This window comes from Adiantum capillus-veneris, chromosome 1 (genome assembly GCF_014529385.1).
Source record: "Adiantum capillus-veneris isolate H3 chromosome 1, ASM1452938v2, whole genome shotgun sequence".
NCBI classification, from domain to species: domain Eukaryota; kingdom Viridiplantae; phylum Streptophyta; class Polypodiopsida; order Polypodiales; family Pteridaceae; genus Adiantum; species Adiantum capillus-veneris.
The window spans coordinates 166,062,775-166,206,953 of NC_140931.1; the positions used below are offsets into that span (position 1 = coordinate 166,062,775).

Sequence of the window (144,179 nt, forward strand, 5' to 3'; positions counted from 1 at the left end):
GATGATATCATCATCTACTCCAAGTCATTGGAGGAACATAAGCAACATCTCCAAGTGATTTTTCAAGCATTAAGGAAGAACAAGCTTTTTCTCAACCAAAAGAAGAGCGAATTTTTCATTCAAGAGATTCAATACTTAGGCCATATTATCTCTCAAGATGGTATCCGTATGGATCCATCAAAGCTAAAGGTAATAACAGCATGGCCTAACCCAAGGAATCTACATGAGCTAAGAAGCTTTATAGGTATGTGCACATACTATAGACTCTTCATAGCAAAATTCTCTCAAGTAGCAGGGCCACTACACAACTTAACTAAGAAAAACGTTAAGTATGTATGGATTGCTAAGGAGCAAAATGCTTTTGACAAAATCAAGGAGAACCTTACCTGTCAACCAGTCCTCATGCTTCCCGATCTCTCAAAGCCATTCGAGGTCCAATGTGATGCTTGTGGTGATTTCCTTGGAGCGGTTTTGCTTCAAAAAGGGCATGCCATTGCATATGAGAGCTGAAGGCTCAATACTGATGAACGAGTCTTGGGCATTTATGAGAAGAGCTTTTAGCTGTTCTACATGCCCTAGACACATGGAAGCACTACCTATTGGGGACTCCATTTATCTTATGAACCGACCACCAAAGTCTCAAGTATCTCATGACGCAAACCAAGCTTTTCGACAAACAAATGAGCTGGGAAAATTTTATTTCTCAATTTAATTTTTATATTGCTCACGTTGCTAGTAAGCACAATCAAGTGGCTGATGCACTTTCACGACGTCCAAAAGTTAATGCAGCTTATATAGCTACTCACAATGATCTATCTTCTATGATAGACGAGTACGCTACTGACCCTGATTTTAGAGACATAATGTCAGCCCTTGCTTTGGGGAAGAAAGAGGAACCATTCACCTTGCAGGATGATTATCTTCTCCATGGCAATAGGCTATGTGTTACCCACTCCCTTGTGGGAAAGTTATGCATGAATCCCATGCTCCTCCCTATGCAGGGCATAGAGGTAATCAACCTACTCTTTGAGGAGTAGAGACGTATTTCTATTGGCCTACCATGAAAGTGGACATACAAGAGGATGTTTCAAAATGCATAGTGTGCCAAAAGACCACGTATGATAGAGGGAAGCGACCTAGATTACTCCAGCCCTTGCCTATCTCAAATTCACCATAAGAGAGTATGTCCATGGATTTCATCTTTGGATTACCCAAGTCTATCCATGTGAATACGGGAATATGGACAATAGTGACAGGTTTAGCAAACAAGCATACTTTATTCTTGTCAAAAAGACTATTAAGGCACACCAAATGGCAACTCTCTTCATATCACAAATTTTCAAACACTATGAATTACCCACATCCATTGTGTCAGATAGAGATCCTAGAATGACCAGTAATTTCTGTGAAGGTCTCTTTGAAAATCTAGGAACAAGATTGAACTTCTCTTCGGCCTACCACCCACAAACGGATGGCCAAAGTGAGATAGCCAATCTTACGATACTCGATCTACTAAAGACTTAAGTTACAGAAGTAGATCAACGCTCACAATGGGAAAAGTACTTACCTCTTGAAGAGTATGTCTACAATAATACTGTACATACTTCTATGGGAATAGCACCTTTTGAGATTATTGCAAAAAGACCTAAAAGTCCCTTGCTACTCAAAGTACATGGGAAGATCTTCACCGCCGATGAGTATAGCCGGGACCTACAAGAATCTTTTTTGCAAGATTAAGGAGGCTATATCCATCTCTTAGCAATGGCAAAAAGCTGCTACTACTGACAAGCACAGAAGGACCTTAATGTTCAAAGAAAATGATTGGGTCTTACTTAAGTTTCCTAAGGTTCGATTAAGGCAAACGACGGGCAAAAATCCTACGGGCCATCAAAAGTATTATGCTAAACTAGCAAAAAGATACTATGGTCCTTTCCAAATCTTGAAGCCCATTAATGAGACAGCTTATCAACTCAAGTTGCCCAACCATTGGCTCATACACAATGCCTTTCATGTAAGCCTACTTAAGCCCTACAAAGGAGAGCCACCAAGTGAACCAATTATTGAAGACCCTCCCGAATTTGAAGACCAAGAAGAGGTGCTACAACCCGAAACTATCCTTCGGCATGAAGACAAGATACTATGCCATGGTAAGATTATCTGACGGTATCTTATTAAATTCAAAAATTATCCTTTTGAAGATGCTAGATGGATGCAAGGAATACAGCTTAAGGATAGTATGAACCTTGTCAATGCATACAATGCTACATTAGAATAAGCAAATGTACAAATTTCTATTAAATGATCCATGTTTTTTTTTTATAAGACTAGTTCTTTTTTTTATTGTGCACAAATTTTAAATAGTATGCATGCTTAGAATCATGTTTGTGAGGACAACGTCTCTTAAACACCAAGTAGAATTTGTCACTCTACTTTGGGAGAATGAAATGAACTATAGAGCAGACATGCTTGTGGCAGCTATGTCTCCCAAGCACCAAATGGATTAGTCATCCATCTTGGAAAGATGTCGTAGGGTAAAAAGGGATCCTCTACCCGCTAAGTAAAATTGACTAATGACTATGACTTTATCTATTCTACCTCATAGTCGAGGACAACTATGATTTCAAGAGAGAGGTATGTCATAAAATCTAATATCTAACCAACCCAAATGATTTTCTCATATTAAACTGATACCTTAATGTGGGAGAATAAACGGGAACAAGGGTTAAGATACATATATGCTTATTGATCTATTTCAACACGGGGCCAATGGTAAAGGGGCCCAAATGAGAAATGGTCTATCAAAGAGCAAGGTTAACCAATGGAGAAAAAGACCTTAGGGTTGGCTTCATTGTCGCCTCCAAAGATAAGTGTTGAAAGCCTTAGGGCATAGTCTTTAAATTTTAAACTTTAGTCAAGTAAAGTTGAAGCAGGCAAGGGGGCAGCTTGCTTAAGCAAGGGCTGTGCTTAAGCAGGGGGCATACCTGCTTACCAAGTTCAAATAACTTGCTACAAAGAAGGGGGCGAGCCCTACAAAGGAGGGATGTGTGTAGTAAGTATGCACCTCACCAAGGACCCATACTCTCATGAAAGGAAAGGAGCCACATGTCAAGTGTAGAGGCACATTGCTCAAGCAGGCAAGGGATGTGCTTTAGCAAGGTTTGTGCTTAAGCAAGGGGGGTGCTAGCTTAACCTCACAAGAGGGAAAGAAGGACACTTGTCAAGATACTACACCAAAGGGAGCCAGGTTCTCATTGGCTAGAGGGCTACATGGCCCAATGAGCTTCAAGGAAAGCCTAGGAAAGGGGGTCAACCTAGCTACTTCTCTCTCTCTCTCTCTCTCTCTCTCTCTCTCTCTCTCTCTCTCTCTCTCTCATTTGAGTATCCCACGAACTCTCTCACTCTCGTTCTTCTCTTCACATACTATTGTGAAGCAAGGACTCCATCTCCTTCTCCAAGCTTGAGAAGTTGAGTGCATACTATAACAAGCTCTTGGCTATGGATGCAAATCCACACAAGAGAATGCTTATGCTTGCTTATCAATCTCTGTAATCTCCATTATCACTATGCTAAGCTATACTACAAGAGCTATGAGTGATTATGTGCAAGGGGTTATTGCTTTCTCGTAGAGATACTTCTACTTGTCTCTTCTTCCTCACTCCCTGCCAGCTCTCCTCACCTTTCATGGTGTTTGAGGTCTTGGGATTGAGGCTGGGCATTTTTCAAGTTCATTCTAGTCATGTTTATTGTTGTTATGCTAATGTTTGGTGAGTGAAGCTTGCCATCTTCACCTCATCAAGAAGGTCTCAAGGAACACAATCAGTTGTATTGTAAACAAGTCTTCTGTCATGGAAGAATCTATAATACAAATGCCTATTGAAGAGGAGACCGGCTCCAACTATTCCGGTCCTCTATTGGTGTCAATTTCTCTAAACTCTCACTCTCTTTCACAAGTATTGATCATGCCATGTTAATGAAGTAATGTGTTAGTGTTACTCTCTCCATCCAAGCACTTTCTTTCTCACTCTACATCTACACACAAGGAAATGCTCAATATGTTATTCACTTTCCGCTCCAACTCAAGTTGAAAGGCTAATTCCATTACACACACATATCAACAAACCCTCGCCATACTTGCCGAGTCGCCAGTGCTGCCGCCTTACATAAGGGAAAGTTCTCACGGCATTTTTTTTGAGAAAATAAATGTGCACCTCAACATAGCTATGAGCCAATTTGAAATTGCCGAATGAGGAACTTATAAATGACAAGACACTTGAAATGGTGAAAAAATAACATGCTTTTGGCGGCACAAAGCAATTCTGTGAGTTTTCAATTGGTATTGGGCATCACAAAACAATGGAAAAATTTGAATATTTGGCTTTCAGAATGTCACAATGACCATCTTCTACATGAGAGCATGTGCACTTACAATTTTCCATTGTGAGGATTTAAAAGTTTTTGCATGAAATGCATAAATGATGTGGGATATTAAACTCTATAAAACTCTAGCTTTGAGATATTGGCATTTGTGACTAAAATCATAGTTTGATTGATCACTTGAGAGAGAGCTTGTAGGCCATATTTGCTATGTGAGAGCAAGCAGGTAAAGCATCGATTGTGTGTGCATGATGATTTTGTGAAACACTTCTATCCATTAATGAACTTCATTGCATATATGAAAGATTTTCTTTGCACTAAAGGTACGTTCATTTTGGCTTGGCATACGAGCTTTATTTGAATAGCTATCATGATTAATTTTGTGTTGAGGATGGATATTGGTTGTTTGTTCTTAGTGCTTAGTTTGAATGAAAACCCCTACATAGCACTAAAAATTGAGAGCTTTTGAATGTCCATGAAGTATGATATTGGGTTTTGATTAACCAATTGAGAGAATTCAAAATTTCCTCATCCTAAAACTCTCTCTCTCTCTCTCTCTCTCTCTCTCTCTCTCTCTCTCTCTCTCTCTCTTTTCTATATATGCCATATTTGCTAGTTTAAGAGCAAGGGAGTGGGCATTGGTTTCATGTGTGCTTTAATTGAAAACTTCAATACATGAATAAACTTTGAATGCACCAATTTGAGCCTTATGCACTGGTTTTGTGCCATCTTGATTGGAAGCTTGGTTGCAAAAAGGAAAATTTTTCTTTGTGATATGCATGCAAACATGACAGTCACATTGTTCATGATGAGTTGGTCCATGGTTGAGATATTTTAGTGCTTGAGATTAATGTAAAACCCCTATATAGCACTAAAATCTTGGCTTCTTGAATAATCAAAAGAGAGCATTTTGGGGTTGTGGTTGATTGTGCATCTTTTAGTGCTCGTGTTAAATGACCAAATGCTTAAGAGCACTAATGATTTGAGCTTGGAATTGATTGTGCATTTTAGTGCTTGAATTGAATGTATAGCCTTACAAAGCACTAAAAATTGGACTTTTTTAAAGGGATGTGGGCAGGAGTGTACTTTCATTGATCCAAAAAGGGGTCATCATTGCAAAAAATTGCAAAATCTGGCTAGTTAGAGCCATTCCAAGTCTTTTGACTAAAAGTTGTATATATGCTAGCTCATAGCTTGGTAAAAAGTTAAATTTTTCTTTTTGAGCTAGTGTTTACCCAGCGGCTATTGAGAGCCATTCATTTTCATTTCATCAAGTTGAAGTCATCTCTAGCTCATAGATTGCTCTTAAATTGAACATTTCATGTGAGCTAGTTGTTAGCCAACTTGTTTGGAGCTTTTAAACTGTAAAATTCCGCTTTCGAGAGCCACTTCATTTAATCAAATTGCATTATTTTTAGCTCTTGGCTTGTTTTTAATTCCATATTTCATTGAGCTAGAAACTAATCAACTTTTGATCATGCATGAGAGATTTCAAAAATTGCAACATTTGCTCATGTAGAAGCTCATTCTCTCTCATTGTTGTTGTGTATGCATAAATTTGCTACAAAGAGCATCATGTGCATAACCAAAGGTACTTTTTTCCCTTGGGTTTTTTCCCTTTGGCAAATTTCGATATGCAAGACCCTAGCTTTAGATTTTCATTAATGTCTTTTGTGTGCTTTTTGCTTTCAATAAAAGGCTTGGGAGCTTGTGTTCACACTTAGCTTCAAATCAGCTTCTTTCGCAAATAAAAAGATCAAGAGGCTTCTCTACAAAGGGGATGCTTGCTCAAGGATGCACAAAGAGCATGAATAGGTGTAATCCTTCCATGATTTTGCTCTTTTGTTTCTCTCTTCATTCTCTTGTTTGGCTTAAGTAATTTTTGCTTCTAAGCTATGGTTCTTTCATGTTCAAAAGCTAGGCATCCTAAAGTTTCAACACTTTGATTTGTGAATATTAACTCATCAAAAAGATTAGGTTTTATGTGTGCTAATCATAGGTAATTGGCATTGACCTTAAGTTAATGTAGGTTCATTTCTCATTAGTCCTAGACTCTTAGTGATAGTCTTAATACTCCATTCATTTTTAAACATGACCTAGGGCTATGATTAAGCTTTAGTCTTTTAGTCCATTTGCCATTAGCATCTCATGTTGGAAGCAATAAAAAAGTGATAAAAAATGAAACAATGAAGTAAAGAAGTGTCAAGAAAAAGTAGCAAAAATGCTATTAGATACATGAAAAGAAAACTTCTATGTTATTTTGTGTCCATGTGAGGCCTAGCGCCTTATTGGCACTTGGCAGGCGAGGGGAATCACCTTGGCTCGCTTGTCAAGGCCCTAACCGATGCCCTAGGTTGATAGGGGCTAGCCGTCGCCTTGGTACGCTAGTAGGCTTTTGGAACACCTTCTTGAGGGTTCAAGGAGCCAAGCGTCGCACCTAGACTTGCCTTGGGGTGGTATCCTTCTATTGTGCTTTACTTTTTTCAATGACTGACAAAAACAAAACTTCCATGAGCTTCAAAAAAGCTATGACAATGTACTAGTAGATTAGGAGCTTTTTTATAGCCCGTAGACATGATAGACTTGAATGATTTATTAAGATTGGTCTCATAGTTTTTAGGCTAGTAGGTATATGGACTTGCACTAACCTAGGGTAATAATTGATTTCTTGTGTTTCATGCATAAAACTGAAATTTCAAGTGGTTTAATCTTCATGATAGTTGAGTGTTCTTTTGCTTTGTGTTGTTTAGTTTTTGACTATGATTCACCCATCTTTTAGAAGCAAAAAATTCACTTTGCATGATTGTTAATTTTACTTTATCTTTTTTATCCTCGTTGGCTTTTAATACTCATTACTTGTTCTTATGTTTTGCAGCTCAACATTTCTTCCATGGACTTGCTTTCTACCATGTCACCATGTTTTGCTTCACCGGCACACGAGGACTGCGCCAAATTAGGAAGGGGGAAATGTTAGCAGCAGCTAACACATGCTGCACCAAATATGCATCAAGTGGGATATATGCTATGGTTGTGCACAATATTTGGGCTCATTAGGAGTTCCAAAGTTGTATATGCTAGGTAGAGGGCTCAAGCTTAAACCCATAGTAGAAGGGATTGTGGTGAAAGCCTTTAAAAGGAAGCCTTTATGCAAGAAGGCTTCATTCTTGAGTATCCACTCTTGAGGATCCACTTTTGAGAGCTCTCTCTCTCTCTTGAGTGTTCACTCTATGGCCTAGCCTTCAGCTTAATGCTCATGCTTAAGAGGCTAGTGCTAATCCATTGTAATTAGAGTAGTCCCCACTTCTTCTCTACATTTCATTATGTCATGAAGTAGTATTACACTTTCATTATTCTAGATTTGAGAGAGGTATGTACTTCTTGCTATTAACCACTCATATTCTTCTATAAGCATTCGATTTGTGATATTTAGCATCACTAATTAGGTTGATTAAGTTGGGTCTTAATCTTGTAATTAGTGTGCGCGCCCTATTGTTGCTTGTGTGTAGATAGGTTTTATGAAACTCTAGCACCATTCACTTCGTGTGTGTAGCTATTGATGAAGTGCCATGATTGGCATGTGGTGATTGGAGAGGCCAACACCAATGTAATTAGTGAGTGCTTATCATTAGTGTGCTTGGGGTTTTTTGTCTATGGTAAGTCGGACTTCGGTGGACTTGATGTGTGTAGGAGTTGATTGATTAGTGATTAGAGTAGGTTTAGAGTTAGTCTTGCCATGGCTAATCTCTACTTGCATTGGAGAGGTGATCTCTACTTGCATTGGAGAGTGATATCTACTTACTTACTCCCAGTTTTCATTTAGAAATGCTCCATCTAGAATTGAGGTGCTAGGGGTGCCCTTTGAACTAGATGCAATGTGGCTCTCTATGGGTTGACCCTTAGTGGTTGCTTATTCGGGAGCACTCGATTGCTTGACTAGCATGGACGTTGACATAGGGGCCTTCGCTTTTACGAGATGGACAAAAACACACTCATTTTCATAGCAAATCAAAGTTACAAACCTAGAGGATATCCTCTTAGGCAAGAATTTAATAATCACATGATTACATGAAATTTTTTGTAGCTACCATGTGTTATTATCATATTCACATTATTACACTTTACATGATCACATTTAAGATGATGAATGGTGACCTTATAGCTCACCAAAATCCCATTGAGCTATTATTTTGCGTGGCAGATCCACTTAGATATAGCAAAAAATCCGCTAGCAGGCTTGCCAATATATACAAAATCACTGCACGGACTACTGATTTGGGTGGCTTTTGTGGGAATAGAAAGTTCATGTAAACATTTAACATGATCACATGTTTTAAAAAGCGATCACTCATTATTGTCATGTTCACGTGTTTGTAATCCAGAGTTATGGATAGCCAATGAGGGTGCCCCAAGCCTCTCAACTGGAAGGTCCTTGCTAAGAATCCAGAGTTCCTATAAATGTGATGACTCGAGCTCAAGCTCAAGATCTACCAAAAATACACATGTCAAGGAGAAACCCAAACTGCTTGCTCAAGAAAAAATAAAAACCATATCAATGAGGACTAGAAGAAAATTATGGAAAGCTAAACAAGACAAAATAAAAGCAAAAAGGTGGAAAGAGAACACCACCCTAGAAATTGAGCTGGAAACAATCTAGGGAGCAATTGAAACAAGAAAAGAAAAATGTGGAATGAACAGAGAAAGACAAATCATCCAAAAGATCATTGAGAGGTTTAGTCTTAGTACAAAAAGTTCATGAGCATTTGGACGCTCTATTGCAAGCCTACAAGGCAAGACTGAAACCCAATCAGACACTGGAATAGAGATTGTTGACATATCCACATTCGGAGGTTGAAACAAAAAGAATGGAAAAGTGTGAAGGCTTCTAGAAATAGCTCAAGCTCTAATGCAACAAAAAATGTTGAAAATCCCTGAGCAAGTAGTGCATGTGCCATGAAAGGAGAATGCAAGCGTACTAAAGGAACACACGAGCAAACCTATCATATCAAGAAAGGAAAATCCATTGGATACGCGGGTGATAGCAAAAACAACCGATGAGGCCAAATCTCACAAGATGCCACCAATTCCAGAAGTGGACGAGCCATCGCAACAATCCTTTTGGGAGACGATCGAAAACCAAAAAGACGATATTGTCATGTTGCAGTCAACACCCATCCCAGAGATCAATATGAACCATGAGATTTATCTTGGGGATATACAGTCATTGTATAGAGATGCAGGGATGGAAGTATCCTTGGAGAGTAAACCAAAGACTTTAAGCACTTTACTTTCTTTTCTAGGGGAGCACGAGACAAAATCAGACATGCGAGTCATGCCATCTCAATGGAATCCAATTCCATAGATGACGGACACAAAGAGCCTACACGAATTGATGTCATCCCCTATAATATGCACCATTACTCTTGTAGAACTTCTGAAATCTAATCACAACTTTGGGGACAAATGAGCAAGATGGGGTTAAAAATCCCTTCACATGACAAACTCGCAGATGAGAACATGGGTACAACTCAATCCAAGAAACCAAAGGCAAAAGCCAATACCAGTCAATAAGGTGGCTGACTACTGTGAAGGAAAAAAAGGAAACACCACCTTACCACTCAAGTACATGGGAGTAAAAATGATAGACATACTTGATAGTGGGGTAGGGATAGCCGTTGCTACAAAGGAAGTTTGGGAGAAGTGGGCCAGACCAACTCTCAAGAAAACACAGATGAAGTTGCGACTAGCATACAAATTGGTAGAGAGACCCTTGGGCATGCTTGAACAAATAATTGTATCTTCTTGTGGAATTGAGTACAAGCACACTCTTGTGGTTTTTTTTTTGTGGTGGTAGACTTTTGGAAAAAGAAACAACTTTGAGGTTATTTTGGGACAATCATTCATGCGTCAACTCAAAATAGTTCAAGATTGGGGCTATGAGAACCTCTACTTGCGGTGTAAGGGTGTCACAACAAGGGTCAACACAAAGGACCATAGTTACCAAAATGTAAATTGAACCCCAGTACAATTACATGCTTGGTTGATGAAACAAGCACATGTTTGGATGTGCGGAGCATCTGAATGCGGAAGATTGAGAAAAGAAGATTGTATCCTACAATGATCCGAGGAGCATAAATACTATGTTAAAGAGCCATTTCCAAAATAACAGTTTGAACTTTTTGGATGCGACCAAATAATGGCTACTCAAGATGTGTGTGTAAACAAAATAATTCCTACAAAGTTTTGCAATGAGCATGGCTATGACATAATCCGTGCTTTACGATAAAGGTATTAAAGGAAGCTAATAGGATTTGTGAGTATGAGAGCAAAAAAGGTGAGACAGATAGATACATCATGAAGTATGATGCCAAAGCACAAACAAAGGAAGAAAAGAAACCACAAGAATATGTCATCATTGACATACCTGAAGAATTGACAAAAGTTGTTTCAAAGAATTCGACTCCAAAAAGTGCACAACCAAAAGCAGATGAAGGAGGAAAGTTTCCAAGTTCCACATAAGATGCTCAACAAACTCAAGATCAGGAAAACAACATGAATATGGTAATATATTGATTAGCTTCTACAATGATCAAATTCTAGATGTGTGGAGAAACAAGACTCAAAATTGCATGTTCAGCTATGATAGATTCTTATGCTACAAAGAATCTGATGTCTTATGGAACGTGGATAATGCTGGGAAAGCCACCAAATTGGAGATCTAAAAGAAATAGTGTACACAAGTTCTAGAATGGAAACTCCTAGCTTTGAAATGGCGGAAGCTGTACTCAAGTTGAGTATTGGGAATCTGGATGAACATTTTCTTTTGACAACAACAAAAAGGTTCAACAAAAGAAAAAACAAAGGTCCCTCTCAAGCTCATGCAACAAAGAAACAACCAACAACCACGGAGAAAGGTAAAGCTAAAGCAATCACTGAAATAGGTCAACCTCCCAAGTCAAATTAACCTTCAACAAGCCTCCATTAAACTTCCTGCATAGCATCTATATCAAGAGCCACACCATTGATAATGCAATGTAAACCGAAGCAAAAAGTTTACCAACCCAAGTTTCCATCACGACAAAGTCTCTAGAAAAAGCCAAAGAGAATCAACCAATTGCTAGCATCCAAAGAGAACATCAAAGTCAAAGACCCAACTTGGATACACCAATCACAAGCTCAACCTCACAAACCAAAGGTAATAGGGTGGATAGCATCGAATGAGTTGTTGCTCAAGGCTACTTTGAAGGAAATACAAATATTTGGGCCAAAAAGACTAAATTAATAGATTTGACCTACTCACCTCAACCAAAGAGTTCTATAAAGAGCAAGACAAGTCATCAGTGGAAGATCAAGACCTCAACCAGGAGAAAGAACAACCACAAAAGGAAAAAGAAAAGGTCTTCACGAAAACCAGTATGCAACAAGTATGACTTCAATCAAGCTACCCAACAAAGACAGATAAATCAGTCAATGATTCCAATCAAGCTACTTGATGCTCAAGGCTTTTATGAAGGTACTCAAATATGGTTACCAAAAATAATAGCTTAACTGTCAGAAACAACAAAAACTAGTCATGTGGCACAAAGCTCCTTAAAAAGGCAAGCAATCAAAATGAAGAGCCAACACCAAGTCACAACTGAGGGTGCTATGACCTCTAGATGGATACCTTGTCATCGTAGGGTCCATCAGTCCCTACTACAATTGTAGGACCTGTTTCACAATGTAGTATTAACAAACTCTCTCTCTCTCTCTCTCTCTCTCTCTCTCTCTCTCTCTCTCTCTCTCTCTCTCTCTCTCTCTCTCACTCTCACACACACACACACACACACACACACACACAAGCTCACAACTAAAAATGAGGATTTAAGTGGGTTTCACCTATACATACCCCAGGCTCCCGGGTGAGTTTTTTTCCCCACCTCACAGCTAGTCCTACCTCTTGTGTCCGATGACCACCGTGTCAAAAAGTTCTAAATTCAAACACCATATGACCTCAATCTGTACATTTTGTGCGATCAGGTGTTTGCATCTCAAAGACAGTTTCTGCAACTTATTCAATTCTGGTCTTGCTCATTTGTTACTTCGAATTGACCTCTCAAAATTATTATCTCTTCTTGGAGTCCATGTATCGGAGTCTAGTTTTCTTTGTAATTGTTTTGTTTTTGTAGCCATTTATTGCTTACAAAATTAAAAAAACAATAAAGACGATAAAAATAAGAAAAAGATAGCAAAATTGGCCTAATTTTTTGAAAACAAGCTAGTAAAATAAGTTGACTTTCATCAAAAAGTCCTTATTTGCAAACTTTCAACGGATTATTCCACTTCTCATTATAAATTTTAGCCAAAACCTTATTATCTATGTATTTACACACATCTATGGGCTCATCTCTAATGTTCGTCCCTTATTCTTGAGTCTCTTCACTTTTAGGGCATAAAATCAACAATATGCGGCAACAATATGCCCTTTTACTTTTTGGTTTCACACTTGCATTTGGGATGCTTCAAAATACCTCCCCCCTCCTAGTTGGAGTCCTCCCAGACAACTATGTGTTATCAAGGGTGTGTTGTTCATGGGCCATAAAGCGGTGCCTTATGCAAGGCCATGTAACGGGCCCTATGTATGCATACTCAATCAATGCATGAAAAAATTGATAATGTGCAAGAGGCGGGTCTTAAGCAGACTGCTTAAGAGCATTCAATGGCAAGGTTCACCTGTGCCATTGTTAATGAGCATGTACCATGTAGTAAGTATTGTAGCTAAGTAGCTCATTGGCAAATCGTCAAAGGGTTTTGTATGTTTGAGATCGAAGACTATGATTGAAGTATCGATCGCCATTCTTTGGTGGAGACTTGGCACTCTTGGGTTGGATGTTTTCTGGTGGAAATTTTTGTTTCTTATAAATTCACTAGGGCAATAAAATGTTTTTCTATGATTTTGATGCACCTAAAAGATGATAGATGTGGATATTTTTATCATCACTTCTATTTGCTAAATATTTTTAACATCAAGAGGATTTTTGCAGGCTAAATGTTATTTCATCCCTTTGATGTTTATGCAAGGTGAGAAATTATTTTTAAGAGCCACTCGACTAGTAGAGGATATAGTGGCTTGTCAGACACCATTTCTATTTTGTAAAGGAATGGTAAATTAATCATAAGGACAAAATCTCAAAGATTCTCATAGGCTAGGATTGTGTATTCATTGTTGTTACCGCTCTTTAATGTTTTGTTATGAACAAGTGATTGGCCAGATGTTTCTTAGGTTTTCTATAGCTCAAAAAGATTTTCTTGAAGTTTGGATTTCCTCTGGGAAAATTTGTGCAATACGTACAAGAGCAAGAGTGCAAGTAACAAGGTTTACTTGATGAAGAAACTATTTGACCTTCGCATGAAAGAAGGTGATGCAATTTTTGTACACTTGAATGTATTCAATGTGCTTTTTAGTTAGTTGAAATCATAGGAACTTGATTTAACAAAAAGGTGTGATAGAAGAATCTATTTGAGCTTCACATGAAAGAAGGTGATGCAGTTTTTGAACACTTGAATGCATTCAGTGTATTTCTTTTCAAATGACATCATAGGGACTCAATTTGACAAAAAGGTGTGGTCTATCTTCTTGTTATTCTCTCTACCTTCCTCATGGAACATGTATTGCACAGCCATAAGCAACTCTGCGTCTCAAGAAAAATTGTTTTACAATGACGTGGTTGCTACTCTACTCAATGAAAAGATTCATAGGAAATCTATGGAGCCTGTCAAATAGACTGATGTTTATGTTGCTAGTGGCAGATAGAGGGTTCACACTCAAAATCGTGTTAAAAGCAAGGATTACAAGACCTCTCATAGTAAATCTAGAGCTTCTTTGCACAAAGTTGAGTGATCATTGCCATAAGAAAGGGCATTTAAAAGAGAATTATCACAATTGCAAAGAGACAAGAAGAAGTCTCAAGACAGCAAGAATCTAACAATGATGGAAAGGGAAAAGCTAAGATTGTGGAGCTTAATATGGGAGAGTCTTCTAATAAGACTTCGGATGTGCCTTAGGTCCTACCCCCATCAAATGTTGTAGTCTTTACAATAGATCTTAGCCCAAATGCTCTTATTGCTGAAGATGCTAGTTTTATCAAAATTGGGTCATAGATTCTAAAACCACTTTCCATGTGACACGTCATAGAGAGTGGTTCTCTACTTATGCACATACACGCAGCATATATAGTGAAACTCAATTATTCTTATGAGCTTGAGATACATGGTATTGGAGACATTAAGCTAGTTATGCATAATGGAATGGAGTTCATAATCGAGAATGTTAAACATGTTCCATGCTTGATGACTTGGGTTACACGATAACCTTTGGTGGGAATGGTTCATGGATGATCACAAAGGTAAACCTTGTTGCTCTCAAAGGTCAAAGGCATGGAACACTCAATTTTGTGTTTGTCTTCGATGTAAATGAGGATTGTATATCCATAGCCGAGTTGCTATATACTAAATTGTGGCATAGCTGTTGGAATTAGGGGTACAGGAAAACACATACAGCTTGGAGAAGATGAAGCAAGCTCAAGGCACACAATAGAGAGTGTATTACTTAGTGTGCAATGGAAAGATAAGATAGCCCTAGAGTGATGGGCGTATATACAATGCACGAGGGAAAAAACCTCCTAGCGAGGGGAAAAATGCCTCGACGGTCCTAAGTGTCACTACCACATGTATATGGTAACAAATCCCCCCTAGGAGTGATGTAGTGAGGGCACATAGAGATACAGAAGTGTCATGTCCCCCTGAGGACATGATCAGTCCACAAAGGGGAGTAAGCCCGAAGATTTGTGAAAAGCTTCAAACTTCTCACGAGACAATGCCTTTGTGAAAGATCTGCAAGGTTGTCCTATGTTGGCACATAAGCCAAGCTAATCTCTCCTGCTAAGAGCCTCTCCTTGACATAGTCGTAATGCACCTCAAGGTGCTTTGTGCGAGCATGAGAAACTGGGTTCCTTGCAACTGCCAATGCCCTCTAGCATGCGCAATAATGCCTATAGTGGAAACAGAGGCCAAAATGAGCCCAAATCAAAAATCTGAGCAGACTAAGCTCTACGAGCTTACCCACAATATTTGTCGACCTGCGAAGGCTCACCAAAGCTCATAGAAATCAAAGAAAGTGAGCAGGCGTGTGTTGGAGTTGTTGGCGACTAAGCCCGAGAGGATGCAACCTTCTCTGATACCAATTGTTGGAATTAGGGTTGCGGGAAAACACACACAGCTTCGAGAAGACGAAGGAAGCTCAAGGCACACAATAGAGAGTGTATTACTTAGTGTGCAATGGAAAGATAAGATAGCCCTAGAGTGATGGGCGTATATAAAATGCACGGGGGATAAAACCTCCTAGCGAGGGAAAAAGTGCCTCGGCGGTCCTAAGTGTGTTCACACACATCACTACCACATGTATATGGTAACAATAGTCGTTCATTATATTTTGGTCACTTGTGTTCAGTTTATTCAACTTTTCTATGTGTGAACATTGCATTTATGGCAAACAAACTAGGAACACTTCATTGCCATTAAATAGGAAGTGTTTACAGCCACTAGAACTTGTTCATAATGACGTTTGTGGTCCTATGTTGACCAAGTCTCTAGGTAGAGATAGTTATTTTCGGTTTGGAATTTCTGGGTGACTTTTAGCTATTTCGGCTAATTTTGGCATCTTTTATCGTTTTGAAAATTAAAATTGAGAAATTTTGTCACAACGAGTGCCAACAAAGTCGGAACATTTGGTGTGCTCTGGCAAAAAATTCTACACGCATTGTGGACTTGGCGATGACATATTCGGGCTCGATCGAAAATCGAACATGAATGCAATTTTGGTAAGAGCCTCTTCTTATTGTCACTAAGGTTTTAAAACTTAAAAAAAGACCCCTCCCCCAGGCATCTTAGGCACGCTGGAGATACTCTCTCTCTCGTCTTTCTCTCTCATCTCCACTCCCACTCCCTCTCTCTCTCTCTCTTTGATCAAGGTGGGACCCACCATCCATAAAAACTCTCTCTCTCTCTCTCTCTCTCTCTCTCTCTCTCTCTCTCTCTCTCTCTCTCTCTCTCTCTCTCTCTCTCTCTCTCTCTCTCTCTCTCTCTCTCTCTCTCTCTCTCTCTCTCTCTCTCTCTGATCTCTCAGTTTGGCCTTTAATTCGGTGCGTGAAACTTCCTCTCTCTCTCTCTCTCTCTCTCTCTCTCTCTCTCTCTCTCTCTCTCTCTCTCTCTCTCTCTCTCTCTCTCTCTCTCTCTCTCTCTCTCTCTCTCTCTCTCTCTCTCTCTCTCTCTCTCTCTCTCTCTCTCTCTCTCTCTCTCTCTCTCTCTCTCTCTCTCTCTCCAATGCCGCTTCTGCTTCTTCACATCGTCCTCCTCCTCTCTTGCATCCCGGCCTCCCCCTGGGCGAGGGGCTGCCTTGTCGGGAGGTGTTAAGACATAGCCCCGCCCCCCAACAAGTTTGTGACATGAAACCTACCGAACTTGCGAGTAGTGATGTGAAACTTGCTTGCGGCACACCTGTTGCTACGGTCTACGACCTGTAAACTTGCTGCTATGGGTTATGACCTGTAAACACACACAGGTTGTGACCTGCCCCACAACACACAGACAAACCATACCCTCTCCATGGCTTCGAGCATGAACGAGTGCTTGTTGTAATAATAAGCCGAAAGGCTTTCGTCTGTGGATAGAATCGATAGACCATGACGAACTCAACAGCATGCAGTTTGCATACCTTGTTGCCCCACAACACACTCATCACTGCGGTCTTGGTTAGAACTGCTTCGACAACAAGAAGCTTCATGGCTACAACAGGCCTCATCTCGAGGCAAGCTTAGCTTTGTAGGAGTCGTGGCAACACCTCCGAAGGTGGACAGCATTACCCGCCTTCTAACCGAAGTTGAAAGACTCCGCAAGAAGAATGAGGAATTGAAATAGAGGCTTGCAGCCTTCGCAGCCCGACTCACCACAATGGAGAACAGCAAGAAGGAAGAATTCGAGCAGATGGAAGTCAATTTAATGAAGAAGAAAGCAATAGAGACTACCATCACAAAGGAAGTCAAAATTCAAGTGCAAGAGGTAATGTCTCACAAGCTGGAAGAGTGAGTAGCATCCACGCTACGCGAACGACAATGACAAGAGGATATGGCCCTCAATGTTTGCATTGGTCGGCGGGCTCCCAAGCGGCTAGCAAGGGCAGGGGGATCTCAAGTTTCACAAGGCCTTTGCCTGCATCCAAGAAACAATCCACATGGTACAATGGGATCTAGCAACAATCTCCTCTCTCACACACGAACATCGCACCAGCAATGCAATTCTCACTTTCAAGACCAAGGCGGCCCAGGTCAAACTCCTTAAGCAATCGAGGCTTCTCAAGGACACTAAAATGTGGTTTGCTGAAGATTTAGCACCAGCTCAACTCAAACAGAAGAAGGTAGAACTCCAAAAGATGCGAGAAGTGCATGCAACAGGGAAATGGGCAATCTATCAAGGAGGTAAAGCCATTATTCAGGAGTTTTGAACTCCTAGACCGGCTCCCTCCGCTCCTTCCCCTTCATAGGTTTTGTTCATACTATTGTCCCCTAGTTGGACCATCAGTCCTTAACTGAAATGTATCTCACAACCCCTCACTTGAAAGAACTTGTAATGTGTTATTTCCGATCCCATAGGACATATCTGATCTTAGTGGATGATGATTATCTCTCTCTCTCTCTCTCTCTCTCTCTCTCTCTCTCTCTCTCTCTCTCTCTCTCTCTCTCTCTCTCTCTCTCTCTCTCTCTCTCTCTCTCTCTCTCTCTCTCTCTCTCTCTCTCTCTCTCTCTCTCTCGGCGTGACTACCCACACACACCACTCTCACTCTCTCTTTGACTCTCTTCACTGGTAGCGTTGAATTCTCTCTCTCTCTCTCTCTCTCTCTCTCTCTCTCTCTCTCTCTCTCTCTCTCTCTCTCTCTCTCTCTCTCTCTCTCTCTCTCTCTCTCTCTCTCTCTCTCTCTCTCTCTCTCTCTCTCTCTCTCTCTCTCTGCACCAACCAACGCTCGTTGCCATCCTCGCTGACTATCCACGCCATCGCCACATAGTCGGCATTAATAAGGTTAGCTTAGTTTAGTTGTTAATTTTCAATTTTTTATTTTTTCATTAATTTTAGTTAATAAAACCCCTCACTTAAAAAAAAAAACTGGAAAATAGTTTTTAAAAATACACAAAAAAGAGAAATAATTCAAAATTTCAAAAAAAAGAAGCATTAAAAAACCCCCAAAAAACATTAAAAAAACTAATACAAAAAGTTTAAAATAAGTTTTAAAAAAAGAAAAGAAAATCACACTAAAACCCCAAAAAAAATCAAAGAAAATAGAAAAAATCACAAAAATCTTTAAAAACAAAAAAATAATAGATAGCCATAAAAACTCATTAAAGAATAAAAAAAGACTTTAAATTCATTAGAATTTTAAACAATACCCAAAAAAATCTTTGAAAAATCAAAAAATTCAAATAAAATATCAAATTCAAAAATTGCACAAAAATAATAAATATAAAAAAGGAGAAGGTACCAAAAAAGAAAAAAGGCAAAAAAGCAAAAATCTATGAAGGAATTCACAGTGCAAGCGCAAAAAGCTGAGCAGCCAAAAAAAAGAAAGAAGAAGCGAGTAAAAAGTTGAGACGAGCGAGTCTTGAGCCAGTCAAAAAACTTTCAAAATTTGTCAAAAAAGAGCAAAAAACAAAATTGTGTGAAACTGAGAGATCGAAGCTGCATTGAAAGTCGATCGGCTAGGATACATCCATATGAAATTCAATTTGAAACAGAATTCTAGTAAAATTGAGTCGTTAGGGCATTGTTCACGAGTCAGATTGCTAGTCAAGGGCAGGTTTTGACCTTATTTTGGAAACAAAAAACTAGAAATTCGATTTGTAAAACTCACCTGAGTTCAAATATGACCTAGAATCATGGAAACCTCTTGGACCTAATCATTTCGTCCAAGAACATCAATGTTCAAGCCCAGTTTTGGAAAGCGGTACTACAATTCATGAGAGGAATAAGAGGAGAAAGAAGTGATCATGCTAACCACAAATTAATTAGGCTGATCAAAGCCCTTGCTTCATCGTTTAAAGACTGCAATCAATTTACAAAAGTTTTGCATATGCAAAACATTGCCAATGCTACACACAGTATGCCTTCACCGTCCCAAAAGGTGAGTTCAAACCAGATTCAAGCAGTGTTGAGCCTAGCTAATAGAGAAAGCTTTAGTGATCACCCTAGGAAGGGGGGAGCTACAAATCCCTCAAACTCAAACCTTGTACTTAGAATTGTGACACCAGTTAGAAGCCCTAGAACTTCTAGCCAGACCTCTTCAAAGCAAAATCCATTAAAGAGCCATATGGTTGTTGGAAGTGCCCAACTAACCCAAATTCCTACATAATCTACTAACAAGTGCTTATATGAAGATCATCAAGGACAAAGGTTTCAATTCACTTCCACAATTCAAAGTCAAAAGCCAATGAATCCCATAGTGTTCAAGCAATTGCATGTGACCAAGCTCACATATGCACATCGAGATGCAGATGGCAATGAATACCAGCAAGTCCATCACATTGTACAAACCCCTATAGGAGGCCACAGTGGTTAAAGACTATCTCAATTTGATGCAAAACCTCAAAATGCTAGAACAGGTGAAGCATAGTTCAAAATCAACAAAATCTAAAGCTCATAAAGCTACACACAAAGATCATCACCAAAATCTCCTCCAAAGTAACAAATTCTACCACAAAGTACAGTGGATCTTTTAAGATCAAAAGTTGCTCGAATGTGTGTAGATAATGTTCAACAGTTGCATGCAAAAGGTGCAGTATCGAAAAACCAAATGAGCCAACATCAATTGAAGTAGGTGGTCAAAGCAAAGAAGATGCAGAAAAAGCTCAATCCAAGAACACCACCATCGCAAAATCACTCAATAGAGAAAAAAATCATGAGAAGATCAAGTGCAACATTATTGGTGAACATAAGGAAAAGTTGTCAAGTGAAGTAAAGCTAGATTTTCAGCTAGACAAGAACCTCATGTCTCTTCACACTTGGAAGATATGTGGCCAACCGCAGTTGAAAGATGCTTCCGAGTTCATTAGCATATCTGGAAACAAATGAGCAGCATGCTAGGGAATCATTTCCATCGCCATTCAAATTGGTTCAAAGACCCTCATAACCCAATTTCATGTGATCACAGCAAAAGATGTACCAGATGGAATTATATTGGGAATGTCACTATCCCAAAAATTTCTAGAAGCACGGAGTTCAAATGACATACAATCATCACAGACAACAAAGAATGAAGACCAAGAATTGTCACCATGGAAGACAGCGCAAAGTCCTCGAGTAAAATTAGAATGGAGACCAGTGCCAAAGCAAAGTTTATTAAAGATGTTTCATCTCCAACCTTCGAAGAGCTTAAAGAAGATCATGTAATAGCAAGTGCTAATCAATTAGAGAAAAAAACAACCATGAAAGCTATTGAGCTGAGAATGCCATCAAAGCCAAAAGTTAAGAAGATTGACGTACCAGACAACCAGGAAGTAATAGAAAGTCTAAATGTCAGTCAATCATTGCCAACAGAGTCAACAGATAGAAGCCCATGTGGAACTCAAAGTTTCAAGTCACCTTCCATAGAGACTCGGCTAAAGCAAGATGAAACCGTAACAAAAGCACGACAAAGATCTTCAAGAGAACCACCAAGGAGGATAGCTATAGTCCTCAGTAGTGCAAATGGAAAAGTTTTAGATGCAATGGTCTATTAGATAAAGAAGCAAAGTGAAATATGGTGTTAGACAACACCACCCCATGCAAACGAGACAACAAAGCAATGCAAGGTATGGCTACAAGTCAAGCAGAAGTGGTTGTACTCTTAGCATCAAAAATTATGAAGAGCAGGTAAAGTTTCAAATAAAGCATTCAAAGGAAATGCTTGTAGATGTCATCCTTGGACATTAGTGGTTAGACCAACACAAGGCCTACAAAGAAGATACAATGCTATTACTCTCTTTTCCAAGGGGTAGCAAGGAAATGCTTGTAGATGTCATCCTTGGACATTAGTGGTTAGACCAACACAAGGCCTACAAAGAAGATACAATGCTATTACTCTCTTTTCCAAGGGGTAGCAAGCAACAGTTATAGGTACCATTAATGCTAGATTCAGAGTTGCAAATGTCTCAAGAGTCAAAGACAAATCTTGTAGACAAAGGTAAAGCTAAAGTATGCCTACAACCGACTAGCACAAAAGGTGTGATATCATATGCCTCTATATCAAAAAAACCCTCATGGATCAGCTTCTTCATGCAAATCAGGATTTATATACTCCACTTCAATTGTTGACCCAAACCAAACCTCTAAGAAGCCACCCAAAAAAGCAAAATGTATATCAATGACAACTTGGTCCTTCAATAATCCATTTTTTGAGGATTTAAGATTACTTTGACCTTAAGAAATGTTTGTAGTAAGCTCAAGAATGTGACAAGTCAAGTGGCCAGGGTCCAAAAAAACACTCTTTGGCCTAGTTTGAGTCGGACTGCTGAGCCACTAAATGAGCTAAGTGGTAGTCCCAAAGCTTCAAGCTAGAAGAGTTGAGCATAACTAAGACGTGTTTCTCATGTTGTATGAGATGAGCATAAGAGTCGAAGTCTTTTAACTTAATCATGATGGAGTGATGTAGAGTCCAACACTCAGGCAAAGTGCACAGTAAGATGAGAGCGCATATCCTCGACAACAAAAACCCTTCTCAAAAGGGTGCTAGCTTGTAAATCCATGTCCTATGCTTTTATATCTACACCTTCTTTTTGAAGAACCCCTCAAAAATCTTTCTAGCACGGCATATTGTTTTCAATGCATTTCTGTGTATGCATATATAGGATGTCCCATTATTGGACATATGCATTAGACATTCTTTTTTGCTTCCACCTATGCACCTTGAGTAGATTACAGTAGGCAAACCAATGTTCCATCATGCCACCCTCATATACTTGCTAGTCCCTTAAATCTTTATCCATCAACAAATAATCCCTTTAGTACTTCATTAATATTTCCCATGCTAATAAGTATTCCAATAATACACATATCCCAAAGGTACATTTTGCCCATGGGGTTTTTTGCCTTTGGTCATCCATGTATTAGACCCTAATTTAGAACCTCACCAGTCAACTTCTCTTGTACATACTCATAATAACAAATCAATAGAAGCCTCGTCATTATGCTGCTACAATGGACAATGCAACATCATCTCTCACATTAGAAACAAATTTGGACCAACCAACCAAGATGCTACAGTGGAATGAACCTCATCAAAAAATCGTATAGATGAACATCACTAGGGTAATAAGATGTTTTTTCTATGATTTTGATGCACCTAAAAGATGATCGATATTTTATCATCACTTCTATTTGCTAAATATTTTTAACATCATGAGGATTTTTGTGGCTAGATGTGTTACTTCATCCCTCTAATGTTTATGCAATGTGAAAATTTGGATTGTAAGAGTCACTCTTATGACTAGTAGAGGATATAATGGCTTGTCAGTTACCATTTCTATTTTGTAAAGGAATTGTAAATTAAGCACAAGGACAAAATCTCAAAGATTCTTATAGGATAGGATTGTGTATTTATTTTTGTTATCACTCTCTAATGTTTTGTTATGCTCAAGTGATTGGCCAGAGGTTGCTTAGGTTTTCTATAGCTCAAAAATATTTTCTCGAAGTTTGGATTTCCTCTGGGAAAAGTTGTGCAATACGTACAAGAGCAAGTGCGCAAGTAACAAGGTTTACTTGATGAAGAAGCTATTTGACCTTTGCATGAAAGAAGGTAATGCAATTTTTGTACACTTGAATGCATTCAATGTGATTTTTAGTTAGTTGACATCATAGGAACTTGATTTAACAAAAAGATATGATAGAAGAAGCTATTTGAGCTTCACATGAAAGAAGGCAATGCAGTTTTTGAACACTTGAATGCATTCAGTGTACTTTTTTGTCAATTGACATCATAGAGACTCAATTTGACAAAAAAAGGTGTGGTCTATCCTCTTATTACTCTCTCTACCTTCCTCCTGAAGAATCTCAACCGACTTGGCTTTTTGACCCTTCAAATTACTTTGCTATGTAAACCATTTTATGTTTTCATGGTCAAACACAATCTCAAACTGAGGCGCATACAAACAATGCTTCCATGTCTTCAACAGTGATATTATTGCATAGAATTCCCTTTCGTAAGCCGAATAGTTTGCTAGGTGCAATCAAGCTTCTTGCTTTCAAATGCAATTTCTAGCAGGACCGCTCCAGTAGCACAATTATTGGCATTTGTTTCTAAAACAAATGGCTTTAAAGGATCCATAATAGCTAGAATAGGAGTTGTAGCTAATGTGTCCTTAAGAGCGTCAAAACTTTGTTGTTGAGATTCACCCCACTAAAAGGTTTTTTCCTTGGCTTTCAATTGGTCCATCATTGGAACAACAAAATGGTATAGTTTTTAACAAACCTTTGACAAAAACCTGCAAATCCTAATAAAATTTGTAACTCTTCCAGGTTTTTGGGAGAAGGCCACCTCCAAATGGCATCCACTTTGGATTGATCCATGTGTAACCCATCAATTGAAATAACATGCCTAAGTAATGAATTTCCTCCTTGAGAAAATCACACTTTGGTTCTTTGGCATATAGCTTATTTTCTCGTAAAAATTCAAACACTTGCTTCAAATGTTGTAAGTTCTCTTCCTCAAAAGCACTACATACTAGCATGTCATCGAGGAAAATGATAAAAAGCTTGCCCAAATAGTGTTTCAAGATATTGTCCATAAGTGTCATGAAAGTTGCGGGCGCATTAGTTAACCCAAAGGGCATAACCAAAAACGCATAGTGTTCAAACCTTGCTCGAACTGGAATTTTGGGTATATCAGCAAGCCAAATGCGTACTTGATAATACCCTGACCACAAGTCTATCTTTGTAAAGATTCAAACATGGATATTTTAACATTCTAAGAATAATCCCAAGAGACTTAGAAAATCTATCCAACACCTAGTGAACTCAAGACATGATGTAACACCCTTGGGTGATACAAATTAGAAGTGGACACTACCTCATAGATGCTTTGGAGAATGTTTGCACATGAGGGGAGGCGAGGAAGGAGAAAGATACTAGACATGGACCTTGCTTCTTCTTGAGAAATTTCATACTAACCTTATAAATACCATGTTACTTACACATGTTTTTAGAAGCAAGTTTTCTTCACACCTTATAAATACCATGTGTGTCATGGGAAGATGTATCAAGATAACACACACACACACACACACACACACATGTACCATTGGTAAGAGCAAGCGAGACCCCCCCTCCCTCCCCCGCTCTCTCTCGGGATTTGTTGTGTGAATTCAATCTAGGCACATTGAAAATGATACCTTTGATATAGTAACAAGAGAAATTATAGTCCGTGTTGATGTCCCATAGTCCCATGCCAACTTCCTTGGCGACGTGTTGTGAGATGAGACCCCTCCTCTTCTCTCACTTCATCTTCATCATGAGGGGATTCTTTTATATGCCATCATGGTTCAACCATCCTACATTAAATTCAGCACCATGCCTTCTTCATCACATGTCGGGCTTTGTGCTGCCAAAATATGGGTGTGATTTAAATATCAAAACTAAATTAATGCGTAGTCGTCAACAAGAAAAACTGCTTAAAGATCATCCATATAAATACTCAAAACTCTTTGATTACTTTATAACAAATCCAAAAGATTGCAGAGTGTATCTACACTTTTGCAATGCTAGAGTTACTCTTAATTTTTTTTTCTGGGTGGGGGGATGGGGGTGCAACTACTTCAACAAGACATCCTTCATCCGTGGTAACTATGAAAACAATTATTAAATTCATACAGGCACAACTTAATTTAAAAAGTTTTTTTCACACCTTATGAATACCATGTGTTTCATGGTAAGAGAGAGCAAGACCCTCAAAGGCAAGTCACGCTAGCTAGTACTATCAAAGAATCTAATACTTACTTTTAGATTCAACAAAAGTTAACAAGTAAAGTTTTCCTTAGGAGAGAGATATCAAAGAGAACATAGGTTGTGTTGGGATTATTTCTTTACACAAATACACATGAAAAACACTTTAACCATGCACATAATTCAAAGAGAATAACCGATTAAGATTGCTAACTCGATGAGGACCGGATTTGCTTGGAGCCGGTGGTCCCTCCTCCAAAAGGACTTGTATTATAATCCTCTCAAAAGACAGCTTTGTTACAATACATGTTTGTGATCTTATGGAGCCTTGCTTGAATCAAGAAGATGGCGTCTTCAAGATTCCATGGTAAAACCCTCCTTCACAAACCCTAAACACCCAAGCAGAGAGAAAGGAACTATGAGGAAAGAGGAAGATGAAGTTAGAGAGAAGTATTTTTCAAGCAAGAGAATTAATATTCCATGTACACTTGCTCATGGGAAATCTCTTAGCATAGCTTAGTAATAGAATAATAGAGACGGAGAAGAAGAAACTTTCAATGGCTTGGATTTGCATCCATAGCCAAGAGCTTGAACATAGAGTCCATCTCTAGAGCTCCCGTGAGAGAGAGAGAGAGAGCTTGCTTTGCCAATCTTTGACACTTGAGAGAGTGTGTGAGAGGAGAAAGAGCCTAAAAAATGCAAAGAGACCTCTCTTATATAGCTACACTAGTGTGCAACTAGCCTTGAATCTTAGCATAGTGCTTTGGAGATGCCGCCAAGCGACTTCTAAATTTAGACATTTTGTGGCAAGTTAGAATTTCACCCTAAGGCTTCGCAGAGTTCATACTTGTAGTCTAAGTAGTTATTCTAACGATTTGAGTGTAGCACAATCACTTTCTATACTTAGACTCCTATAACTTCTCTCGATCATCTCCTTTGTCACATACCTTTGATCAACACTGGCAAAGAAGGGATCTGCAGAGAGTCGGGTATTCAAGTTAGAATCGAGTAGGAATCACAGTAGGGACAGCCGGTAGCAAGGCCAGTAGGAGCCTAAGCCGAACCGGGCAGCAAGGAAGCAGCTGAATCGAAAGCAGAGCATTGCAATTGGAGGCAAGCATTGGAAAGCAGAGCATTGCAATTGGAGGCTGAATCGAAAGCAGAGCATTGCAATTGGAGGCAAGCATAGCCAGGCCAAGAACGCAGAAAAGCAAAGCATTTTTGAGAAGCAAATAAGGGGGCAGAATCGGGCAGCATTGTGGTGAGACCAAGCAAGCAAAATCAAGCACAGTAGCTCAACATCGAGAAGGCAAGCAAAGTGGGGGGAAATTGAAGCTTGAGAGAGCGTTGGCAGCTCGTAAGACAAGCTTGGAAAACAAGTCAAAATTGGCAAGGCTTAAGCAGAGGAGCTTGAATTGTATGTGTAGTTGCAGACCTCAACAACACTAACAGGAGTCAAAGATTGAGTTTGAACACACACACACACACACACACACACACACACACTCAATGGAGCTGTAGTTGACATTGCTAAGAACTCAAGCCTCGCAATTGAAAACCGAGTTGCTCACACACACAAAGTTGCAATTCTCGTTTATTCAACAGAGAGCTATTTTTGGCTTGGTTTGATAGTTTTTTTTTCAACAGAGCATCGAGTTCTTTTTAAAGCCGAGCCTAAGGGTGGATGCACACCCCCCCCCCCTTTCTTTCTCCATCATCGAATCACAGGCTCGAGACCTGCTCACACACGCCCGAGAAAGAGTGAGAGAGAGATACTCTCATTGTGAGAGAGTGAGCGTCTAAGAGACAGTGACATAGAATAGGAATGTGTGTGTGTGTGTGTGTGTGTGTGTGTGTGTGTGTGTGAGAGAGAGAGAGAGAGAGAGAGAGAGAGAGAGAGAGAGAGAGAGAGAGAGAGAGAGAGAGAGAGAGAGAGAGAGAGAGAGAGAGTGAGCGTCTAAGAGACAGTGACATAGAATAGGAATGTGTGTGTGTGTGTGTGTGTGTGTGTGTGTGTGTGTGTGTGTGAGAGAGAGAGAGAGAGAGAGAGAGAGAGAGAGAGAGAGAGAGAGAGAGAGAGAGAGAGAGAGAGAGAGAGAGACAGAGAGATCCTCTCACCACCAAAGAGATAGAGAGAGGGCGAGCAAGTGAGAGTAATAGCGAGCTTTGGTGAGTAAGCCCGGGCATCACTCTCGGCATCGGCTCACAGGTTGCACAATCTTTTCAGTACAGCTTATGGGTTACATGTAGTGCTCATGTACGATTGTGTGGAGCATTCTAGAGAGTTTTTTGCACGTTTGGTACAGTTTCAAGTTATGTATGCATTATGCAGATTCAGTTTGAGCTAGCTATAGCTCGCAGGTAGCAAGTTTATAGGTTTACAGGTGTTTTTGGATAGGTATATGTCCATAAAGCCACTCGGTCAAGAGTGAGCTATTTTGCTAGGGTTTTAGCAGTGCTATGTATGCCATTTGTGAACTTTGCTACTAAGACACTAAGTGTCTATTCTCATGCCTATTTGGTGAGTTTTTGCTCAGTTTCAAGGGAAACTCTGCCGGATTTTCCCAGATTCTCGCCATGGTTTATGTGTATTCGCAGTTTACTCTCTGATGGTTTAGTGGTCAAGTTTTCTCCCACTTTGGCAATTATCTACTGCAATTTTTTGGCTTGTGGTGTGCATTGAGTTTTGGCTCATTTTGCAAAGGAAATTCAGTTTGTTTTTCCCCGTCTTCTTGCCATAAAAGTTTGCAGTGTTATGGGATCTTGTGTAGTGGTCGATATATTCCCACTTTGACAATGATCATGTGTTTACTCTCACTTTGATAGGTCTTGTCAGCTTGGACACAGTTTTGGTGTTCTTGTACCCACTCTCGTAAGAGTGTGATTAGCGTATGCTTGTGTGGATACAGATAGACAGTCACACGTTTCACAGGTTTTTTGCAGATTTTTCCAGGCACTTTCTCTTGTGGGATGCGTTTTGAGCTAGTTTGCTCTCTACTTGAGTATATGGTTATGCGCTTTACGATCGATTGAGCAGTTTTTCCCAGTTTATGCTTGTAGATAGCAGATTGTGGAGTGGTTTTATGCATATGTGAGCATCGATTTTGATGTGATTGGTCATGGTTTTCATGATTGCATAGTGGTCAAGTGATCTCCCACTCTGTTACCATTTTTTGCATTCACTTATGGCTGCAGACATGTGTGACAGTGAGAGATGGTGGTCTCGTTCTTGCCGATACTTGTGTTGTTGGCATTGTGGTCACACAGGGCACATTAGGCGCTGTTGTTTCATACGTATCAGACAACATCGGAGATGTATGCATGATGAAGATACGGCTTTCACACATGTTAGAGAGGCAGTTCCAGTGGCAATCTATGCCAATGACGATGATGTCACGCTTGTCTCGAGTGTACCTTTTGCAGATATGCCAATGGATATCACACTTTTTCCATAGTGGTTACTAGATAGCAATGTTGCTTTCCATGTCACACCATGTCATGAGTGGTTCATCACATTTCTAGTGGGAGACTTGGTTGTTTACACTTGGTTGATAGTTCGACGCTTGACATAGCCTAGTGGTGCATCATACACACCACGACATGTGCGCTTTGTTCCTCAGTTGAGACAGAGCTTGATCTCAGTGAGACAGTTAGTAGACTTTGGTTTTCAGATACTGCTTAGAGAGCAATCTTTCCAGATGCATTGTAGTTCATTAGTGATGTGTTTGAGGTTCGAGACGGTGTAGTCTCGATTTTGTTGCTAGCATGCTTTGAGTGAGAGATGAGACGTGTCTCTTTTGCAGGTGAGCTTCACCATGCTCACGAGACATAGCATTTAGCTGTGCAGGACGTGCCAGTAGACTTTGTAGAGATAGAGGTAGAGGGGTAGTGATCTAGTGAGACATAGCAGGTTTAGTCAGAGTTTGTGCAGGAAGAGTTAAAGCAGGTATGCTCCCTAGAGACATAGACAGAGATGTAGACATGGAGCTCTTTGATATGTTGATGTTTGAGGCCGATGAGTTGGTACCAGGACGCACAGTTTTTCCTATGGGTGAGAGGGACATAGCTATCCCAATGTCGTTGTTGACACATCCATACGCGATGGGTAGTCCGGATGATGCAGTGATTGCAGATAGTGCAGGGGAGGCGATTAAAGCCATGTTTACATAGATTTTGTCAGTGTTCGGGCGTCTCATGTTTGACTTACTAGTGGCAAGGTCCGACCTAGCAGCTGCAGTGGGAGCCTCAAAAATGCAAGGAGCCCTCTCTTATATGGCGAGGCTAGTGTGCAACTAGACTTGAATTAGAATACTTCACACTTGACCAATGAGGTGAGAACAACTAATGCAACTCAAGCATGCCCAATACTTGTCCCCTCTTGCCTTGCATGCTAGAACTCACCACCCCCTTCTAAGGACCCATCTTGGCGAGTGGAAACACCACACACACTCACATACACTTGTTAAGTTCACTCAAAGCAAGTGTAGGCTACTTTGGATACGTGGCTTAGTTAAGCTTAGTAAACAAGTGATAAAATCACAAGGCCTACCATTGGTAAAATATGTCTGCACCAAAATCAAGTACAAATTTTTGTTGTGTTTAACGATGTGGTTGAACTTTCAAAATAAAAGAGCATCATAATCTCTTCATATCTTTATATAGACTAATGTTTGACAAAATAGAAAATAAACGAGAGAAAAAGTGAAATGTGGTGCGTTCTCATGAAAGATATTATATTTATTTATTTATTTATTTATTTATATACACATATATGAGAAAATTATCAAAATACCTCTAAAATTTTAAAATACCCTCGATATTTTGCCGTTAATTCCCAAAATGCCGTTCAAATTTTCCAAAATACCCCATGTTGCGAGATCAAATTTCTCCAAAAAAAAATAAAAAATTTGTAGCTTTTCATAAGAACAATGATTGTCTATCAAATCCCGATGCATAGCTAGAATTTGAGGTGGCCATGTAGGCTTTGGAGATGGATTGCTTCCTTATTTTTAGGTGAAAATTTCCCTTTTTTCGGAGGTAATTTGTGGCAATTACATCCCTAGCACTAAAAACAAATCACGTTTGTCAAAAAAGAATAATGATTAGAAAATCTTGAACAATCTAACAAAATTAGATACAAGGGCATTTCAAAAAAAATTGAAATTTGCGAAGTATTCTACAAATTAAAGGGGTATTTTGGTTATTTTCCATAAATTTTTCTTCTATTGTTTCACATCAGGTGAAGGTTGTCCGCGACTGCTTTACCAAAGCATGATGAGAGAGCTAAGAATGGAAGCACCCTCACAATGTGGAGCTTATGCTGCTCTGCTGTGGAGTTCATTTAACTAGGAGACATTGATCAACTTATATTGAAGGTGTCTACGATGAATTTAAGTGCCGATATCTTGTGTGTGTGATGCTGGCACATGAAGCACAAGAGAAGATGGAGGAAGTGTGAGGTGAAGACAGAGGAAGGTACTTATCTTTTCCTATGTCGAGAGATGCAAAAACTTTGTGGGAGAAGCATCCTATGTCGGACTCTCTCTCTCTCTCTCTCTCTCTCTCTCTCTCAAAATTGCAAACATTGAATACTTTATCAAGCATTGGGAGCATATAGAAAAAAGGAACCTTTAGGCTTTGCCTATGTTACATCAAAACTCGATAAGTTTGGATGTAACCAAGCCTAATTAAAATCTCTTCTAGTGAGCTGACATACATCAAGTTACATCAACAAGGCGATGTGGTTATGTTGGAAGAAGTGCAGGCGGCTGGCTTTGTTTACCTAAACCTTAGAAGAGTCCATGGACCATCACTATCCATGCTTTTTCTTCCTCCCGCCATCCTCACCTTGCTCTCACTGCTGGACCTGTTTCTGCCTTCATCGTCGCCATAATGAACGGCCCCTTCATCAGCTGCTTCTTCCCTTTGATCTTGTCCTTCACCTTCTCCAGAGGACCTTCATGAATAGCAATAGCAATAGTGACTTGGGCCCCTACATAATGAGCTACTTTGTTCTCCCCATAGCCTGTTGTGTGCCCAACTCCATGCTCTCATGCAGGCACATGAGCTCCATGATGCTTCAATTCCTCCTCTCCCTTCTTGTGCCCCCCAATGTAAAGCCAACTTCTCTCTCTCTCTCTCTCTCTCTCTCTCTCTCTCTCTCTCTCTCTCTCTCTCTCTCTCTCTCTCTCTCTCTCTCTCTCTCTCTCTCTCTCTCTCTCTCTCTCTCTCTCTCTCTCTGAACTATCATCTCTATAGAGACCCCAAACACTAAGACACGACTACAAGCATTCAGAAGTAGCACATCATCTACAGGGCGGCAACAGCCAATGGTAGCAACCCCTCTATAGTAGAGCTCATCCACAATCACCTATTTTTTTGTCAACTCTCATTTGCACATGCGCACCGCACGGGAACATAGGATCATGCTAACATGAGCAATGGTACCTGCTCACGTAGGGAAAAAGAGGGCCCTTGACTTGGAAGAAAGATAGAAGTGCATGTACAACACAATACATGGCAGATTTAAAGCCGAGCTTTGAATATTGGAACATGGCTCAACCAAATGCAAAATAAGGATTAAAACAAGGTTAGCCAAGGAATACACTAACAAAGAGATGAACATGCAAGCAGATGAACACAAAGAGATGAACATGCAAGCAGATGCGCACAAATAATCCAAAAAACCTGAAAATTGTGCTTAATAAGCTGTTGATAACCTCAACCTCAACCTCAAAATACATACAAGAGTAGTAACCTCAATAGAGAGCCAAAGTAGCTGATGAAATAATGAGGGCCTCAACACAAAAGCGCTCAGATCTGGAAATGCAATTGAAAAAGCTCAGATTTGGAAACACTCATCTTATGATAAAAAATTTCATTCCCGCAAAAGACATGTGTTGGAAACAATCCAACACCTTGAGCTAACAACAAAAAGGATTGGCCAAACCTACAAAGAACGGGCTCAAGAAAATTCAGATGAAAAGGCTCAAGGCCTGACACAACATGCTCAAGGACTAGCACATGTAGAAACTAGGGGTGCGTATCGCAACATAGACAAGCAATATTGGAAAAATTTTAACTCCGTATTAAGACAAACACAAAAATTAGGCCCGCGGGCCACATACATGAGCGCAAAGACACATGGAACCTTACTAAAAGGTCCAGATATTTCAAATTAAGGGCTGAGGGGCACATTGCAGGCACACCTCAAAACCGAAGGTCATTGCAGATCTGCAACCTACTTCATGCCGCCCACCATACGTCTATGTGCTGTTTGAGTAACTTCTCCCGCTCAAAGTGAGGGCAAGGGGGAATATGTAGACTTTGCTGGGCAGCGACCTTGAATGCATGCTTCTGTGGAAGTCGAGCGACAAATCGCTCAGTTGGACGCGGATGAAGAGCACCATGGGCAGTAGCTTGAATGCAATATTCTTAGATTTTCTATCTTGTTAATGAGAATACATCCTTAAGGATTTCATCTTTCTCCCTAGCAAGCACCCTTGCATGCTTGTTACACGCAAGGCACCACCACCAAAATGCAGACTATAGTAAGGGTTTTGTAGGGACAGTAGAGGGAGCTCCATGCTCTAGCGCTTTTGGCTTGCCACTTGAGAGCATGCACTACCAAGCAAACAGGGCTAGCAAAGGAAGGGACAAGGAAAACATGAGCTATAAAGAGAGACGTAGGGCAAGGCCTTAGAGGAAAAGAGAAAGCGATGAAGCATGTAAGAAATGATGGCCCTATATGTTTTACAATAGGTCTCTTGTCATCCACACCCTATTGAAACCCTATTCACCTACGAACATTGGATCCGTTCGATTTGGCAACAACCAGCACTTATGACTCTCTCTTGAGTCCTCACAGCACGCACCAATCAAAATTTTTTGTCCCAAAAGAAATAATCCTATTTTTAGCCAGCCAAAACAACTTCATATTTCAAAACTGAAGACCTATCCATCATTCGATTTACACACTTTTCATTTAAATGAGGGCCCACTACCTTATTTCAACCAATCATCATTTTTGGCCTATCAAAAAATACTTGAAAATACAACTCTACCTTTTTTCTATTTTAGTTAGCAAAAAGAGAAGGCATCTCTATAACCTTTGCCCTTTGGGCAAGCCAAAAATACTAGAGTCAACTTACTAAATGGGAAAGGGCTGATCTAACCTTAGTCTTTAGCTTTTCCCTTTCATTTTAAAAAAAAACCATAAACTTACCCTTTTATATAATTAGCTCGGGTGCAAGACCTTTGACAATTCTTGGAGGCTTATGAAGCTGACCCGGGGCTATATCCTATGTACTAATTTAGGACCTACTAAATTAGGATAATCTTTGGCAAAAATAAAACTCACCCTTTGGGCTTCTAAACTTTCACCTCTTGTGTAAAATCTTACCACAATGCTTTGAAGGTGCTACCAAGATGCTCCCAAAACCTTGTTAAATTTAGACATTTTGTGGCAAGTTAAAATTTCGTCCTAAGTCTTCTCAGAATTCCTAGTTGAATTCTAAAAAATTATTCTAATAATTTGATCTTAGCACAATCACTTTCTATCTTTAAACTCCTATAATTACTCTCGATTATTTCTTTTGTCTTGTTGATCAAGGTTACCCGAGATACAATTATCTTTCCTTGGCAAGTACCTATGAGACAGAGATAATCAGTTAGCAATTACCCTTGCTCTTTTATGGACTTTCCCCTTTTGGTCCCAAACCTTGACCGATTGGTCCATTATCACTTAATCAATTTCACTTGTTCTCTTTTCATTTACCATACACTTAGGTGATCAATTTAAGTTAAAAAATACTATTAAAAACTAAAAAAAATTAATATTCATGACAAATATATATATAATAAATATTCTTTTGATTTTTCATCGTCACAAAGCTTTCATTTCCTCTCCGATCATACCCGTCACTTTTGTATTTTAAAGTTTTTTTTTTGGTTTTTTGAAGTGAACCAATGTATGAAAAAAATGTTAAACTCTCAACACTTTCTCAAGCTCTTTGAATAGGAATATAAATGCTAAAATAGAAAATATTTCAAAATCAAGTTTTATTTATTTTTAAATCTCATAGCTCATGAATTGGTAATAGAATCAAGATAAAGGGACCTCTTACCTTGAGGGGCACTTACATAGAAAAGCAAGAACATAGCAAGGTACAAAAGCCACGTAATAAGATACCATACAAATTATGTGATACGCTCAAATTTGTAACCATGTTAGAGGGATGTCCTAACATAGACATCCACACTACCTTATTGGATATTGTTAACATCATTTACACAACAGCTTCAATTGACATTTCAAGAGGACTATCTTTTATGAAGAGACTCAACCATGTTAGAGGGAAGTCCTAACATAGACGTCCAGAGTACCTTATTGGATATTGTTAACATGATGCACGCAACAACTACTTTAATTGACATTTCAAGAGGACTATCTTTTAAGAAAAGACTCGTAGTGAAAGCCTACTTGTAAAGCAATTGGAGGGAGAAGGATAGAAGGAAAAAAAAAGGGCAAATATATTGTTTGCAAACAAGAAGATGCACATTAATCCTACATGAGATGCACAAGTAAGGGAAAGAGAGCAATCAGACCGTTGGAAAATATGCCTCGGTACTTTTTGTGAAGCCCTCCATTTCCTCATAAACCTTGAAGACTCTTGAGGACATGAGAAGTAACCATTGGAGTCTCTTTAATTTATGTTCTTATGTATATCTATCTACTTCTTTATCCTCTTGTGCCACCCCACGACTCTTGAGGATGTGCAAAAGGAGGCTTATGAGGGTTGCACCATCACCTACCAAAATTGGCTCGAATGGCCCAGCCCTCATGTATAGCACATGAGTCATTCAAGGCGAAGGTAGCGTGCATGTAGAGCTCGGTGTTGGGGAAGAAAGTGGGGTTGATTGGGCTAGATAACCACATATTCTAGTCCAAATGGGAGGGAGCATCGGCACATTCCCATACCATCAAGTCATGCTTGTGGCCGCTAGCCCACTAAAATCAATTGATGGGCTGCATTAGCACAACAACATTTCCACTAGCATTGGGGCGTAGTCTTATTCGCATGAAGCTGTTCCTTTGACCACCATTAAGCTAATTCATTGGTTGCATACGCGTAAAACTTTCCAAGTCACCCTCAGTAGGAGCACCACATCCTTGCGCAAATAATCATCGATATTGGTTAACTGTTAGAAAAAATAATATGAGGATGTGTGTGTGTGTGTGTGTTTGAGAGAGAGAGAGAGAGAGAGAGAGAGAGAGAGAGAGAGAGAGAGAGAGAGAGAGAGAGAGAGAGACAGAGAACATGGCTTAGATTTTATGAAGTAATGATTTCTTTGGTTTTAACTAGATCAACGATACGCGTGCATGCGCGTGTGCACGCACGCACACACACACACACACACACACACACACACACACACACACACACACACACACAGAGAGAGAGAGAGAGAGAGAGAGAGAGAGAGAGAGAGAGAGAGAGAGAGAGGCTAGAAAAACATTTTGTGAAGGTCAACCTGATTATACAACTGCGATTTAAGATATTTACTAGAGCCCTTCATGTGCAAAATCATCCACACAAAATATAATCCTTTTGACTCTCATGCTCAAAATACAAGACCAAAACCACAATAGAAAATTATATATGGGAGAGTTGCTACCATGACAAATGCCTTGACTTGTAAGGAGGGTGAGGGGCTGGGATATTGATGCCTTCAATGAATCCAACACTTGATGCAAACAATGTACTCAAAGGAGGACATTAGCTCCCCAGTAGGTGATTCAATTTATTTAAAGGAAATAGATGGGAGAATCTTAAAAGGTTCTCTCTTCTGCATGCCGAATCGATTTTGGGAAGAGAGAGAACTATTAGTCTGCATGCCGATTCTCTCTCTCTCTCTCTCTCTCTCTCTCTCTCTCTCTCTCTCTCTCGTGTAAAAGAAGGTAGAGCAGTAGGCGGGCAAACTGAGACTAGGAGCAGGGAGGCCAGAGAAGGGCTCTCTCTCTCTCTCTCAGAGGGTACGATGGGCAGATGCCAGAGGTTGGTAGAGGTTGAGGGAGAGGTGAAAGCTTGCAAGTTACTGTGGCTCATCGAGCTCCTCGATGACTTTTTCTGTCTCTCTCTCCTTCTTCCTGAGCAGAGAGCAGCCGGCGTGAGCCAAAGGAAGACGAAGAGGGAGGGCGACAGAGGTGCGTGATGGCCTTGAGAAGAGGGGGGAATATCCGGTATCTAACAAAGAAATGAATTTCTTTTACGGGGAGCCAGTAGGGAGAGCCAATAGTGTGCTTAGAGAGACACTACGGCTCACCAAGATCCCATATCAACTATGCTAAGGGGACTCTAGCCCAAATCCATAATCAAGAAAGAGCTACATCCTTGGAGGAGGAAGACACAAGATGGCAACACAAGAACGCCTGCCAAGGGAGTCTGTTGCTTGAATCAAACCCAAGAGACCTCAAAGATCAAACTAATAAGTCTTAAACTTGACACACGTGTGTACACACTCTCTCTCTCTCACACACACCCAAGGAAGGGGGGGGGGAGAGAGAGAGAGAGAGAGAGAGAGAGAGAGAGAGAGAGAGAGAGAGAGAGAGAGAGAGAGAGAGAGAGAGGGGGGGGGGGGGGGGGGGGGGGGGGGGACGACCATGCCATGAGTGGAAAAATGGGACCATGAGTGGAAAAAAGGGTACCTAACATGGACACCCAATAGGAGGATTTGTGCTTGGTCAACAGACAAGAGCGTGGAGAGAAACTATATCTCAAATTGAGAAATTTTGATATAATTTTGATTTGAAAGATAGATTTGTACTTGGTTGACGCAAATGTGAAGAGAGTCTACAACCTACGAACTGTTAGGCCTTGCCCTTGAGAAAGTAATTAGAGGGGGGGGGGTGTATAAAAGAGCTCCAAAAGTTTGCATTAGAATCATAGGCGTCATTTTGGAGGAAAGAAGATTTAGTGTTGCTATAACTGGAGCACACCTCCTTCTTGAGTGGGGTGAGGTGCGAGTCGTATACTAGTCTTATCAAAGACGCTTCATGGATTAAACACTAGAGGTTATTAACCTTGATGGGAAGAGCTATCGAGAAATGCATCTATTGATCTTTTAATGCTACACGTGAAAAGTGTGGCAAAAAGATTTATGTGTTGAAAACATGTAAATCATACATTGCGAAACTATATTTAACCTTAATCAGTAGTGAGAATTGTTTGGCATGTTAAGCGAAATTTGTATGACAAGTTCATTTTTATCATTCTCCTTGACATTAGCGTATTGTGGTAAAAAAAAATCAATCATTTTTGCTTTATGACATGTGCTATTGCATAAGGCTTGGGAACATATGTCAACTCATATGGATTTCAAATAAAAAAAGATAGATATGCATAGAGACAAAGAAATAGACAGATATAACAACGAATCACACATGCATATGGATGGACGGGGAGGGAGAGAGAGAGAGAGAGAGAGAGCGAGAGCAATGAGACAAATAAATAGACAGATATAACAAGGAATCACAGATGCATATGGGGAGAGGGGGAGAGAGAGAGAGAGAGAGAGAGAGAGAGAGAGAGAGAGATGTAGCTACCACACTTGCTACAAAGTGGGGAATGTGTTAGGTGGTGGAAAGTTTGGCATGGGTTGCTTTTCCTTGAACTTTCAAGCTTTAGGTAGTGGGAATCTGAGTTGGAGCTTCACACACGACATATATCGCATTTTGTATGGTTGCATGCATCGCAAAAAGGCTTGAAAGCAAGTTTTTTGGTTGTAACGTGGGGCCTTACATTGGAGTGTAGCATAAACCAAAAACTAAGGCTCGTTGCCTTCAAAGAAGCCCCAGAGCGGTTTAGTAAGCATAAAAGGATGACCCCAACTATAAAAGCTAAGGGAATACACTCAACTTTAAGTAAGCATAGGAAATGGAAAATTGACATCATGTAGAGAAACGCAGGCAAGCAGGTCCCAAAACGAGTTTTTTTGAGTCTTACTAGGGAGAAAAAACCAAGATTCCGACTTGAGCAAAGAAGAAAAAGGTCGCTGAAGTAATGAAAGGCACAAGGCAAGCTTTAATTGGTGGTGCACATGGAAGAATCAATGACCGTGCGAGGCTAATAAAATATATTTTCGTTAACCAGTGAAAATAAAAAACTTGAAATTATCGCGATTTTTAGGTCGAAATTTGTAGCTTTTGTCGGTAATTATGCTGAAATTTGTATAAATATCCCGATTTTCTTAAAGGTAAGCTCAAAATCTAACCCGGATTTCAAAAATTCAACTGGTTAAAATGCACCAGAGCCCAGAATTTTGTGCACGACTTGAGATTATCTCGGTTTTTTGGTCGAAATTTGAAGCTTCTATTCGATAAGTACGTTGAAATTTGTGTAAATATTCCCGGTTTTCTTAAAGGCAAGCTCAAAATCTAACCTGGATTTCAAAAATTCAACTCGTTAAAATGCACTAGAGCCCGGTTTTTTTGTGTACGACTTGAGATTATCTCGGTTTTTTGGTCGAAATTTGAAGCTTCTACCCGGTAATTACGCTCAAACTTGTGTAAAAATTTGCCTGCTTTCTGAATGGCACTAGACCCCGTTTTTTGGTCCGTTGTTGCTATCAGGTTGGGAAAGAAACTAGTGCATCGCACATTTGGGTGGTGGTGGGGGAGAGAGAGAGAGAGAGAGAGAGAGAGAGAGAGAGAGAGAGAGAGAGAGAGAGAGAGAGAGAGAGAGGCATGGTCGATCACAGTTCTCCTGTAGACGGTTGCAGGAGGGAGAGAGACGCACATTCTTTTGCTCCAGGACCCGCTTCCTGTGTACACAACAAGGTTGTCACTATGCCATCAAAGTGCGCAGCCGTTGTTGATTGTGCAATGGTGCAGTAGAACACAGAGACGGTGGCGATGGCGAGGCAGATGATGGCGACAAACATACTTTGCCTTTAAATTTTCAGATTCTCAGAGAATCTCAGAATCTCGGACGCTAATTAATGAATATGAGGAGAAAGACCCAATAGGACCCATTAGGAGAGACTAACTTTAGGCCACAAGAATTAAGTCCTAGGACCTAAACAATAAGTACACACTAACTCATGATTCATACACACATATGCACACGCTTGTGTATGTATATCTCGTTTCTCAATCGAGGCAAGGAGATGAGAGAATGAGAGAGAGAGAGAGAGAGAGAGAGAGAGAGAGAGAGAGAGAGAGAGAGAGGGTTTTTAATGTTGTGAGGACGATCTCAATCGACCTCAAAGATTTATTCGATGAAGCTGGAATTCAATATACATACATATGTATCGAGGGAGGGAGCGAGCAATATTGTCTAATACTTTGTATGCATATCACTGGCACCATTATAAGCAAACACATTTATACATTATATCCGTCGCACAAACAACAAGCTACGCGAATAGAACTATCATGATGGGATATCACCCACCATTCTAAAAAAGCCATTCTTCCTCTTGTAGGTTAGTGACCAAGGATGTGAGAATCTGCAGGTTGAGAAAGAAGCTAATCGGTAGTGACCAAGGATGTGAGAATCTGCAGGTTGAGAAAGAAGCTAATGGGTCCTTACACTGTATCTGCACCCTTGCCCTACATGAGCAAATCACATAGGTGCCTACTCACCCATTCATCACCATAATCTAATTAAAGTATAGGGTGGACAACTTTAAACGTGTAGGATGTTCTCTCATTGTTGTCTTCACCCAATTAGAGAAAGTAGAAGAGGGAAGTCTGACGTTGGTGGTCAAGTTCTTAACATGAACACATGTATGCACATACCTCGTTACACGGGTACTCGCCCACCCACCGACACACGCAGAATATATGTAATTAGACATTGTCACACACATTTATTGCCTACGTATACCCCTGAGAAAGTCTTTTCGAAGTGGAAAACAGGTAATGGTCATTAGAGTCTTGCTAGACCAAAACTTTGGAGGTCAAGTTACCTCTCACTCGCATCACGTGGAGGGTTCAATCGCCACTCTTCGCCTCCGTTATACACACAGAAAACTTGATGAGAAAATTTAGGCACAGCAAACGCAATTAATGTTTTTTTTTGGGAGTATGCGCATCGGTGTGAGCACAGCGAGAGCTATGGACGCGCAGGGTTAAACACGAGAAGGGAGGATCGCGAGCTTTGGGAGCCGGATTTTGATTGAGAGCTAGCTTCCCCCTTAATTCGGCAAAGAAGATTACGCACGAAATAACACACAGACAGACTTCGGAGAGGTAAACTGATCGCATCGTCCATAACGGTTACCCTTCCCTGTACCCCTATCCCTCATCATCTATTTTTCTGCGCCATCATGGATTTCTCTGTGCATGCAGGGTTTCCACTTTCACAAATAGCATCATGGCCAATCTGGTCAATCGAGCCACCAGTGACATGCTCAGTGGTCCGGACTGGGCCATGAACATGGAGCTTTGCGACATCATTCATAATGATCCAGGGTATGCTGGCTTTTTTACCGCTTTGCATCCTGCATGTTTGCTCCACCTTCTCAGTTGTTATGTCTGTCTGCATGCACATGTGCATATGCAATTTGCATGTATAGAATATCTGTGCAATGGATATGATGGATAGATAAACTATTTTCTTTGCTCCATTCATATGTAAAAGTGGTAGTTTGATAGCAGTGACTTTTTAGGTCCGTGAAGCTTACTTATGTGCTGTTATGTGTACAGGATTGCAAAGGATGCTATTAAAGCTGTCAAAAAACGAATAGGACACAAGAACCCGAAAGTTCAATTGTTGGCGCTGACAGTGAGTAAACTTTTCTTCGAGCAATTTGAGGTGCATGATTGCCGGTTCACACTTTCAAGTTTAGCCAGTATAAGATGTGGTAATTGGAGCTTTTGTGAAGGTTCTGTTGTCTACCCTACACCAGTAGTAAAACCGTGGAACAACCAAATGTGTGAGACTCTTGAGGGTATCATAAGCTTTTTCTGGAGCGTGGTGAAAATTGTGGGTTTTTGCATGTCTTTGAAGCTACAGAACTGACAAAGATCAAAGGATCAGCATCCATGTGGGTTGCACCCAATCTTCAGGGTTCATATTTTTAATGTTCATAAGAAAGATTGATTTGGTCATTGTCACAAAGGGATGACATCGCACTGTTGCATAAATGATGCGGCTTCCCACGTAGAGAAAGAAAATGCGATCTAAAAGCATTTTCGTGGAAAAGCATATGCAAAGAGAATCCATACGGCAGCCACGCCAGAATCCATACATTGTGCCAAATCAGCCAATCTATGTCAGAAACTGTTTTAATGCCACATCGGCTGTCCATACAACAGTTGCAACTCTTAACTGCTGTTCGTCAGGTTGCTTTTAGTAATCCAAGAGCTATAGAAGTGTGGCCAAAGTGCGAGTTATAACTTGTCTGTGTTGTGGCGTGTCTCTGAGTGCAAAGAACTATCGTGCACTTTTGATATTTGAGAAAAACGGCACGGGACGCCTATTTAGGGGCCAACGCCTCTCAAATTGGACTCTGTCTCTCTATCTCTAAGTATTGTTTCAAGTTTGTGCAGTTCTTCACGACCTGCTCAAGTGACACAGGCTGGTTTTACAGTATCAACGCAAAGTGCGTCTCTTGTTCTCACCAGAGGAGTGGTCACTTAAAGAACATAGAAGTTGTGGTGAATCTGACAACTATAGGCGGCAAATCCGCAGATGGAAGCTGTGGTGAATCTTACAACAACAGGCGGAAAATCTGACAACAACAGGATTTGACTGGACTGAACAAGGCGAGGAAATTCCTGTGTTAAATCCAATGGATCACTTGTCGACTTTGAACGGGAATTGCAAACTGCTATTGCATCGTAGTTGTATGTGGAGGCAAAAGGTTTTCGGATTCTCTTTGACATATTGTCCTTTACTCTACCATGACAAAGTGCTAACTCTCAGCAGCATCAAACTGTCCGCATGGCTTCTCAACCACTAGTTCAATCTATTTCTAAAGTTCCTACGACTTTTCAAGTTCCTTTCTACACTCACATACGTACATGCATGTTGTTGGAATTAGGGTTGCAGAGAAACACACACAGCTTGGAGAAGACGAAGGAAGCTCAAGGCACACAATAGAGAGTGTATTCCTTAGTGTGCAATGGAAGGATAGATAGCCCTAGAGTGATGGGCGTATATACAATGCACGGGGGAAAAAACCTCCTAAAGAGGGAAAAAATGCCCCGGCGGTCCTAGTGTGTTCACACACATCACTACCACATGTATATGGTAACAAATCCCCCCTGGAGTGATGCGGTGAACGAGAGCTGGCACATGAGTAAAGGGAAGTGCCATGCCCTGAGGACAGGATCAGTCCACAAAGGGGAGTAAGCCCAAAGCTTTGCGGAAAGCTTCAAGCTTCTCACGAGACAATGCCTTTGTGAAAAGATCTGCAAGGTTGTCCTGTGTTGGCACATAAGCCAAGCTGATCTCTCCTGCTGAGAGCCTCTCCCTGACATAGTGGTAATGCACCTCAATGTGCTTTGTGCGAGCATGAAAAACTGGGTTCCTCGCAACTGCCAATGCGCTCTGACTGTCAGTGTAGATAGTGTTGGCAGTGTCCTGTCCAACACCCAAGTCAGCCATAAGGCGTCTGAGCCATACACACTCAACCGTAGCTGTGAAGACTGCCCTGTACTCAGCCTCACAACTCGAAGTGGCCACAGTAGGTTGCTTCTTGCTCAACCATGATATACATGAACTGCCAAGCATGAAACAAAAACCACTTGTGGACACTCGCGTGTCAAAACAACCAGCCCAATCTGAGTCCGAAAAAGCATGTAAGTCTGGCGGCAATGATCCCCCCTTGGGATAAAACAAGCCAAGATGTAAAGTGCCACTAAGGTAGCGGAAAATCCTCTTGACAGCCTGCCAATGCTTAGACCCTGGGCTATGCCTAAATCTGCTGACCTGCGAGACTGCAAACTGAATATCTGGCCTCGTGTTGCATACATAAATGAGGCAGCCAACAGCAGTTTGGTAAAGAGTGACATCAGCAGGATCGCCAGCATCATGTAGACTCAACTTCAAACCTGTTTCCATGGGAGTGGCAATAGGTTTGCAATCCTCAAGTCCAAACTTACATAGCAATGTCTCTATGTAACTTTTCTGACACAAGGCAATACCACCATCACACTGCTTAAACTGTATACCCAAGTAATGATGCAACAGCCCCAAATCTTTCATCTTGAAAGTAGCATTCAAATCAGCCTTAAATTCAGCAATATGTCTCTCATTTGGTCCAGTGATCAGCAAATCATCAACATAAAGAACCACAATGAGAAATACATCATCCTCACGCTTTACATACAATGTGCTTTCTGTTGGACTGTTACGAAAGCCTCGTTTAACCAAATGAGTGCCAGCTTTCTCATACCAAGCACGAGGAGATTGCTTCAACCCATACAAAGCCTTCTTACATTTGCACACTTTGTCCTCTTGTCCTTTTATGACAAAACCGCGAGGCTGCGTTACATAAACTTCCTCAAATATGTCACCATTCAAGAAAGCAGTAACAATGTCTGATTGATGTACATCCCAACCAAAATGAGCTGCCAATGCACATAGAAAACGCACAGTAGTCATACGACAAGTGGGAGCAAAAGTCTCTTCATAATCTATGCCTTTTTGTTGTGCATAACCCTTTGCAACAAGTCGAGCCTTATGGCGATCGATCTCACCATCCGGCTTGCGTTTCAACTTGTAAACCCACTTCGTACCAATGGCCTTTTTGCCAGGAGGCAAATCACATAAAGTCCATGTGTCATTCTCTATAAGTGCATCATATTCTGATTTCATGGCAGCAATCCAATTTTCTGAATTCTGTGCTTCATCAAAAGATAGAGGCTCCTCAACATCATGTAAACTAGACACAGCCAAAGCATAACAATCTGATGCATAAGATGCATGGCGAGAGCCTGAACGAGTACGACTAGATAAAGGTGCATCCAATTTACTGTCACGCAAAGTGTGCACCAGCCATTTTGGCATACCTCTAGCCTGCTCATTTTCAGCCCTTTCCTCATCAAGTACATCATGTACATCTGCATCAGTAATAGGCTGTTCTAAAACATTTTCAGAAACCCCCATAGGCTGTACATTTGCCTCATTGGAACTTACATTCGTATTTCCACCACTGAAAAGAGGCAACAAAGTGTCATAAATGTCCTGTGAGCTTACATTACTGTCTCTAGTACATGACAGCAAGGGTTGAACAGAATCTTCCACAAACACTACATCCCGTGAAAACAAAATACGTTTTGTTTGCGGATGATACAACCTGTAACCTTTGCTTTCAGCACTATAACCAACAAAAATACATTTGACAGCCTTATCATCCAATTTTCTGCGCTGCACTTGTGGCACCAAAGCATATGCCAAACAGCCAAAAACACGCATGTGCTCAATAGAAGGTTTTCTATCATGCCATGCTTCATATGGAGTAATAGACTGCAAAGCTTTCGTAGGACACCTGTTAAGTACATAAGTGGCACACATGATGGCCTCAAGCCAAAAAGAATGCGGCAAAGCTTGACTTTTGACCATACATCGTGCCATTTCCGTTAGTGACCTGTTTTTCCTCTCAGCAACACCATTTTGCTGAGGTGTATAAGGCACTGTACATTGGTGTTTTATCCCACGACTAGCCAGAAATGCATTAAATTCATGAGACATATACTCCCCCCCTCGATCGGAACGGAGGGTGCCCATAGTACATTTTGAGACATTTTCAGCCATAGCCAAAAATTGTTTGAAGCACATAAAAACTTCGGACTTCGCTTTAAGCGGAAATACCCACGCATGCCTGGAGTAATCATCAATGAAAGTCACGAAGTACAGGTAATTGCCCAAGGACGGAGTTTGCATGGGCCCACAAACGTCACTATGCACAAGTTGCAACCTGCATGTAGCCCTAACTGAACCATCCTTTGGAAACTTAGAACGCTGCATTTTACCCAGAATACAGCCTTCACAAACATGTTTGATAGGTGCTTCAAGAGGCGGCAAAGAAGCAACCATATCAGATTTCTGCAAACGCAGCAAACTGGCAAAATTCAGATGACCAAAACGTGCATGCCAAAGTTTTGCATCTGAAATAGCCCTTGAATCTGCAACAGCATTTGCAAAATTTTGTCCACACTTGTCATACAAAGTGAGCTTATACAGCCCACGGCACAAAAGCCCAGATGCAACAATTTCATCACCAAAACTGAGATCATGAACTGTACATCTGTCATCCACAAATTTGACTACAAGTCCAAGTCTAGCAAGTGCGGATACAGACAAGAGATTCTTCTTGATCCCAGGTACATAAAGTGCATCAACAAGTGTGAAGGAACTGCCATTAGCAGCAGTGAGCACAATCTTTCCAACTCCCTGAATTGGATAAGAGGCGTTGTTGGCACAAGTGACTGAATTCCCATGAGGGACAGACTCGAGAGAGGTAAACAATTCACGATGTGAGGTAATGTGCTTTGTAGCACCACTGTCGAAATACCACACATGTGAATCTGCAGCAACTGACAAGCATGCATCATGGACAGCAGGATTGTAAGTGCACTCTGCGCTAAAAGCCCATTCTGCATCAACATCAGCATCACAATCTCCTTTCACAGAAGACTCAACAATGGCTGCATTTGTAGTGGAACCAGCATTTGCAGTGGAACCACCCTCTTTCTTCTTAGCCTCTTTGGCCTTCAACTTAGGACACGACTTGATCAAGTGATCATTGGCTTTACAATAATGGCAACGCATCTTCTTTTTGCCCTTATCACCAGAATTGCCAGACGAAGTGCTGCCAGCAGAAGCATTAGGAACAGAATTTTTGCCACTCGCAGCAGAACCATAAGAAGTGGCTGCATTACTGTTACCACCCTTTCTTTGAGAAGCAATAAAAGCCTGTTCAACTGCACGCTGCCTAGTCCTGTTTTTTCTAGAAAGTGACTCTTGCAACAGCAATGTGCATAATGCATCAAACTTGACAACTTCAGGATTTTCTTGGGTCATCAGTCTCCAAGTACTAGCAAAAGTCTGGTAGGAATCTGGTAAGGCATCAAGAACAGTCTGCACAAGGGAACTGTCAGAAATGACTTCACCTGCAGAAATGAGTTGCTCATTGATATCCTTGACACTAGCAAGGAAAGTGTCCATATCATCTTCCTCATGCATAATCTTCGACTCTAGCTCTTTACGCAGCAAAGCAATTTTAGCCTCATTGCGGCTTGCATAAAGACCTGCTAGAATATCCCTAAGCCTGATTTGCAGATTTTGCTGAACGGATGTGAGGAATAATGGTGCGCTTCACAGACAACGCAATCAATGCATGAGCCTGCGCATCCTTAACATCCCAACGAGCTTGTTCTGCTGTAGGCAAAACAACTCTAACAGCTGCAATCCTTACAGCAAGACCTGCAACATCCTCAACATCGCCTACATCTTCAGAACCAGGACGTACATCAATGCCCTGCACAATGTTCCAGACACCTTTTGACACAAGAACATGTTGCATCATATAAGCCCACATAGGGTAGTTGTCCCCATCCAACCTGTCCTCAGCAGCAAACATCTTGAACACATCTGTGTTGTTGTTGTCAGCCATGGTAAATGCTGCACCTGATGTGAAAACTGCCCGAAAATAGGAGAAATGGAGCGGGAACAACTTGTGCTATATAGCACAAACCGTAGAAGACTATAAGGCACCTGTTATGCAGAAAACGGCACTGATAGAAAATCTGCACAAAATGACGAAATAGCCTGTGCAGTACTGCCCGTAGTGGAAACGGAGGCCGAAATGAGCCCAAATCAAAATTCTGAGCAGACCGAGCTCTTTGAGCTCGCCCAAAATATTTGTCGACCTGCGAACGCTTGCCAAAGCTCACTGAAATCGGAGAAAGTGAGCAGGCGTGTGCTGGAGCAGCTGGCGACTAAGCCCGGGAGGACGTGACCTGCTCTGATACCAATTGTTGGAATTAGGGTTGCAGAGAAACACACACAGCTTGGAGAAGACGAAGGAAGCTCAAGGCACACAATAGAGAGTGTATTCCTTAGTGTGCAATGGAAGGATAGATAGCCCTAGAGTGATGGGCATATATACAATGCACGGGGGAAAAAACCTCCTAAAGAGGGAAAAAATGCCCCGGCGGTCCTAGTGTGTTCACACACATCACTACCACATGTATATGGTAACACATGTATAGATCACACCCTATATACATGCATACACACATGTATGTGTATTGTGTATGCATATAACAAGCAATACGTAAAGTACTAAATACCGGCATGGTAATTGTCGCATTGTATCAGAAGACTAATAAATATGCGTTGGAATGCAACCTTTCTCCTTTTCCACCCATTTTTGTGACGTTTCTCTCTCATTCTGCATCATGGTTGATAAACTTTTCATCATGAGATACCTCGACTTCTTGTTTCCAATGTTAATTGTTACAAATGGGAGCGCACTCGAGCAATTTATTAGCAGAAAATAAATAGAATTTGACCAAAAGAGAGAAGGCATAAGATCGACAGAATATTAGGACCAGAAGATGGGCCGGTCCCCCCCTTAAAAGAGAATTTTTATTGATCGAGAATCTTTTTACAAGCACGAGAACCAGAGTGACCCCTCCGTTCTAGATTTTAGACTCGATGGTTGTTTCCTTCTCGTTAGGGAAACTCGAGAGTTTAGCTCTCAACTCAGATACCTTTTGGTCTATACTCAGAGCATTGACGCTCCGCAGACTGCTTGGATTTTCTTTTCGAAATCTCTGAGCAGACTGAAACCTCCTTGCTCCTTCTCCGAGATGGAGTACGTCAACTTGTTGTGATCACGAGCGGTTCCGTCGTGGCAATCCTTGTCTTAGCGCTAGCTCATCTGGGAGGAGTGGGGGCGCTTATGCTGCTTTTATAAGCTCCAGAGGGTGGCAGGAATAGCCAGGGAGCTAGTGCATTTCTCCCAACAATAGTAGGTGTGGTGGGGGCAGCCAAAATATAAAGGCATAAAACAACAACATGGTATAATGAATTGACTTCATGGAACAATAATTCTTTCCATCATTATGAACATTATGGAACAATACCACCGTATTAAAACGACTCTATCTAACAAAAAACCATCTCAATTATACTGAGTCATCCATGAAACAATGCTATGAAAAAAGAACCATTTCAATAAGAAACGATCAGTACAAACAATTTATAATCATCATAGAAAGACATCATGGTATGATGAAACCACTCCGTGGAATAATAATCATCTCACTAACAAACGATCAATATGAAAGACTTATATAAAAACGCATCATGTCTCAAGGAACAATTTCATGAAATAATAACCATCTCAGTAACAAACGATCATGAAAACACATCATGGTATCATGGAACAACTCTATAAATGACTTACCATCTTAGTCACAAATAGCTAGTACAAACAACTTTTGATTACCATGGAGATGCAAGAGATCGCGAGACTACGAAGCACGGAAGTCGCTTTTCCCGCGCAAGAGCGATAGGTATTCTATTGTGGATTCGCCGTACGAATTGTTGTCCTGTGTTTGTGTGTGTGTTTGCAGGTACTTCATCATGAAGGAGAAGCGGGAAAGCTTCGGCCTACGCTTGGGAATTCCGGGAATGGAATTCGGAAATTGTCTACGGGTCTCGACTCCGAGTACAAACGGAAAAGGATTGAGAGCTCGTCTCTCAGATTCCCCCCCATGGGAAGGAACGACCTTCGAGTTTGAGAATTAGAACGGAGGGGTTTTCTCCGGTTCTTGTGCTTGTAAAAAGATTCTCCCTAATAAAGGATTCTCTTTAAGAGGGGGACCAGCTCATCTTCTGGTTCCAAATATTGTATCGAACTTCTCCCTCAACTCTGTTTAGTGGAAAGATTATTTAATTTCATCTTGTTGATTATTCGTTTTCGCTCCTGTTTGTGACATAAAGGCATTAAAATAAAGCTGGACCCTCATACACTCACAAAAAACAGCGTAGAAGCTGATGACATGGCAGCAGTACGGAATTCCGAATTTTGCGTTGATTGCTGACGTGGCAACCTGTACGCATTTTCGGATTTTACGATGACTTGTTGACATGCAACCTGTATGAATTTCCGGCTTTTACGATGACCCGCTTACGTGGCAGCCCTGTACGGATTTGTGTGATTTACGTTGGGCAGTTTTCAACTCCGGCTTTTGGAACCAATCGCTTTTGAGTTTGACTTCTTTTCATGTAACTGCTTTTCAAGGCCAAGGGCCTTTGAATAAGTGCAGAGGGCTCAGTCTCTGGCACGCTTTAGTGAGAGGTGCAGAGCGCTAGTACCGACATTGTACTGAATTCAAGTAATATAAAGAAATACCGAAAGGGGCGCCAAGGTTTGGGCCCAATACTCTCTGGGGTGGAATTCCGCCACTCTGTGTCGCATGTGCTCTCTTTCAGTTTCAGTTGTTGTCGAAGTGCTAATTGTCCGTCCAATTTATTCTTTTCTATTGGTACGTGGTGCTCGTCCTGTGAGACAGCCAGAGCGTCCTGCACTAGGTGCATCGTGACACCCAAACAAAATTTGCTTGTGGATATCCTCATCAACGGGCACACACACTTTGCCTTGCTTGAAAAGTAATCCATTACGAATGGAATACTTCTTCGCTACCTTTCTCTCCGTAGCGAGCTCAGAGGCGTCCGAACCACCATAGCTTTCCGGGCTACGCATTCCCTCTTGAACTCGTTGCCAAATTGCACCAAAGTGACGATCATTTTGACAACCCTAGAAGTCTGTCAAAATTTCAGTAAAAGAAAGAGTATCGACCTCCGGAATTCTACTAAGGGCGTCGGCTACCATATTGGTAGCACCCTTATGGTAGTGAATCTCGAAGTCGAACTCTTGCATGAGTTCGGCCCACCTTGCCTTTCAACCGCGAAGGTTGGGCTGATCACAGAGATATTCAAAGAATGGTGGTCTGTCCATACCACAAAGGGGGCACCAAAGAGGTAATGGTGCCAAACCTTCAAGGCATGAATGACCACCAACAATTCCTTCTCCTGTGTGAAATAACGTGTATGCGCATCAGTGAGCTTGCGACTTTCAAATGCAACAGGCTGCTCATCCTGGTTTAGAACAACGCCAATAGCATAATCATTGGCATCCGTTTCCACCACAAAGGGTTTATTCGGATCCACAATCTGCAACATCGGTGCAGTGGTAAGAAGTCGCTTCAATGTTTGGAAGCATTGATCAAGCTCATCGGTCTCCTTGATAAATTTTTGAAAAAAGCCAGTAAAATCCAAAAAAAGATTTTACTTACCTAATCGTGCGAAGAATGGGCCAATCTAGCACAACACGTATCTTCTCGGGGTCAATGCGAATGCCATCAACTGAAATGACATGACCCAGATACAACAATTCGGTGTGGAAAAACTCGCACTTGCTTTGCTTCGCATACAATTTTTCTCGCCTCAAAACACGCAAGACGAGTCGAAGGTGTTGTAGATGCTTCTCGAGTGTTTTGCTATAAATTAAAATATCGTCGAGAAACACCACAACCCATTTCCCCAAATATGGACGAAAGAGATCATTCATCATTTGTTGGAAAGTGGTAGGAGCATTGATTTTACCCTTTGCAGGAGCATTGGTTAACCCAAAGGGTAGAACCAAAAACTGGTAATGTCCATATCATGTACGAAACGCGGTTTTCGGGACATCATACAGATGTATCCGTATTTAATCGTACCCAGAACGTAGATTGATCTTGGTGAAATAATGAGCACCCTAGAGTCGATCCATAAGGTCATCCATGCGAGGTAACGGATTCTTATTCTTGAGGGTGACTTTATTGAGACCTTTGTAATCTACGCAGAAACGCATTCCTCCGTTGATTCTCGAGGAATTGGAATAAGGAACGGAAGTTCCTTGGAATAGGGTTTTGTCACCAACGTGTGACTACTATCTATCTTTTTTGTTGATTTCTTTCTTATTATCTATTTACTTTCACTTTTTGGAAACACCCCTCGGGAAATCTAACTGCCGTGCATTGCATAGCTAGTGTGGAACTGTCCAGAGGGAGTCTAGGCCTGAGGGCAAGAGAGCACTAAGGTTGGACAAAGACTATGGTTAGCCAAAGTGGGGTCATTGACTAGCCAAAGTGGAATCCTTTGCTATAGAGGCTACATTTCAGTTTTGGGTGTGGCTGCAGTGTACAAAGAGGGTAAGATGACCTAGAAAGATACAATGGCAGCATCTCCTAAAATTTAGGGAACTGCTATTTTGGGACTTGAAAATGTGTTTGCGTCATTACCTCCGGAATGACAAGGAGAACATTTTCTTACTCTGCCGTGAAGTCATCTGGGCAACCGGTTGGGAGATTTTTAGGCGGCAACCCCGAAACAGGAAAATGCTTGTAAATGCGCCAAGTGGCACATTCTGGTGCACTTTCCTCATGCAAGAGAAGGTGGCGCTGAATTTTTAGCTGGGAGAGGCTCATTTTCAGATTTTTGTCACAGGTTAAGAGCTATGGAGTGCTTTCTTTCCCTCCTATGTACAGTGCGGTGCCAGGAGTGATGCCCTGCACGCTACGCATTGCCCTCTCTCTCCTCTATGGCAATATGTTATGCCCCTCTAGTGGGCTTTTCATTTGACCAATGTACAGTTGTGTGGGTTCATGCGCTATTGCCGAGGCAAGAGCCTCTTGCACAGGTACTGGATTAGCTAGCGGCTAATCCCCCGCAGGTACAGGTGAATTCGGAGAGGTTTCAGGCCAGAAATCTCTTCCGATTCAAAGGGCAAGTAGCCCTACAGGTGCGGGAGCTCGAGGACTTGCTACGGATGCGACCGGCATGCGAAACGGAGCCCGAAACAGTAAATTACAGCCTGCTGTGTATTTTTGCAGGTTTAGGGTTTTGGCCCTAAACGGACCCTAATGCCCCCAGGAGGTTTGGGGACGCGAGGGGACCGTTGTACAAGTGATCTGGCGCATTTTCGGGGCTGAAAACAGAGAATTCAGCGTGCTTCAGATTCTCTCCAGGTTTTGCAAAGTGCCCGTATGCGTCGGGAAAGTCATTCAATGCGTGGGAATACTGACTGTGAAGGGTCCTAGTACAGTTATGTTACCGAAATCGGGCCGGAACAGTTGAAATTCAGCCAAGCTTGTGCGGGGCAGCTTGTAGGGAACCACAACGTTTATTCCCTCTTTTAACCAATAAAGAAATACCGAAAGGGGCGCCTAAGTTAGGGGCCAATCTGGTGTCGGTCTTCTCATACAGGTGCATTCTAGCAGCCTGTATCCCTTTCCCACGTGTTGTGTCTTGAAAGTACATGTAAAGTGGACGACAAATTAAATGGGTGAAAGCTAAATCAAGGTTTGAAGTAAAGTCTACCGCCCTTTTTGGATTGTACAGGCCGGTTTCAAGTTTTGCCCTAGGAATCGGAAGCTGAGGCTTCCGGGAACCATCAAGTCTTATTCTAGAACGAACGTGGTAATACGTTCGGGTCAAGTGCTTGAATAGACTTCTCCTCAGTAATAAAGATATTATTACGGGGGAGGACCAGCCCATCTTATGGTCCCCAGTACTGTGTCGATCTTCTCACTCTCTATCTCTCTCTCTATTTATTTCTCTCTATATCCTCTGGCTTCAGTAATAAGTGATAAATCCTATTTATCCGAATGTATTTTATATTGCTATGCGCTCCTGTTTGTGACAGGAAGGGTCGGAAAGACCTCCTGGTGGGGAAAATTCTTCTTCGCCTCATGCTCATCACCTCCAAGCGAAGTATCCATTCCGCCTTTGAGTGATGACCATTCTGAAGTCGTGGGTTCTTGTGGGTTTTGGGTTCTTAAGTCCATGAGGAACTTGGGTTCTTGAGGGTCTTGGGTTCTTAAGTTCACGAGGAACTTGGGTTCTTGGGGGTCTTGGGTTCTTGATGTTCTTGAGGTTTTCTTTCGCTTGCAAACTGCGTTTGAGAAGGATCTTCTCTTCACCCGAGTTCTGCTCTTTTCCGCGGGCGCACCCCTTGGCGGCCTTGCGCTCACACCAAGGTTGCTTTTTCCCACCTCACGTCGATTGGCCGGCCGCTAAGTGCACGGTCTGCTCTCAATGAGTGAAAAGAGACACAAGGGGAGGCTGGACAAGCCCTTCTTTCCTCGGATTCTTGTCACTCTTCAAAAACACGATCAGGAATCGACACGCCCAAGCGAACTTGGGTTCGTGCGACCTCAACAAGCAAAAAATAAAATAAAAATTATGTGGTTCTTGTGGTTCTTTCCTTGAGTGATACAGAACACTGCCAAAGCTCTGATACCAATGTTAGGTGAAGCGGAATGATTGTTTGCGCTTTGCTCAAGATGAGTGCTCCGAATTGTGCTCAAGGTTCCTTTTAGTTCTTATGGAAGGGAGAGCCTTCCGTTCTTAATGGAAAGTGCTATGATCACAACAAAGTGAATGGACACTGTGCGTGCAAGTGTATGAGACTGAGAGATAGAGAGAGAAGAGAGATACGACACCAGAGACGTAAAACCCTCCTCCGAAGGCCCCACTCTCGTCGGCGAGAGTGATCTACTTATGATTGCACAATCTGGTACAAATGATATGCATGAGACTGATGCAAGTCTAGGCTATGTCGACGATGACGACGGTGATGACGAAGTCGACCTAAGGGCTGAAATCTGCAATCTTTTCTACTGCTGTCCAAAAACGCAATGGGCTGAAATCTGCTAATCTTGTATCTACTGAATTCTGACTCTATGTCGGTGACGATATCGATGACGACGATGCGACGACGACGCACTGAAAACGCAGATGCTGAAATCTGCGTTTTCCGGGCTGAAACTGCAAACCTGGCGGAAACTGACCGTGCGGCGAGGAACTGCTGCGGGAAGGTGAGATTTGCGAGGTTCGGGACTTGATCTGCGATGTCTAACTGCTGAAAACTGAAAACGCTGATGGTACTTGACTTTCCGTCGCGGTAAAGGTGCAAAACGCCGGGGCTGATCTGCAAAGCAAAAACGCTAGGGCTGATTTCTGTCTTCTGGTGCTGCCGGTGGCCTTGCAATGCAAAACGCTAGGCTGATCTGCTGTGGTCTTGTCGCCAAGGATCTGCAAGAGCAAAACGCTGGCTGAATTGCGGTGGTTGTCCAAAAACGCTAGCCAAGCTGTTGTGAAGCAAAAACGCTAGAAGTCCTTGGGTTCTGCTGAGAAGGTGCCTGTTGAGCATGTGCTCCTGCTGCCTCTTCTGCCATTGAGTGCTAACTTGGGTTTGCTTATATACAAACTTAGCAAAATTGCCCTACCTACTTTTGTTGGGAAGTCACTTAAAAATAATAAGTGAAAAATGTCAAAAATAGGGAAAATAGGCTAAAATCACTGGAAAAATCCCCTAACTGATTCTACTCGATTCTGATGGGATTACTGATGATCATGTTGTGTGCAACCAGAGGATATGCATCTATACTAAGTGACTGGGCATGCACGGTCTACGAATAGACTCACAAAAGTGCCAGATCACTTCTAAATCTAGACTGACTGGACTGACTGAACCCTGATCATGCTGTAGCTTGTCCACGGACACATAGGGTTGGATGTGTCACGTGACAACAATTTTGGAGGTCAACTTTATTTTAAAAAGGGTTTAAGGCCCCACAGTCGGTGCTCTAAAGTTCGAATAGGTTCCTTTCTTTAGTTTCTCTTGTCCAATCCGCCATTTCTCTTCCAGTTGAGCATGCCACATCATCACTTTGTGACACTCTCTCCCTCCTCTCTCTAAAAAGTGCCTCCAAGGCAGTCTTCTCTTGCTGACGCTGGCAACTCCTCCCTTTGAGTGAGGGCATGTGATGCTTTTATAGCTCCGTGGCTACTGCAGGAATAGCTTAGCAGAGGCTACCTGCGTAGAGATCGCGGGCGTGTTTTTTTTTAATAACTGTCCTACCAGAAATATAGAGAGAGGAATGGCTGTCTGGTTTTGTTGCTTTATTTTCTAGGTGGCTACCCACTTATTAAGTGGGCGGCCCGCATATTTTAAAATTGTTATGAATTTGCCCAAAAACTCTTATAAGTTAAAAACAATGCTTTTCACAGCACTTCCTAGGCGTCCTTGGATGCAACCACATGCACAAATGCAATGCAGGCATAGATTCCTCACGGGAAAGCGTCTGCTCTTCCCGAAAAACTCGTTAAAATATTCCACTTTTTAAGAAAAGCTTCTCAAAACCCACCTTTATTCTTGTGCTTGTGTCTTTACGCGTATTCCTCTGTCCAGCTCGGGTTTCCTGCCAGACCAATTAGATATTCCCTTTCCGATACTCCCGTCACCCCATCACGTGACGCATCAAGAATATTCGTTTCCCAATCTCTCCTACCGAACTAACGGTAAAACCCCTTCACGATGCCCATCATATGACGCATAAGAGTTTTCCGCTCTTGATGGCTTTTAATAATTCCGGTAGATCTACAGTTCCTAACCTTACGGTTCAAGTGGACATATTTAAATATCCTAATTTCAATCAAAAGAAATTACTCCAGGAAAAAATAAGAAAATAATCCATTTAGCAACACTTTGTTACTTGGGCTGTCACAAACGAGAGCGCATAGCAATATAAATATACTTGGATAAATATAATTTATCACTTAATTACTGAAGCCGGGTGGTCCCCCCCTTAATAGTATCTTTATTACTGAGGAGAAGTGTATACAAGCACTTGAACCGAAGATATTACCACGTTCATTCTAGAATAAGACTTGATGGTTCCTGGAAGCCTCGGCTTCCTATTCCTAGGGAAAAACCCTATTCCAAGGAACTTCCGTTCCTTATTCCAAATCCTCGAGAACCAAGGTTCTCGCCTCTGGATCTCACCTTCCAGACAACTCTTTTTCAACTTTGTTTCTAGAGTCCTCTTCTCGCAGAATAACTGTGCTTTCCCATACACGAAGTCCTTACTTGGGAATCCCAACTTCCAGATCACAACTTGAGAGACTACCTCTCTTCGATCCGTGGATCTACTTCCCAAACTCGGGTTCGAAACCCTTGGGATGATCTGGCTTTAATTCCTCAGAGTGCTTTTCTCTTGCAGAGGCTCATGCCTCCTTCCTCTTCTCCTACTCCCTCACTAAGAGGGAGTAGGAGCAGAGGAAACTCTCCGCAACTCGGTTCTCAAAACGCAACTCCCCGGAAGAGATCTCTACATAGAATGTCCTCTCTTCCAATCTACACACAAAAGAGGTGTGTTCTCGGGTTCCTTCTCGTAAATCAGCCCCGTCTACGACGCTTATGGGCTGAAAACAGAGAAAAACAGCAGCTTGTCGCGATGGAAACACGCTGTGTAGGCACTTCTTCGCGAGGGAACTCGTGCACTGGGTCTTGGCGATATCTGGTACACTTGGGGCAGCCATGGGCATCACTGGCAACGTCTTCTTTGCGGCTGAAATCTACAGCAACATCTTCTCCTTGCAAAAACTAGTCTTCCCTCTGGGAGAGGGCGTCTGATGCTTTTATAGTTCCCTGGCCATGGCAAAGATAGCAGAGAACTGCAGCCTGCGTAGAGGTCGCGGCCGTTTTTTATTTATTTTTTAATAATAAATATTTTTTTATAAATCTTTTTTCGTTGTTTTGCCACAGAGAGAGAGAGAGAGAGAGAGAGAGAGAGAGAGAGAGAGAGAGAGAGAGAGAGAGAGAGAGAGAGAGAGAGAGAGAGAGAGAAAACGTTGGCTGATCTGCTGTCTTATTTATCAAATGGCTGCCCACTTATTAAGTGGGCGGCCGGCGTATTTTAAAAATAGTCTGAATCTGCCCAAAAACTCAATAAAACCTTAAAAGTTGAAAACAATGCTTTCACAGCACTTCCCAGGTGTCCCTGATGCAATCACATGGACAGTTGCAATGCAGACATAGACTTCCTCGCGGGAAAGCATCTGCTTTCGCGAAAAGCAACCCGCTTTCTCAGAAAGCATCCGTTTTTCCTCAAAGTTTCCTATGAACCCATCTTCATTCAAGTGCTTGCTTTTCTTTGTGCGCAATTCTAACACAGTTTGGAATTTCCTCCTCACTATGGATATTCCCTTTCCGATGCACCCGTCACCCACCTTGTGACGCATCAGGAATACCCATCACCTAGTCTTTTCCTATTGAACTTACGTTACAATCTCTTTCACGATGCTCTATGTCACCCATCCTATGAGGCATCAGAGATGTCCGTTCCCGGATGGTCGGATACTTCTTCCCGATGCTCCCTGTCACCCATCCGATGTGACGCATCAGAAGTACTCGTTCCTGGTGGCCTTACAGATATTACCTTTCACAGTGCTCCCATCATTATTCTGAACGACGCACTAGAAATACTCTGTACTCGGATGTTTCCAGTGAGAAAAACCCTCTCAGTTAAAATTCAATAATTCATTTAGAATTATTTTTCTTGGTGTTCCAAGCGAGAAAACCCTCACTTATAAATCCAACAATTCATTTAGAATTATTTTCCTGTCAGATAAAACCAATTTAGCAACATGGGCTCCATCGGACGGGGTTCCATAAGTTGGTAGGACTTCTTCTTCTGTTGTTGCTTGTTCTTCTTAGGGTTTAGGCCCCTCGGCCGTGATTTGAAGGTTGGTCTGTTCTTCAGTGACTTGACACGTAGCAGTTTGTGACATTTTTCATACGCCGTACTTTGGCCTTGGTTGGCCGGTATTTTTATTGGCCGCACATGAAAGCTTTTGTTGAAAAGTATGTGCGGGAATGTGCGCAATGTCAACTCAACAAAGCTGAACGTCATAAACGTGCTAGGTTATTACATCTTTGCAAATTCCCGATAGTAAATGGTCAAGCATTTCTATGGATTTTGTAGTTGGATTACCCCGAATTGACCGTGGGCATGATGCCATTTGGGTTGTCGTGAATTGACTCACAAAAATGGCGCGATTTATCCCCACGTTCCACTGTAAAGAGCCACGAGTTAGCTCAGCTTTTCGTGGAACAGTTGTACAAACTATATGGTTTACCCAATGAAATTGTCAGTGATCGTGATCCAAAATTCACAGGCAATCTTTGGCAAATAGTCTTCCAAAAATTGGAGACCCGTTTGTGCATGTCGTCCTCAGATAATCTTGAAACTGATGGAGAGACCGAACGCACGAATCAAACTATGGAGGACATGTTGCACGCATGTCTCCCGACGTATCTGATTGGGAATGCTATCTCCCACAGAGTGGGTTTGCTTATAACAATACAAAGGATTTGGCTACTGGCTACATCCCGTTTATGCTTATGTATGGTTACGAACCGAAACCACCAATTGCCACTGGATTCAAGGGAATCAAGATGCGATCGGTAGCCGATTTCTTACGCGATATGCAAGAAATGCTTCAGATCGCGAAGGAGAGCATGAAGACGGCACAAGATCGTGCTACTTTTTATGCCAATCAACATTGACAATCCCGCGAACTCCAAGAGGGCATGTGGGTGTAGCTCAGGGTACTGAAGGATTCCGAAATGATCCGAACTTGCCAATGCTTGAAATTGTCTTCTCGTTATTGTGGTCCGTTCCAGATCACAAAGAAGATAAGTGGGGTTTCTTATAAGTCGGACCTGCCTCCAGGCATTGCTGTTCATCCCGTGTTCCATGTGAGCCGTTCTTTCTAGGGTAGGATGACTTGGTAATTCCTCTTGAGCAAGTCCCGAACTTCGAGGACACCACTTGTTATATTCCACTTGAACCCGAATGGGTTCTCGATCAAAGGGCCCGCAAGTCTCGCAGGTCTTCGTATTCCAAGTATTTGATCAAGTGGAAGCATCGTCGTGAGTCCCAAGCTACTTTGGAGTCAGTTAGATCGCTAGGGAATTGCTTCCTTGGTTTTATAACCGTGGATATTGGTGAGGACAACAATTAAAAATAAGGGAGGAATTGTTACATCCCCAGACATTAGGATGTGGCCCTTTGGTTATGAAGTCCTATAAAATAGGACTTGAGTCTCATTTGTGAGACATTTGGTGTGATCACCACACTTGGACGCTTGGCCCTTGGCAGCTCTCCCCACACACCTGTATTGGTGTGGCTCGGTGGTATCCCTATTGGTGTGGCTCGGTGGTATGGGACACCGGCCCTTGTGGCAGAGGCTGTTGGGGTTCAACTCAACTTGGGCAAATTCTTTGTGTGAATGCATTGGAGCATAAGTCACAGGTTCTTCCATTGGTGGTGGATGTGAATTATACCACTCTCTCTTTTTTATTTGCTCCAATCGTGCCTTATCTCCTCTCTCACTCTCCTTGCTCAATGTGTGTGCGTGAGCGTGTGGGCTTCAAGCCCTTGTCTCTCAGAGCTTCCGCTTTCTACGGAGGCTAGCCCTCTTGGCTCCCAGGCTCGGGGGTGCCCGTATTGGCTCTATGGCTTGGAGGTGAGTCTGATGTTCGCTTACTATGTGTGTCTAGGTGTGAGTTTGGCTTGTGTCATGTCATGTGTGCAAGATTGGATCCGGTGAGGGACTAGTAGTGTCTCAGCCTCGAACTTATTAGCCACTCCCACCCTTAGTCCATCTGTCACAAACTGGTGACGTGTTAAGCCACTCAAGAACGAAGCCAACGTGCACATCCCGGCCGAGGGGCTAAATGTCACAGCATGTCCAATCAACAAGACCTAAAGTCATAAGTTGTTCCAATTTATAGGGTCTCGTCCGATGGGGCCCTAGGGACACTATAGAATTAAAGAGAGAATTGCAAAAAACACGCTGACGTGGTAGTTGTATGGACGCTCTGCGTTTTGCGCCGGCGGATGACATGGCAACCATATGGAATTCCGTGGTTTGCGCTGGCAAGCACCTGGGGTACCCACAATCATACTCTGACATACTCTGTATTGCAGGTTTTGTGGTTGATGGTGATCATGGGGGAACTGATTAGCCCCCTCCTCTCACATCTAGTGTTTTGGTCTTCTCTCTCTCTCTCTCTCTCTCTCTCTCTCTCTCTCTCTCTCTCTCTCTCACGCTTCCGCACTTGCGCACTCTCACGTGGTATCAAAGCTTCAGGCTCTTCATGGGCATGGGCGCTTCACCATCCTCAACCGGTACTCCTCCCAAGAAAAATCAGCCATCATTTTTGCTGATCTGCCAGCGTTTTTGCATGAGCCAGGCACGCGATGGCAATTGGAGCATTTTCACCACGAAGGACCCCCCTCCACCTGTTGCTAAATTGGCTTTATCTTACAGAAAAATAATTCTAAATGAATTATTGGATTTATAAGTGAGAGGGTTTTCTCGCCTCGAACACCAGGAAAAAATAATTCTAAATGAATTATTGAACTTTTAAGTGAGAGGGTTTTTCTCACCGGAGACATCCGAGTACAGAGTATTCCTAGTGCGTCATTCAAAGTAATGACGGGAGCACCGAGAACGGGAATATCTGTAAGGCCACCAGGACGGGTACTTCTGATGCGTCACATCGGATGGGTGACAGGGAGCATCGGAAAGAAGTATCCGACCATCTGGGAACGGACATCTCTAATGCGTCATAGGATGGGTGACAGAGACCATCGTGAAGGGGATTGTACCGTAAGTTCGGTAGGAAAGGGCTATGTGATGGGTATTCCTGATGCGTCACAAGGTGGGTGACGGGTGCATCGGAAAGGGGATATCCATAGTCGAGAGGAAATCCGAACTGGAAAAGAGGAATACGCGTAAAGACGCAAGCACAAGAATAAAGATGGGTTCTGAGAAGCTTTTCTTAAAAAGCGGAAAAATTGAAGGAGTTTTCTGGGAAGAGCAAATGCTTTCCCGCGAGGAATCGATGTCTGCATTGCATTTGTGCATGTGGTTGCATCCAGGGACGCCTGGGAAGTGCTGTGAAAGCATTGTTTTTAACTTATAAGGTTTTATTGAGTTTTTGGGCAGATTCAGACTATTTTTAAAATACGCCGGCTGCCCATTAATAAGTGGGCAGCCATCCGATAAATAAGGCAACAGATCAGCCAACGTTTTCTCTTTCTCTTTTTCTGGCAGAGCAACAAATTTTTTTTTAAAAAAAAAGAAAAGAACGGACGCGATCTCTACGCGAGCAGCTATTCGTGCCGTGGTCAAGGAGCTATAAAAGCACCACATGCCCTCACTGAAAAGGAGGTTACGAACGCCAGCAAGAGAAGACTCTGCCGCGAGAGATCGCGAGACTACGAAGCACAGAAGTCGCTTTTCCCGCACAAGAGCGACAAGTATCTATTGTGGATTCGCCATACGAATTGTTGTCGTGTGTTTGCGTGTGTGTTTGCAGGTACTTCATCGCGAAGGAGAAGCGAGAAGGCTTCGGCCTACGCTTGGGAATTCCGAAAACGGAATTCGGAAATTGTCTGCGGAGTCTCAACTCCGCGTACATACGGAAAAAGGATTGAGAGCTTGTCTCTCGGATTACCCTTACGGGAAGGAATGACCATCGAGTGAGAGAATTAGAATGGAGGGGTTTTCTCTGGTTCTTGTGCTTGTAAAAAGATTCTCCTTTATTCTCTTTAGGGGGGGGGGGGGGGGGGGGACCAGTCCATCTTCTGGTCCCAGTACTGTGTCGATCTTCTCACTCTCTCTCTCTCTTTATCTATTTCTCTCTATATCCTTTGGCTTCAGTATTAAGTGATAAATTCTATTTATCCGAGTATATTTTATATTGTTATGTGCTCCCGTTTGTGACAGTGGTATCAGAGCATGGTCTCCTCATTTTCTCTGTAAAGGAGGACGACTCTGGGAAGATACGGGAAGAAGCCATGACAAGCCAAGAGAGAAGTAAGCAGGCGGAAACCTAAGTCCTGCAGGAAAAAAGCTCGCAGAGTTGGAATTTTTTTTTCTCTCTGCAAGAAGTCGACACAAGACTTGGGATTCTCTGAGAAGGTGACAAGAGCATGACTCAAGAACCTAGAGAATCCAAGGAGCGGAATGCTCGAGATCCTTCAGAATCTAGAAAATATCCATGAACATCAATCCATAAACATATCCAAGAAATCTCGTCATTCCGGGAAGGATATGAAGGTCTTTAGACCTCAGAACACTCCGGTCAAGTTTCATACTTTTGACAGAAGGGAAGATGTTCCGATGTTTGAAATTGCCTTTGCATTGGCAATTTTTGAGAAGCGTCGAAGGTGAGGCATGTGACCAAACACCTCAAGGGGATTACAAGTACTTGGTGGTATACCAAGGCTCTGCAAGGAACTTACAACAAGACTTGGATTCAATTCAAGGCTGAATTTTTCGTCAATTTTTTTTCTCTACGCTTTGAGGAAAGCATCCAAGAAGATTGGGATCGGTTTACTCAATAGGAACACGAGTGAATCAAAGCAAGTAGTGGTTCACTCTTGCCAAGGTAGCTCCACTCTTGACCCTCTCTGAGGGAGAAAAGATGAAGAAATTCAACGAAGGACTTTTGCCCGAATTTTTTTAAACGCATCCGCAAGATACTTTGTAGCGGATGGTGGAGTCAGCAGTACAAGCTGAAAGTGTACACCTCAGTGTACATAGAATCTAATCCCCATAGTGGGACGGGAACCATTGAACACAGAAACATTGAATTTTTGTTACCTCTCCTCGAAGGATACGTCGCTATCCGGAGAAAGTTTGGAGTAAGGGAATTTAATCTAACTCTTGAGTTTTTGAATAGAAGACCCTCAAACTTTAAGTGAGAGGGCAGGTCTTTGATCAAAGTTAAACCTTTGAGGAACTCATCAATTGCGTATAGCTTTTATGCACGAGATATGCACGTGTCTAACCAGGACAATCACTTTCGAGTGTTTATGAGAGTAAGGTTCAGTCAGAACATTGTTTAATACGATGAACTGTTTTGCTTAACCATCCGGAAGATCCAAGATTGATTTGGTATCTGGTAGTTCTCCAACAAATTACCTGCTATTGCGGGTAGGAAATTATGAAGGAACCATTTTGAGCTTCCAAGCAAAGAAAAGCTTTCACTAAGCTTATGAACCAACACCCCCTACCCGGTAAGGCAAGACATGGTAGTGCTTTTCGCACAAGTGAAGGAATACTCTCTTTACGAGTGAAGGAACAAGTGACAACTACGGCCTGTGCTCGAGGAATCCAAGGATTGAAATCCTAGTTTATTTGATGAGTGGGTTTTGCTCTAAGATTGAGCCAAGGGATCGTCAGGTTAAGCGTCTTCGCTCTAAGGATCTTACGAAGGGAAGGTAAATTCCTAGGCTCACTGAAACTTATGTACACCTGTTGCTAAATTGGCTTAATTTGACATAAAAATATTTTTAAATGAATTATTGGATTTATAAGTGAGAGGGTTTTCTCGCTTGGAACAACATGAAAAATAATTATAAATGAATTATTGGAATTTTAAGTGAGAGGGTTTTTCTCACTGGAGACATCTGAGTACAGAGTATTCCTAGTGCGTCGTTCAAAGTAATGACGGGAGCATTGTGAATGGGAATATTTGTAAGGCCACCAGGAATGGGTACTTTTGATGCGTCACATCGGATGGGTGACAGGGAGCATCGGGAAGAAGTATCCGACCATCCGGGAACGGACATCTCTGATGCGTCATAGGATGGGTGACATAGAGCATCGCGAAGGAGATTGTACCGTAAGTTCGGTAGGAAAGGACTAGGTGATGGGTATTCCTGATGCGTCACAAGGTGGGTGACGGGTGCATCGGAAAGGGAATATCCATAGTCAGGAGGAAATTCCGAACTGTGTTAGAATTGTGCACAAGGAAAAAGCAAGCACTTGAATGAAGATGGGTTCAAAGGAAACTTTGAGGAAAAACAGATGCTTTTTGAGAAAGCGGGATTGCTTTTCGGGAAAGCAGATTCTTTCCTGCGAGGAAGTCTATGTCTGCATTGCAACTGTGCATGTGATTGCATCCAGGGACGCCTGGGAAGTGCTGTGAAAGCAATGTTTTTAACTTATAAGGTTTTATTGAGTTTTTGGGCAGGTTCAGACTATTTTTAAAATACGCCGGCCGCCCACTTAATAAGTGGGCAGCCATCTGATAAATAAGGCAACAGATCAGCGAGAGTTTTCTCTCTCTCTTTTTCTGACAGAACAGAAAAAAAAATGATTTTTTTTTTTGGAAAAAAAAAAAGGCCGCGATCTCTACGCGAGCAGCTATTCGTGCCCGTGGCTAAGAGCTATAAAAGCATCACATGCCCTCACTCAGAGGGGAGGACCAATCTTTGCAAGGAGGAGATGTTGTTGTAGATTTCAGCTGTAAAGAAGACGTTGCCGGTGATGCCCATGACTGCCCCAAGTGTACCAGATGTCGCCAAGACCTAGTGCGCGAGTTCCCTCGCGAAGAAGTGCCTACGAAGCGTGTTTCCATCGCGACAAGTTGCTGTTTTTCTCTGTTTTCAGCCCATAAACGTCGTAGACGGGGCTGATTTAAGAGAAGGAACCCGAGAACACACCTCTTTTGTGTGTATGATTGGAAGAGAGGATTTTCTATGGAGAGATCTCTTCCGGGGAATTGCTTTTCGAGATCGGAGTTGCGTTTCGAGCGTCGAGACTTTGAAGGTAACGATTTTCATGTTATGAACTTTGAGTATTTGTTTGCAGGTGTACTTCCTCTTAGCGAGGGAGTAGGAGCAGAGGAAGGTATGAGCCTCTGCAGGAGAAAAGCGCTATGAGGAACTAGAGCCAGATCAGCCCAAGGGTTTCGTACCCGAGTTTGGGAAGTAGATCCACGGATCGGAGAGAGGTAGTCTCTCAAGTTGCGATCCGGAAGTTGGGATTCCCAAGTAAGGACTTTGTGTTCGGGAAAGCAGAGTTGCTCTGCGGGAAGAGGACTCTAGAAATAGAGTTCTAAAAGAGAGTTGCAGGGATGTCATGCCCCGAGTCTGGAAGGTGAGATCCAGAGGCGAGAACCTTGATTCTCGAGGAATTGGAATAAGGAACGGAAGTTCCTTGGAATAGGGTTTTGCCCTAGGAATCGGAAGCTGAGGCTTCCGGGAACCATCAAGTCTTATTCTAGAACGAACGTGGTAATACGTTCGGTTCAAGTGCTTGTATAGACTTCTCCTCAGTAATAAAGTTACTATTACGGGGGGGGACCAGCCCATCTTTTGGTCCCCAGTACTGTGTCGATCTTCTCACTTTATCTCTCTCTCTCTCTCTCTCTCTCTCTCTCTCTATCTATTTCTCTCTATATTCTCTGGCTTCAATATTAAGTGATAAATTTTATTTATCCGAGTATATTTTATATTGCTATGCGCTCCCGTTTGTGACAGTGGTATCAGAGCATGGTCTTCTTTCTTTCTCTGTAAAGAAGGACGACTCTGGGAAGATATGGGAAGAAGCCATGACAAGCCAAGAGAGAAGTAAGTAGGCGGAACCCTAAGTCTTGCAAGGAAAAGCTGACAGAGTTGGAAATTTTTGTTTTTCCTCTCTGCAAGAAGGCGACACAAGACTTGGGATTCTCTGAGAAGGCGACAAGAGCATGATTCTCAAGAACCTAGAGAATCCAAGGAGTGGAATGCACGAGATTCTTCAGAATCCAAAAAATATCCATGAACGTCAATCCAGAACTATAGCCATGAAATCCCGTCATTCTGGGAAGGATATGAAGGTCTCTAGACCTAGGAACACTTCCAGTCAAGTTTGATACTTTTGACGGAAGGGAAGATGCCCCGAAAGCTACCGCTTTGATTCGACAAGTTTGAAGTTGCCTTTGCAAACGGCAATTTCTGAAAAAGCATCGAAGATGAGGCATGTGATTAAACACCTCAAGGGGATTGCAAGTACTTGGTGGTATACCGAAGCTCTGCAAGGAACTTACAACAAGACTTGGATTCAATTCAAGGCTGAATTTTTCAACAAATTTTTTTCCTCTACACTTTGAGGAAGGCATCCAAGAAGATTGGGATGGGTTTGCCCAATAGGAATACGAGTGAGTCAAAGCAACTAGTGGTTTACTCTTGCCAAGGTAGCTCCACTCTCGATCCTCTCTGAGGAAGGAAAGATGAAGAAATTCAACAAAGGACTATTGCCCGAATTTTGTAGACGCATCTGCAAAATACTTTGCAACAGATGGTAGAGTCACCAATAAAAGCTGAAAGTGTACACCTTAGTGTACATAGAATCCAATCCCCGTAGTGGGACGCGAATCATTGAACACAGAAAGTTTGGAGTAAGGGAATTCAATCTAACTCCTAAGTTCTTGAATAGAAGACCCTCGAACTTTAAGTGAGAGGGCAGGTTTTCAATCAAAGTGACATCTTTGAGGAAATCATAAAGTGCATTGTGCTTGTTTGCTCTTTTGCACAAGATATGGTTATGTCTAACCGGGACTACCACTCTCGAGTGTTTATGAGAGCAGGATCAAACTGAAACATTGTTTTCTGAGATGAATTGGTTTGCCTAACTAGCCGGAAGGTCAACTATTGATCCGGTATCCGGTAATTCCCGAATAGATTACCTGCTACTGTGGGTAGGAAAATTATGAAGGAACCATTCTGAGCTTTCCAGCAAAGAAAAGCTTTCATCAAGCTTGAATACTCTTTAAGCCCACATCCCCTACCTGGTCATGGAAGACATGGTAGTGCTTTTCGCACAAGTGAATGAACACTCTCTTTACGAGGGAAGGAACAAGTGACGACTACGGCCTGTGCTCGAGGAATCCAAGGATTGAAATCCTAGATTATTTGATGAGCGGGTTTTGCTCTAAGATTGAGCCAAGAGATCGTCAGGTTGAGCGTCTTCGCTCTAAGGATCTTACGAAGGGAAGGTAATTTCCCAAGCTCACTGAAACTTATGTACATCTTTGGGTACATGGATAACACACGAAGATGCAGACCTATGCCAAGGAACTGGACGAGAGTTTGTTATACTCTCTTGAGCGCAAGGATATTCCGACACGAGAATCTCTATTTGAGAAGTGTTCGGTAGAAGGAATTTGAGTTTCTCTACGGAGAAGAGGTTTTCTGACGGTCGTTGATTATTGAGTGCACTATGTGCTTTTACCATTACAGTAGCAACTTTTGGTTGCGGTATATGTTTCTCCATGAGCAGGTCAAGTAGCATTTACACGCTGCTGGAATAAATTCGAACTATTATGTTCGTAAGAGTAAAATTCGCCAACCGTTTTAAAAATGGTAAGAATTACCTTAACCACATATGGGAGAACATCATTGAGATCCGCCCTAAAGTGGGCCGAGTTTGAACTTATGTTCACAGAATGATATGGCTAGAATTTTATCTGCCTAAGATTTTGCGAGGAGTCCTAGATGCTTGCAAGGATGGCCTCTGCAAGGAAGAGACGCTAATGAGCGTCAAGAAAACACCGCTGGTGATAATAACTTGCAGGAGGAAAAGATTGGAAGGAAGTGCCGCCGTGCACAAGGAATCTTCGGATTGGAACCATTCGCCTACGTTGAGCGACGGCCCGAAACAAGAACCTTCTTTAAGGTGATCGCAGATTTTGTTTGTGAAGGAAGATATCGAGATTAATACTCTTATGATTTGGGCATTCCCTATGTGGGAGGACACAAGAGGTTTAATATCCTCTGGCCTAACAACGCAGGATTATGCGCAAGGACAGATACCTAGATTGATTTCTAGGAGGATTATTCTTCTCGGGATTGAGAAGGTGGAATTGAGTTAACAGATTCTCGGATGAGGAAACTTCCGATCTGTTGGAAAGACGCGAATGACGAGTTCTTACATGGCTCATAAGTTTGATGAATGGTGAAGGATATCCTCGAGGTACTAGAGGAAGGACATGAACCGGTAAGGTAAGTATTGAATTACTAAATTTTTGTTTAATTTATTTTTAAAGTTCTCTTCTGAGAATGGACTAGCTCAACTCAACATTGAGCGAGATTTGGAATTCTTTCGATTTCTCCTCGGCAGTTCAATTGGACCTCTACAGTTGACGACAACTGTTTATAAGTGAGAGGGATGTTGCTAAATTGGCTTTATCTGAAAAAATAATTTTAAATGAATTATTGGATTTATAAGTGAGAGGGTTTTCTCGCTCGGAACACCAGGAAAAATAATTATAAATGAATTATTGAAATTTTAAGTGAGAGGGTTTTTCTCACTGGAGACATCTGAGTACAGAGTATTCCTAGTGCGTCGTTCAAAGTAATGACGGGAGCATTGTGAATGGGAATATTTGTAAGGCCACCAGGAACGGGTACTTCTGATGCGTCACATCGGATGGGTGACAGGGAGCATCGGGAAGAAGTATCCGACCATCCGGGAACGGACATCTCTGATGCGTCATAGGATGGGTGACATAGAGCATCGCGAAGGAGATTGTACCGTAAGTTCGGTAGGAAAGGACTAGGTGATGGGTATTCCTGATGTGTCACAAGGTGGGTGACGGGTGCATCGGAAAGGGAATATCCATAGTCAGGAGGAAATTCCGAACTGTGTTAGAATTGTGCACATGGAAAAAGCAAGCAGTTGAATGAAGATGGGTTCAAAGGAAACTTTGAGGAAAAACAGATGCTTTTTGAGAAAGCGGGATTGCTTTTCGGGAAAGCAGATGCTTTCCCGCGAGGAAGTCTATGTCTGCATTGCAACTGTGCATGTGATTGCATCCAGGGACGCCTGGGAAGTGCTGTGAAAGCATTGTTTTTAACTTATAAGGTTTTATTGAGTTTTTGGGCAGGTTCAGACTATTTTTAAAATATGCCGGCCGTCCACTTAATAAGTGGGCAGCCATCTGATAAATAAGGCAACAGATCAGCGAGAGTTTTCTCTCTCTCTTTTTCTGACAGAACAAAAAAAAAAAGGCCGCGATCTCTACGCGAGCAGCTATTCGTGCCCGTGGCTAAGAGCTATAAAAGCATCACATGCCCTCACTCAGAGGGGAGGACCAATCTTTGCAAGGAGGAGATGTTGCTGTAGATTTCAGCCGTAAAGACGACGTTACTGGTGATGCCCATGGCTGCCCCAAGTGTACCAGATGTCGCCAAGACCCAGTGCGCAAGTTCCCTCGCGAAGAAGTGCCTACGAAGGGTGTTTCCATCACGACAAGTTGCTGTTTTTCTCTGTTTTCAGCCCATAAACGTCGTAGACGGGGCTGATTTAAGAGAAGGAACCCGAGAACACACCTCTTTTGTGTGTAGGATTGGAAGAGAGGATTTTCTATGGAGAGATCTCTTCCGGGGAATTGCTTTTCGAGATCGGAGTTGCGTTTCGAGCGTCGAGACTTTGAAGGTAACGATTTTCATGTTACGAAATTTGAGTATTTGTTTGCAGGTGTACTTCCTCTTAGTGAGGGCGTAGGAGCAGAGGAAGGTATGAGCCTCTGCAGGAGAAAAGCGCTATGAGGAACTAGAGCCAGATCAGCCCAAGGGTTTCGTACCCGAGTTTGGGAAGTAGATCCACGGATCGGAGAGAGGTAGTCTCTCAAGTTGCGATCTGGAAGTTGGGATTCCTAAGTAAGGACTTCGTGTTCGGGAAAGCAGAGTTGTTCTGCAGGAAGAGGACTCTGGAAATAGAGTTCTAAAAGAGAGTTGCAGGGATGTCATGCCCCGAGTCTGGAAGGTGAGATCCAGAGGCGAGAACCTTGATTCTTGAGGAATTGGAATAAGGAACGGAAGTTCCTTGGAATAGGGTTTTGCCCTAGGAATCGGAAGCTGAGGCTTCCGGGAACCATCAAGTCTTATTCTAGAACGAACGTGGTAATACGTTCGGTTCAAGTGCTTGTATAGACTTCTCCTCAGTAATAAAGTTACTATTACGGGGGGGGACCAGCCCATCTTTTGGTCCTCAGTACTGTGTCGATCTTCTCACTTCATCTCTCTCTCTCTCTCTCTCTCTCTCTCTATCTATTTCTCTCTATATTCTCTGGCTTCAATATTAAGTGATAAATTTTATTTATCCTAGTATATTTTATATTGCTATGCGCTCCCGTTTGTGACAACACCTTTGGGTACATGGATAACACACGAAGATGCAGACCTATGCCAAGGAACTGGGAGAGAGTTTGTTATACTCTCTTGAGCGCCCTTTTGTGCGCAAGGATACTCTGACACGAGAATCTCTATTTGAGATGTGTTCGGTAGAAGGAATTTGAGTTTCTCTACGGAGAAGAGGTTTTCTGATGGTCGTTGATCATTGAGTACGCTATGTGCTTTTACCATTACAGTAGCAACTTTTGGTTGCGGTATATGTTTCTCCATGAGCATGTCAAGTAGCATTTACACGCTGCTGGAATAAATTCGAACTATTCTGTTCGTAAGAATATAAGTCACCAACCGTTTCAAAATGGTAAGAATTACATATGGGAGAACATCCTTGAGAATAAAAGAGGGTTCGCTCTATTGTGAACCGGTTTTGAACGTACGTTCAGAAATGCTATGGCTAGAATCCTATCTACCTGAGATTTTGCAAGGCATCATTGATGCTTGCAAGGAGGAAAAGATTGGAAGGAAGTGCGCCGTGCACAAGGAATCTTCGGATTGGAACCGTCCGCCTACGTTGAGCGACGGCCCAAAACAAGAACCTTCTTTAAGGTGATCACAGACTTTGTTTGTGAAGGAAGACATCGAGATTAATACTTTTATGATTTGGGCATTCCCTGTGTGGGAGGACACAAGAGGTTTAATATCCTTGGGACTAATAGCGCAAGGTTATGCGCAAGGACATAGACCTAAATTTATTTTTAGGAGGATGATTCTTCTCAGGATTGAGAAGGTGGAATTGAGCTAATAGATTCTCGGATAAGGAAAACTTCCGATCTGTTGGAAAGACGTGAATGATGAGTTCTTACATAGCTCGTTAGTTTGATGATTGGTGAAGGATATCCTCGAGGTACTAAAGGAAGGACATGAACTGGTAAGGTAAGTATTGAATTCTTGAATTTTTGTTGAATTTAATTTTTAAGTTCTCTTTTGAGAAAGGACTAGCTCAACTCACCTTTGAGCAAGATTTAAAATTTTCCGGTTTCTCCCCGGCAGTTCAGTTGGACCTCTACAGTTGAGGACAACTGTTTATAAGTGAGAGGGATGTTGCTAAATTGTCTTTATCTTACAGAAAAATAATTCTAAATGAATTATTGGATTTATAAGTGAGAGGGTTTTTTCGCTTGGAACACCAGTAAAAAATAATTCTAAATGAATTATTGGACTTTTAAGTGAGGGAGTTTTTCTCACTGGAGACATCCGAGTACAGAGTATTCCTAGTGCGTCATTCAAAGTAATGATGGGAGCACCGAGAACGGGAATATCTGTAAGGCCACCAAGAATGGGTACTTCTGATGCGTCACATCGGATGGGTGACAGGGAGCATCGGAAAGAAGTATCCGACCATCCGGGAACGGACATCTCTGATGCGTCATAGGATGGGTGACATAGAGCATGGTGAAGGGGATTGTACCGTAAGTTCGGTAGGAAAGGACTAGGTGATGGGTATTCCTGATACGTCACAAGGTGGGTGACGGGGGCATCGGAAAGGGGATATCCATAGTCGAGAGGAAATCCGAACTGGAAAAGAGGAATACGCGTAAAGACGCAAGCACAAGAATAAAGATGGGTTCTGAGAAGCTTTTCTTGAAAAGCGGAAAATTTGAACGAGTTTTCTGGGAAGAGCAAACGCTTGCCCGCGAGGAATCTATGTCTGCATTGCATTTGTGCATGTGGTTGCATCCAGGGACGTCTGGGAAGTGCTGTGAAAGCATTGTTTTTAACTTATAATGTTTTATTGAGTTTTTGGGCAGATTCAGACTATTTTTAAAATACGCTGGCCGCCCATTTAATAAGTGGGCAGCCATCCGATAAATAAGGCAACAGATCAGCCAGTGTTTTCTCTTTTTTTTCTGGCAGAACAACGAAAAAAAGAAAATTATTAAAAAAAAAGAAAAAAAAAGAACGGATGCGATCTCTACGCGAGCAGCTATTCATGCCGTGGTCAAGGAGCTATAAAAGCACCACATACCCTCACTGAAAAGGAGGTTACGAACGCCAGCAAGAGAAGACTCTGCCGCGAGAAGACGCGAGAGATCGCGAGACTACGAAGCACGAAAGTCGCTTTTCCCGCACAAGAGCGACAGGTATCTATTGTGGATTCGCCATATGAATTGTTGTTGCGTGTTTGCAGGTACTTCATCGCGAAGGAGAAGCGAGAAGACTTCGGCCTACGCTTGGGAATTTTTCGGAATTCGGAAATTGTCTGCGGAGTCTCAACTCCGAGTACAGACGGAAAAAGGATTGAGAGGTTGTCTTCTATTTATCTGAGTATATTTTATATTGTTATGCGCTCCCGTTTGTGACACCATGTGTGTTTTCCGATCAACTACTTGCATTTTTGCTTCTGACTGCAAGCGCTAGCCTGCTCAGGTTGTTTCCCCCGGTAACCTTACAACATACTTATCCCCCGACCTGAGCAGTAGGCCACTCCCAGCTCATTCACATCCCTAATATTCAAAAGGGAAATCAACGACTTTATTCCATCCAGGTAATCTGTGACAAAGGTGCGGAGTGACTCTCCTCTTGTGCAGTCACGTCACTAGATCCAACCCTGCTGATCCGCGGGATCTTTCAAAGTAGACGCAGCCAAACGGAAAGCCTCAAGGTAAAGTCACTAGGTCCTCCATCCACTTTGCATCCAATGCCGGATAGTTCTTAAAGTTCACTAAGAATTGCCGAATCACTTTACCTTTCACTTTAGCTTTCCTTATCTGCCAAAATATGTTCTGGAACGAGTGCCTTCTCTCGGTCCCCACGAGAAAGAGACTCCCATCTGAGTCAATAAATGCAAAGGTGAAGCTATCTCTGCAAACTTTCGAATGAACCGCCGAGAGTAAGAACACAAGCCCAAAAAACTTCAAACATCAAACTTCTTGAACATTCAATAGCGGAAGTCTCAATTTTGGCCGGGTCCGTCTGTACTCTTGTTGCTGAGACTATGTGTGCCTGCGCAATGCCTAAAAGACCTGTAGTAGATGGTGTCGGTGCTCTGCTTCATTCTTGGAGAAAACTATAATGTCGTCAAAGAAAGTGTCGACAAAAGACCGATATTCTTGGAAAATCCTATCCATCATTCGATTGAAATGTGCTGGAGCATTTCTAAGTCCAAAAAGCATCACCAAAATTTCATATAAACCAAAGCTTGTCCAAAAGGCTATCTTGTAGACATCTCTGGAAGCGATTTTGATATCATGATATCTGCTTTTCAAATCAATCCTCTTGAAACAAGAGGATCCTTGAAGTCTGTCAAGAATATCATTGATCCTTGGAATAGGGAATCTGTTCTTGAGGGTGATTTTATTGAGAGTTTTGTAATCAATGCACATTCTCCAAGATCCGTCTTTCTTTAATACTAACAAAACCGGAGAACATTAAGGTGATGTGCTAGGTTGGATAAGACCCTTTTCTAAAAGTTCTTTTCACTTGGTTCATGATTTCTTCATCCTGGGCTCGACTAAATAAGGTGGTTGGTTCAGTGGTGTGCTTCCTGGAATCCAGTCAATGGTGTGGTCCTCAGGATGAGGTGGAGGTAACTCGCCTGGTATGCCTTCAGAGAAATAGTCAGCATGTGTGTGCATAAGTTCTTGTTTTTCTTTATCCAATTCAATCATTCAGTTTTTTCAAGTAGACCAAGTAAAAAAAAAGACTGGATTTCATTAACTTTGAAATGGCAGAAGCCAATATAATAGGAACGGAGTCACCCTTCAATTTTACATCAAGTACAATTTTCCTGCCCTTCTCATTCGTCAAAGTCGCTTTCTTGGCCCGATAGTTAACCACGGCGTTGTTCTTCTGGTACCAAGGGATTCCTAGGAGGACGTCACACCATTCCAAAGGCATGATATAAAAGTCCTCGTGCCCTAAATACCCTTGACAATGCAAACGAAGTTTGCCAATGACATGTGTAATGGCAACATCCCGTCCGGGCGTCGCTAGAATTGTTTCCGCCTGTGGCCCCATCCTATCGGGCGTAATTCCAAGTCGAGCTGCCAATTCAGGTGAAATGAAGTTGGCCTTGGCTCCTCAATCGAAGAAGATGAGGGCTTCTTGATCTTTTACTTTGCCCCATACATGGCAAGTTCTGTGCTTTTGTCCATCTGACTTGGGTGTGACTTGGGTTGGTCCCCATACAATCTCGTACCAGTCCTGCTTCATCTTGCCTTTTTTGGCATGTTCTTCTGCTGCTCTGGAGCTCTTTGTCCTTTCTTGATATTGTCCTCGCTGTGCCTTTTTAGGGCACCTCGAAGAGACGTGTCCTTGTTCTCCATTGTCAAAACACTTCTCCTCTTTGAGATATTCAGTTCTCTGTTCCTCAGTCAGTTGGGGTCATGCGTCCTTCTTTTTCTGGAACTTCCTCTTTCTTCTATTGTCATTGGTTGAACTCTGTTCGGTCCTTGGTGTCAAAACTTCATCAGCGGGGTAAGTTAGGTTACCCGAATGTATCGAGAATCCCGCTTAGCATGTCCCATCAATTGTTGTATGGACTCGGACTTTTGCTCAAGGCAGTAATCTCGGGTTTCTTTGGGAAGTCCATAGCAAAACCGCTCGATTTGCTCCTTGAAAGTGACCTTGAAAGAAGAATGTTGGAAGAAAAGCATCCCAAAATCTTTCACAATAAGCATCCAAAGTGTCACCCTTGGTCATCCGAAGATGGTTCCAAGCGGTTCTCACATCTCATTTGTACTCCTGCGCAAACCAAGAAGAAATAAAGAGCCGTTTGAAATTTAACCACTTGGTCGGGGCTTCTCTCCTCAAAAGAAGAGTGGAGCACCATGTTCGTGCATTTCCTTTCAAGAATGATGCTACCCTCCTGATCTTGGAGTGCTCTGAGTAGCGTTCTTCAGAGAATGCTATATCAAACTGCTGAATAAAAGCTAAAGCTTTGGGGGCATCTCGAAATCCGGAAAAGGATTCAAATTTCACTGACTGTCCACCTTCCTTAAACTCCTTGGTCTTTTTGCCCGTGTCTTCGAGAAAATCATACTGGTTGGCTCTATAAAAGTGTTTCTTCTTTGCATAAAACATGTGATCATCGGAGTCCGAACTGTCAGAGGAGGATGACTCCTCAGTAGAACTGTCAGAAACGGGTCGGGATCTGCCCTTATTTGTCTTCTTCTTGTTCTTTCCAAACAATTGATTCTTGCTTCGCTTCTTGTCCTCCTCGCTCGAGTTCAAAGAGGAAGAGCTATCCGAACCGTCATAAGAAGAAGAAGAAGAACTAGGTAGTCCTTCGAAACATACATGCTTCTTCTGCTTTCGTGCGTTTGCAAAAGAAGATTGACTGCCCAAGTAACCAGGGTAGTCAATCCTCTTGTTGTGCTTCTTCAATTGTTTCTTCGTTGGCTTCTTCGCTTCTAGAAATTGATTGATTCGATTTTCGTTGACATCATGAAGTTCTTCAGTAAACATCCTTGGGGTAGGAGGTTGCTTGAGGGCCGGTTGTATGGGTGACTCAATGGCTTTTTGCCAATGAGTAAGCTCTTCCTCATCGGGTGCCGGTTCAAAAATTTGGCATACTGTGAATCCTTTGCAAATTGGAGCATTTGCTTTGCGCACTCATCAACTTGCTATTGACGTTGCATCTCCATAAGTTGGTACTCTGTAGGCCAAGGTTGCCCGTGCTCGTGCTTTGTTAATCCACTCGAATTCTCCGTACTGCCTCCCCTTCTCGAGGTGGCAGGAGGAATCGTCTGATTCTTGCCTGAATCCATGTGTGTCGCGAGAAAAAGGGATCGGATTTCCCGATAGAAGAGAAATCGACTGAGCCCTGATACGATTGTAACAAACTTGGACACCCCAAAGTTTGAAATCTGTCACGACACGATAGAGAGGTTTACTTAAAACACTTCACAAACCCTTTCAGTGTTTCTTTTTGTATTAACAAGTGAGCAAGTACAATTGCCTTGGCTCTTCTCTGCTCACGGCTCGTCAGTTCTGTATGAACCAGAGGGAGAGCCTAGGGTCTTATTTAAAGGCCCTTGGCCTTGGAAAAGCAGTTTACATGAAAAGCTTGAGTTCCAAAAGCTGCTGCCCAAAACAGCCAGCGCGAATTGCAGAATTCCAAACAGCATGCCAAGGTTCAGGATTTCGTAAAGCTGTAATGTGCAGCGGAAGTGAATGATGGTGTATGGCTCAGATGAATGATTAGTGGGTGTTCAAGGTTCCTTTTACTGACGGGAAGGGAGAGCCTTCCTTGACCTAATGAGAGAATGTGCAAGGGCCAAAACAAAAGAGTGGAGTGCAAACTGAGTGAGAGTGCAAGAGACTGCTAGAGAGAGAGAGAGAGAGAGAGAGAGAGAGAGAGAGAGAGAGAGAGAGAGAGAGAGAGAGAGAGAAGAGACGACACCAGATGGGGTCTCAAACGCCCCACTCATCTTGAGCCATACACCATCATTCACTTCTGCTGCACATTACATTGGTATCAGAGCTCTTTGGCAGTGTTCGATATCATCACTCAAGGAAAGAAGCACAAGAACCACAATATTTTTTTTTTTTGGCTTCTTGTGATCGCACGTTACCCTAGACCACTTGGGCATGTCAAATCTCGATCCCTAGTCTGTGTTTTTGAAGAGTGTCAGGTTAATTGCGTAAGTCGGATGAAGATCGCAAGGAGGCTTTCCCCTTTTTGGGCTAGACAAGTACATCAAGTTCGATGTGCAAGTTTTCAGTCCTAAGGACTATAATGACACCGTCAGAATCGCCTTAGCACAAGAAATCAAGCACAACAAAGGCAAGCCGAAGGAGAACATCTATCTATTTCCTTTGGCTTCAGTATTAAGTGATAAATTCTATTTATCCAAGTATATTCTATATTGCTATGCGCTCCCATTTGTGACAGGACCGATCTTGACTCGCGAGTCGAGGTCCAAAGACCCCAATCAGGAATTATCTTGTCTTGGCATGATTAGTTAGTACGCATTGTTCGAGTTATGTGTTCCCTTTTCACAGGCATGCCGTATTACACGATGCACATGATTCACTCACGGATGAGCATAGATGTATGCAGATCCCTCTCGAAATAAAAGAAAATTTGCATTCAAGGAATTCACAATGTCTCACGATTGTTCGTTTTGTCAGTCGCTTTGGCATGTTCATTCCTTGGCATGACACAGTCACAAGAAAAGCACGAGCACGTTTGTCCATCAAGCATTGGCATTTCCGTTATGATTTGCCGTAGTCAATAGGTTAAGGTCAAAAAGTCAAGATTCGATCTCAATTTCGGCATGTGTTTGGTGAACGGTTTGACACTCCGTCACTTTGTTTATCTGCATTGCATGCACAATCATTTAGGAAGAATAGTCTTTTTTCAGTCACTCTACATGGAACGAATATGTTTATGGTTTTGTGTTTCAAATGGTCTCAGGGATATTCCTCTGCGGAGATTCTTGGAGAAGATGGACCCGGGACCATAGACGAAGTTGAAGCATTAGAGCCGTAGCAGATTATTCAGTGTCGCTTTCGGTGCGGCCCAAAGAAGCAAGCATTGCAGACTTTCATGAAGTCCAAGTATCGCACGACCCATGCAGCAGAGTGGGCCGGCGAAGAGTACTTTGCAGGATCTCAGGAGTTGTTGGCAGACTCTACGGACGCCATACAGCCACTGTGACATAAAAACGCGTTCCGGCCCTCCGAAACGGCGAAACGGCAAAACGGCCGAAACGTTTCGGCGAAACGGGCGAAACGAGACGATGTTTTTTTTTCTCCCCTTTTGACCTGCTAACCCAAAACGGGTGTTTTAGGATTTTTAAACCCATTACAAAGCCTTATGAGGAGGACTCTAGCTAGTTTCTTATTGATATTTGGGCATTTGATGTAGTATGGCCAAAACTTAACTCATGTATTATTGGTCTTTTGATTTCACATGTTTTGATAGGTGAATTTGTATGTATATTCAATGTATAATGATAAGCACATACATGTAAAACGAAACCTATGTTTCGCTTTCTCTGAGCTCCGAAACGAAACGTTTCAGAAACCTCGAAACCCCGAAACGCACGAAACCCCGAAACGTTTCATGTCACAGTGCATACAGCTCGGTATCAGTACCTCACCTTGAAAAGGGGGGGATGTCACGTGCACATCTAACCCTATGTGCATGTGGACTAGCTATTCCTACTCCTAGGGTTTAGGTCGCCTAGGAAGTGTTCTGGCAACCTTGTGAGCCTGTACACAGGCCGTGCATGTCGAGGCACTTATAGTAGCTGCATACCCTCTGATTGCACACCTAGCATGAGCATTTTTTACCATTACATGAACCAAGTTTGCATTGCATATGAACCACCGCTTAAAAGGCACTTATTTATCAAGTGACTTATGAACTTCCAAATTGTGGGGCTAAAAGGAGGACTGCTCGACCCCGTTGCAAGTACCTATAAAGGAAGGCCTAGCGCCAGTAGCAAGAGGCAGAAGAAGCAGAGGGAACACAAGGAGGTCAGCAACCTGCGGCACCTCAAGCTTTCTAGGGTTTCTTGTCAGCAAGGACCAACGTTTTGCATCAACAACACCTGCGTTTTCATCCATTAGACCCACGTTTTCAGGATCAGCCCTTGGCCTCGTGAGAACCCGCACCACCCGGTTGCAGATCCCCGCCGTCACGACGCTAGCACCCATTCTAGACTGGCGTTTTCAGTTTTCAGCACACACCAGCCAGCGTTTTGCATATTCAGCCCAAATCAGCCAGCGTTTTCTGTTTTCAGCCATGGACAGTCAACGTTTTTGCAGTCCTCAGCTTTGCAGGCCTCGGCGGTAGCAGATCAGCCCTTGCCTCCCAGTAGTAGCAGATCCACAGCCTTCGATCTTAGCATTTTAGATTTCAGCCTTGACGTCGTCGTCGACATCATCGTCTTCAAGTACCCCAGCATCTAGAAGCATTGTACCAGACTTTGTGTAATCTAAAGCAAATACGTTTCTAGCAATAGAGAGGGGGGCCCTTGGAGGGGGGTTTGGGACCCCATCTGGTGTCGTCTCTTCTCTCTCTCTCTAGCACTCTCACTCACAGTTTGCATTCCACTCTCTTGTTTTTCTCCTTGCACATTCTCTCATTAGGTCAAGGAAGGCTCTCCCTTCCCGTTAGTAAAAGGAATTTTGAGCACCCACTAATCACTCATCCTGAGCCATACACCATCATTCACGTCCGCTGCACACTACAAAAGCGTTGAGCCAAAAAAGCTATCCGCGTGAATTATTGAAATCCGTACACTTGCTACGTCAATACCTGTCAGCGCAAAACACGAAAATCCGTATTGTTGTCACGTCATCACGTCAATGTAAATTCGGGCTATCCGTACAGTTGCCACATCATCAGTTTTTAACGCTTCTGTGTGTGTGTGGGTCCAACTTTATTTATTGTGTTTGTGGCACTTGGGTCCCATCGGACGGGGTCCCATAAGTTGGTGGTAACTTCTTTTGCTTCTTATGCTGCTTCTAGGGTTTTGGCTTCTCGACCGAGATCTGCAAGTTGGCTCAGTTCTTTAGTGGCTTGATACGTCAGCAGTTTGTGACAATTATTCTACACTCTCTAATCTACTCCTAATTATCTATTGGCTATGGTGCAACCATGAATGCCTCATTGGTCTATCCACATACAGGCCTAAACCCTAGCAAGAGCAGAAGAAGAAGTCTTTACCAACTTAATGATCCTCGCCAAGTCGCCTAATTTTTTTAAAAAAGGGTTAGGATTAAAACCCTAACCCCCAACCAACTTATGGGACCCCGTTCAATGGGGCCCGAGTTATCCTGGCACGTGCGCCCCCCCCCCCCCCCCCCCCCCCCCCCAAACACACACACACACACACACACACACACAAGACTATTGCATAGCTGTTGGTGATGTGGCAAAGCTGAATGGACGACCGGTTTTTATGTCGACATGATGACGTGGCAAACTGTACGGACTTTTGCGAATTGCGGCGTTGGCGACTGACATGGTAGTACAGGGAATTCTTGAATGTGCGATGACAGTTTTAGACCAGATGCTTTAAAGTTTAATGCTTTTCATGTACTGCTTTTGGAATGGCCATGGACCTTTAAATATGAAGGGTGGGCTCTCTCTTTGGCATTCTTGCAAGAGGAGATGTAGAGCAGAGCCACCGGTGTCTCAAGTGTTGATGCAATATAAAAAAATACCGAAAGGGGCACCATCTTTGGGGTCAGTGCTCTCTTGGGGTGGCACTCTCTCTCTCTCTCTCTCTCTCTCTCTCTCACAGTTCAGTTGTTTTGAAGTGCTTAAAGTTGTCGCGTATGTTCTTTTCCGTTGGCACGTGGTGCTCGCCCTCCCGTTACAGTGGTATCAGAGCTCCAGTCATGTGCTTTTTTGAAAGCATACCGATCTCACTAAGAAGAGACAGAGTGGCATCCTTAACATAATCTCCCGATTCTGCAAACTTTTCAAAACTACATCTTACCCCCTTTTATGACCTAGGTGGTACCACCTCCTCCGGCACCAGAAAATATAAGAGCCTCTAACCAGCAACCTTCTCAGCCGTCTGTTCCAATTGGGGGAGTTTTTAGGAACATGGTGCAGTTGTGTGCCAGATGTCCAAATGGTTTTGGACAGTCTCAGGTTATGGAAGATCATAGCAATGTTAATGCTGGTAGGGTTGGTTCGAGGTTTTCTCTCTGTTTCCATTCGCTTAGATCTTTCGGGTACGTGGATGCTTTGAGGTGGGAGTAGCACTCTTTTGCTGGGGTGGGCCTGTTGGCTTTGGAGATTTGGTGGATGATTCCGGAGATCCTCTGGTGGAGTTTTCGGCTGCTGATGAGTGCAAACACTATGTAATATGGGTGGCCTGTTCCACCCACAACTATCTTTCAGTCTTCCCTTGTGTCTCCAGCTCTGGATGTATATCCCTAGTTTCATTCCCTGTATCACTGGTGGTTTTTCCCTTTTGGTTTTGTAATTTCATTATGTACCAGGGGCTTTTTCACTACCAGCCTGGTTATTCTTGATGCCTACTTGCTTTTGTATTGCCTTCAGGCTCTCTGTAATTTCTCCAAGTATTACCAAGGGTTGTGACCCCACTTAAAAGAACACAAAAAGAGGAAGATCAGATTAGGTTTCTGAAACTTTTTAGGCTTTACAATTCAGTAGAGGGAATCGGGCTTACCCCAACAACTGAACTGGTTTTGTTGTTCATTTTTAAGGCCAGTGTTGACTTTTGCCTGTTTTTTCTTGCAGGTTCTAGAGACATTGATTAAAAATTGTGGTGATGTAGTCCATCATCAGGTTGCAGCCAAGCATGTTCTCAATGAGATGGTGAAGATTTACAAAAAGCATGTAAGATGATTTCAGGGCATGATCTTGTAATTAACTTCTTGCTGCTTAACTACCCATGGATGTAGTTTTCTTATAAGCTTCCAGATCTCTAGTCATGGCATGTGTGGGCATCTACTGATAATTGCAGGATATATCCTTAAAGGAGTGAGTGTGTTTGATTGTCGAGTCTGTTTTACAGAAAGATATACAAGTGAGAGATAAAGTTTTGTTGCTTCTGGACACTTGGCAAGAAGCTTTTGGTGGTCCAAACGGGAGATACCCTCAATACTTCTTTGCATATGATGAGTTGCGGGTATGTTGAGGTGTTGTAATTTCATCATAATTTAATCGACTTTTCAACGCCTCCCTTGATTCCCATCTGGATTTTGAATTTTGCTAACAATATGGTCTGTGACCACCTTTCAGCGCACAGGGGCCATTTTCCCTCGACGGACAGAGAATGCTACTCCTATATTCACACCTCCTCAAACACACCCTATTGCCACAAATTTTCCTGCTGCTGCTCCTGTCTCACCAAGCAGAATGCCTGAAGGAACACAAGCATCCAGGCCATCTGACTTACCTCCCTTGAGGTATGCAATACTTGTCATTTTGTGACGTGTGCATGCTGGGCGTCCTAGCTGCTTACACACGTTCCTAATCACACCATGCTTCCGGGTCTGATAGAGAAGAAATTTTAGTCTTCCAGGGTACCAATGTTCACTTTGGAAGTTCCTGCCTCCTTTTGAATCCTTATTGGTGTTGTTCATGACATATCTGCTTGTATAATTTTGTTATCTTCAATTCTTCTGAAGATAAAGGAAGAAACTTTCTGTCCAGCTTGGCAGATATCCACAATGCTAGAAGCGGGATGGAGGTACTGTCAGAAATGCTTAATGCTATTGATCCACGAAACAGACAGGTATTGTGTTAACTGTTATTGGGCATTTCTAAAATTCTTTCCATCATTTCTCTTCAAAGTTCTCCAATTTCCGTTACAATTGACCGTAGTCTGTGAGCTTTTACGTGTCTTGATCAGAATTCTCCTTCATTGTGCAAAACTACGAAGTTGTGAAACACCTTAATTGACGCATATACTTTGCATGATGACTTGTGTATGTGCTAAGATCACGCATTTTCAAGGCTGTAAATCAGGATCAGATTTAATATCAGGTTGCCAGCAATAAAAAAATTACAAAAAATTTGCCCTTAAGTCTGGCAGACTTGCATTCCTGAAAAGTCGTGTCTGGGAGAGGCTGTGTGTGCGCAATCCATGCCTCTCAGATGTATAACTGCCAGAGATCCTGTCTGAGGATTTGGTTCCTTCCACTATGTGAGAGGCATACGTATGGTGAGTCTGGGTCATACTGAAAAGGTGGAAGTTACTCTATATCCAGACCTTGTGTGCTGAACACTGTGCCATTGGCCCATTTGTGCAGACCATGATATACTCTTACCTGCCTCTACCAGCTGCCTAGATGGCTCGAGAGCTTTGTATAAGAGTCTGTCTTGTAATAGCTCCCTCAGTCTGGGAGGTACCAGGGGGAATATTGGTAAGGCTGCCGACCGGCCTCAGCAGGGATTTAAAGGAGGGAAAATATGGGGCCATTTGTGCAGACCATGATATACTCTTACCTGCCTCTACCAGCTGCCTAGATGGCTCGAGAGCTTTGTATAAGAGTCTGTCTTGTAATAGCTCCCTCAGTCTGGGGAGGTACCAGGGGGAATATTGGTAAGGCTGCCGACCGGCCTCAGCAGGGATTTAAAGGAGGGAAAATAGGGATCCAAAGGGGGACAGTCTGCAAAAGAGCATTGTGCATCAATGGCCCAAGCTCTCCCTTTACGCAAAGGGAATAATGGACACATGGCAGGCTCCTAGCCCATTTGCCCCCAATCTCCCCTCAAATCCTATTGGATGGCCATAGAGGTGGACCAATGAGAATTAGGCTAGAGTATATTTACGCCTAACTTGATTAGAATACAAGTCAAACATAAACTTTTCTGACCGTTTCAAGTGAATAACCCGTTCATTTAACAGATTCACTTGTTCCCTTAAATGAGCGCTTTCGTTCTTCAATCCAATGGTCCAGGGTGTGCTGAGATGGCACTACTGTCCACCTGTGTGGCTTTTCCCTCCTCCCATCTCTTGGTTTAGCCTCATTGTACATATGTTGTTTTTCATTGGGAGAGTCTCCCCCTTATGATTGTTGTAGCCCTCTCTAGCAGAGGTGGTTGTAACCCCATGGGCAGTTTCAGTAACTAATAGAAGGATCTTTTTCTTGATTTTAAGAAGTACTCTCAGTTTTAGGTTTTGTGAAAAAAAGTACAAATTTTTACGTACCTAAAAACTCAATCCATTTTGTACTACGTACCTTACGAACCGAATTTGTACCGAACACTACGTACCTAACTACCTTGAGCTAGGGTGATCCGGATCCTTTGTTGCAGCCTCCTTTGGTACTGTGAAGCCCCCCGTGATCGTGGTCGTTTGGATCTCCCTAGCTCAATCGCCCGACCGATCAATGTATCTCTGGTGTGGGTGTGATCTGACGCTGAGCTCTGTTGTGGTGAGCACTCCTGTGGCTGCTCATTTTCTGGTGTAAAGAAGTGTTTGATCTGCCTCTGAGACTAGCTCTCCCCTTATGTTCCCAGCAAGCTCTCCCTGTGACTGCGCAGCTCGAGTAAAAGCAGGCCTAGGCATCTCTGGTCTGGGTATCTCATGACTCTAGAAAGTGGTCTGAAACCCTCTCTGAACAAGCAAATGAAAGCGGCCACGGATCTCATAGTACACAGGGCAGTGACATTTGTAGTGCAACTCTGTTTCTGGCGCAATATGACATTAATGACATATCCCGGCCTCTGTTGGTACTCCTCGAAATCTACCAGTCTCAATCTGAAGCTGATGCGAGGATGTGCGTATTTGGTCAATAGCACATCATATCCGATGAGATAAGTGTTTATCCATGTATCCAGGCCTCGTCACAAATCCGTCCCTCCTTGAGTTGGAGAAGATGTTCTCTATAGAAAGCCATCTTCGTGCCCAAGTCCTGTATCTGTTGCTCCATGTGCTCCTGATACCTAGCCGAATCAGATCCTGATGTATGAGAGTGATGTCTGTCTGTGTGATAGATAAGGAGGGTGTATCCAAGGAGTAATCTGTCCGTGCTGAACCCATGTCATCTGCCCATACCAACATGCTGTATCACCTTGCAGTGCTAGCTGTCTGGAGGACTCAAGGGCCAGCAGAGCATATCTGTCTCTGGGGAGGTCCCATAAACTGTGCATAAAGGATACTAATCTGGAAAGTGCCTCGACCACGAGGGGAGGAGCAGCTAGCTTGGCTCGAATAATGTCATGGACTCATGTGGCACTGAAGCCTTAGCCCGAATCATCCGAGAAATCATAGAGACTAGAGGCCTCTCCATACATCTCCATCCATCAGTACAACCAGATCTACCATGGTGATCCACCGACAGTCCCCATATCTGAACTCCATAAAGCATAGCTGAAGCCACTAGAGTGTCAAAAAGCCAGAGCTTTGTTCGAGGTTCCTTAAACTGAACCTGTGCAGTGTGAACACATCCTCTTCAGTCTCCCTAATGCTGCGTAAGCTCTGGTCAGACTCATCTCTGCTGCTCTCCTCAAGGAGAATATTGGGCCACTGAAGACCACCTCAAGATAGCTATATGAATCTGTATACTCCACAGTCTCTCGACCATACGTAAAGGTGGGAGCTGACCTCCTAACCCACTGTGCCGTGGTGTTAAACACCATTACCTTGGTCTTACCAAGGTACACTGACATTCCACTATCCTGGGCAAACACCTGTGTAATGCATCCAAATGACGCTGCATCCCTTCTGGGGAATGTGAAATCAGCACAATATCATCAGCATATAACAACGGAATCCATGTCCATTCTAGTTGAGCACCTCTCTCTCCCTCTCGCTCTACATAGTCTGAAAAGTCATCCACATACATCGCAAGAAGAGTCGGAGATAGGGGGCATCCTTGCTTCACCCCAATAGTGGAGTGGACCATGTCAGACATGCCCTCAGTAGTGCGTACTTGGTCCACCACTGTCCTATATAAAGCCAAGATCCCTAACATCTGCTTTGTGGGCACTCCCATGTCCTTTAGTCTACGTATAAGTGTGGCTCTCGGCACTGTGTCAAAAGCTTTGCGGAAATCTACAAAGCGACAATAGATCCTCCTGCCATGGTGTCTACCCTCCTCAATAAAAGCTCTGAGTGTCAAAATCTGGTTAAGAGTAGAGAAACCTCTCCTAAATCTTGCCTCCTGATGCTTGTATGCCCCCTCTCTCTGCCCATTTACTCAGCTCGTGCTCAAGAATAGATGCACAACCTAGCCAATGTGTGACCAACCATGATTATGCGATAATTCCCAGGAATGATAGGATCTCTTGACTTGAAGATAGGCAGAGTTTTGTGCCTAGAGGTATTGGCCCCAAAGCCTGGCGCTCCTTTCTGTATTTCCTCCCGAGGGACCTCTGCTCTCAAACTCTGTCCAGATGCTCTACAGAGTGAGGCCCCAAGGGCTCTTATAAATTTACAAGGGATGCCAAAAGTAGAGCCCCAAAAGTAGTTAAACTGAAAAGCAACTTGTTCCAAAAGCATCTGGTCCCAAAAACTGCCAAAAAGCAGCTAGCGCAAATTACGGAATTCCGTATAGCTTGCTACGTGGCATGTCACCGCAAAACGCGGAGGTCCGTACAGCTGCCATGTCAGCATGTCAATGCAATCTTTGGAATCCGTACTGTTGTGCTGTCCGTACTGCCACGTCAGCAGCTTGTGACCTTCCCCCTTTCTTGAAAGAATTGTAATCGCCCTCGATTACGTCTGCAAAACAGACAAAGGCCATAAAGAAGTTCATTAGACACTGACTATTTATCGATGCACTAGACGAGACCAATCCAACACTTGCACAAAGACGATAGTCACTGAACATTCATGTCACATTTAAATCAAATCACATAGAATCCATGGAGATCTAGGACCATGATTCTTGGCAACGTATGTAGCAATGACATCTAGATCCACATAGGACCTCACTGATGTGGGATTATCTAATCCTTATTGCGATCATGTCCTTATGGCGTAGACTCCTTCTAATCTAGGACCGTGATTCGTGGTAATGTATTTAGCAATCGCATCTAGATCCACATAGGACCTCACTGATGTCGGATCAACTAATCCTTATTGCGATCTTGTCCATAGACTCTCAAGACGAAATGCTGCAGTCATTTTGTCTTTCAAACGTGCACTCAAACACAATGACATCAGTGAGCTCAAAAATCAGATTTTTATTTTTGGAAATTCCCATGTCGAAGTACTTCTTTCATAAAGTCATCGAGCAGAATACTGTAGCACATTAGTATCCCTGAAGTCCAAAGGAAAATCAGTGACTTTACTCCATCTGGGTAACTTGGGACAAAGAAGCAAAGTGACTCCCCTCTTGTGCAGTCCCGTCTGCACCAGATTCAAGCCTGCTGTTCCACGGGATCTCTCGGAATAGTTGAAGCTAGACCGAAAATCTCAAGGTAAAGTTCCAAATCTGACGAGTATTTTCTAGGTTCTCCTCCTCCATCCACTACGCATCCAATGCCGGATAGTTCCTGACTAAGAACCACCATTCGCTTTACCTTTCTCTTTCCTTTCCTGGTGAGCTTGTATCTGTTCCGGAACGAGTATCTATGTAACTAAGTCAGACTTTGTAAATAATTAATTTATTTACGAGAAAAGAATTATCTAATTAGTTGTGTGCACATCAGAATAGATTTAGCAGTTCTGGGACCTCAGGTGCGCCCAAGTTTGGGCCAGTGCACCTCAGGGAGACCCTAGCAGAAAATACCCTGAAGCCCTAGCGATTGGGAAATCGGGTCTTCAATGAAGGGGTAGATAGTAGCCTCAGATTTCAGGCTCAGAAAATTACGCGCACTAGTGCAAGCACAAGAATGAGATGGGGTCCTTAGAATAATAACCCTAAGGCCTGAATCATTTTACGGCCTTAGGATAAGTCAGTTAAGGTATTTTTAAATTGTCTATGCTGGACCAAATGACCGGACAAGTGCGAACAGGTAATGCCAGAGCAATGTCGGTACGGCATTGCGCTGGGGAGCAGCTAACAATTTCATTAGTAGCATCTGTGTGTGCAGTTGTGAGTTAATTTGCACATTTCATTAATAGCCTAGGGATTTTTAAAAGTGAAAGTTGAAGGGTTTTTAAAGTTATTAAGTAAGTGTGCCAAGTGGCACACTTACCAATGTAAACTAACTCTCTCTCACTCTCACTCTCACCCTCTCTCTCTTCCTAGCGCCCCCTCTCCCTGATGGCTATTTAGGAGGCCCTACTCCCCCATTTTCAGAGTTGGCAGTGCTCCTACCCTCCCTATTGTGAGTATGCCCTACGCATTGGAGCCCTCCATGGAAACTTGAGAGCAACCCCTTGTGACATATGTGGTGGCCTTGTGCTCCCATTGTCTAGAACAAGGGCTCTCATAGCCATAGCCAGCTTTTGGTGAGGTTTCATCGCGAGAAGTTGCAGCAGGCACTCTCTTCGTAGAGTGTGGTGGCTGTAAATTCTCTGTTTTCAGCCCTTAATCACCTCCTTTAGGTTGAATTTCAGCAAAATACATATAGAATCTAGTTGTTCTCTACCTACACTACGCGTACACCAAGTTCCGTGCAATTCCATCGCGGAAAGGTCTCTTTTTCGGCTCTGGAAGGTGCTTAGGTAACATTTTCAGGTTATGTGCAGAAAATTACAGCAAGCATGTGTCCATGCATTTTGCGTGTTTCTCCCTTGTTTTTGTTGCAGGAATAATTATGCATAAAGGGACTCAGTTAGCGGAAGGTAGACTCTCATTTTCGAGAGCTTCCGTTGAGTTTTGTGGAAGATAGACTCTTGTTTTTGAGAGCTTCCCAAAATCTCATAGAGGAGGGAAGATCCTCTCAGTATTCAGAGAATAGCGTTCGCACTCTCTCAGTCAGAAGCAGAAAGAAAGAATAGAGGACGGGCTATTGCCCTGTTCTTGTGCTTGTAAAGATTCTCCCTTAGTAATAAAGATATTCTCTTTATGGGGGGGGGACCAGCCCATCTTCTGGTCCCCAATGAAGTGTCAAGCTTTTCCTCTCTCTCTCTCTCCAATTCTCTTGAGTATTTGAAGTACAATTAAAAGTCAGTTTACGCTTCGGTATTTTTGTGACAATCTCCTCGTTCTCTTCCATTTTAGGTTACTCCTCAAGTTCCGTGTTGACTGGCACCTCACCCTAAAAATTGTTCAAGAGACTCACATGAAAAGTATTGTGAACCTTCCAAGTTTCTTGCAGCTTGAGTCTGAAGGATACATCATTTATCTTCTCAAGGGCCATAGTCATTCTTAGCTTTGGAAAAAACCGCTCCTTTCCTTTTCGTTTCCTTAAGCGTGCCTACTCAAACCATAAGAGCACCCAATCATCTTGCTTCAGCTGCAAGTCGTGTCGAATCTTGTCGGTTGTCCTCTTATGCCGTGCTTGAGACTTCTCAAGAGCCTCGTGCACCTTGGAAAAAGCAGTATCCAAATCTAGATCATACTGATCTGTTTCAAAAATCTTATCCTGGGTCTTGGGAATTCTTTGATCTACCAGCTGATTCTCTTTTTCCTTTCTTTCCTTGTGCCCTAGGACCTGTGGGTAGCTTCCTCTGTCCATTGGCACGTCAGTATCAATCATCTCTAAGTTACCATATGCAAAAGAGAAGCTATCTTTGCAAATTTCCGAATGAACCATCAATAAAATGAGCACAAGCCCAGATAAGCTTCGAACCTCATGAGCATTCTTCAAATCAGGCCAATAACAAATAGTCTCAATTTTGGATGGGTCCATCTTTACCCCTTTTGCTGAGACGATGTGTCCAAAGAAATGTATCTCATGCAAGAAAAACTTGCTCTTTTTTCGCATTTATAGAGAGCACGGCACGTACTGCCACGTCAACAGTATCACGTCATTAGTTTGTGACAGGCCCATAATGTTCTTTTGAATCAACAGAAGGTGGCAGTCGTCCATTTGAATCTTCCACTCGGAGTTGATAGGTGGGTTGTTTTGATCCTTGCGGGATTCGTCGACTGAATCCATGTGTGTCGGAATCTCATTGGAAGGAAAATCGACTGAACTCTGATACCAGTGTAACAGACTTGGACACATCACGCACAACAGAGTAGAAATCACTTACAAGCTTTATCACACTTTATTAGAGACCACACGGCCTGGCGTAGTTCTGTGCGTAGAGGTATTGGCCCCAAAGTCAGGCACCCCTTTTGGTATTTACTTTTATATTATATCTTGAGCAAAGTACAAAGTTCCGAGGGTCCTCTTTGCTCAGTGGTCCCAGGCAAATATGAGGGACAGAGAGGCTCTAGTTACTCAAAAGCAATTACATGAAAAGCTTCAGTCTCAAAAGCATCTGGCCCAAAAGCTGGCGCTGCCCAACAGCCAGCGCGATTCACGGAAATCCGTATGCTGGCATGTCAGCAGTCAGTGTAAAATGCGGGCCATCCGTACAACACTTGCCATGTCAGCATCTGCGTTCTCTCTCTCTCTCTCTCTCTCTCTCTCTCTCTCTTATTATACCTAGTGTCCCAAAGGGCCCCATTGGACGGGTACCCTATAAGTTGGAACAACAGGCAACTTATAATCTTTTAAATATGTTAGTTCCCGGGTGGACATGCTATGTCATCATTTTGTGACAGCAACAGTTATGGGAATGAGTAAAAAGGAAAAGTGGAGTTTTGGGCATGGAAGGTGCACTGATCGAATATTGTGGTGCAGCTTTGAAGCGTTTGATTCCATGACAAGAGGTAAAGGAGGGGAGGAGGGCGCTCGTCTGTACCACTCTTGTTCCCATGTCTAGCTCAACTTTGAGGCTTGCATTCTCCTACAATGGAACGGAAAGTCGGAGGGTGGCTTCTGCATGGGCGGTCAAGGGGGCTTCTGAAGAAGTAGGTTAGTGCCGCATCCATGTTTGCTTTTGCAATTGTGAGAGGGCGAGAATACTTGTCGGTGGTGAAAGAAGTGAGAGTCCACCTTTAGGGTGCCTTTGAACAAGAGCTGGGAGAGCGTCCATGTAACAGACTTGAACACTCCAAGTCAAGAATCAATCACGACAGCACCAAATAACCACTTCAAACAATTCACAGATCACAATAGATTTGGACTGGCCCGGCGGAGTTCCGTGCCTAGAGATATTGGCCCCAAAGACTGGTGCCCCTTTCGGTATTTCTTTTTGTATTAATCAATCATCAAAGTACAAGAGAGCGGTTTTAAAAAAAAATAAAAATAAAAAATTCCGCCTCCGCGATTTCCAAAAATTAGGGTTTGCAGGAATTTTAGGGTTTCTGGCAGAAATTAGGGTTTCTGCTGTCCGCCACGTCATCACTTTGTGATAGTCCACAAGGAGAGCCAAAGTTTGAGCAGCGCATCTGTACCCTCTTTAACAACCACAAGCCCTATAGTAAGCCTGGAAATAAAATTCTTTGTAAGGTTGGGTTTGCAAGAGAACAATCGGAGATTATTGTAGCGAAGCTTCTCTTCTCTTTCTGCTATGGCATCTCCTAGCTCATGTGTTCAATTTTCAGCACTAAAAGTTGTGGCAATGAGGAAACGCTGAAGTTGGGAACACACACACGTAGAGGCAGTGGACGAGAGCAGCAGCAATGAAAGTGGAACGAAGGCATCATGTAACATTTAATGGCCTAGTAACTTGTGTGTAGCGGAAAATAGCATGAACATAGTGAGCATTTCATTAGTATAGATTCCTAATGAGATTTACAAGAGTGCTTGGGTGGAGAGAGCAACAAAAAGTATAACACCTAGTTAGATAGCATGAACAATACTTCAAAAGAGAGAGAAATTAAGCTATTGACAATAGTTGAGGACCGGATTTACATGGAGCCGGTTCCCCCTCCAAAAGGCTCTGTATTATGGTTTCTCCCATCAAGAGATACATTTTACAATACAATTCTTTGTGTTCCTTCAATACTAGCTAGTGCAATGAAGATGGAAATTTCAAGCACTAGGCAAAACACTTATTAAACACAACATCAATTCCCTCACGGTTTCAGACCCAAGACCTCACACACCTTCGAAGATGGTGAGAGCTAGTGAGGGTAGATTGAGAGGAAGGAGTAGTAGTCTTACGAGAAAGACGTACATCTCCTCACATAGTCACTCATATTAGCATAGCTTAGCTTAGTAATTAGCATGGTAGAGGAGATGAGCATGCATTGAAGCTTGGCTCTTGGTTGGATTTGCATCACAAAGCCAAGAGTTGTTGGTGTAGGCCTCCCTTCTCACAAGCTTGGAGTAGGTGATAAGCTTTCCATTAAAGCTTGAGAAGAAGAGAGAGAGTCTTCTTGCTTCACACATGACTTTGTGTGGATAATGCCTTGAGAAAATCAGCCCCCTCTCTCTCTTGGTCGATCCCTCTTGCTATTTGCTCATGCTCACACCCTATTGGCCCATGCCAGGCTTAGCCAATGAAATTTAAGCAGCATAAGTGATAGCCTTCTGAGATGTGTCCCCCTTTCCCCTTTTGTGAGTGCTTTAGGTAATTAATTAATGCAACTAAACTCTCATTGGACCCCTTTGTCTCCTGGCCAATAGGAATCAGGCAAGCCATTGGGTTGCTGAATGCTCATTGGACCCCTTGGGAGATTGTCCAATAGTCTTCTAGAGAGCTTAATTCTTATTGGTTCTTTATTAAGTGTTTTTAAATTGATTAAACTAGATTTACTCTAGCCTAATTCTCATTGGTCCACCTCCATGGCCATCCAATAGGATTTGAGTACACCTTGTGGGCATATGGGCCAGGGAGCTGACATGTGTCCCTCATTCCCTTTGTGTAAAGGGAGCTTGTGTATGTGTGAGTTTCTCTCTCATCTCCTACTTCTAGGGCTCGCCCCCTCCTTTGTAGGACTTGGGAGACTTTTTTTACACACATACAAAGCATCCAAATTTCCTAAGCTTGACCATTGGACACAACCTTTGAATTTTGGAACCTTAGCATTTTGGAAGTCTTAATGGGCTGAACCTTAGGGTCTTTTAAGCCCATTGTTGCACCTTGCTCTTTTGCAGATGGCCCCCCCTTTGGATCTCTATTTTCCCTCCTTTGGATCTCTATTGTGGCCGGTTTGCCAGCTTAACCAATATTCTAGCTTTTTCTGCCCTGGCACTTCCCCATATTAAATGATCAGTTTAACGTGAGAAAATCATTTAGGAGAATTAGATATTAGTTATTATAACATTAGGACGACTATGGGGTAGAGCAGATAAAGCATATTCATTAGTTCTTTTCCTAGCCGGTAGAGGATCCCTATGTTACCCTACGACTTCGTACCAGAATGGATGCCTAGTCCATTTGGCGCTTGAGAGCCTAAGCTGCCGCAAGCATGTCTTCACATTAGTCCTATCAATCTGCCATAGTAGAGTGACAACCTCTTCTTGGTGTTCGGTAGACGTCGTCTCCGCAAACTTGATCTAAGCATGCATACTACTTCATTTTTGTGCACATTAAAGAAAAAGAGTCTTATAAGACAAAAACTTTGTTCATTTTTAAGATTTGTACATTTGCTTACTCTAGGGAAGCATTGTAAGCATTGACAAGGTTTAGGTTATCCTTTAATTGTATGCCTTACATCCATCTAGCATCTTCAAAAGGATAATTCTTAAACTTAATAAGATATCGTGGGATAGTCTTACCGCCTCTTAGTACCTTGTCTTCATGTCGGAGAATGGACTCGGGCTGCGGCACCTCTTCTTGGTCCTCGATCTCCGGTGGGTCTTCAATAGTTGGTTCTTGAGGTGGCTCTCCTTTGTAAGGCTTTAGTAGGCTCACATGGAAAGCATTGTGTATGAGCCAATGGCTGGGCAACTTGAGTTGATAGGCCATCTCATTGATTGGCCTAAGAATCTGGAAGGGACCATAGTACCTTTTTGCTAACTTAGCATAGTTCTTTTGGTGTCTCGTAGGATTCTTGCCCGTCGTGTGCTTTAATCGAGCCTTTGGAAATTTGAGTAAGACCCAATCATTTTCTTTAAAGGCTTGAGCTCTTCTATGTTTGTCAGCAGTAGCCTTTTGCCTTTGCTGTGAGATAGAGAAAGCATTCTTAATCTTTGGAAAGATTCTTGAAGGTCTTGGCTATACTCATGCGCAACGAAGATCTTCCCATGTACCTTAAGTAGCAGGGGACTTTTTGATCTTCCCTCTATTACCTCGAAAGGTGCTTTTCTCGTGGAAGTATGTACAGTATTATTGTAGGCATACTCCACTAAGGGTAAGTACTTCTCCGAGTGGGATCTTTGATCTACTTCTGTTACATAGGCTTTTAGTAGATCAAGAATTGTTAGGTTAGCTATTTCACTTTGGCCATCCGTTTGTGGGTGATAGGCTGAAGAGAAATCTAGCCTTGTCCCTAAATTCTCAAAGAGACCCTTCCAGAAATTACTGGTTATTCTAGGATCTCTATCCGACACTATGGACATTGGCAAGCCATGGTACTTGAAGATTTGTGAAATGAAGAGGGTTGCCATTTGATGGGCTTTGATAGTCTTTTTGACAGGTATAAAATGAGCTTGTTTACTGAACCTGTCTACTATCGTCCATATTTCCGTATTGCCATGGATAGACTTAGGCAATTCAAAGATAAAATCCATGGATATGCTCTCCTATGGTGAATTAGGGATTGGCAAAGGTTGAAGCAATCCAGGTTGCTTCCCTCTATCAAACTTCGTCTTTTGGCATACCACACATTTAGAAACATACTCTTGTATGTTTGATTTCATGGTAGGCCAATAGAAATATGTTTCAATTCCCTTTAGGGTAGACTGAATCGCCTCGCAGAAGGAGGAGCATGAGATTTATACATCACTTTCTCACGTAGTAAGTTGGTAACACATAGTCTATTGCCATAGAGAAGATAACCATCTTGTAATGTAAATGGTTCCTCTTTCTTCCCTAGTGCAAGGGCTAAAATCACATCTCTAAAATCGAGATCAATAGCATACTCATCTATCATAGAACATAGATCATTGTGAGTTGCTATGGAAACCGCGTTCACTGTCGGCGTTCTTGCGAGTGCATCGGCTACTTGATTATGCTTGCCAGCAATGTGAGCAATATGAAAATAAAATTGCGAAAGAAAATTTGCCCACCTCATTTGTTTGTCGGAGAGCTTGGTTTGAGTCATGAAGTACTTAAGACTTTGGTGATCCGTTGGCAGAATGAAAGGAGTCCCAAATAAATAGTGCTTCCATGGAGGCATGTAGAACTGCGAGGAGTTCCTTTTCATATATGCCTAGAGCTCAACAGGGTCGAGCCTTCAACTTTCATAGCCTATGGCGTGCCCTTCTTGGAGCAAAACAGCTCCAAGGCAATCACCACAAGCATCACATTGGACCTCAAATGGCTTTGAGAGATCTAGTAGCGTAAGCACATGTTGAGAGATAAGCTTTTCCATTAGGAGAAACTTGGACTCAATTTGGGCCCTATAAGAAACGCCAACTCAGCATAGAGAGAGGGAATTATGAAAAATGAAAAAGGTTTTTTTTGGAATTCTATTTCTCATAGTACATACGTAAAAGTTTGCTCAATCACTTAAATGCATGCTCGTACAAAATGCTTTTCGAGAGCCAAACTTAAGTGAACACAAAATTCCATGTCTGTGAATCTTAATGAGTGATGTGATGTACGATGAGAGAAAACACGCAAGAGTTGTTTTCAAAATACAAAAATAATGCCGCGGATGCATCCGGAACGTCCAAAAACCATAGAATAGCTTTTTAAAACGCTGAAATCTGATGTCTCTAGCTCAAGATAGAGCATTTTTAAGCCTAGGGCCTCATGAGGTCAGTACCAAGCGAATAGAGGCCCTTGAGGGTCTCAAGGGCCTCTATTCGCTTGGTACTGACCTCATGAGGCCCTAGGCTTAAAAATGCTCTATCTTGAGCTAGAGACGTCAGATTTTAGCGTTTTAAAGAGCTATCCTATGGTTTTTGGACGTTCCGGATGCATCCATGGGCTTAAAAAGTGCTATATCTTAATCCTAGGGCCTCATAAGGTCAGAACCAAGCGAATAGAGATCCCAGAGATCCCTCAAGCGCCTCTATTCGCTTGATTCTGACTCCTTCATAGTCTTAAATAGTACATATCAATCACTATCAAGTATAATCTGCTCGAATTTAAATTGCGAGTACTTTATAAAAAGGTGATTGATACTTGTGCGAGATGCACAAGTACAAGTCCTTCACTTTATAGGATAGCAACAGCGGGTCTTAAAAAGGCGTTCGGCGCTTGTGCCAGATGTCATTATCAAGCGCCTTACTTTCCTGATGATAGTGACAATTTCACCAAAATGGTTTTCATAGACATTTTCAAAATGAGAAAACAGGTTTTTTCAACGTAACGTTAGCCTTCTTCCTATTGGCTAAGGAGCATTCTCTCACTAGAGTTGAAAGGCCCAAAAATGAGTCCATTTCTTTCCTAATGTTTAAGCTTTTTGAAAGCATTGTTCTCTTTGATAGACCATGTATACCTAACGTTTTTCTTTGTTAGGCCATGTAATGGTCTTGCAATTTGTGAGAAGTTTTCTATGAAGCGTCTATAGTATGCACACATACCTATAAAGCTTCTTAGTTCATGAAGATTCCTTGGTTTAGGCCATCCTTTTATTACCTCTAACTTTGATGGATCCATTTGGATGCCATCTTGAGAGATAATGTGACCTAAATACTGAATCTCTTGCAAGAAAAATTCACTTTTCTTTCGATTAACATAAAGTTTGTTCTCTCTTAGACCTTGAAATATTACTTGGAGGTGTTGCTTGTGTTCGTCTAATGAATTAGAGTAGATGATGATATCATCAAAGAACACTCCAATAAAGGTTCAGTGAGGCCTGAATAGCTTCTCCATCAAGCGGTTGAATGTGGCTGGTGCATTGGTAAAGCCAAAAGGCATGACAATATATTCGTAAAGACCAAACGTAGTGCGAAATGCGGTCTTTACAATGTCTTGATCAACTATTCTTATTTGATGATAGCCACTTTTTAGGTCAATCCTACTGAAGTAGGTGGACCCTTGTAGCTTATCAAATAGGTCTTCTACCCGTGGAACGGGAAACCAATTCTTGATAGTGATCCTATTTAGTGATCTATAGTCGACACAGATACTATATGTGCAGTCTTTCTTTTGCACTAATAGCACAGGTGAGCAAAAGAAAGACGGCACGCCCTTCTCAACTAACTCATGCACTTGCCGCATAATCTCCTCTTGTTGAGCTTGAGAAACTCTATAAGGAGGTTTATTAGGCGGTGAACTTCCTAGAAGAAGTTCAATTGCATGGTCATCATTGCCTCGTTTAGGAGGTAGCTCACAAGGGATGTCGTCAATAAAGACATCTTGAAATCCCTTGAGAAAATTGGATAACTCTAATTCCTTGTGAGTGTGTATATTTTCTTTTGCTAAAGCATTAGGTTCATTTTGAGAATCTTTAACAAAAATCATGTACACGGAAATAGAGCTCTTTATTGACTTGTTAAAAGCTTGCGTATGTACAATGGGTATGGTGTTACTTATTTGCTTAGCATCTATGTACATATCCTTTTCCCTGAACATAAAGTAGATTCTCCGTTCAGGGAATTTAACATTGGCAGCCATGTGATCAAACCACGGTGCCCCTAGGATTACATCCTCATGCTTGAGAGGAGAGATAAAGAAGTCCTCTTTGTCCACATAGCTTTGGACATGGAGCCTCAATTTCCCGATTAAGGGAGTGATTGAAGCTTCTTGCCCCTTGAAAGCACCATCTGCGGGTAGGACATCTCCCATCTCATAGGCTTGGATACCTAGCTTGGTGGCCAACTCTGTGGATATGAAATTATGAGTAGAACTAGGGTCAAAGAGAATAAAAGCATCATGTTCTCTTAGCTTTCCCCAAGCATGGCATAGAGGAGATCCTTTGTGGTGAGTTTCTTCCTCTTGGATTTCGACCAAGGTAGCTCTAGGAGGATCATGGCGGGTGTTCTTTTGGGGACAAGTGCGGTACGCATGCCCTTGCTCGCCGCACTTGAAACAACGGTTATCCTTGCGATAACGCTCAAGCTCTGTAAACTCCCTTCTCTTTAGCTTTGTTGGAAATGCCCTTAGGAGACTTTTGGACATTGTCCTTCCCCTTAGGCTCATTGGAACCCTTGTTCTCCGTGGGCTTAGAATTTCTTTTAGCCCCTGTTTGGAAATTGATTCGAGAAGCCACCATAGTATGGTGTATAACCGCCGATATGGTGCGTGGCCTTTGGGAGTGCCATTTCTTCAGTTCAGTCCGCACAGGCGTAGCTTAGAGGACTCCAAGAAGCCCTCATCTCCAAACGCCGCATCAAATTGTTGGATGATAGCCAAGACTTTGTCTGTAGCACCAAAGGTGCCATCATAGGTAAGGAAAGAGACGCTCTTCCCTCCCTCTTTGAACTTCTTGAGCTTGGATGACCTCTTCTACGCGGCATAGGATTTCCTATGGCCTCTTCTTTTTGATGGTTCAAAGGTTGCACCCTCACTTTTTTCAGAAGATGAAGAATTTGAGGAAGATGGAGAAGAGGGTGACTTATTTCTCGTCTTTTTCTTGCCTTGATCTTCTTTGTCTTCACCATCACTTTCATAAGAGGAAGAGGATGAAGAAGATGGAGGAGAGGGTGTTCTCTTTCTCGCCTCTTTCTTCTCTTGCTTTTTTGTCATCCCTCTTTGAATTATGGTGTGGAGAAGTGTGCGATGGTCTTCTCCGTTTTGGAGGTGATGGAGAGCGTTTAGCCCGCCGTCTTCGTGAAGCCATCTCTGCTGAGGTGGCAGGAGACTCACATCTTTCTCGTTCCTTCGGTGGGGGCTCTTGAGTTCTCCTTTGGGAAGGAGATGCATCATCAAGAAGCAAATTTCTGAGCCCTTGGTATGGATCCTCTTCTTCCTCCCGAATCGGAGAGAGGCCTCTCACAAGGAGGCTTCCTAGGTGCTCTCTCGTCATGGTGGGGAGCTTGGAGAATCCCATGAGCATGAAGCTGCTGTTGCACTCCATTTTTGAGGGATGGATTGCCCATGGCTTGTTGAAGCCTAGAAACAAGATAGTTAACAAGCATAGGGGCATCATTAGTAGCCTGCTCATTAGCAAAATCAAAGTTATCAACATTAATTTCACTCTCTTTACTATTGTCAGCCATTCTAACAACTTTTAGATGTAAACTTTTTATGTGTACTTTGGCACTTCAAGCCCTAGTTGCTACTCCTCTTTACCATAGTAACAGGGAATGGCCATTTTCGGGTCCCCGTTCCCCGTTCCCATCCTAATTTCCCGTTCCGAATCCCCGTTCCGTGTTTCAAACGTGAGTATCCGAAACAGGGAATGGCATTTCATGCATATTGCCGTTCCCCGTTCCCCGTTCTCCGTTCCGATTTCCCGTTTCGGGTAACTATGCTCTTTACCCCTTTAGAAAAAGCACTCAAGCTACTTTACCCGTGGCTCAAATACCATTAATTGCAAGGAATAGAAGAGAGGGTCGTTCAACACCAAAACAGTACCGGCTCCTGTCAAGCTTCTAATAGCTCAATAGTGGTTAAGCCGTAGGCAAGCCCCGTAGGACTCCACTATTAAGACCATAGCTCTCGACGGTGATGCCCCATTATCTGCACGAAGGAAGGCGCATTGCAAGGCTGAAAAATCCCTATTCTACTTACTCACATGCAATTAATAATACCAACCATTTATAGCTAGCTTGAGGACCTCCCTTCTTGAGCAAGAAAAGAGAAACCTTGTGCTTTGATGCCAATGTAACATTTAATGGCCTAGTAACTTGTGTGTAGCGGAAAATAGCATAAACATAGTGAGCATTTCATTAGAATAGATTCATAATGAGATTTACAAGAGTGCTTGGGTGGAGAGAGCAACAAAAAGTATAACACCTAGTTAGATAGCATGACCAATACTTCAAAAGAGAGAGAAATTAAGCTATTGATAATAGTTGAGGACCGGATTTACATGGAGCTGGTCCCCCTTCCAAAAGGCTTTGTATTATTGTTTCTCCTCTCAAGAGAGACATTTTACAATACAATTCTTTGTGTTCCTTCAATACTAGCTAGTGCAATGAAGATGGAAACTTCAAGCACTAAGCAAAACACTTATTAAACACAACATTAATTCCCTCACGGTCTCAGACCCAAGACCTCACACACCTTCGAAGATGGTGAGAGCTAGCGGGGGTATGAGAGTAGATTGAGTGGAAGGAGTCGTCTTACGAGAAAGATTTACATCTCCTCACATAATCACTCATATTAGCATAGCTTAGCTTAGTAATTAGCATGGTAGAGGAGATGAGCATGCATTTAAGCTTGGCTCTTGGTTGGATTTGCATCACAAAGCCAAGAGTTGTTGTTGTAGGCCTCCCTTCTCACAAGCTTGGAGTAGCTTAAATGATCAGTTTAACATGAGAAAATTATTTAGGAGAATTAGATATTAGTTTTTACGACACATCAAGATACTAGCAGCAATGAGCCTTTCGAATTTTATTTATCCAAGCTTCTCTTTTCTTTTTAGGCTATGCACATTGCAAACAACGGTATTTTACGTTTTTTATAGTTTCACAAGATTTCTATCAGTCCTTTGAGACCAAGCTTCTCTTTTCTTTTTAGACTATGCGCATTGCAAACACAAATGGTATTTTACATTTTTTAAATTTTCAGAAGATTTCTATCAGTCTTTGTTTAACTGACATATTCTTTACGAAGGAAAATATTTATGGTATTGTAACTCTGTGTGCGCTTTTTAACAAGCTGCACATGCAATTAGTTTAAGATTCTCATGTCTATAGAAGTGTCAACGGTTGTTATTTATTATTTGTTCTGTGGAGTATAGGCTCTTAGAGATGAAGTGATTATGGAACTTGTAGAGCAATGCTACACAGCAGAGAGACGAGTTGTGCAGCTTGTTAACACATCATCGTAAGTGCTTTTCTGCCTCACCTGGTTTGGTAATATGATCTTCGTGTTTCCCTGTGAGATAAAAGTTTCAAAATGAGTTTTTTTGTTAATATGGTCTCCATGCTTCCCTGTGAGAGAAAAGTTGCGAAATGAGCATTTGCCCTTCTTTTGAATCACCTCATTTGGTGAAAAATGGGGGGTTCTATGCTTGTTGTCTTACATTCATAAAAGTGCTGTGCAGTACAGGGTTTCTTTGGATTTACTGGCCAATTTTATATTATCATTGTGGGCTTGGCATCTTCGAGCTGCTTTCCATGTTGGAAATAGTTTTACCAACGGTACTTGTTTCTTTGATTGCATCCTCTAAGTGATCCTACTGGCAGGGACTTGTGTGTTTAACATGTCTGGCTTGGCTGTCATACAGTTAGCAAACTGTCTTCAGCATTTTCAAGATTTGTGCATGTAGAGTAAGATGTCCAGGTCTGATTACAGCTTTTGGCTGGAATAAAGGAGTTAAACACACGTTAGAGAGATCTTAGCCATATCTTTTAATATCCATAATTTAGCTCTCTCTACAGCTATCAGGAGAAAGTGCCTGTTTCTCTTCTGAGATTACACCTGCAGAGCTGATAGCTGGCTGGGCTGAGGTTGCAAAGTCTGTTTTCTTGTGGATTAAATTATTTTTATAGTATATACTGGTTCTTCCTTTAATTTAAGCTCCAGATTTTCATGGAAAGTATAAGGAGAGACCGCAATTTTTCAAAGTGACATTCTTTTGATTTTGTGCTATATTGTTCTGAGGCAACAGGATGGTTCCGATTTCAGTGTTATTGTTTGATTTTGTACTCAGAGCCGTTCACATTGTGATTTGGGATGAGTTTCATTTGCCTTGACCATGCTGGTCATTTCCATACTTCTTGATTACCTTCATTTACGAGTCTTAGAATTGAACTTTGGACTTTCTATGATTTATATATTTTCATATTTTTTGTTCATCATATTTTCAGACATAAAATGACTTTCTCTTGTCATTTTGTTTGCAATATTTTTTTGGATGTGCCTTCACCAAATTTGTGAATTTACTGAGTAGATGCTGAGTTGAGTTCTAACCTTTATTTTTTTCATCCTATGTTTTCTGGCCTCGTCCTTTAATCATGCTGCACCACTGTTTTGAGTGGTAAATGTCTTTGGTCTTTGTGGTTCAGTCTGTGTGTATTTGGTGATTTGTTGCAAGAAGCTTATGTAGAATAAATAGGAGTTTTATCGCAAGGTTTCAAATGTACGAGTACAAGAGTATTGTGTGGGAATGTGCTAGTTGCACAAGTTACTAAAGGTTCTCGCTGTATGCTGGTAGTGGTCTTTGAAAGGTGTAGTTCTAGCTGCAGGAAGCAGTCGTTGTTAATTTACCAGATTGACATGCTATTTGAATCAATAAAAAACTTTCCCTTGCTTGTCGCACAAATTAAATCAAGTTCATGCTTTCAGGAACCCAGCATCTGCCATTGACGTGCATAAATTTTGCACATGAAGTTTTTTCTGTTTCTGTTACAGGATGACTCATTGACCTCTTTATGAGATTTGCTTAGTATTACTTAACTAATGCAGAGACGAAGAACTTTTGCGTCAAGGCCTGTCCTTGAATGATGACTTGAAAAGAGTGCTAGCAAAGCATGACGCGATTGCATCAGGAGTTCCTATGCCAAAGGAACCTCCACCTGCCCCATCACCTCCCTCTGCCCCAACACTTTTTATTGACCATGAGACACAAGAGGATTCAGATGACGTTTTATCTCAACTTTCTCGCAGGTATTCCCTTTTAACCTAGCAAGATGTGTTTGACATAATTTTTAGAAAGGTTTTCTGGTGTTCTCTATGCCTTGAGGTAAGATTTGGAGAGCTTCTTGATCATCTTTTTGCCATGAAATTAAGTTTTTTTAGGGAACAGAAACTTCCCTGTTTTTTGATTGTGAACGTGCGCTGAGAGCGGCTTGGTTTTGACTCAGGTGGAAATTGTTTGCTAGCATTGAAGTTTGCTAATGCTAATTGATGGTTCCTTTCCAAAGGGACTGGACATACCTCTGCTAGCTAAAATGTACTTTTTTTTTTCGTCGATAGACAACAAGAGAGGGGAGGGAAGCTATAAAGTGTCATTGTTGAGTCTATTCACAAGTCCAACATGCAGGAACCCTGAACTATTGTGAATGAGTGTGTGGGGCCTTGGGCTTTGAAGACTCACAGTGGTGAAGTCCCAGGAGATATACCTTATATGTATATATAAATTAATGTATATATGTTTTTCTCAAAAACCATTACTACTGTAGCTTACTTCTCAATCTGGTGCAATAGGTCCACATCTAAGGCTAAAGCAAGTATATCTGCATCTGGAAGCTCTATGCTGGCTTTACCTGCTCCGGTGGAGTCACAGTCACAACCTCAAAACAATTTTGCCGCTTCAGCAGCGAGTCGTGCTCCAGCAATAGATCTCCTGAGTGGTGATTCATTTGTAGGTCCAACTGAATCGCCTCCCACTGCGCCTACACCTATGGCACAGAACTTGGCACTGACTCTCTCAGGCCTTTCGATCCAAGGGGGATCAAATCCTCTCAGCAATGGTGGAGGGCTGCAGCAAGCGTCACCAAGACCGTCCTTCTATAACAATCTTCAAAGTGACCAGAGTAACTTGCAGTTTAATGGGATGGTTTCAGGTTCACTTGATCGGCCTTTGGGCGGAGGTAGCTACAGTCAAATGCCAGGGCAGTTCAACAACAATTATGTGGTACCGTGGGCTCAACCAGGAATGGACTCAAATGCTTTTCAACAAGCTGCATCAGAGCAGATTGCCCCTCAGCCAGGTGGTTCTTCATTGAGCCCACAACAGGCTGCTCTAATTTATGGTACAAATCATGCACATTCTCAGCATGTTGGAACTCCAAGTCTTCAGCAGCAGTTCACGCCAGACCAGCTTTCCGTACCACAGGTCCAATCAATTTACACTACACAGGTGCCGAGTATGGCGCAACCTCTTACTCCTCCAGGATATGGTTCTATGCTTCAGGCACAGCAACCAATTTATATGTCTCCTCATGTACACCCTGAACAGAATGTTAGTCGAGGATCTCATGCGTATCCCATTGCTGCACAGCCACAACAAAGTTTCAGTCCTCAATCAGTTAATAGCCATTTGCCACCGGCTCCTTGGAGCACAGACAGTACGTCATTTCCAGATCCGCCCCAGCAGAGTCCAAGTTTTTATGGTAATTCTATGGCACCATCCTTCTCTGTACAAAATCCCGACCGGCAACAATTTCTCCAGCAGCAACAATTTCCATCTTCGGCTCAATTTCCGCCATATGTCCAGTCGAATATGGGACAGATGCAAAGTTTTCCTACTCAAGCCCCGAACATGGGACAGATCCAAAGTTTTCCTACTCAAGCCCCGAACAATTACTACACCTCCATGCAGCCTTCAGGATCATACATGCAGCAATCGGACTACGGAATGTTCCAGAACCATATTGTCCCTCAAAAAGCGGCAAAAAAGGAAGATGGGCTTTTCAAAGATCTTGTTGACCTGGCAAAGACAAAGAAAGGAGCTTCTAGCAAATGATGGAAATAGTGTGTTGGCTTATTCTCATTCAATTGTCTGCAGAGAAACTCTGCATGTAGTGCAGACGGTTGTATTCGTGCTAAGGCTTCACTTCTGTACATCACTAATGTTAAAAGATGTAGATTTATTGCTGCGATTCCATTATCAGGTGCCTTATTGGGTTTCATCTTTGACACCCTTACTCCATTGGAATGCTTGTGTGACCATTGTAATAATGAACAAGCAATTTTTCAGCTCTTATTGGGATCTTTGCCAATTTTACCATGCCGAGTCTCTAGAGCATTCATCTGAAGTTAATTCTAGAATGTGGTGTCACCAATCAGGGGGAGTGCACTGTCAAGGCAATGGTGATATAGCTGTATGCAGGGTTACAGCTAAGAGTTTCTTCCTTAATGGCATACTTTTGACTACCATTGTTTTGGCTTGGAAGTTTTGTGTGTGCTGAGGCTTGCATGTTGTTGATAGTCGTGAATGCTGTTGCATTTGACTCATTCCACTTTTTGGGGGGGTTTAACTTGACATTTGAGAATAGTTCAAACCAAAGTTTTCGGGTCGCTTTGCACTTGCAGCAGCTACAATTTTATGTATCACCAAGATAATAAAATTATGTTCGAGTATGTTTTTTTTCTTTCTGGTCTGCAGGAGTGTATTATGATCTGTACAGTCATTAATGGGGAATGAACTGTTCCAGAATGTCGGTGTTTTGCACCTTTGAGGACTTCAAGAGTTCATGACCTGGTACGAGAGAGAGAGAGAGAGAGAGAGAGAGAGAGAGAGAGAGAGAGAGAGAGAGAGAGAGAGAGAGAGAGAGAGAGAGAGAGAGAGAGAGAGAGAGAGAGAGAGAGAGAGAGAGAGAGAGAGAGAGAGAGAGAGAGAGAGAGAGAGAGAGAGAGAGAGAGAGAGAGAGAGAGAGAGAGAGAGAGAGAGAGAGAGAGAGAGAGAGAGAGAGAGAGAGAGAGAGAGAGAGAGAGAGAGAGAGAGAGAGAGAGAGAGAGAGAGAGAGAGAGAGAGAGAGAGAGAGAGAGAGAGAGAGAGAGAGAGAGAGAGAGAGAGAGAGAGAGAGAGAGAGAGAGAGAGAGAGAGAGAGAGAGAGAGAGAGAGAGAGAGAGAGAGAGAGAGAGAGAGAGAGAGAGAGAGAGAGAGAGAGAGAGAGAGAGAGAGAGAGAGAGAGAGAGAGAGAGAGAGAGAGAGAGAGAGAGAGAGAGAGAGAGAGAGAGAGAGAGAGAGAGAGAGAGAGAGAGAGAGAGAGAGAGAGAGAGAGAGAGAGAGAGAGAGAGAGAGAGAGAGAGAGAGAGAGAGAGAGAGAGAGAGAGAGAGAGAGAGAGAGAGAGAGAGAGAGAGAGAGAGAGAGAGAGAGAGAGAGAGAGAGAGAGAGAGAGAGAGAGAGAGAGAGAGAGAGAGAGAGAGAGAGAGAGAGAGAGAGAGAGAGAGAGAGAGAGAGAGAGAGAGAGAGAGAGAGAGAGAGAGAGAGAGAGAGAGAGAGAGAGAGAGAGAGAGAGAGAGAGAGAGAGAGAGAGAGAGAGAGAGAGAGAGAGAGAGAGAGAGAGAGAGAGAGAGAGAGAGAGAGAGAGAGAGAGAGAGAGAGAGAGAGAGAGAGAGAGAGAGAGAGAGAGAGAGAGAGAGAGAGAGAGAGAGAGAGAGAGAGAGAGAGAGAGAGAGAGAGAGAGAGAGAGAGAGAGAGAGAGAGAGAGAGAGAGAGAGAGAGAGAGAGAGAGAGAGAGAGAGAGAGAGAGAGAGAGAGAGAGAGAGAGAGAGAGAGAGAGAGAGAGAGAGAGAGAGAGAGAGAGAGAGAGAGAGAGAGAAGAGAGAGAGAGAGAGAGAGAGAGAGAGAGAGAGAGAGAGAGAGAGAGAGAGAGAGAGAAATGAAATGAAATGTTATATTAACGTCTTCAAAAGGCCATAGTGACCTATGAGACCAAAAAGTTACAAGGTGGTGGATCTGATACAAAGTCAGAGTAACAAAATAACAACAATACAAAACAAAGATATATACTATGGGATCCTAGATTGGTCGATGTGAACTGAGCAAAAAACTAAGCAAAGATGGGCAAAAAAGGGCGGCTTGCTGGGATAGCTGAATCACAAGAGATCTAGCATCGGTCGTTGGCGAATCTCATCAATCTCCTCCATGGTTAGTAGTCTGACCGGGCGTTGTGCTTGCCTGGCCACTTTGCTCCGGATCTTCTGACGTAGCCTCCGTCGATGCTGTGTAGTCCTCCGAAGTCGTGGGCGCCTAGATTTCCCCAGTTCAATCGCTCGGTCGATCAGTGTGCCTCTGGTGTGAGACGAGGGGGAGCTCTGTTGTGGGAGTGGCTCTTGCGGCTGTCCCGTGTCTGCTATGAAAAAGTCTGTGATCCGTCTTTGAGACTGGCTAGTCTCGCCATTCATCAAGCTATCTTTGTGTCTGCGCAGCTCGAGCAAGAACAAACCCAGGCATCTCTGATCTTCGTATCCCATGACTCTTGAGAGTGGTCCAAAACCCTCTCTGACAAGCAATGGAAGCGGCCTCGTATCTCGTAGTAGACGGGGCAGCGGCATGTATAATGCAGCTCTGTCTCAGGCTCCATGTCACACAAGGGGCATGTCCTGGCCTCTGTTGGTACTCCGCTGTATCTCCCAGTCTCAATCCTCAGCTGGTGAGAAGATGTGCGTAACTGGCCAATAGCACATCGTATCCCATGAGACAAGTGGGTGTCCATGTATCTGGGTCTCGTCACGAAACCATCTTCCGTAAGCTGGAGAAGGTGGTCTCTGTAGAAAGCCATCTTCGTGCCCAATTCCTGCGCTGGTTGTATCCATGTCCTCCTGGTGTCTAGTTGGGTCAGGTCTTGGCGGATGAGCTTGGTGATCTTTGATTGAGTAAGGGTGAGAGATGGTGCATCCAATGAGTACTGGAATGGTGGCAGCCTGTCTATGCTAAACCCATGCGCTTGAAACCATGATGCCATCTCTCCATACCAGCATGTTGTATCTCCTTGTATGGCTTACTCTCGAGAGGACTCAAGTGCTATGCGAGCATATCTGTCTCTAGGGAGTTTCCATGTGCGGTTTATGAAGGAGATTGATATGGTGAGCGCCTCCACCACTAGTGGGGGGGCCGCTAGCTCTGCTCGGATAATGGCACGTGGTATTGATGCCTTGGCTCTAATGAGCCGCGAGATCATAGAGACGAGAGGTTTCTCCATGTTCGCCCATCCATCTGTGCGACCCGACCTCCCATGGTGATCCAATGAAGGTCCCCATATCTCAGCTCCATAGGGTGTCAAAGAACCAGAGCTTTGTCCGGGGCTTCTGAAACTGGACCTGCGAACACATCTTCTCTAATCTACCCAGTGCTGCGTGGGCTCTAGTCAGTCTGGTCTCTGCTTCTCTTCTAAGTGAGAATGCAGGTCCGCTAAAAACCACTCCAACGTAAGTGTAAGCATCTGTGTACTCCACAGTCTCCTGGCCGTATGTGAATGTAGGTGCTGACCTCCTGATCCACTGTGGTATTAAACACCATAACCTTGGTTTTACCAAGGTTGACAGACAAACCACTTTCGTGGGAAAACCTATGCAAAGCATCGAGTTGACGTTGCATTCCCTCTGGAGATTCGGAGATCAGCACTACGTCATCAGCATATAACAAAAGTGGAATCCATGTCCCTGCCAACTGTGCACCTCTATCACCATCGCTCTCAATGTAGTCAGAAACCTCATCCACATACATACCGAAAAGAGTAGGAGAGAGCGGGCAACCCTGCTTCACCCCGATAGTGGAGTGAACCGGTGTAGAAAGTCCCTCATGGGTGCGTACATGCCCTACTACTGATCTGTACAATGCCATGATCCCCCAAATGAGTTCTGTGGGTACTCTCATTTCCTGTAATCTGCACATCAATCTAGCTCTGGGTATTGTGTCAAAAGCTTTGCAGAAGTCCACAAAGCTACAATAGTTCCGTTTCCCATGAGATCTGCCTTCCTCGATGATGGCCCTGAGTGTCAAGATATGATCAAGAGTAGAGAAGCCTCTCCTGAACCTTGCCTGCCCAGCTACGCGCACTCCTTCCTTCTCTGCCCATCTACTCAACTGTTGCTCAAGAATGGATGCATACAACCGTGCCAGTGTGTGTCCAATCATGATAGTGCGATAATTCCCAGGCTCCATGGGGTCTCCTGACTTGAAGATAGGTACGATCGTAGATAGGCTCCAAGTGTTCGGAAGGCCCTTGCACATGGCACGGTTAAACATAATTGCTAGAAGCTTTGCTAGTCGGTCTTTGGCATGCATGAAATGCTCCGCGACTAAGTCATTATGATCATAAGCTCTCCCAGTCCTCATCCTGTCAATAGCTTTCTTCACCATCTCAGCAGTGAAAAAAGCACATGTGTGTTGGCATGGATCGGGGGGGTTGGGGAGGGGCGGCTGTCCAGGTATTGTGTACAAAGATGATGCGTACTGACCCCAGGTCTCTGTGGATGAAATAGCAAGGGGGGGGGGGGGGGGGGTGCTCATGAAAGAGCCGCCATGCCTCACGCGAGTCCCGACTCAAGAATAGCTGGTGTAGATCCTGCTCGAGTCGAGCCAAGAAAGCCCTCTTCTTCCGCCGCACCAGGCGTCGGAAGTCAATCTATGACTGTCTGTGAGTGACGTCCCCCAACAGCACCTCCCTCTGAAGTCTGGCTCTAGTCTGGCGGCACTCCTCATCGTACCAGCTATTGTGAGGCATGCTCCTTGATCGGCGGCTCTGCTCAGGCTGGGTGTGTGGGTATGCCTCTGCTGCTGCATCATGTAATGTATGTGTCAGTATAGTAGTTAGCTCCACCAGAGGTCGCCCCGGGTCCTCAGTGCATAGGCATTTGTAGATCCCGTCCATGTACACAGAATCCGTCTCCCGTGTGAAGGTGTAGCGAGTAGGGGCCGCTACCCGTGGCCTGTGTGCTACACTAAACTGGAAGGAGATGGTCATCGACACCAGAGCATGATCCACTGCCACCCCGACCGGTCTGGGCCCAACTGTGAGATCCTGGATACTAGAGATGAGATTCGGCTGTGCCATGACATAGTCCACTGTGATGGCTCCATGGTTGTGTGGGAAGCATGTGAAACCTCCCGCAACAGGAAATCTCTGTAGGCCGTTCAAGATGGCCAATCCGTGTGCGGTGCCCATGTCTATCAGGTGTCGCCCATACTCAGTATATTCCACATCGTGTGATATTCTGGACAGGCCCGTCTCTACAACATCTAGTTCTCTTAGCATCTCCTCTAAAGTATCATAAAACACTGCCTGGTGATGGGCAGTCCTAGCATTGAAGTCCCCTAGAATGATAATGTCACCATCCCTAGAGAACTCCCATATGTCATCATCCAAAATAGAGAAAGGGGACTGTCCTCTGGGTGATGCATAAACTGATGTGCTCGGGGTAAAGTAGCAAATAGCAAGGTAGAGATATCTGCCTCTCTTTGCTTTCAATCTCACCCACATGTATCTAGCTTGCTCATCCCTGCGGGCTATATGTATCAATGGCTGCAGATCCTCTCTAAATAGCACTGCCACTCCCCCCGAACCCCGTCCTGTGCTCTGAGTGTGTCTCCTGTCTGTAGGTTGTCTCCCATCTGTATCCACTGATGTGAGGCATGGATTGCCCAGGGGCCTGGTGTGTCTCAGAGTAAAAGATGATGTCTCTTCTAGTAAAGCTATCCTCAAAAGCACCCACATCAAGACGCATAGATCCATTACAGTTCCAGGCAGCCACTTTGAGTGTGGTCCCATAAGTCTCACACCGTCATGTGGAGCGTCGCTCTAGTATTACCACTTTTCCATCTCGGAAAAAAGCAATGAGAGAGAAATGAGAGAGAGAATTTGGTTATCCGAGTTCCCTCTTGAGCAAGAGGTTTAGAGTTCAAAACTTGTCTGATAGATCTTTGCCGTCAACTCTTGGGATTGTTCCCAAACATTCTTCTTCTTCTTCTTCTTCTTCTTCTTCTTCTTCACACACACACTTAACATCCTAGGAACAATCTTGAGAGATCTCAAAGATCTTTCTATAAAGTCTTGAGTTTAAGATCTCTTACTCAAAGAGGGAGCTGGGATAACCTCTCTACCATGGGTGGGTGATAGGAAGGTCATTCTAGTTTCCTCTTCTTATTCGCATTTAGTAATGCTCACAGCTGTTGTTACCTCCAGCCCTATGCCCAACCATTTCCAGCTCTCGTCGCTACACCCTTTTGCCATCCCACGCTTGAATTGTGCTGCCACTACGTGCGAGTTGCTGTTAGTGCCACCTTTGCCTCGTCAGCATTTACTGCTTGGTTGGTATCATCTCTTTTGCCTCCTCGTGCTTGTGTTGGCTGCTCCTGGCTGCAGTATGGCATTGCCCATGTCTGTTGCCGTGTGCTTTTGGTGTTCCATTGGCCCTTTTGAACAGCATGAGGGAGTGCGAGTTGTGGGTGTGCTTGTGTTGCACTTACCTATCTTCATCTGTCTTCTCCAACTAGGAAAGAATGTTAGAAACAGAGAATGCACGTGCACAGGTTATGCTGGGTTTCAGCATCCACTTTACCATTGTCATTTGCCAACAGTCGCTTCTTTGGACGCCTCAGTGGTGGCTGCACTCGACTGTGGAGCTTTCGTTGCTGCTTTGGTTTGTTGTTTCCTGACAGGGTGATTTCCTTTTCTTCTATTGGTCTCCTTGGCGTTTTTCTTCCTTATTTTCTTTTTCTTTGACTGATTTGTGTGGTGTGGCGTTTGTGTGTTTGTGTTAGTCTTGATGAAATATGGAGCCAGCACAGCTGTAAGGTAGGAAGAGTCGACTTTGAGCTGAAAAGCTTCAAGGCAATGGTGACTGTGGAAATGGCGTGTATGCAAGCAATCTCAACAAGGCAGTTTTCAGCTGAGGCCGATGAACCTCCTAGTGTTGAAGACATTCGTTCATTAGTTACTTGACCAAAAGCAGGCAGCTGAGCATAAAAGACCACCAGGTCAGCAACAGAAGATGGCACAGAGGTAAATTGGCCGGCTTTACAAGGTTGCTGACGGCAAAGAACATGGAATAGAGAAATGGGGAACCGAGCAACTTGAATCAGTTTGGCGCCCATCGATGCAGGGCAACAAAGGGTTGATCGATGGGGCTCTAAGTACGGTGTTGTGAGGAGGCAAGGCTGCCCAACGCTCTTATAAGCTGAGGCATAGAAAGGCTTGGCTAACGCTTGAGGTGTAGCAGCAGAGGCAACTAGAGGCAAAGCAAGGAAAAAAACTTAGGAATATAAGCAGAGGCAACTAGAGGCAAAGAGAAAAAAAACTTAGGAGTATAATGACTAAAGCGCAAGATTATACTAATCTAGTTAATCATTGTGCCAAATAGTTGAGATTGGAATGAAGCAAGACGGTCTTTCTAGAAATGGCGCTTAACGACAGGCTTGAATATGGTTAGGATGGTCCATAATATTCAAAGATAAGATTAAGCTTTATGAATATAAAAATGGTTAAATGTGCATGTAAGGTAGGTTCAAATGACGATAGCTCAAAGATGGGCTTGTATGTTAGGGTATGGTAATGCGAGGCTTAGTTAGTTGTAAGCAAGGCGGACTATTTCTGACAGTGCACAACTTTTGACCGGCTTAGTATTGCAACTATGCATAAAAAGGTATAGTAGGCAAACTATGTCCGTTACTTGCCGATACGCGCTCCTTTTCTCTCTCATGTTGCGCCTCACTCTCTCTCTCTCACACTACCTGTTGCTCCCCGTCACCTGCAACTCCTGATGTACCTGCCTTAGTCAGAGTTGTCGAGGCTTACAAATTACTAAGCCTCGCGTGACCATACCCTTACCATTTCTTAATAGAAGTACAATGATGCAAAAAAAGCCTCAAAAGAGAGGAAGTGAATTTTGATTGCTACAATAGTCTCAAGGATATCTTGAATAGGCTCAGTCAAGGCAATAATGGCTTAAATGAATGAGAAAGATCGGATTTAGTACATGCTTTTATACGAAATGATGCGACTAATTGGCACGTAGTGATGCTAATGACATCATAAGTGATTGGGGTTTCCTAACTCACAATATACTATATGCACTACTATTTGGATGATCACGGTGACAAGATAACGGAGAGAGAGTGAGATAATTTTAATGGATTTGCAATAGGCTAGGATTAATAGCAATGTATTGCTATCAATCAACAAACTCAATTACAATGCTTGTATGAGAGCTTTTTGTAAGCATACAAAGGTTGAGATGATACACATATTTTGGAATGCTACTAGACTATGTAGGCATCCTATTTGGCAAATATCTAAATGAGATATCTATTATAAAAGATGTTAGAACTATCTAGAAGATTCTAAAGCTTTCCGAAAATCTCTAGAGTTTGCAAGATGCTTGTAGAAGTTTTTCGGGGAGCATTGAATATCGCATTGGCAATTGGAGTATGCTATGGCATATTCTATGGGATCTAGCATATTCCATGGAGTAAGGGGTGTATCTCACATGGAACATTCACACCTCTATGATTCAAACTCCTTCTCCTACCCGCTCCTATTTGATACCATAAAGCAATCCTCTTGTATGATTGTGTTATTGGATAAATTCATTAACCATAGAGGTTGGTCATCAAACACTGTGGCTGTTCAGATCTATCGATACCCGTTCGGTCGTTGTCCACATAGTCGCACATGTAGACACGTGTTGTATCCATTTCTTCCTCAAAGAATACAAATGTGGTTGCTCCTATGTGCAATGTAATGCTTGCTATAATGCCAAGCCCATGCAATGGAGTGGTCAAAAAATGTGGGCATACATGAGTAGTCCTTTTGAGCATGAACGGAGCCAACAACGAAGATGGGAGGTGCAAGTTGAGGAGGGCGTCGATGAATTTTAGATGCTAAGAGAGATGTTGTCCCTAAAGAGAACGTGCTGGAATTGGAGGATGCCTCTGAAGACCCTAGAACGCTACCAAGGGCGAGGCTCACGTGCACGCCTTCCCAATCTCCACCTTGGTCCCTACCTTCTTGAGTTCCTTAGATCTTGGGGGAGATGTTCCTCAACACTAAAGGGCATGGAAATTTAATGAGGCCAAGCGGTGGGATCAACGGTGGCATGAATCTGAAGAAGGTTTAAGGGCTCAAAAAAATGGGTGTCCGATGTTGTGACCGGGATTTGAACTGGGGTGGGGGCCATGCAAGGCTTGTCACCTATCCAAGACTCCCGTGCGCACATGTTGTCCATGATGGGAAACATATGCATGATAAGCAAACACGGACAGGCTCTCTGCTTGTCCAAGTTCACTTTTTTTGTCTTAGTTTACTTCTGGGTCATCCTACGACTGTCGATTTGCATGTCCTAGTTCCCCTGCCGTAGATCCCACCGCTTGAGCTTACGTGCCCTTTAGTGTTGAGGGGAGATGTTCACAACCAGTGCGATTTAGACCGGATACATACCAATGGGCAGTCACTCACCATCTTTTTGGGGTGGGCGGGTGTGTTTTACACACTTGCCTGCCCAAGTTGAATTCAGTATTAATTAAACAATCACCTTTTCAGAGAAATGCGAGCAGCGCATTGGTTCTGTCGTCCTGTTGACGTTGTCGCGTAGCAAGATCCATCCCCGCCCAACCTTGGGCAGCCGGGTTTCGTTGTCCATCTCTTAGGCGTTGAACCTTTTGCAGGCCGAATAGAAGCTCGCCGTCTGGAGTCCACGCAAGCGTGCCCAACTTTGGGCAGACAATCTGTAACCGCCCTTATTTAAGTTCACATGCAAAAGAGGACAAAAGATACTTGTGCATCCATGGCGGGAACGTTTGGCGTTTACGGCTTTTACTGGCATAAGCACTCACAAGGGGGGCTGAGAAGGAAGAATAAGGGCATGGTCACGCGAGGCTTAGTTATCAGTTATTGATAACTATGCCAACTATGCCAAGACAAAGCATTAAATGAATAACTAAGCCTCTTGCATGGTCATGCAAAGCTTTAGTTATTCATTCATCCTCCCAACTATGCCTTGAACTTCACAACTATGCCAAAATCGGCATAGTTACAAAGGGTAGGCTTAGTAACTCATTTAATTCTCCTTTTTGCGTGTGACCAAGAATGAGGCTTTGTTATTTGTTCAAATAACTGATAACTAAGTCTCGCTTGACCACTACCTAACCTATAAAAACGCTTGAAAAACTGAATCCCCAAGCGAACTGTGGAAGGCTGGTTGCCGGTTGCCAACATTTCTGCAACCAACCCCTCGTGTAAACAGGCTCAATACTTGACACCTCAAAACATGCACCAGAATTCACAAGAAGATATAGACATTTCCCATGTAAGAAAAGTGAGCCTTTTTCAATGTTTTTCACACAATGCGTAACATCATGAGCTTTTGCTCCAGAGGCACCGTACACCTAGCTAGGTACAATTGGGGATAGGGGACCACCGGCCCGGCGGTGGCCCCCCCACCGGGCCACTAGTCCCCTTCCCCCAATCGTACTTAGCTAGGTATGGGGTGCCTCCCTCACAGAAGCTCATGAGGTTGAGGTAAGTTAGAATGTGGGAATTATTGTGAAAATTTGTCCAAAAGTTCTTGTGATTTTCCACGAGGGTGCAATCAAGGCTGCACACACGAGCACCAACACTAGTCGGTAATTGCTATGGCCGAGGCTTTGGCTGAGGCAGACGCAACAAGAATGGCGATGGCAAGCAAAACCGAGGCTGCTATTCCTGTAATGATCTTGACCATATGATCGTCAAGTGTCCAATGTTGCATGAGCACAAGTTTCCATTGTGGAAGTAGAGGACCTAGGACCTCCTTTCCCATTGCTAGCATTAACGTAGAACATTGATGGAAGGTGGACTAGACTAGCCTCAGGCGCTGAGGCTAGTAAGGCCAGTTCAATTGCAGCCAAGTGGGATGCATGATGCTGATGCCGGATTTGGTTTACAATTTACAGAGATTCACTCCGATATGCACAATGATAAGAGGTGGAGGTGGATTAAATACAATACTTACTTTCATGATGAGGACGATGTTGGGTAAAGGCAATAAAGAGACACAAAGCTGTGTGGTATTGCAGCCGTGTGTTTCCCCCAAGCCTTAGGCCCCTGTCACACAAGGGCGCCCGGATAGACCCAAAAGGCATTCTTTGGGCGCTTTGCGTGTCACACGAGGGTGGACTTGAATTTAAATAAATTATACTCAGCAATTGTAGCAGCTAATCAGCGTAGCGCAACTGGTTCATTACACGAGATGTACGAAGTTCATTGGCTCTCCTCTTCTTCTCCTTCCCCCTTCCTTGCACGCACCCGCACATGGCTTCATGCCCTTCACACAACTTGCCGGTTCACGTAGCGCGTGGCATAACCTCATTAGTGGATTTCAAACTCAATCAGATTTCGATGGAGAAAATACATGTAACTATTTAAGGCAAAGTGAACTTGTAGTTCAAAGGTTTTCTACTAATTTTTTGCGTGCAAACTTTGTTCTCTCTGCCCACACAAGGCACGTTACGATTGGTTGCAAGGAAATACCCCCACCGTCAAAGAAGAGGAAAGCATCAGCTCTTATCGATAGTACTACCATCGATAGTACTACCAATTTGTTAGCCTTAGCTAAGCCGATCAATAAGGCTACCGAGTCTTCTAGTGAACCTATTTTGAGCAATCCCGGCAAGCACATTCTCGACAAATGAAAGGAAGGAGTGGTGGTTGACTCACAGAGAGTAGCCGACTCAGATATTATCTCAATCACCATTCAACTGAGAATAACAAATTTGGGTTCGAGCACGGAGTCTGTTTTTTCTATGACTCACTATTGTGGGCGATAGTTAACCATGAACTCCAAGCAATGCAGATGGCCTACAACAAATATGCTAATGTTGACCTCTCTACCACGATCCTATAAATCCAAAACTAAAAGCCAATGCCAAGTGTTGGCTCACATATGCATCAACACTGCACATCACAATACCGACCCAAATTATGGGAGCGCCATTGGCCACACATCAAACAACCGATAGTATCCTGAACAACTAATCCCTAAGAGAACATCGAGACTTTTACCATTATATTTTTCTCTGGGAGATTGTACTGGTGGTTATACAGGGACCACCCCGAGACAGATTTTTCTCAACAAGCTGTAAAGCCCGTCCCCCAAGATAATGGCAAGAGCCACAAAGACCTAACATAGCATGATATGTTGAGATTGTAAATCAAAAAACAATTGAACATGGTAACCAAAAAGACCCCATAAATCTGATCCACCCAGATCCGAATGCCTTCTTTGGTGGAAATCCACGGCCACAATATTCCTTAGGAAAGAAGGTTCCCAAGGAGCAGAAAGACATTGATTAAATAAGAACAGATCATTCTAACACCTACGTATGAAATGTTGGAATCAAAGTAGAATCTGTCCACGCATGCAATGAAGAAAGTATTACCACCTTCTTGAAATTAAGATTCATCACAAAACACAACACAAGACATACCGGTGGGTTGTGGCCTTAAAATCGCGCGTTGGAAAGTTGTCGAACCCATAGGAGTAACCCAATTCTCTAAAAAACCACTTGAACATGCTGAAGAAAAAGTTGAAGCAGAAGCACTTCACCATGACAAAAATATGTTTCCTACACAATCACATCAGAGAAGCAATTGATAAACAAAATTGTCAATGGCTTATCTTTTCGTTCACTTCTCAACCCTTCAGATTTGTTTTGTTTCCAATTTTAAAGTGGCAACAAGAATGATCTTCAATATATTTACCTTAAGATACAACAGTGCCATCCTATAAAGCATTGAGGAGGATGTGCTTATGTCCAAAGCATCTGCCCTAGCAACTTACATGATTTCTTTGTAACCAATGATTAGCAATGCAAATGCCATCCCACTAGGATAAGTCAAATTGTAGTCAATGGTCATTATCTGTGCGTCATAGACCATTTCATGTGAGTAATGATGGTCCGGACTCCAAACATGCTCTTATTCCTTTGCACAGAAAATCAGATACTTTGTTAATGTCTTACTTTTTGGAGGGGAACGACGACGAGCAAACCAAGAAACCCCACAAAAAACATGAAGGCAATAATCCAACCCAATTGAGGATCTTTGACGTCTACTAGGCTATCATTTTGGCTGCTTATGTTGGAAGTGATGGCATGATAGGTATTCGAATTCAGCCAATTAAGTATGAGCCAAAGCCTTCTCTATACCAAAAGTGCATGTTCAAAGAAAATATGTTAGCAACAAGCTAACACGGATACTATTTTTCGGAGTTCTCATTGTATAAGCACTTATAATTTTGATAAATTGAGAATATTGTAACTCCTATTTCCTCGGATAAACCTTGTAATTGATGAGCCGGGGCTACAAGCTTTTAGATTGTATCAACCTGTCATTACTCATCTTTGATAGAACTCTCAAATTATTAGTTTTGACCACCAAAAACCTTGATTAAAGTATAAAAGCAAATTTTTGTAAGTTATTAAAAAGTTTTTGGATAATAAAATACACAGCGTGAGCTAACGACGCTCACTTCTCTTCTTCTCGTGCTTCTTGCTCCTTCCTCGGTTGTCACATTGCAGTCGCGTTTGTTGCATTGCAACCACAGGTAAGAGCTCTATGCCTTGACGTAAGCACATCACAGTAATTTGTAGCTTTTGGCGTCGTCGACCCGCGGCCTAATTTTATCATAACTGAAAATTTACACTTCAAAATAAAAAACTAAGCATAGGCCAGGTATTGGGACATCATTGCTAAGCATTTAAATGCATTTTGGGTCGAAAACGACTAGGTCAAAAATCCATTGCTGTTAATAATCACGATTTTGGCACTTGACCTAAAGTGGGATTTGAGACCATAAGCACGTGTGCTTAGGTTTTATAAACATGTTCTAAAAGTTTCGTTACGTTTGGATGTCATTTCATGCTGCAACGGATGTGATTTGTTTGCTGATAAGCGATTGGCTTTTAGTGATTTCACTCACTTGAGTGTAGCTTGAGTTAGATGCGAGTTGTTAGTTGTTTTCCGAAAGATTGACACCCTCTTGTAGCCTCTATGCACTAGTCGAGTTAGCTTCATCCCATGGATTGACAATTTAATCGTGGTTCTTGTTAATACTGCAATAAGATAAGGTAGTGAGGTTAGACACGCGTCCCACATTTGGCGCCGCTGTCGGAGATCGAAGAGACCTACATTAGAAAAAAAATAAGAGCATCTTGTGAAGTTATCCTTTAACTTCTTCTAAGATCGCCTAAAGTTCAAAAATTTCTTTTAAAAATCGTATAGCCTAAAATTGTTGACTTTTGCTGCATAGAGGTAGCTTGGGAGTAATCGTACTTTTCGAGTTCCTTTATGATTGTATGATTGTAGAAATAGATTAGGATTTTGAGAATGATTGATAGACGATACAAGTCTTAAGATCAATGCTCAGAAAACCATAAAAAACAAGAGAACGAATGTTTGTGGACACTTTCCACAACCCCATTGCATGAGAATCTAGGAGTAGGGTAAGTAGGATCTAAGGTGGATCTCACAACATTGCTCTCTTTGAAAGAATCATTATGAGTTGTTATTGGAAGTTGCAGAATTTCAGGTCTACGGCTAGAAATAGCATGAAAAGACTCCAAACCACTCAATTCGAGTGGAGAGTAAGCTTAAAAGTTATCTGAACCAGTGAGTAAGCTCAAGGACACTTTGAGGTAAAAATTTCAAGAGTTGGCCAAAACTCAAATTATTTACTTTCTCTTGACATCCAAGCCAAATGAAGATTTGACTTGATTCATAGGCTTAAAGTAACTCATAAAAGGACTCTCCCAGAAAAAAGTGCAAAAATTGATTCATTTAAAGCCTGAATTTAATAATCGCGATTATTAACTTTTAGCTCAGATTTGACCAAGACTCATATCATTGACTCATTGCATGTGTACAAAAAACTTTTGTAAAGTCACAAAAGATTTGGATTATCAAACTGATAAAAAACTGGGTAAAAACTAAAGTTTGTACTGACTTTCTGAATCTTGAGTGTAAATTGGGGAAAAAATTGTCCAAACTTGATGAACTTTGATTCATAGGCTTATATTGATGTGATAAACATGTGTACATGCTCAATTGACCAAAAAGATAAAAAAAGTTGCCAGAAGTAAATAATCGCAATTATTTATATCTGTCCCGTTTTTTAACTTTTTTGACCAAGTTGACATACCACTAGCTTTACTATGTTGTAATAAGTCCAGAAACCAAATTTGGTAAGATTTGGATCATTGGATTGGAAATTGTGACCAAATTTGCAAAGTTAGTCTGCGGATAGAAAATTGATGACCATTTGACCAAAACTTGTCCAAATTTGTTGAAACTTGGCTAGGGACCTTAAGTTGAAGTGCTTAACAGATCTATGTCAAAGTTGGGATAAAAATTTGTAAAAGTATAGCTGAAGTAAATAATCGTGATTATTTACATCTGCTTTAAAAATTGATGTGGGACGCATGTCTAACCTATGCTTAGTTTTTGATGCCGTTAGCTCACGCTATGTATTTCATTATCCAAAACTTGATTAAAACTTTACAAAGTTGACTTTTATACTTTAGCAAAGGTCTAAAATATGTAATGTCTGGCGTCCAAGACCTTTGAGGCTCCACACTTATTGTATCTGCAACCCAGGTACACTAAGCGACCTATGCTCTACATCTTGGAACTCTTATTGAGCCTGTAATATGTTACAATTACACAATGGCTAAATAAATCGAGAAATTACAATACCTATGCTCTACATCTTTGAACTCTTATTGAGCCCGTAATATGTTACAATTACATAATGGCTAAATAAATCGAGAAATTACAATACATGGCCATTTTGGAAAAATGTGAAAAATATGTAACTCCAAATTTTACTGCTTTTTTTGATTGATCTTCGATGTGCATCCGTACGTCTTTGGTCTTTAACAACTTCTGTTAATTGATGTTGACTCAGTTAACATTCTCCTCTTCCGATTTTAGTGCCCGTCCTTGGGCACTGTTGAAAAGTGTCTGTGGAGGCTGTGAAAGGTTTTTGATTGATTGTTGACGTGTTCATTTTTCGTTGAATTTGTTGATGAGATTCACTTTGCTGCAGCATCTTCATTGGTCCAAAGTTATTTCATGTGAGAGATGATGTTGCATTTGTCCGTTGTAATAATAGCATACTGATGAAACTGATGTTTATTTATGAAAAGTATGTACAAGGGAAGTAGAATGATGAGATTCTAAATTGGGGTCTAATACTTGGATTAACAAAGAGAAAAAATCCAGTGGGAAAAAAGTGCCTTTGGGATACGCGCATTATTGGAGTATTTATTAGTATGGAAAATATTAATAAAGTACTCAAGGGAACATTTGCTGATATATATGGAATTTAAAAGGTAGCAAATATGAAAGGTTACCATGATGGAACATTGGTTTGCCTGGGTTGTAGTCGCTCAAGTTGCATAGATGGAAGCAAGAAAGAATTTCTAATGCATATGTCCAATGATGGGACATCCTATTTATGCATACACAAAAATGCATGGAAAACAATATGCTATGTATGAAGGATTTTCAGAAAGATGGTGTAGCTATAAAAGCATAGGACATGGCTTTTCAAGCTGACACCCCTTTAAGAATGATTTTTGTTGACGAGGATATGTGCTCCCATCTTACTGTACACTATGCGTGAGTGTTGGACTCCATGACACTCCACCAATTGTAAGTTAATAGACTTTGACTCTTATGCTCATCTCATCCAGTATGAGCGACATGACTTTAGATATGCTCAACTCTTCCGGCTTGAGCGTAAGCCTAATAACTACGACTCTTAGAACAGAGTTTAATATGACTTGAAGCTTTGGGACTAATGCTTTACTCATTTTATGGCTCAGCCTCCCGACTCTGACTATGTCAAAGAGTGTTTTTTGCACCCCTAGCAACTTGAGTTTTTACATTCTTGTGCTTACTACAAACATTTCTTTAGGTAAGAGTAAGCTTGAATCCTCAAAAAGAGGATTAGTGAAGGACCAAGTTGGCATTGAAGGTTTCTTTTGCCATACCTGTTTTATCATCTTTGAATCTGCATTCGTGTTGGTTGAGTTATCCTTCTTTGACTGTGAAGACTCCATTATCTCTTTGATTTTCCAATTAGGCCTATCGATAGGAGTCTTTGATGTTGTTGTAGGCCTCTGTTGGATGTCGGCATTTGGCTTTTGCCTAGGAGCATTGGAAGACTTAGGAATCCAAATCTCTTGATGACCTTTGTATCTCCTTTGTTGACTTTGCTGAGCTCTAGGTCTTGTTGAGCTCTTGAGATCTTCATGCAGGTCTAGTGTAGTTGCAGTTGGCTTGTGGTTGACTGGTAGTCAAATCTTTGTATAACGTGTGTAGTATCCTTGTCCAAGAGGAACATTCTTTGAGATCCGTCTTTTTTCTGTATCCTCTTGCGGGTTGTGGTAGACTTCACCATCTTTCGATGTTGTTCTGTTGTATACCTGCTTCTTAGGTATCTTAGGATATTGTCGAGGTTGATACCTTGTGGGACTTCTTTCTTGGGAGGGACTTGAAGTTACTTCATATGCTCTTACCTTCAATTTTGGTACCCATATGTGTCTGTTACCTCCATAGTACTCATGTTCTTTTAAGCTCCATTGTGATGCTATCCATCCCATGTGTTTGTCTTTCTGTGTTGATTTTTTGTCTTTAATCCAAACTGGATCATTGACTTTGACTAAACTGCTCGGAACAAACGCCTTCTTGGTTATCTTTTGCTTTCTTGAGTACTTTGGCTGAAATATCTTTGCTCTTCTAGGTGGCTCCTTAGAGGTTTTAGTTGGGTCAGCACTTGATTTGAAGTTTTGAAAGATCGATTCGCTTGAAGAAGTTGATCCATGAGGGTTCTTTGATGTAGAGGCATATGCTCTCACAACTTCTTTGCTAATCGGTGGAAGTTCCACTTTGGCCTTACCTTTGTTTGCAAGACTAATATTTGACTCTTGTGACTTTTGCAACTCTGAATTTAGCATTATCGGTACTTGTAAATGTTGCTGGCTACCTCTTGAAAAAGAGAGTATTAGCATTGTATCTTCTTTGTAGGCCTTGTGTTGATCTAACCACTGATGTCCAAGGATTACATCTGCAAGCATTTCCTTTGAAGGCGTCACCTGAAACTTTACCTGCTCTTCATGATTTTGGATGCTAAGGGTAGCAACCATTTCTTTTTGACTTGTTGTCTTACCCATGTTTTCTCTGTTACTTGGCTTGCCTTGAGTAATCTCTAGAATACTCTGGATGTTTTTTGCAACCATATTGCAATTTGCTCCTTTATCCAATAGAGCATTGCATCTGACACTTACTCCTTTTGTATTGCTAAGAACTATAGCTATTCTCATTGGAGGTTCTATTGAAGATTTTAGTCCTGATTTTGCCATGGTCTCATCTTGATCTAATTGTGTCTCTATGGGGGGTGACTTGAGACTTTGTGTTCCACTCTGACAACTTGCATCAGCCGATTCGACTGGCAGTGTCTGATTGATCTTTGGACTTCCTAGTTCTTCCTGGTTGTCTGTAACTTTGTTCTTCTTAACTCATGGCTTTGATGGAATTCTCTGCTCAGTAGCTTGCCTGGTTGCTCTTTGCTCTGTTTGATCTTCACTTTCTATTGCCTAATTTGCTTTAAGCTCCTTTGAAGTTCTATTCGATGGAGATGAATCGTCTTCAATAAGCTTTGCTTTGGTATCGGTCTCCATTTTAACTGTGCTTGAGGACTTTGTGCTATCGTCTGTGGGTGACCACTCTTGGTCTTCATTCTTTGTTTTCTGTGATGACTGCATCCTGTTTACATTCTGTATCTCTAACATCTTCTGGGCCATTGGCATTCCCATTATGATATCTTCTGGCATATCTCTTGCGGTGATTACATGAAATTGAGCTATGATGATCTGTGAACTTACTTCAATGGTGGTGGAGATGCTTCCCCAGCATTCTGCTCGTTTGTTTCCTAATATGCTCACAAATTCAGAAGCATCTTCCAGCTGTGGTTTGCCTCATCTTTTCCAAGTGCGAAAAGACATAAGGTTCTTGTCTAACTAAAAAATCTAGCTTTACTTCTCTTGACTAACAATGTTGCACTTGATCATCTTAGGATTCGTGTCTGAATTGACTGCTTTTGTTGTGGGAGTCCTTTGGTTGAACTTTATCTGCATTTTCTTTGGTTTGACCACCTGTTCCGTTGGTGTCGACTCGTATTGCTGTGAAATTGCACTTTTTTGCAATTGTTGAGCATTGTCCTCCTGCATCTGGGTAACTCTTGATCTTAATAGATCCACTGTACTTCTTGGCAGAATCTGTCTCTTTGGAGGAGATTTTGGTGGTGACCTTTGTGTAGCCTTTTGGACTTTAGCTCCCATTGCCTTTGACTTTTTTGTCACCTGTTCTGGTAGCTTGAGGCTTTGCATCATCTTCAGATAGTCTTTGACTTCAATCGACGGGCTATCTGTATGGGTTCGTACAAGGTCATGACCTTGCTGATATTCGTTACCATGTGCATCTTGATATGCATATATGAGCTTGATCACATGTAAATGTTTGAACACTTTTAGATTTGTTGGCTTTTGACTCTGACTTGTGGAGATCAGCTGAAACTTTTGTCCTTGATAATCTTCATATAAGCATTTGTCTGTAGATTCTGATGGAATATGGTTCACTTGGAAACTTCCAGCAACCATATGATCTTTCAATGGTTTTTTCTTTGAAGGGGTCTCTTGGCTAGAAGTTCTTGGGCTTCTAACTGGTGTAGCATTTTTTGGTACTAGAGCTGAGCTTGATAGATTTGTAGCTCCGCTCTTCCGAGGGTGATCAATATAGCATTCTCCATTATGAGAATATAAAATTGTTTGGCTCTGGTTTACTCTCACCCTTTGAGATTGTGAAGGCACACATTGGGTAGAACTTTTGACGTTTGGCATCTGTAAACCTTCTACATAGTTTTCTATGTATCTTCATGAAACATGACAAATTATTCCCCAAGTCAAGCTATTATCTTTGCACTGATATTGTCTATCCCATGGGTCTTCTATGATATGAGCTTCTGTGATTTCAGGACCCATGGCATCATAGATACTAGACTCTCGTCTATATCTACAACTGTTTTGGTCAAGGTATATACTCGTTTGGTCACAACATCGAAGCTTGATTTCCAATGGAGGAGAGTTTGGCTCTGAATAGATTTGTGGGTTCACTCGGGTAATATCCTTCGGCTCTAGAGAGGATGGACTATAGGAGATTCTCTCCTCTAAAATGAACGATCCTTTCTGATCTATCACTGGACGCACTTCTATGAGCTAGTATGTGGGCCGTTCAAACACAGGTTGATCTTTTTTGTAGAGGTTCCCTTTTTGGTCTACATAGTGTGCATAGGAATTATGTGTACTATCAAAGCTAGCATCATTATGTTTGATGTATCCCTTAGACTTGTGAATGATTGCACACTTGTGTCAATGAAGCAGAATCATTTGCAAAGCTAACAGTCTTTTCAACCTTTGGTGAGATCTCGATATCTTGACCAAATTCATGCAAGAATTTGTTGTTCAAAGAATCAAATTTAAGCTTTCCAGGTGTCTGTGCATCTTTATGCTCATTTTGAATTTGTAGTGTTTTTATTGGTGCTTCTAATGGTAATGCAGAATCATCTGATTGCATTAAAAGTGACGAGTTAAATGCACTTACATCGAGATTCGCATTTTCACTTTTCTCTGTAACTTGGTTGGCAGTTAATGTGTCCTTGTTGTCTGGATTTCTTGGACAATCTTCAACAAAATGTCCACCTTTTCGTCCACAATCTGAGCAATATGCCATGATTGGTGGTATTTCATTTGCTTCTGTCATGTCAAGCTCTAGTTGAGAAGTTTATGCTTCTATGCTTGCCAAGTTGCCGGCATTTCTTTTGAAACACTAATCATCAAGTTGTAGACTGCTCCATCTTGACCTTGGTACCGTCTTTGGCTTGGTTCTCCACTTAGACTTGCTTCTATTGGTTGATCTGTTGGATCTTGCAATTCTGATTCTCGACTATAGATCTGACCACTGTAATCCATGTACAATGACCCTGATTACATATGCCATGTTGGCTTGATAACAAAGAAGCCATGTAAGTTGCTAGGGAAGATGCTTTGGACATAAGCACATCCTCCTCAATGCTTTATAGGATGGGACTATTGTATTTTAAGGCAAATATGTTGAAGATCATTCTTGTGCCACTTTAAAATTTGAAACATAACAAATATGAAGGGTTGAGAAGTGAATGAAAAGATAAGCCATTGACAATTTTGTTTATCAATTGCTTCTTTGATGTGATTGTGCAGGAAACATATTTTTGTCATGGTGAAATGTTTTTGCTTCAGTTTTTTCTTTAGCATGTTCAAGTGGTTTTTTAGAGGGTTGAGTCTCCTGTGGGTTTGACAACTTTCCAAGGCACTATTTTAAGGCCAAAACCCATCAGGATGTCTTGTGTTGTGTTTTGTGATGAATCTTAATTTCAAGAAGGTGGTGTCGTTAATGCTTTCTTCATTGCTTGCACTGAAGGGACATTCTTTCCTAAGGAATTTTGTGGCCTTGGCATCCCAGGAAAGAAGGCATTTGGTATTGTTCAGATTTGGGTGGATAAAATTTATGGGGTCTTGTGTTGTGTTTTGTGATGAATCTTAATTTCAAGAAGGTGGCGTTGTTAATGATTTCTTCATTGCGTGCGCCTTAGGGACATTCTTTCCTAAGGAATTTTGTGAGCCTGGCATTCCACGAAAGAAGGCATTTGGTATTGTTCAGATTTGGGTGGATAAGATTTATGGGGTCTTTTTGGTTACCATGTTCAACTGCTTTTTGCTTTACCAAATTAGGTTGAAAATTGGTCCATTTTTTGCTTGAATTTCTAGTATACATTAGCACTAATTACTCATAAAACACAATTTTTTTAGTTCAAGCACTCAATCAATTAGACATGCACACTGATTCTATGCATATACACACAAATAATTAAGTATACATGCACTAAAGATTAGGTACACACACACGCGCGCGCGCACACACACACACATTAACACTTGCACACACAAATCAAATTTGTGTAAAAATATTTCAATTAGCAATGCCATTATCATAATATTCTGAATGCACAATTCAATTCCAATTTATACATACTAATATGGAAATCTTTTTTTAATAGATGTTCACAAGTCAACAATGCCACCTTGAAAACTATAAATGACATCGGGGACTCAATTTTTTGATCTTAATTACTAAGTATTTCTATCACATTGGAACCACCACATGTAGGAGCCAAAAGTAAAGCACAACACGGTGCCATAATAGAAGGATACTCAGGAAACAAGACCCGATGCATCTACTCTTCCTTGGTGCTGATTGGATTATTCTTTGTTGACCTGGTGTTTACCATTCTCTATGCTTCACCTTGCAATTGACTTATCAGTGTAGTGCATCAATTCACACCTTTAGGTATGCTTGCATCATTTACATTGCATGAGATGCCCTAGAATGTAATATGTTTTGGCCTACAACCGAGTTTTAATTCTAAAGTTGTAGATGCCCCACATAAAGCTTCCATTTCTGCTTGGCTTGGTTGATGGGAAGGCATTATAATCTTTTGCATTGGTAAAAACATGATCCATGCATCAATTCTAGTGTCACCTCCACAAGTTTACCTTGAATGTGTACTAGTGTTGACTTCCATCACTACTCAATTCTTGGAGCATTTTCAAGGTGTGGGGGTGACATATAATGTTTTGCCAATCAATCAGCGAGTATTGTAGGATGCCCCTATCATTCAACCATTCCGCCATACAACAAGTAAGCAAGTTAGATAGAGGGGTAAAGGCTTCCAAAGTGGAACTTGAAGAAGCTATCATGGCTATGTCAAGAAAATGGCATAGAGAAAGAAGAAATTAGCTCGCAATGAGAGCTCAAAATAGAAGAAAGTAACCCTAGAAATTTGTAACTATTAACTAGCATAAAATTAGATCATCACACAATGTACGCAACCAAAACCTACTAGGTATCCCGCATCAAGAATTAAAATAGATTTCACCATCATAGCTTCAATTTTCAAGAAATTTATCCAAACAATAACTCAAAACAAGATTTTCAAGTTAAAAAATTTTGTTCCATAAGTGATGATCCATCTACTTTTTTCGCATTTGAATATTCACAAACAACATAAAGTTCACATATATCGGTCTGCTTCCAATTGACAAAGCGTCTGAATGGGGGACACTAAAGAATCTTTTAGTAACAGCTTTTTAGACAACATTAGCCGTAACCATGGGACCAAAAAGTATGTAGGTGCAATGGCTTCAAATCCAAAAATTAATTTGAATGGCGTACACCCCATACCCACTTTAAATGCGACATAGTAAGCCCAAAGAATTGCAGGAGGCCATATGTCCCAGTCTTTACAATCTTTGGGAGCAATTTTGTCAATATCAACAACTTGATTGTTGTTGCTCTTTGCTAACCAATTGGCTTGCAAAAAGTAATAAGGAGAAGACTTATAATTTAGAAAAAAAAACAGACAAAAAGTGTTCACCATGTGATTAATCACTTTATTTAGAAAATGAGTTTCTTAGTCATCGGCCAACTCAACTAGCAAGTTAAAGCTCCAAAAGACATCCTTGCATATACAATTAGCCACAAACATGCATCATCTTGCTATAAGGTCCAAGCTTAAACCCACCTAGTACGATAACTTATACTGGTCAAAATGTAATGGCTACAAGATGAGGCGGCTATTGGCTCTGTATTGGCTTAATTGGTGCAATGAAATTCAAACCCCATTTCTAGAAAGTTCCCTAGGGCACGACTACATGGAAAGGTAGTCAGTCTCCGTTCTGACCAGCCCCTCTGACACACATCACAAGCTATAACTATTCACATAACATCTGCCACATAGTAGGCTAACACACCCAATTGAAAAACTTTTTGAGCTATTACAAGTCTGAATAGATGTCCAAAATATATTCCTACATGAAACTCATCTAAAAGGTCTTTCTATTTGAAGAGCACATCTCAAAGATCATGATACTATAGGTGGCCTAAAATCCTTTCAAATCTATGATTTTGTAATGTAGATCTTTTCCTCTAATTAATAGGCCCACGTAGCAAGAGAGAGAGTGGTCATTCTCAAGCCTTATAATTGCTTGCCAAATGAGCATCTTTAGGTAGGAGTGCTCTCTCTCTCTCTCTCTCTCTCTCTCTCTCTCACACACACACACACACACACACACACACACACACACACACACACACACACAAGTCATTTTCATATGTGGCTTACTGCTCTGAGAATGAATACTTGCTGATATTTAACACTACATTGATGGTAGGTATAAGTTAAAAAGGTTTTAAGTAGAACATGGATAACAAATGATAGGTTCGTTGATACCTGTAATACGTATTCAAAGCTAACGAATCTATTGTTTTGTTTATATGGATGTAGGTGAGGCTCTAGCTTTACTTATGATCTTTTTGGCTTTGCTATTGTCCATCATTGTCGAACCTGTCCTCTTTCACTTCAGAATAAGTTGTTTTTGACTATCTTAGATACAAAACACTAGAATGATACCTCATTCTCACTATAATATACAAAAATGAATTGAAGACAGTTGTCTTTATGTTAATCATTGTCCTTTGTCTAAATCCAACTATCTTTTGAACTGTTATGTTCTTTTGTGTATAAGTTTAAAAGCAACAACACACACATTCTAAACACAAAGTTCTCCCAGAAAACTGGAAACAAAGTCGTTGGCTTTGGAGATTTTTGTCTATGGGGTTTAATAGATCCAATGTCTATAATTCCTTGTTAAGTTGACAGATATTGATAGATCCAATGTCTATAATTCCTTGTTAAGTTGATAGATATTGGGTAGTCTTTCCTTGTCTATAGATCGGATTTCTGCTCATAGCTACTGTAATCTTTGACTCTGTTGGTTTTAATAAAAAATTACTTAACCTTGTGTAATTATTTCAATTCTTATGATTTCAGGAACATTTTACCTATAAACGAACTACTCTTGGATGGATGGTTTGTTTGAGGACTATTCATAGAAACTGGTTAAAGCATAGAAAACATCTACGATTGACTATGAACGACATCTATACTATTCTTCACTGGTTAACAAAACCCGCTGCTAACATTGCCACTTAGAGCTCCGATGAGACTCATGGATTTCTCATATGATACTAGTCTTTGGTTTCAGACTTGACTATTCTATTCTCATCGACTTGATGAGACACTAGGCCCATACGCAATGGGTATTCAACCAACTCATTGAGTGCGGTGCATGGGTTAGGACGGATGTGCATAAGATTTAACACATCACTTTCATATGTGGCTTACTATTACGAGAATGAATACTTGTTAATATTTAACATTACATGGATGGTGGCATACATTAAATTTTTTTAAAATAGGACAAGATAACAACTGATAGATTCGTTGACAATTGTAATACGTATTCAATGCTAACGAATCTGTTGTCTTGTTTATATGGATACATCTGAGAACTTTATCTTTACTTGAGGTCTTTTTGACTTAAATGTTGTCCATCATTGTCGAACCTGACCTCTTCCACTTCAGAGTAAGTTGTTCTTGACTATCTCATATACAAAACACTAGAATGATACCTCGTTCTCACTATGATGTACAAAAATGAATCAAAGTCTGAGTTATTTTTATGCTAATCATTGTACCATGCTTGTCAAACCTTTGAGACCTATAATAAACTTATCAGAATATAACGATTTATCATATTCTTGAGTATCCCTTCACAACACCTATTGGTCAAGCATGGCATATCACAAGCTAGGGACATTTGCAAGAAGTTGTCCAACACTTTGAAGTCTTCCCTAACCAACATTTTTCAATCCCTCTACACACTATTCTTGAGTATCCCTTCACAACACCTATTGGTCAAGTATGGCATACCACAAGCTAGGGGCATTTACAAGAAGTTGTCCAACACTTTGAAGTCTTCCCTAACCAACATTTTTGACTCTTCACATCCCTCCCGTGAATACCAAGTCCTGAGATTTTGAGGTCTCTTGGAGTTGCTTCCAACAACATTCGAAATTCTCCATTCTACTCCCTATGCAAATAAGTAAATGATACACACCTAGTGGTAAAGTGTAGATGCATGTAAACCATAGCCTTGAATATGTCTACATGCTTAAAGCATGTGCAGGTGAGGCCAACTAAAAAGCAATGGGACTTGTTTTTGCTTCCACAAAACAATATGCACACTGTTGTACAAACTAGTACATCACTCCCAAGCTTTTCTGACTACAAAAAAATAGTGACAAGTGGTCCCATCATAGCTATCTGTCATGGCAACTCACATACCTTGATCCATCTCATAATAACATGATAAATTGTTAAAATATCATAAAATCTAGAATGCCCATAGCTCCACTGTAATCAAACTGATACAGCAAGAAGACATGTCTCAGTTATACCCTATATACCATAAGCTTTTCCTTCTTTGTTTTGGGGGGGGGGGGGGGGGGGGGGGGGGGGGAAGGTCACCTTGAGTTGATGTAATGTCGTGTCAATAAACTAATTCTCAATCAGCTCAAGAGTGGGTTAGAGAGAAGTTTCGCTCGGCAAATTGTGAAAGCCAAGCTCCTCCACAAAGAATCCTAACCACATATGTACACACACACACACACACACACACACACACACACAAAGTTCCCTTCAAAAGCAAATGATGACTCTGCATAGTGACCTTTCTGGGGACGCTTCAAGAGTGCAAGCCCCGTAAATGAGATAAAGTTAACAAGAATATTCAAGAATACAGGTCTGGTGGACGGTATGACATTAACTTAACAAAAAGCTTCTCCTGCTTCACATTTGTGTTCATGCCCTCCCAATCCCTTTCTTAGTTTATTCAGGATTTTATCAAGCTCTTTAACTTTTGGTTTCCACTTGGGTCTCAGCTTTTCAATTTTAAGCGCTTCTTCCCGCATACCGGCGGCTAAATAGATCTTTGACATCAGGATGTATCCTGACGCGCTGTCGGGGTCAAGCTGATACAGGTGATCAAAGCACCGTCTCCCAAGCTCCACATTACCATATGTTTTGCTAGCAGAAAGCAATGATCTCCATGCAACAGCTGCGCTCGAGTCCAGATCTTGCAGCATCCTCTCTGCCTCCACCAATTTTCCAGCGCGCGCAAGAAGGTCAATCACACAAAAACAATGGTGTGGATTTGGTTTAAGACCAAAGTCACTTGTCATTAATTTCAAATACATACAACCCTCATCAATAAGTCCTGCATTGCTGCACGCGGCAAATATACTTGTGAAGGTTACTTCATTCGGCTTGAACCCCTCTTTTTGCATCTGCAAAAAGTAATTCCGAGCTAGAGCGGAATCCCCACATTCCGCACATCCAGCAATAAGAGCACCCCATGATACCACATCTCGATACGGCAAGTTTTTAAATACATCAAGGAGGTCCGCTAAGCTGCCACATTTTCCATACATGTCAGCCAGAGCAGTTCCTACATAAGCCAGAGATTGAAGGCCCCGTTCGATGATTTGATGGTGTATGAGCCTACCCCTTTTGATAACCCCCAAACTGCTACATGCCATCAGGGTGCTTGAAAATGTAACGTCGTCAGGATCAATGCCCTGAGCTTGCATCTTTCCGAAACAACCCAAAGCCTTGAAAAAGCTTTTGTGATAAATGTATGCTGCAATCATAGAATTACATGATACAACATTGCGCTTCGGTAGCTTGTCGAATACAGTGCATGCCTCACTAAGGCTACTCAACCTTGAATACAAATCTACCAGAGAATTCCCCACTGTAACCGCTTGAAGGCCACTTTGAAGAATATGGTGATGCACAAGTCTTAAACATGATAGCGTTGAACAAGCTTTTAAGACTCCGAGGAATACACATTCATTAGCTTCGGAGCCGCAGACCATCATTTTATGAAACAAATGGAGGGCACGCTCTGCTTTTCCGAGCTGGGAATGAGCAGATATTATGGCACTCCATGTGTACGCGCTTGGCTTTGCAACCTTCTCAAACGTTATTTCTGCATTTGTTAAGCTCCCACATGAGGCGAAATAACGGATGAGGTGATCTGCAAGAACTTGAACTGAATCAAGCCGACTAAACACTAACACCGACTGTAGCCTTTTGGCGTATTCTAAGTCTTGGTCTCTTTGTTTACTGCACTCCTGAAGCCAAAAATATGCCTGATTTCTGGTTATGCAGATCCCAAGGGCTTGCATACGCTCCGCAATTGCTAATGCCTTGCTCAGCTGTCCCGATCTGCTCAAGTAAAAGTAAAATCAAAGCTTGAAAGAAAGCTGCAATGCGCATGCAATCAATCAATCTCTCTCTCTCTCTCTCTCTCTCCCCCCCTCCCCTTTCTTATAGATTCTCATTTCTTTAGCCGCACCTGATGGCGCATGATAGGATCCGGAGGGTTGTCTGCCATATGAGTGAGTGTTAGCAAACTAGAGCCCAAGAATGGCAGAGGTAAGCAAATCGCAGGAAGTACCTTGACAGGATTGTGACGAGAAAGTGCTCTTAAGGTGAGAGGCATCACCGACTCTGCTATCCAGCTTCATCGTGTCTCCACAGAAGAGAAAAGAAGGACAGAACTTTTAACGTCATCACGTTATCGAACGAGTTTTGAACTCAGGACGTGTTACGTAGATACGGGGTGTGTGTGGTGTGTGAGTGCGCACGATGATGTACGCTTTGGAGTTGTTTGGGATTGCGGCTGGTCTCAGAGTCAACTTTCGCAAATAGAAGCTTCTGCCACTTCATTTGGGGTCTCCAATTGGATGGAATGTCACTCACACTCAAAAAAGTGGATTCGATTATGCATCTTTAAATGTCAAATTGCATTACTGAAAATTATCCGCATGGCCATTGCATGTTCACTTGCAGATCGTTCAAAGTATCTTGATGGCTTAAGTTCAGTTCTATTTGCCACTTATGCATTCACTTTGTCATTGTCTCGCTTCTCTTATCTCAACAATTTTGTCTCATTTGTGCCTCAGTACCATGCTACCAGCAACAACTCTTGCAGGGAATCTACGCTTTCTTTTCTTTCTTACCGAAGTTTGCTCTTTGCAGCTAGTGGATTTTTGTCTTCTGTGATTTTCTTCTTGGTTTTGTTACCACTGTTATTGGTGACGCCATGGAGGTTCTGCAAATACTAGATTTCCTAAATGTGAATGGGCCTTTATGGTCAAGTGTTTGCATTCAATATATAAATACAGAGCAGTGGTTGTAGTCTATAGAGAACTTGGGATTGCACTCGTAACACCAGAAGCTCTCACCCCAACTCTATTGATGGATCTATGGAACTCCTCTAGACTTTACGCAGGGGACCTCTTATGAACGAGGATCCAGACCTTAGTAGAACGGACCTTTCCGTCGACAATGAATCTTTATGCAACCATTGCATTGGGGCCGCATCAAGTGTGATGTCGCAATGTCTTAGACCGCCATTGGGATCTTTTTGATTTCAAGCAAAAGAAAGAGGGTATGGTGGCCATTGTGCAATATGTACATACACTTACGAACATCCGTGCATGTCTCCCTTCCAACCTATGAAAGGTGTATGCTGGTAAGGGTACATACATACCTTTACCAACATCTGTGCATGTCCCCCTTCCAACCTACGAAAGGTGCTAATGTCTATTGTTGTAGACACCTTTCCTTGTTCCCTAGTGGAAGAACATGCCCACATTGGTGAGGTGATGTTTGCTAACTTATCCCCAAGTACCTCAATGAATGACACATTTTCTTGTACTCCCACAAGCATGTGATACCATTAGAAAAAGTATGGACTCAAATTTGGGCCTTGTAAGAAATGCCATGTCAACATAGAGAGAGATAATGAGAAATTTATTCTCTCTTTTTTCATACTGGTTTTTCAAAATTTGAATATCTCTTTCATTAGAGGGCATGTGCATAAAAAACCCAAAAAGTTAATCTAGTAATGATAGCTCTTCACTATCTATGGTGGCTAAGAATCAATGCCAAATATCTTAATCTTTTGCATTTTCAAAAATCAAGCTCCGGAGCTCAATTCCCCTCCATTCTCTCTTGCGTGCTCTCGCACACAAATATTGAATGTTCTTTCCGGGCCATTGCCCTTACCTTCTCCAGTGGACAATTTTGATTAGTCATGTTTCAGTTGAGGCATATAACTTCTCCACAAAGAACTTCTACAAGGGATCATAAATATGTACATCATATGCACATAGAACTCTCACAAGAGTATGAGCCCCTCTGCAAGAAAAAAAATTCCATTTTTGAAGCTTTCGAAAAGAACTTTAGATCATAAGCATGAAAAATGTGGGCCTTTGGGTGGACAATAAAATGTACATTAAGCATCCATCACAAACTCCACTCCACCTTTCAAGGATATAACCCCTTTGGTGAACTATATGGTAATCACCACAATGGTTTGTATGGCTACACCAAGCAGGTGGCCGCACGAAATGATGTTCTACAACAAGAAAGAGACATTTCATGCAATGAGAATGTGCGCCTACACTAGAGTTTCGTACAATGTGCACAACAAGTTGAAGGCAGTAAGGAGATCATGAAGGAGCTTACACAAAAACTTAGAGAAAAAAAACAACGCTAGGTCCTTGACAAAGAGAAAAAAAAATGTGGGACATTAAGGACTTGAAGGTTGGCTTGGAAGGAATTCAGAAAAGAGTGCAAGACATCAAGTAATTCCATCTATCCTTCTTAGGTTTAAGTTCACAATATCTCGGACATATCTCTTACTTTTGACATGCATGCCCAAATCTTTGCTTTACCTCGATAAAGAAGTAGAGCACAACACACAACCACCTCCTCGGCTCCTTACGATCTTATATCCTCTTGGATGACAAACGCTATGGTAAGATTGTTACCAAATAGCTTGACAACCTTTTAAAGGAGAACCAACTCCATGCATGGGATGTTTAATCAAATTTCAATGAAGTCGATACATCGAATAGAAGATATGTTGTATTGTCAATTGTTCTATTTCTCTCTCTTTTCAAGTATTGTCAATGGCAAATTAGCTAGGTGTAGATTGCTCTGTTGCTTTCTCAATTAAGTACTCTCTCTCTGTGCTCATTAGGAAATTGTTATTAATGAAATGCTCACTATGTTATCAATTTCTGCTACACACAAGTTATTAGTGCATTAAATGTTAGTTGAGGACCGGATTTACATGGAGCCCGTCCCCTCTCCATAAAGGCTTTGTATTATAGCTTCTCCCATCAAAGGAGACTTTTGTACAATACAATTCTTGTGTTCCTTGACAAAATCGTTGGTGCAATGAAGATGGATGCTTGAAAATCACACCTAGTGTCCCTAGCCTCAGTCCCAAGACCTCACACACCTTCAAAAATGGTGAGAGCTTCCAGGGAGTGAGGATAGATCGAGGAAGAAGAGGTATCTTAAGAGAAAGAAGTATTCTCCTCACATAATCACTCTAATAGTATTCCATAGCCAAGAGTGTTGATGTAGGCCTCTACTTCTCAATGCTTGGAGAAGGAGATGGAGTTCTTCTTGCACACATGAGTTGTGTGTGTGTGTGTGTGTGTATCATTTTGTTAGAGTGAAATGCAGCCCCTTCTCTCATCTTGGCCAACCCCTCTTGCTAAATGCTCATGCTTGCCTCCCATTGGCTCCTGTAAAGCTTAGCCAATCACAAATTAGAAGCATAGTTGATAACCTTTTGACAAGTGTCCCCTTTCCCCTTTTGTGAGAGCTTTAGGTATTTAATCAATTCATCTAAACTCTCATTGGACCTTTTTGTCTTCTGGCCAATAAGAATCAGGCAAGCCATTGGCCTGCTGGATGCTCATTGGACCCCTTGGTAGACTGTCTAATAGTTTTCTATGGAGCTTAATTTCTATAGGTTCTTTTATCAAGCATTTTAAAATTGATTATAGTAAATTTACTCTAGCCTAATTCTCATTGGTCCACCTCTATGGCCATCCAATAGGATTTGAGGGGAGGTTGGGGGCAACTGGCCTAAGAGCTTGACATGTGTCCATTATTCCCTTTGTGTAAAGGGGGAGCCATGGAGTGTGTGTTTCTCTCTCATCCCCTACAATATGGGCTCGCCCCCTCCTTCCTAGGGATGGTGGAAGACTTTTTAGTCTTCCCATGACCATCCAATTTCCCCTTGCTTTGGCCAGTGGATAAAAGATTTAATTTTTGGAACCTTAGCCTATGGAAGCCTTAATGGAGATGATCCTTAGGTCTTTTAAGCCCCATTGAAGCACATTGCTCTTTTGCATGATGTCCCCCTTTGGATCCCTATTTTCCCTCATTTGGATCCCTGACAGAGATCGGTCTGGCAGCCTTACCAATATTCTAGCTTTTACTCCTCTAGTACTTCCCCATATTAAATGATCAATTTAACATGAGAAATCATTTGGGAGTATTAGATATTAGTTTTTATGACATTACCTCTCTCTTGAAATCATAGTTGTCCTCGACTATGAGGTAGAGAAGATAAAGCCTAGTCATTAGTCTCTTTGCTAGCGCGTAGAGGACCCCTATTTTACCCTACGACATCGTCCCAGAATGGATGACTAGTCCATTTGGTGCTTGACAGCGTTAGCTGCTGCACGCATGTCTGCACATTAGTGCGTATCAATCTTCCATAATAGAGTCACAAGCTTTACTTGGTTTCGGGAGACGTCGTCTCCACAAACATGATCCTAAGCATGCATACTTATTTAAATTTGTGCACAATAAAGAAAAAGAGAGTCTTGTAAGACAAAAACTTTCTTCATTTATACATATTTACATTTGCTTACTCTAGGGAATCATTGTAAGCATTGACAAGGTTTAGGTTATCCTTTAATACGCCTTGCATCCATCTAGCATCCTCAAAAGGATAATTTTTAAACTTGATAAGATATCGTCGGATAGTCTTACCGCCTCGTAATACCTCGTCTTCATGTCGGAGAATGGACTTAGGCTGCAACACCTCTTCTTGGTCTTCGATCTCCGGTGGGTGTTCAATAATTGCTTCTTGAGGTGGCTTTCCTTTGTAAGTCTTTAGTAGGCTCACGTGGAAAGCATTGTGTATGAGCCAATGGCTGGGCAACTTGAGTTGATATGCCATCTCATTGATTGGTCTAAGAATCTGGAAGGGACCATAGTACCTTTTTGCTAACTTAGCATAGTACTTTTGGTGTCCCGTAGGATTCTTGCCCGTTGTGTGCCTTAATCGAGCCTTGGGAAACTTAAGCAAGACCCAATCATTATGTTTAAAGGCTAGGACTCTTCTATGCTTATCATCAAGCAGTCTTTTGCCTTTGTTGAGAGATGGATATAGCATCCTTAATCTTTTGGAAAGATTCTTGTAGGTCTTGGCTATATTCATTTGCAGCGAAGACCTTCTCATGTACATTGAGTAGCAAGGGACTTTTTGATCTTCCCTCTATCACCTCAAAAGGTGCTTTTCCCGTGGAAGATGTACAATGTTATTGTAGGCATACTCCACTAAGGGTAATTACTTCTCCCATTGGGACTTTTGATCTACTTCTGTGACATAAGCTTTTAGTAGATCAAGAATGGTTAGGTTAGCTATTTCACTTTAGCCATCCGTTTGGAGATGATAGGCCGAAGAAAAGTTTAGCCTTGTACCTAAATTCTCAAAGAGACCCTTCCAAAAATTACTGATCATTCTAGGATCTCTATCCAACACTATGGACATTGGGGACAAGCAGTGGTACTTGAAGATTTGTGATATAAAGAGGGTTGCCATTTGATGGGCTTTGATAGTTTTTTTGACAGGTATGAAATGTGCTTGTTTGCTAAAATTGTATACTATCGTCCATATTCCTATATTCCCATGGATAGACTTGGGCAATCCAAAGATAAAATCCATGGATATGCTCTCCCATAGTGAATTAGGGATTGGCAAAGGTTGAAGCAATCGAGGTTGCTTCCCTCTATCAAACTTCGTCTTTTGGCATACCACACATTTTGAAACATACTCTTGTATGTTTGCTTTCCTGGAAGGCCAATAGAAATATGTTTCTATCCCTTTTAGGGTAGACGGAATCCCTCTATGCCCTGCATAAGGAGGAGCATGAGATTCATACATTACTTTCTCACGTAGTGTGTTAGTAACGCATAGTCTATTTCCATAGAGAAGATAACCATCTTGTAGGGTAAATGATTCTTCTTTCTTCCCTAGTGCAAGGGCTGAAATCACATCTCTAAAATCGGGATCAATAGCGTACTCATCTATCATAGAAGATAGATCATTGTGAGTTGCTATGGAAACCGCATTCACTCTCGGTCGTCTTGACAGTGCATCGGCTACTTGATTATGCTTGCCAACAATGTGAGCGATATTAAAATGAAATTGCAAAAGGAAATTTGCCCACCTCATTTGTTTGTCGGAGAGCTTGGTCTGCGTCATGAAGGACTTAAGGCTTTGGTGATCCATCCGCAGAATGAAAGGAGTCCCCAATAAATAGTGTTTCCACGAGTCTAGAGCATGTAGAACTGCTAAGATTTCCTTCTCATATATGCCTAGAGCTTGCTCAACAGGGTCGAGCCTTCGGCTTTCATAGGCTATGGCATGTCCTTCTTGGAGAAAAACATCTCCAAGGCAATCACCACAAGCATCACAATGGACCTCAAATGGCTTTGCGAGATCCGATGGACCTCAAATGAAGGAAAGTTTTGCACCAAGGAAATCTTGAAACCCCTTGAGGTAATTGGATAACTCTAATTCCTTTTGATTATTTATGTTTTCTTTTGCTAAAGCATTGGGTTCATTTTGAAAATCTTCAACAAAAATCATGCACACGGAAATAGAGCTCTTTATTGACTTATTGAAAGCTTGCTTATGTATAAGAGGTATGGTACTACCCAACTCCTTAGCATCTATGTACATATCTTTTTCCCTAAACCTAAAGTAGATTTGCCTTTGAGGGAATTTAACATTGGCAACCATGCGATCAAACCATGGTGCCCCTAGGATTACATCCTCGTGCTTGAGAGGAGAGATAAAGAAATCCTCCTTGTCCACATAGCTTTGGACATGGAGCCTCAATTTCCCATTTAAGGGAGTGACTGAGGCCCGGGGGATTCACCATGAAAAACTTACCGCACCACGTAAGTGCAGGGGAGGGGGATTTTTTTTCAAGTTACATAAGTGTATAAGTTAGGGGGAGGCCCCTATAATTTATCTTCCAAGCTTAAAAATAAGGGAGGGGTGTATCATATGTGGGAGGGGGAGTGAGAAAAGGAAAAAATGAGAGGAAATTTTTGTGTTTCAAAATTATGGCTTCCTAAAAGAGTATGCCCTTGAACTTGAGTCAATAGCTACAAAGATACATGTAAGACCTAACACTGCTTTGTATCAATTGCTTGTTTTGTGATTATAATTCATTTGTTGAGGGATGAAAGCTGTAAAGAATTTGTATAGATGCAAGTTTACACGAAGAACCTAAAACAACTTTAAAACCATGTTTTTTGAGTAATTTGGATGGGTCAAAATTGGATGAGTAGCTAGAGTGCAAGCTGATTGGGCACATAGTTTGAAAGTCAAACTAAGACACACTGAGGGTACATCAACTGTTATCAACAAAAGTGGCTCCTTAGTAAGTTGCTAGTCACTATGCTACACACTCTTTGACTAGTTTTACTTTGTTAGATCATGCGAGACCTAAATTTTATATGCGAGATAGGGGTATGATAGTTTTCTTCATTGATTGTCGTATAAGCGTAGAAAGGGGGGTCATATTCCCTAATATGAGTCGTATATAGGGATTTTATCAAATTTGTCCGCTCGCAGGTGGCGTCCTGTTTTGTATATAGAGTGAATCCCCCAGGGACTGAAGCTTCTTGCCCCTTGAAAGCACCATCGACAGGTAGGACATCTACCATCTCATAGGCTTGGATGCCTAGCTTGGTGGCCAACTCAGTGGATATGAAATTGTGAGTGGAACCAGGGTCAAAGAGAATAAAAGCATCATGTTCTCTTACCTTTCCCCAAGCATGGCATAGAGGAGATCCTTTGTGATGAGAATCCTCTTCTTGAATTTCGACCAAGGTAGCTCTAGGAGGCTCATTACGTGTATTCTTGTGGGGGCAAGCACGATAAGCATGCCCTTCATCCTTGCACTTGAAACAACGGTTATCTTTTTGATAACACTCTAGCTCTTCAGAAGAGAGTTTATTTTTGCCTTTATAAACTCCCTTCTCCTTAGCTTTGTTGTTGTTGGCGTTGCCTTTGGGAGACTTTTGGACATTGTCTTCCCCTTAGGCTTGTTACGGTCCTTGTTTTTTGTGGGCTTAAGATTTCTCTTAGCCCCTTGTTGGAAATTGATTTGTGAAGTCACCATGGTATGTTGTATGACCGCAGATATGGTGTGTGGCCTTTGAGAGTTAACATACTCCGCCATATCCTCAGTTAAACCCGCACAAAATTGTTGTTTTTTCTCTCCAAAATCCATCTTCTTGAAGACAGTGGATTTGAGGTGTAAATCCCAAAACTTGTCTACATATTTGTGAATAGATTTGTAGGGAGAGAGCTTCAAGCTTTGCCATTTGGTATACTTTGTCTTTGGCATCGGTAGCCAAAAACTGCTTCATGATGGAAGCTCTTAAAACTTTCCACGTTCGTGGAGCTTCACCGTTTGCTCGTAGGCTAGACCACCATTGTCTAGAGGACTTTTTAAAATGTATAGCTACATGACGTAGCTTAGAGGACTCTGTGAAGCCCTCATCTCCAAACGCCGCATCGAATTGTTGGATAAAGGCCAAGACTTTGTCCGTAGCACCAAAAGTGCCATCGTAGGTAAGGAAAGAGATGTTCTTTCCTCCCTCTTTGAAATTTTTGAGCTTGGACGACATCTTCTAGGCGGCATAGGATTTCCTATGGCCTCTTCTTTTAGGTGGTTCAAGAGCTGCACCATCACTTTCTTCAGAAGAGGAAGAGTATGAGGAGGATGGAGAAGAGGGATCTTTCTCGCCTTTTTCTTCCCTTGTTCCTCCTTGTCTGCACCATCACTTTCTTCAGAAGAGGAAGAGGATGAAGAAGATGGAGAAGAGGGTGACCTCTTTCTCGCCTTTTCCTTCTCTTGTTTTCTCTCGTCCCTCTTTGAATTATGGTGTAGAGAAGTATGCAATAATCTTCTCCGTTTAGGGGGTGTTGGAGAGCATTTTTCCCACCCTCTACGTGGAGCCATCTCCGCACAAGTGGCAGGAGACTCACTTCTTTCTCATTCTTTTGGTGGGGGCTCTACCATTGAAACTTGGGTTCTCATGCGTCATCGAGTAGTAGATTTTTGAGCCCTCCATACGGATCCTCTTCTTCTTCCCTTATCGAAGAGAGGGCTTGTTGTAGCCTAGAAACAAGATAGTTTACAAGCATAGTGGCATCATTAGTTTCCCTCTTGTTAGCAAAATCAAAGATATCAACATTCATTTCAATATCTTTTCCTTTGTCAGCCATACTAACAAATTTTAGGTGTAAACTTTTACTTTTACTTTGGCATTTCAAGCCCTAGTTGCTACTCCTCTCTACCTTCAAAGATAAGCACTCAAGCATCTATACCTGTAGCTCAAATATTATTAATTGCAAGGAATAGAAGAGAGGGTTCAACATAGCCAAGAGAGCACCGGTTCTTGCCAAGCTTCTAATAGCTCAATAATGGTTAATCCATAAGCAAGACCCGTAGGACTCCATTATTAAGACCATAGCTCTCGATAGTGTCCCCGTTAACTGCATAAAGCAGGCGTGCTTCAAGGATGAAAAATCCCTCTTCTACTTACTCTTTCGAAATTAATAACACCAACCATTTGCAGCAAGCTTGAGGACCTCTCTTCTTGAGCAAGAAAGGAGAAACCAATAGCTATGATACGGATATAACATTTAATACACACATAGCTTGTGTGTAGAGGAAATTGATAACATAGTGAGCATTTCATTAAAGAACAAGTTCCTAATGAGCATAGAGAGAGAGTACTTACTTGGGAAAGCATCATAGCAATTTACACCTAGCTAATTTGGCATTGAAATACTTGAAAATAGAGAGAAATAGATCAATTGACAATAGTTGAAAATAGAGAGAAATAGAACAATTGACAATAGTTGAGCACCGGATTTACATGGAGCATTGAAATACTTGAAAATAGAGAGAAATAGAACAATTGACAATAGTTGAAAATAGAGAGAAATAGAACAATTGACAATAATTGAAATACTTGAAAATAGAGAGAAATAGAACAATTGACAATAGTTGAGCACCGGATTTACATGGAGCCGGTCCCCCCTCCATGAAGGTTTTGTATTATAGATTCTCCCATCAAAGGAGACTTTTGTACAATAAAATTCTTGTGTTCCTTGACAAAATCGTTGGTGCAATGAAGATGGAAGCTTCGTGCACCAAATTATTCTTGAAAATCACACCTAGTGTCCCTAGCCTCAGTCCCAAGGCCTCACACACCTTCAAAAATGGTGCGAGCTAGCAGTGAGTGAGGATAGATTGAGGAAGAAGAGGTATCTTAAGAGAAAGAAGTATTCTCCTCACATAATCACTCTAATAGCATAGCTTAGCTTAGTAATTAGCATGGTCGAGGAGATGAGCATGCCATTGAAGCTTGGCTCTTGGTTGGATTTGCATTCCATAGCCAAGAGTTGTTGATGTAGGCCTCTACTTCTCAATGCCTGGAGAAGGAGATGGAGTTCTTCTTGCACACATTAGTTGTGTGTGTGTGTGTGTGTGTGTGTGTGTGTGTGTGTGTGTGTAGCATTGTGTTAGAGAGAAATGCATCCCCTTCTCTCATCTTGGTCGACCCCTCTTGCTAAATGCTCATGCTTGCCTCCCATTGGCTCCTGTAAAGCTTAGCCAATCACAAACTAGAAGCATAGTTGATAGCCTTTTGACAAGTGTCCCCCTTTCCCCTTTTGTGAGAGCTTTAGGTATTTAATTAATTCATCTAAACTCTTATTGGACCTTTTTGTCTTTTGGCCAATAAGAATCAGGCAATCCATTGGGCTGCTGGATGCTCATTGGACCCCTTGGTGGATTGTCCAATAGTCTTCTAGGGAGCTTAATTTATATTGGTTCTTTTATCAATAATTTCTAAATTGATTAGACTAAATTTACTCTAGCCAATTCTCATTGGTCCACCTCTATGGCCATCCAATAGGATTTGAGGGGAGGTTGGGAGCAATTGGCCTAGGAGCTTGACACGTGTCCAGTATTCCCTTTGAGTAAAGGGGGAGCCTTGGGGTGTGTGTGTGTGTTTCTTTCTCATCCCTACAATATGGGCTCGCCCCCTCCTTCCTAGGGATGTGGGAAGATTTTTTAGTCTTCCCATGACCATCCAATTCCCCCTTGCTTTGGCCATTGGATAAAAGATTTAATTTTTGGAACCTTAGCCTATGGAAGTCTTAATGAAGATGAACCTTAGGTCTTTTAAGTCCCATTGAAGCACATTTCTCTTTTGCAGGTTGTCCCCCTTTGGATCCCTAACGGAGACCGGTCTGGCAACCTTACCAAATCTATCTTTTGCTCCCCTGGTACTTCCCCATATTAAATGATTAGTTTAACATGAGAAAATCATTTGGGAGTATTATATATTAGTTTTTATGACATATGTTGTGATTTACAAGTATGTGACATCATTTGCAATGCTATTCCACTAAGAAAGGGCTTAGCTTTCTAACTCCTCCTACCCTGATTTGTGCAAAAATAGGTAAAAAAGATTCACGTCAAGCACACGCTAGTTCTAAACCCTTTTTTCATTCAAAAAACAAGACAATAAGTGAGTGAGGAGGTTCTTCAAATGTTGGGAAGTCCTTTTCACAGTGAATCAACATACAGATTTCCAAAAGCGAAGGAAGTGATATGTGACAAGTGTAATAATGTCTTTTAGGATTTGATCTCTCTCTAGATACATACATTGTGCAATTGTTCATTGTTCTAAAAAAGATGCAATGATGTTCTAGAGTTTGTCATCAAGTTAGATGAGTGCAAGTTTATAAAAGAGACAAAGGTAGAGCGAGTCACAATCACACTCA

General features: G+C 42.1%; 2 protein-coding genes across 3 annotated transcripts; one reads left to right on the forward strand and one right to left on the reverse strand.

The window, feature by feature from the left end:
- The first annotated feature begins 40,341 nt into the window (after positions 1 to 40,341).
- Positions 40,342 to 104,380, forward strand: LOC147465963 (uncharacterized). The gene is made up of 10 exons (XM_086522944.1): positions 40,342 to 40,618; positions 40,718 to 40,840; positions 41,075 to 41,153; positions 81,432 to 81,530; positions 81,709 to 81,822; positions 81,936 to 82,102; positions 82,350 to 82,431; positions 100,445 to 100,530; positions 102,115 to 102,315; positions 102,856 to 104,380. The coding sequence occupies exons 2-10, from the start codon at positions 40,743 to 40,745 to the stop codon at positions 104,114 to 104,116; spliced, it is 2,187 nt and encodes a 728-aa protein (XP_086379070.1). The 5' UTR covers positions 40,342 to 40,618; positions 40,718 to 40,742; the 3' UTR covers positions 104,117 to 104,380.
- A 26,451-nt stretch (positions 104,381 to 130,831) lies between these two features.
- Positions 130,832 to 132,839, reverse strand: LOC147465964 (pentatricopeptide repeat-containing protein CRR2, chloroplastic-like). Of its 2 annotated transcripts, XM_086522956.1 has the most exons (3): positions 132,651 to 132,839; positions 132,549 to 132,580; positions 130,832 to 132,418 (listed from the first exon to the last, which is right to left on the reverse strand). In XM_086522956.1, the coding sequence occupies exons 1-3, from the start codon at positions 132,693 to 132,695 to the stop codon at positions 130,957 to 130,959; spliced, it is 1,539 nt and encodes a 512-aa protein (XP_086379082.1). In that variant the 5' UTR covers positions 132,696 to 132,839; the 3' UTR covers positions 130,832 to 130,956. The 2 variants fall into 2 exon arrangements, with proteins under 2 accessions (XP_086379082.1, XP_086379092.1); XM_086522966.1 differs by lacking the exon at positions 132,549 to 132,580 and having other exon boundaries at positions 132,651 to 132,809.
- Positions 132,840 to 144,179: the final 11,340 nt, after the last annotated feature.

What these genes read in the sequence shown, in the direction of transcription:
- LOC147465963 (XM_086522944.1), top strand. Translation starts at nt 40,743, where the DNA reads ATGGCCAATCTGGTCAATCGAGCCACCAGTGACATGCTCAGTGGTCCG. An exon ending in ATCATTCATAATGATCCAGG is followed by an intron (nt 40,841 to 41,074) that starts GTATGCTGGCTT and finishes TTATGTGTACAG; the next exon opens with GATTGCAAAGGATGCTATTA. An exon ending in CAGCTTGTTAACACATCATC is followed by an intron (nt 100,531 to 102,114) that starts GTAAGTGCTTTT and finishes TAACTAATGCAG; the next exon opens with AGACGAAGAACTTTTGCGTC.
- LOC147465964 (XM_086522956.1), bottom strand. Translation starts at nt 132,695, where the DNA reads ATGCCTCTCACCTTAAGAGCACTTTCTCGTCACAATCCTGTCAAG. An exon ending in CTCGTCACAATCCTGTCAAG is followed by an intron (nt 132,581 to 132,650) that starts GTACTTCCTGCG and finishes CTCATATGGCAG; the next exon opens with ACAACCCTCCGGATCCTATC. An exon ending in ATCCTATCATGCGCCATCAG is followed by an intron (nt 132,419 to 132,548) that starts GTGCGGCTAAAG and finishes TTACTTGAGCAG; the next exon opens with ATCGGGACAGCTGAGCAAGG.